Source organism: Molothrus aeneus, chromosome 4, assembly GCF_037042795.1.
Source record: "Molothrus aeneus isolate 106 chromosome 4, BPBGC_Maene_1.0, whole genome shotgun sequence".
Taxonomy (NCBI): Eukaryota; Metazoa; Chordata; class Aves; order Passeriformes; family Icteridae; genus Molothrus; species Molothrus aeneus.
The window spans coordinates 23,755,898-23,895,910 of NC_089649.1; the positions used below are offsets into that span (position 1 = coordinate 23,755,898).

At 46.3% G+C, this 140,013-nt stretch overlaps 8 protein-coding genes and 1 long non-coding RNA gene across 13 annotated transcripts in view; 4 read left to right on the forward strand and 5 right to left on the reverse strand.

Moving 5' to 3' along the window:
* Positions 1-2,898: 2,898 nt before the first annotated feature.
* Positions 2,899-13,992, reverse strand: LOC136555941 (uncharacterized). Its single transcript, XR_010783562.1, has 3 exons — positions 13,872-13,992; positions 3,782-3,929; positions 2,899-3,284 (listed from the first exon to the last, which is right to left on the reverse strand). It is a non-coding gene; the product is annotated as an uncharacterized lncRNA (long non-coding RNA).
* A 33,015-nt stretch (positions 13,993-47,007) lies between these two features.
* Positions 47,008-52,315, forward strand: SPINK2 (serine peptidase inhibitor Kazal type 2). The gene is made up of 4 exons (XM_066548983.1): positions 47,008-47,114; positions 47,552-47,589; positions 48,142-48,251; positions 52,153-52,315. The coding sequence occupies exons 1-4, from the start codon at positions 47,066-47,068 to the stop codon at positions 52,196-52,198; spliced, it is 243 nt and encodes an 80-aa protein (XP_066405080.1). The 5' UTR covers positions 47,008-47,065; the 3' UTR covers positions 52,199-52,315.
* A 10,294-nt stretch (positions 52,316-62,609) lies between these two features.
* On the forward strand, positions 62,610-70,159 carry HOPX (HOP homeobox). Of its 3 annotated transcripts, none has more exons than XM_066548084.1 (3): positions 62,610-62,836; positions 67,274-67,449; positions 69,708-70,159. In XM_066548084.1, the coding sequence occupies exons 2-3, from the start codon at positions 67,306-67,308 to the stop codon at positions 69,783-69,785; spliced, it is 222 nt and encodes a 73-aa protein (XP_066404181.1). In that variant the 5' UTR covers positions 62,610-62,836; positions 67,274-67,305; the 3' UTR covers positions 69,786-70,159. The 3 variants fall into 3 exon arrangements, with proteins under 3 accessions (XP_066404181.1, XP_066404180.1, XP_066404179.1); XM_066548083.1 differs by lacking the exon at positions 62,610-62,836 and adding an exon at positions 66,913-67,011; XM_066548082.1 differs by lacking the exon at positions 62,610-62,836 and adding an exon at positions 67,018-67,178.
* On the reverse strand, positions 69,489-79,624 carry SPMAP2L (sperm microtubule associated protein 2 like). Of its 2 annotated transcripts, XM_066548081.1 has the most exons (7): positions 79,283-79,624; positions 77,172-77,225; positions 76,054-76,176; positions 74,976-75,089; positions 74,562-74,682; positions 72,726-72,901; positions 69,489-72,138 (listed from the first exon to the last, which is right to left on the reverse strand). In XM_066548081.1, the coding sequence occupies exons 1-7, from the start codon at positions 79,303-79,305 to the stop codon at positions 72,024-72,026; spliced, it is 726 nt and encodes a 241-aa protein (XP_066404178.1). In that variant the 5' UTR covers positions 79,306-79,624; the 3' UTR covers positions 69,489-72,023. The 2 variants fall into 2 exon arrangements, with proteins under 2 accessions (XP_066404178.1, XP_066404177.1); XM_066548080.1 differs by having other exon boundaries at positions 77,172-79,624.
* Positions 79,625-80,254: 630 nt separating this feature from the next.
* Positions 80,255-86,126, reverse strand: ARL9 (ADP ribosylation factor like GTPase 9). 2 transcript variants are annotated; one of them, XM_066548984.1, is made up of 4 exons: positions 85,977-86,126; positions 85,395-85,563; positions 82,506-82,681; positions 80,255-81,435 (listed from the first exon to the last, which is right to left on the reverse strand). In XM_066548984.1, the coding sequence occupies exons 1-4, from the start codon at positions 86,124-86,126 to the stop codon at positions 81,256-81,258; spliced, it is 675 nt and encodes a 224-aa protein (XP_066405081.1). In that variant the 3' UTR covers positions 80,255-81,255. The 2 variants fall into 2 exon arrangements, with proteins under 2 accessions (XP_066405081.1, XP_066405082.1); XM_066548985.1 differs by lacking the exons at positions 85,395-85,563; positions 85,977-86,126 and adding an exon at positions 84,228-84,302.
* A 2,036-nt stretch (positions 86,127-88,162) lies between these two features.
* SRP72 (signal recognition particle 72) lies at positions 88,163-102,135 on the reverse strand. Its single transcript, XM_066548085.1, has 19 exons — positions 101,996-102,135; positions 100,800-100,920; positions 98,953-99,076; positions 98,006-98,149; positions 97,121-97,232; positions 96,013-96,044; positions 95,315-95,439; positions 95,145-95,202; positions 94,834-94,965; positions 94,307-94,435; positions 93,738-93,810; positions 93,113-93,177; positions 92,022-92,117; positions 91,474-91,577; positions 90,783-90,860; positions 90,030-90,167; positions 89,712-89,749; positions 89,236-89,392; positions 88,163-88,419 (listed from the first exon to the last, which is right to left on the reverse strand). Exons 1-19 carry the CDS (start codon positions 102,099-102,101, stop codon positions 88,245-88,247), a joined length of 2,007 nt encoding a protein of 668 aa, XP_066404182.1. The 5' UTR covers positions 102,102-102,135; the 3' UTR covers positions 88,163-88,244.
* A 1,427-nt stretch (positions 102,136-103,562) lies between these two features.
* On the reverse strand, positions 103,563-108,844 carry LEPROTL1 (leptin receptor overlapping transcript like 1). Its single transcript, XM_066548086.1, has 4 exons — positions 108,757-108,844; positions 108,433-108,508; positions 107,050-107,236; positions 103,563-106,042 (listed from the first exon to the last, which is right to left on the reverse strand). Exons 1-4 carry the CDS (start codon positions 108,770-108,772, stop codon positions 105,926-105,928), a joined length of 396 nt encoding a protein of 131 aa, XP_066404183.1. The 5' UTR covers positions 108,773-108,844; the 3' UTR covers positions 103,563-105,925.
* A 146-nt stretch (positions 108,845-108,990) lies between these two features.
* On the forward strand, positions 108,991-119,254 carry SARAF (store-operated calcium entry associated regulatory factor). The gene is made up of 6 exons (XM_066548087.1): positions 108,991-109,138; positions 109,745-109,920; positions 111,150-111,540; positions 114,601-114,709; positions 116,222-116,340; positions 116,869-119,254. The coding sequence occupies exons 1-6, from the start codon at positions 109,063-109,065 to the stop codon at positions 116,892-116,894; spliced, it is 897 nt and encodes a 298-aa protein (XP_066404184.1). The 5' UTR covers positions 108,991-109,062; the 3' UTR covers positions 116,895-119,254.
* Positions 119,255-129,892: 10,638 nt separating this feature from the next.
* Positions 129,893-140,013, forward strand: part of REST (RE1 silencing transcription factor) — a 13,013-nt gene continuing 2,892 nt past the window's right edge. Inside the window, exons 1-3 of the mRNA XM_066548986.1 lie at positions 129,893-129,923; positions 130,982-131,892; positions 138,015-138,098. Coding sequence (XP_066405083.1) covers positions 130,992-131,892; positions 138,015-138,098 — 985 coding nt within the window. The 5' untranslated portion in view covers positions 129,893-129,923; positions 130,982-130,991. The remainder of the gene's footprint in view (positions 129,924-130,981; positions 131,893-138,014; positions 138,099-140,013) is intronic.

A 140,013-nucleotide genomic window follows, 5' to 3' on the forward strand; every position in this document is an offset into this window, starting at 1 on the left:
TGCTGTATGCTCAATGCTACTGTTCACAGCACAGAAGAAAATATTAGTTCATCATAAATAGAAGCAAATGGACCCACATTAAGCAGAAAGCAGCTTACTCTTGTATTGCTGAATCGAAGTGAATAGTATCCTTTGACTCATCTAATGGAGGCCATCACAGAGAAGAGCCTGCTAGGCAGAAAAGAGGAAGTCCAGATCTGGATGAGAAAGCATCTAGTGACACCAGGAGACATCCCTAAAGCTGTGCAAGTGTCAACTACAGCATGTTTCTTTCTTCCAATCCCCTTGCATGTAGTCATATAGCTATCTGGAGTAGAGCTCCCCCTGATCCATCCAAACCACAGAAAAAGCAAATGGGCCCACAGCAAGAGGCATCTTAGCCTTCCCCCTCTCCATAACCACCTCCACTTGTACTCTGAAAACTAAAACTGAGGAAAGCAGAAAATCCAGCTGAGAAAGAACATGGACTAATGTGTGAGTCATGCAGCCGGATACCCTATCTGACTTCTTTGGGATTCTGTTTTTGTCTGGGTACTTTCTAACCACCCAGGATCTACTAGTTGAAAGAATCTACTCTCCATTCATGGAAAGGACTCACCCTAGTTCTAAAGATAAATGAGTACTATTTGCCAGCAGGGAAATGAAGTCTGTCAATGTGTTCAACTGACTGCTACACACTCACAGCCAGAACATCTGCACAGAGATCATTGCACCAGTCAGTTCCTTTTCCACCTGTCTTTCCATCATACTGTAGAGGACACAAGGATGCTCTTCTTTAGGAGCAGACATACATTGATGAAACAATTGTTCCACATCCAAAATGTTGCTCCCGCCTTTCCTCCTTTCCCTAATTGCTTTCCCCAGAATTATCATCCCAACAGAAGCGCATTTCAGCCCACAGAGAGAAGCTCCAGACATGATGGATTTTCCTCCTTCTTCATTCAAGGTCAGCTTCAATCCTAAGGCACTGGCTTATTTTTTTCAACAAAGCATTACAAAACCATGGTAATGGGATCGACCTCTGCCTGCAAGCTGCCAATGACTTCCTGGGTGAGCACCCAGGGAATGGATCCACTCTGGTCCGTGCGCCGCTGGGAGAATTAATTCACTGGAAGAGCATTGCTTAGCTGACTTTCAGCACTTCCATGGGAAAAAAAAAGGGCTTGGCAATGGCTGGCTGAAAACTACAGCTTGCCAGGGGGGCTGGCTGTTGTCAGATGTTGTTAAATCTCACAGTGCTGCAGAGCCACAGCATGTCCCCAGCAGACAGGGTGTTTTTGTTCAACAGTTATGTGGGAGCAAAGTGCACCAAGTACCTTAGGCAAGCATTATTATTAACTCTGATTATTCATCACTGGTTTTGCTATTACTCTACACCTAAGAGAGGGCACAATGACTCAGATCCCAGAAGGCCAGTGAAGGAATGCACAGACCACAGAGCAGGCATGAGCTCATGTCCCAGGCAGGCCCAGCAAGGCAGGTATGGTCCAAAGACCTTGCATGCTGCCTGTAGTCCAGTGCTGACTGCAGAACCCTTCTAGGGCATGAGGCAGGCATGTGAGAGGAGCCTGCATCCCTCCTTTCATGTGATGCAAATCACTGAAAGAAGAGAAAGGGAAAAGGGTTTTCCTGACAACAACACACCACAAATAAGAGTGAGCCAGACTTGTGTGTTAAGCTGCATTTTGAATAAAGTTCAGCACTAATTGTTTCCTCAGAAAAATAAACAAATGAAATGCATGCTGAAACCAGGCCTGTTCCCATTGGCATTTTGGACCCAACTCCTTTCTGAGCTCTAACTTGCAGACACATTCTGTAAGTCCGGAGGATGGAGGAGATGTTTTAATTGCTCTGAACAACATGATGTAGCAGTTAGGGTGGGCCTGCTTGATGCAGATTTTGAAGGCAAATCTCCAGAAGTTCTGTTCCACCTAAATTGCTTTATGATGCTATGATCTTTCCTGCTGGAAACCACACGAAGGGAAAAGCACAATTCCTCCAAATCTGCATATATCTTTTTTTAGCACAGGTCTCTTTAGCCACTAACAGCCAGCACAGGGCTCTCAGGAAGCATACTCTCCTCTCCAAAGAAAGATGCATATGCACCAAGCCTTCCATCAGTGCTCATTAGCACCTTTTGAATGCTCTGTACTTTCCACAATTACTGGATAAGAAAAAAATCAATAACAGTTTCTCTTGTCCTTCAGCTAAACTTATAGAAGGATCACTTTTACACTGGAATGACTCACCTGGCTTTGCAGCCATCCAGCTGCACAGGGATTCCCAGATTCTTCTCTACCGAGAAGATCCAACTTGAATATTTCAAGTCAATAAATACAGAAATTCAGTGCACTTGATTTCAAGTTCCTGGTTTATTAACTCAACAGTATGGTCCAGTTGCCCACGAAGAGGGCTGTGAGCCAAGTTTCCTGACTTGTCAAGGCCCTGGCTGCATATAAACATAGTCACACCCAACGCTTCCATTTCAGCACAGCCCTGGATTTTCCTTTCCTGTTTAAGCTGTGCTATGCTTTTGCTCAGCCACAGATAGGCCCATTCCCGGCCACAGACCTGTGAGTCTGGGCTCTCATCTGCAGGCTGGCCTCTTGAATTGACCTTGGCCAGTTCCTTGACCAGGAACTTGACTGATGATCTTTGCTCCTGGCTGAACTTAGCCCTCATCGAGGCCCACCTTGCCCAGGTGCTGCGAGTACAGAACCGGGGTTTAGTTTTGGGAATGTATGCCAAATCTTTGGCTTTGTCATAAGAAAAAGGATCAACTTTAAAAAAGCCTCAAGATCACAAACCTGGTTCTAACACTGTTTCAGCTTTCAGTTCACCAGGTGGTACCTTTCCTCCATGAAGAGGTGATGGGTTTTTTTGGGCATTGAGGTAAAGTTTCCCAAGGCTGGCAGATTTCTCCCAGGGCTGAAAGCCTTGTTTATCTTTTCCCCCATCAGTGGAGTCAACATTTACAGCTGATGGATTTTTCAAAAAGAGAAAGAAAACAGAAAAGCCAAAACCTAGATTGCTATGCCAGTGTGACAGGTCTAAGTCTTTAGCATTAGATTTGCTTATGAACCTTTTCCCTTGTGTCTGATGGATCATCTGACATGCATGCATCCAAACTCAGGGAGCTGATGTAGCTATTTCCAGATGGGCTTCATCTCATCCCAGGATGGATGTATAAGCTGCGTGGATGATTCATTCTCTTCAGGTCTTTACAGTCTCTACAGTCCCATCATAACCTTCAGAAATGGTGCTTTGTCCTGTTCCAGCACCTGCTGAAAAGAAGCAAGCACGAAAACAGTAATGCCTCATTGCAACAAATCTCATCAAATTTGGATTTGAGATCTTACAGCACGGAGATGTATGTGTGCTACCCTGCCTTCCTTCTGCCACTCAAAAAGTTGAACAAATCAGATTTTAAAGCTAACATAAAATCTTCACTGGAAGGAAAGAGTTAAATTCCAGAGGATTAATCCAAAAAGAAGGACCAGGGTAATCTTTTAAACCTTTTTTTTTTTAATCTTCTTTCCCCAAACCTTTCCCTGAGTCTCTCTTTCTTCATTCTCTTGGAGAACAAAAATCTTTTTCTTGATCAAGGAAATAATAGCAAAAGTGAAGAACTGTCTTAAATTGCTTGGGCAGCAGGAGTGGTTGGTTGAATTAATTGCCTTAACTTTGCCGAAACACCTGGCATGCTGTTTACACCCTGTGAGAAGCACACTTCCATTAGGAACAGAGTAAAGAAGATGAATGAAAATCAGCAAAGACTCACCTGCAGACTTTGGCAAGCAGAAGATCTTTAGCCTAGTCCTGCTGAAACCACCCTGCAAATGCATCTGCCCACACAGGCAGGAGAAACTGCATAAGCAGCCAGAGAAGACAGTGAAGAACCAGAGCCATTGCTATATACCACTTGAACCCTGAAAAGGAGAAATTACTTTCTTGGTTGCAGTACTGACAAAAAAAAAAGGTTTCAGCTGTTTCCTGACTTCTCTTCCATGAGACAGGATGCTCTGTCCACCTCAGAACAACACTGCTCATCATCAAATGGAAGGGATTATTTCTAAAACACAGTGGTGCTTCAAAATTCAGGCCAGGTTTTCTGGCCTTCCCTGTGAGTTGGTATGTGCTTGGTACTCTAAAAGGTAAGGTAACAGGCAGGTGAAGACCTTGGCCTCTCTGACAGATAGGAAGCTCCAGGGAAGGTAACTGGCTGGCTCAGGGACCCCTTATAGACCCACAGCACATCAGCTGTCTCTCCATTTTTGGAACCATTTGTGGAACACACATTCTCCTACAGGCTGTGGATGATACAGCTGTGCAGATGCTGTAGGAGTCATTCTCAAACCTCCTAACTGAAATTCCTCATGCTCAATATTTCCAAGAGGGCAGGGAGGGAGCAGATCTAAAAAAAAAATATTGTAAATAATTTGTTTACCAGTGGAGGGATTTTCTCCCTGCATCTGGCTTTGCCATTATCCTGAGCAGCCCACCAGCACAGAGCAAGCAGAGATGTGTAGCGTGGGTGGGTAGGAAAGGCTTAGCTCATACATCATCCTCAGCTCACTGCTGGGACTGAATGGGGCTTGCTGGCTGCAGGAGATTTAATTAAGAGGAGATGTATGTTGCACTGGGGACAGGGCTCCTGCCTTGGCATGCTGTGTTGCTATTGCACACTTTTGACACGGAACATAAATGTTTTTCCTTCTTCCTAACATCAATTCTTATTCCAATAAAACCAATGCCTGACTGGTCCTGTGAGAGCACAAGTCCCAGTGTATTCCCTTACTGTGATGGGGAATCCATCTTGAGATGCACAGACCCCCTTGTCCCTTTGTTTCTTGACAGGAAGGCTCATGCTGTTCCCCAGAGCCAGCTCCAGGACAGAGCAGCAGGGGCACAGTGAAGCCTGCTGAGGTGTGGAGCCCTGATGGGAAGCCCAGGAACACTGCTTGCTGGGTCACAGCCACTGCCTGAAAGCCACCCCTCCAGCAAGCATTTGCTTCCCCATGTTCCAGTGCACTCCCACACAGGAACACTCATCACGTGCAGGCAGCAAAGCTGAGCTAAAATTAGAAAGAATAATTTCTGCTAGATTAATAAATTAGGGGTGTCTTTTGCAGGACCTTACCCTGTGCATGTTAGGGGGTGTTTTGGCTTCCATTTAGCCATGACGTATCAGTCATTTCACCTTGTGCCTTACCTGATATTTTTCAGCTCTGCCTTTTGTGTCTTTCAGATCGTTCAGCCACCTTCCTTCATTACTGTTATAGCCTAATTAACAATTTCAGTCCCCTTTCTTGAGGGGGCAGCTCATGTGCACAGTTTCTTCATCTGGCTTGTGTAAAGGAATATTCAGAGATAAAATGGTTGTTCTGGAGTGAACACAGGGTAGTGACACCCTGAGAGGACCCTGCTGACACCAAACATCAAGGCCATGGCATACACAGCTGGAGAGCATTAGCAGAGCCCATTCAGAGGTTCGCCTCTCTCAGGGCTGGTTTCTGTTCTTTTTATTGGTGGTAAATTACTTTCCAAGCTCCCCTGTGAACTGAGGAGACACCACTTAATTTTAAAATGATAGATTGTTTGATGACTCTCACTTCCTCTCCGCTCCCTCCCACAGGAGCAGAGTGGAAGCCCCAGTGACCACCACTTTGAAGGCTGTGTTGGCCCCCACATTAAGGTCTATCTTTATCAGAAGCAATCTCTCATTCTCTAAGTGGACAAAGATCTTCCTCTGCCTGGAGATTATTCTCAATGCCATTTTTAATGCAGTCTGTGCTCAGCCAGGGTACGGCAGCTATCAGCTCAAGTTCAAACACCATCAGTTACACTTCTTTTATAGAGAGTCTGTAGCATGCTCCCCAAAAGGCTGGATCCCAGAACCTCCTCTTTTCCAAAACCTTCAGTACAAATGGACTGCCACTTAATTCACCAGGGTGATGGGGAGTCTTCCCACCTGCTTTCAGCCATCTCCTTCAAGCTCAGTATTGTGAAATCCATGGACAGAGTCAGGTCCTTCCAGATGGGGAATCTTTCTCCCTACCTGATATCCAGGAGGGAAGAATTGAACCCCTTCAGGAGATGAGGTACTTGGATTAAAACCTGTGCCTGTGCTGTTCTAAGATATAGATGCCATTTCCTCCAGGAGTGACCTAACAGTAGAGTCCCCTCTTTCCAGAGTCATCTTCTGGCCAGAGAGCAAAGGATGAACTTTTCTTGGGTTCCCTCAGGTCTTCTCCAAGCAAAGGCTAAGCTCTGGGACTATTTCAGAGACATGCATTTCACAGGCAGGGCACCAGGGCACCTGAAAAATCTCCACTACTGGAGGCAATCTCTACCCCATCCCAATCCTTTGGGCTCAGTGAACCCAAGCAGTGCTGGACTCCTGCCTCAGTCTACTTCCCAGAACTATATACAGCAGAGTCAATGCACAGCCCAACGGGACTCATCCAGCAATGGCAGGCATTTTGGTATGCACCCCTTGGTACCAGCTTTGACCTCTTTATCTCATTCTCATCAACCCACTCTTCCTAAAGCACAAGCCAAAAATAGACAGTGGCGGTGACTCAGAAAGGGAAAGAAGAGTCATTCTGACTCAAATACCAAGGTGGGCCTCCAGAGGATGGCACATGGGACCCTGCACCAGCACTTGCAGCTCCCCATGTCTCAGCTGCCAAAGTTCCCTCCCTAGGGACTGCAGCATGCTGGAAATGCTGCTGCTCATCTCTCCAGCAGCGGAGGTGATGCTCTGCTGACTCTGTAGTGTGCCTCAAAGGCATCACTGCCTCAATAGGTCTTGACCACGGCCTGAAATCTGAGTAGCTTTATCTGGGCTGGGAAATAATGTGGGCCAAGGTTCCCTCTCTGGCCTGGAGCAGCACAGCAGAATTTACATCCATACAACTAAACTCTCTTGTCTGTCTATCCATCCAGGGAGTATTCCCTGACTGCTCTTTCACCTGAACCAGAGCCAGGCAGTGCTGCAAGCTGGGACAGCCAGAGCCAAGACAGAGATGTGGATGGATTCACAACTAAGCTCACAATCCAGTTCTAATTAGGAAAGCCAAGCTTATAGAGCACTTGTATTTAACTTTCCTAAGCTGGTCTGACTCTTGTTAGCACCAGTGGCCCTGCAAACAAGCATCTTGTCTTCAGACATCATTCCACTGCTCTTCTTTCTGAAGGCACAGCTGAATGGGAGGCTTTTCCTTGGGAAAGAGAAGATAATTTGTAAAAAGGATAAGAAACATTCTCCTAGAAGGAGAGAGCAGACCTCCATTCAGTTCAGACCTCAGTTCTCCCATCAGGGAGGCAGGCTCACCTGCAGCAAGGAAAGCAGGTCCCCAGAGGATGCAACTACATCCTCACCTCTTGCAGGAATACAGTTGGTTTCCCTTGTTTTCCTCACCATCTGAAACACAGCCCACAGCAGTGCTAGCTCCTCTGACTACTTGTAAAAGGTCAGCAGAGGTCAGTCCATGGGTGAAGGAGTTGAGGACTCCTCTGGCTCCATTGATACTCATCTCATCTATTTAAATGCCCTTTTTTGCAAACTGGAGACCACAACTGAGGAAGTATCTGCCCCAGCCATCACCTCCCTTCAGCAGAAGCCAACAGAAAATTTCTCCTTTGAATTAGTTACAGCAGCACTGAGACCGATTTTGTGTCCATGATCACCCATAGTTCCTTCAGCCCCTTCCACTCTGGAATTGCTCTGCCCAAAACATTCAGAATCAAGATGCTCTTTGCATCCTCCAAAACACTAAAACATCTGTGGTCTGAGCTGAGCAGACTTACCCACTCAGACTCTCTGCTTGATGCTTTACAGCAGGAGGTTTTGACTCAAAAAAAAAAAAAAAAAAAAAAAAAGATAGCTTTGATCAATGCAACCCCTAGTTAGACCTAGGAAAGCATGACCCTGAGCTGACTTTCTTCTACCAAATAGCAAATACTGCTTCAAAGCAGAAAGAGTCCTGAAGATGTCAGAATTTTTTTAATCCATCATTTTGCCTCACCTTGTTCTGGGAAAGAAGCAACTCATCTGAGCTGCAATTTTGCAAGTACATCAAGCCAGGGCCAGGCAGGCACCAAGGACATAGCTGCTTGAGTGAATAATGTATTCCTAAGGATCAACCCCATCTTTTAAATGGAAATATCAAGGAAGTACCTGTGCTCCTTTCTGCAATCAGACCAGTGTATCTCTTTCAGGTAAAGAAACCAAACTGCTGCCCAGTTCATTACTCTGTGCAGAACCACAGCCAAAGGCTTTCCCACCAGCTGGCAGTCCACACCCATGCAGGCAATGTGCAGGCACTGTAATGGCTCTCTCATGGTTGTTTTTCCTGACTTTTCAGAAGTCAGCAGCATCTAACATATCTCAAAGACCAGGTCCTCTGATTTATAAAGAGCACCTGTCCAGGGCCACTGTTCTTTAATTTAAAAAGCCATTTAGTGTCTGATGACAACAAATGGATCAATATTTTTAAGGTGCTGCTGAGTAACAACAACAAAAAAAACCCAAAACAACTTGAAATACACACAGATCACTTCTCTCAGGAAATCAGAGAGTTTCCAGAAGTTTACTTAATTCAGCAATTTTGGAGCAGTATTCCTGGTCATACCAGTGGTGGATACATGTGCACACAAGTGCATTCCTCTGATTTGTCTCTGACCTTGGTTATGCCAGAGTTAATCCAAGTTTGTCCACTGCTGGCCTGGAGGGGCTTTACACTGATGCTGTGATTACAAGAGTTTCCTCTGAGAACCTTATCATCCACAAAAGCAGCACACAGCAAAGCAAAGCACATCAACTTTCTGCAGTGCATTTGTCACCCCTTCTTGTGACACCCTGGTTTTGAGCATGAGCCAAGCCCTCACCACGGGTGTAATTGACTCTGCAGTCTATTCAGATGGACATATACTTGCTTTTGTCTTGTTATCTGCAGGTTAACCACAGCTGACCCTTAGCATTCTCCCCTGTGCACAAAGGACTTTCAGCTTCTGTGGTCTGGAAATGTGACACAAAGATTTGCTGCTAAAGGGAATCTAAGCCTCTCACAAGGCTCTCAGTGCCCAGGAGAGCACATCACTCCTTCTCCTTACTCTCCCACTGCACTGGCTTATAATTAGCACAGTCCAGCTAATAAAGTGGTGTCTGATTGCAGTCAGGCTTCTGGAGACTATTTATGGGTGAGACCACACACCTAACTGCTCTTCCTTCACTCAGTCTGATGTTCAATGCACTTACCCCATGCCATTTCTCATTTCAGCAGACCAATACAAAAGTCATGCATTTTGCATCTCAACAGCATGTTAGAAAGTGAGAGAGGTGGAAAGAAATCAAAATCTTTTTACTGTGCACCTAGGAGTTACAACAACAAGGGTCATCACCTGAGACATCGTCTCGGGTGGAGGGAGGGCTGACGATCCCTGTAGGTGCCTCTCACAGTCTGGTGTAAGACTTCCTTCAGGATTGTCATTTTACTCACTGAATGTCTTCCCCAGTCATCCTAGGAAATGGCCATCACTCAATCCTGACCCACAGATAAGGGAACAGACTCGAGGGCAACACACTGGCTAGGGGAAGAAGCAACCCCTTGCCCAGTTTATATCTTTCCCAAGGTTTACACAGCAGCCGAGCAGGATGGTTGAAGATCTGCCTGATGGCATTTTTTGGGTTTCTGATCTTCTCACTTCCCTCTTTACTTGCTTGCCAGGTGGAAGACATTATCAGGGGAGGCAAGGGAAGGCAACTGAAGTGCTGAGCTCCCACAGTAAAAGAGGCCATAACTCAGGCAAGCAACCTCCCAACATCTCACATCTAAGGAACACCCCTGAGCCTATCTATTTGCTCCTCACACCATCCCTTTCCAACTGAAAGCTTGAGTTGCCACCTGGAAAAGAATTCCTGAGAACAGGCCTTCTGGGCCACTGGGAAGTACCTGGGGAGAGCGAGGCTGCCATTGCTCATGAAAATTGTCCTGGCTGAGGCCCTGACATTTTGTTCCTCTTCCTGACACAGACTTGACATACATGCAGCGTTGAACCATCATGGACCACCAGCCTGACCTGGCACATGCAGAGAGATGCATGCCCCTGCTCATCCCTGAAACTGAAAACGGAAAACTGCACCTGGAAGAACTCAGGGTTTCCCTTGCTTTGGAAAAGCTGCTTAATCCTGTTTGTTTTGTGTGAAACTTCTTACCAAAGAAAAGGTCTAAAATTAATTAACTTAAAGAAATCAAAGGCTGAAATGTCTTATATCTCAGGTACCCATAATGCAAGCTGGCATGTGTACTTAATGGTTTTTGAATGTATCAGAAAAGGAAAAGCCACAGGCCTGATATCATTAAAGACAATAAATCCATCCTAGGAAAGACAACAAATTTAATCTGGTTCTAACATTTCTGATTAGCTTTTTTCCTTAGGAACACTTTGATTATTGGAATCTTGCCCTTTTACTCACTGATTATTTAATGCAATTAATACTCATTTCAACTTTGCCATTGAGAGCATATTTTCATTTGCTTTTACAAGCAGAAAGCTGATGTCTGCTCTAATCAAAAGATGCACTCCAGGCATGTGAAATACAGTACTACAATGTGCATTACAAGGATCAATGATAAATTACATGAACTCCTTATCTCCAGGAGGGATTTATTACTGAGTTAAAAGGAACAAATGGTTATAGCAAGAGATGGTTTGTTTTCTCTTGCTGATTTATGCAAAAGGTCTGTGCTGGCACTCACTTAAATGAAAGTGTTAAGGAAAGAATACAGTGTCACATTAATTCATATAGAGAAAAGCTGTGCTGCATATAGAAGGGATGCTAACAATCCTGTTTTCATCATTTGGTTCAGTTAGTTGCTTCTACCAGAAAGATAAAAAAAAGGTAGGATTGTTAAATGTGGAGGGAAATTGAAAGAACAATATAAAAAATGCCACGGAGAAAAAAAAATGTAGAAAATATGTTTTAAAAGCAAAGAAAAAAAGCATGGATTCAAAGTTACTCTGAAAAAATTTCTATCTCATCATGACATTTTTCACTTCCTTGTCTCATCCTTAAGACCTTTTCATTATCATTCCAGCCAAGCTGGAAGAGAAGAGCAAAGATTCACCATAACCTGGAGAATAATTGCCTGATTTCCTCCCCTCATCATTGCTGCTCTCAGCAGGGCTTGAACAAGACCTGATACCTTTGGCTAAGACCTCTACAGCCTTTATTCCCACCATGGACACCCAGAAGAAATCCAAGCTCTCCCTCAGTTGCCTTGCACACATAGGCAATGCTTCAGGGCAGTCCTGGTTGTTGGATGCATGTGCTGCAGTCTGGCATTTGGACTGCAGCAAACACTCAGGTCAGCTAACACACCATGACCACAAACGCTGCAGGATATTAACATCTTGAAAAGATCACACCTACTTGTAACTTTGACTGGGGAACATCAAAAATCCAATTTTTCTTAGGTTCAACAGAACTGTCACGTGGTAGGGAAAATCAGTATATGATTTCTGTTCCACCTCTCTGTGAGTCTTCACGTGCCTTTCTGAGCCAACCTGTATTTCTGCAGTGTACCTCATCGTTTTCTAACCACTGGACTGGACATTCACCTAGGAAGCCATTCCTGGCTCCCTGCCATCATTTTGCAGTAATGAACTCTTGCATAGGAAGTTGCTTCAGCCCCAGGCTGAGGTCTCTCCTGGAGTAAATTCTGCCTTGTCTCTTAGATGGCATCAATCATTCATAGCCTTGTCCTGCTCTGAGCATCTGCTTCCCATTCTCTTCCTTAGTTTCCTCTTGATTAATTGATGAAATTGTTAAGTGTGGTTGCCTCAGAAACTGCCATTTCCTTAAGCACTTTTGGCCCCCTTTATGGCAGAAAGCAGGAAATCTTCACAGGAACCCTGAAGGGACAGAAAGGTTGAATAGGAGTCACCCTTCACCAGGACAACACAGGCTAAGACACCAGAATAAATCCTGGCTGTTCCCAGGCTGCCATGGTGTCTAAGGGCAGAGGGCACAAGGAAGGGAAGAACCATGTCCTTTTCCTGTCATAGCCCACATCCAAGTGACAAATACGCCATTCTCCAGGCAGTTTTCCCTCAAACAATGTCTACAGCAGCTCTCAAACTCCTACCCATGGCATCATATGGGCAGCATGAAGGCTGGTGCAGGTGCAAGTGGGCAACATGGCACAACCACTGCCTGCCCTCTTCCACTCATGCTGGTCAGCACCTGAAGTCCCTGGCTGCAAGAGCTCAGTGCTCCAGGGGTGCTTGCGTGTGATCAGCCCCTGAAACAGGGAAACTCACCCCCAGGAGAGATGCAGCTGATGTGAGCACAACAGCATGGCAACTTCTCCGGGAGCCCATGGCAATTCTCCTCTTCCAAACATCTCCAGCACCAGCACAGTGATGGTTTGCAAAGAGGAGCTGGGGGCAGAAACTAGGGTGATATTAAAGCCTATCTTCACCTGAGAAGCTGGGAAAGAGGCCCTGGAGAGCCTGAGCCTCAGGTCTGTGGTGTTTTCTCCCTCTCCAACACACCACGTCATGCTTACTGCAAGGCCCAGGCTGCACCAAGAGAACTCTGCAGCATGATCCCAATTCTGCCTCCCAGGGTTGCCAGGGAATCTGTTCCATCCAACCTTTGCAAAGGCACCAGGCATGCCTACCCTGTGCTGAAGAATGAGCATGGAGTTTAAGGACATGGTGAGATAACAGACAACATGGGGACTCTATCATAAAACTTGGTTTCTGGGCAAGGTTCATTACAAGAGAGCAATTGAGACAAACACAATGAAAACAACAGTCTCATGGCAGAACTTCATCACTCCTGAGAGCCTTCTCTGGATGCATTCTGGCTTCACTCCTGCTGGGGACAGGAACCAGTGTCAGGAAGACCCCAGAGCAGATGCACGCTGGGGATCCTCTCTCCTTTAGCACAAAAAGGAGGAGCTTTCACTCTTCATCTCACTGCTATGATTCAAAGCTATTAGTGCCAGTGCCTTTCTGCCATCCTTCCTTTTCAGAATTGTTTGCTGATCACTGTCAAGGTCTTATGATATGCTGTTTTATTAGGCTGTCTCTGATTTTATTTGACTGAAAGAAAGAGAAAACAACATTCTGGCAGCCCAGAGATGCTTATGGTCCCACTAGCTTTCACTCACAGAAGCAGAATAATCACTGAAAATGGGGCTCACTTTCTACTTGACATTAAAAAGTAAGTGCTACAACCACTAGAAGCTGATGAGAGATGATACAAGATAGCAAAATCATTGAATTTTGGTATTAGTCAGCAGAGATGTTGCAAGTCACAGAATGGGTCAGGTTAGAAGGGATCACAGTGGGTCATGTGGTCCAACCTCCCTGCTCAAGCAGGGTCATCCCAGAGCACATGGCACAGGATTGTGTCCAGAGGGTTCTCCAGTGACAGAGACTCCACAACATCTCTTGGGCCATGTTTCACCTACACATTAAAGAAGTTATTCCTCATATTTCAGTGGAAATTCCTGTGCATCACTTTCTGCCTGTTGCCTCTTGTCAAATGGCTCAGCACTACTGAGAAGGGCCTGGCTCCGTCCTTTTGGATGACCCTCATCAACTTTTCTTTCTGGAGCAGGCACTCCTTCAACCATGGGAGACCTCTGGATGAGTCTCAGAAGGCACAAACACTGGTAAGTCACCTGCCCTGGCTGTGTATGGGAGGTGGTTTGTACCAGGGGCAAAATCAACTATTTAGCTCTCAGGAGCAGCTGAAATCAGTGGAGAGGGAAGTGAAATTAAGCAGCCTGGTGTATGCATAGGGAGTGCTGGCTTGAGAACCAGGAGTTCAAATTTCTAGGTTTGCCACTCACCTTGGTAGTCTTGGTCTCTTCTTGCAGTCTCTCCTCTGGCTGCACAATCTTTGGGCCAGGACTGCTTCCCACTCAGCATATTCACTCCCCACAGCACTCTGAACAGCAAGACACCAAACCTACTGTAAACTGAAAACAAATAGGAAAATATGTGCCAGAGCTCCCCTAATGCCCAGCAGCAGTAAGTGCTCAGCCTAGGGAACACAGGCTTGCTGAAGGAAAGAAGAACCTGCCTAGTTTAGAGGAAGAAATCCATGACAATTCTTTAATGAGGATTTCAGGGGATACAAATTGTTTCCTGGGCAATGGCTAATGACTAATAGAGACCCCAGAAACAACTCACAGCACCTTCTTATTTCCTGTGGCCTGTAATCACAGTTGTTATTTTCATCCTTCTAAGTAGTATAATGGACAATTGCATTCACATTTTCACTTTTTTCTTTTTTTTTTTTTTTTGCCAGAGATGTCACCACTCCTGGTTTTTTTTCTATTAACATAGAAAAGCAAGATTTCTTCCCCTCTGATTGCTTCAGTTCCCAACTAATGTAAAGAGGCAGAATCCAGTGAAAAGTTTATTAGCTAACCTCTCTGGAGAATCAATTTAGCATAGTTCTGCATGATAAAGCTTTACTTCTTTTATTTTTCCTTAAATAAAAAAAAAAGCTAGGAAAGAGAGTTGTTTTAAATTTATGAGCTGATGCGACAGTGAGTAATGGTGAATCACTGTTTAATATTTTAGTCAACAATCTGCAAGGTGAGCTGTACTCCCATTTCATATTTCTAGAGCTAAGAAGTCACCTCAAATATCATGAATAAAATCAGTCTTGCATCAACCCAAAAAGCTGTATTCAGCACCCAATCGTTGTCCACCCAGAGATCTCAAACACACAGGAGAAAACAAGCACAACTATAAGCCGAAGTAGGAGGGTGAATAACACACTGAATAAAAGAAGCTGCAAAGATGAAGCTGGCTTTTTTGTGAGCTCTCAGTGATTCTGCAGGCAGAGTTGGAGGGAAAAGCACTTTCCTGGCTGTGCATGGAGGACAGTGGTTATCACTGTCTTTGTGCTGGCTTGCAATTGTCTTGTCTTGTACTTCCAACAGCATTCCCAGCGCTACAGAGGCACTAAACCTCAGGCCAGCTTGGGATTTTCCAGCCAGTTTCCCAGGGAAATGGGGACAACACAAGCTTTTCTCTCCAGATACTTCTTCCCCCAGCCCAGTGACATAAGCAGAATGTCTCTGTGTCTTGGTGTCACATGCACCCAGGAGAAAGCAGTGCTTGCAGGGGGGAGGACACAGCGTTGTCCCGTGCAGAGCAGGCTTGTCAGCACTGGGACACCTGCAGATCCACACAACCAGGGAACACACACCTTGTGCAGGTCCATCACCTGCAGATCCACACAACCAGGGAACACACACCTTGTGCAGGTCCATCACCTGCAGATCCACACAACCAGGGAACACACACCTTGTGCAGGTCCATCACCTGCAGATCCACACAACCAGGGACAGCACTGGAGCAGAGAGTCTGCAGAGCCAGATGAATTCCTTCTATGGGAGGTCTCCCACTGGGAACAACCCAAAGATACCAGCATCCCAGGTAGCTCAGGAAAGCTTTCCTTGGACCTGCTGTTTCCAAATTTCCCCTTCTTCCTGCTCCCAGTGCTGAACTCCTCCTCAGCCTCTGGGTCTTAGCTGTTTCTATGATAGCATGGTCTCTCCAGACTGGCTACTGAACTCTCTCTCACCCACTGCTCATACCTAGCCATCTGCTGCCATTGATCAGAGCTGTCTCCCTATCATGTACCACCAGCAAAAACAGGCTCTAGGCCCTGTGTCTCAGTCTGTCTTTCTCCAAGGGCATCTTCAAGCTCCTTCCCTTGATTAATGCATGTTAAGACTGACTAATTTCATACCTTCCCTTGCTGTAGCTGCTTTACAGTAGGGAAAAATGCAATTTCCTCTCACTTGTCAAGTACCATGAGTTTGTGAACCATGACAATGTACATTGCTACTGCTGCACACAGCCTTCCCCTCCCCCAGTCTAATGGAATGTGAATAGTGGTTTTGCAATAAATGTGAAGTTATTGAATGACTACAGAGAAGGGTACCAAGAGCCTCTGTGACCCTGCAGAAACAGAGCTCTCTGTATAGCCTGGGCAGAGCACAACTGCTCCAAAGGAAACTGTGTCAGTTGCCTTGGGGCTGATTTCTATGGAGAGGGGAAAACCCTCATGCTTTTCATTCCTTTTTTATATCTGGAGGAAGATCTCTTATGTCCCTTATCTTTACATTATTGCAAATGACAGAGCAACTGACACATCCAGCTCCTTCACACTGCTCCATACACATGAACAAGTAATTTAGCCTCAATATTGGTTTGCAGACCTTTCTACCACAGCACCTGCTTCAACCACAATGCAGCAAAATGAGACCTCAGCATGAAGTCAATGGTCCTTCTTTCTCTCCTTAAAAATAGCCAGGTTCATACTGTGTTATGGATTTTGGAAAGCTTAGGTGAGCTGACTTTGATCAGAAGGATGTCTCCCTCACTTTTCATGCCAATGGTTCACCCACCCACCTGTTAAATAGCACACAAGCTTTATTTGCCATAGCTATGTCTCATTTTTTATTGGACCTGACCCTACAAGCTGAAGGAGCCTTCTGGCATGTAATGTCTCATCTCTTACAACACATGGAGACACCATGTTCAGGTCACCGTCTGGACTTCTCACCCAGCTGGTGAGATTTGGCACTGGTCTAGTGCTAAAGAAGTTCCTGATATTATGGCAGGATACATGCCTCAGAGATATCATCTGGCACTTAGAAAAGTGTAGATTTATTTTCTGAATCCTCTGGTTCCTCCATAAAAATTCAAAAAGCTTGTTCATAAGCTTGAAGGACACATCTTGAAGGACAGAAACAGAACCAAACCAAATATTCAAATAAGTACTTTCTTTTGTGTTTTCCAGGTCCTCCAAGTGAAGCAAAATAAAGAACAAGAGAGCTTTCCACCCTCTCAGTTTTTCAGACATAAAAGATCTTGAAGCAAGCACATTTTCCTGGTTTTTGAGTTGAGAGCAGCAAAGGAAAGAGTTGGTAGAGAAAAAGAGAGTATGTTCTCTATCTCTTTAACATGTAGGGGAAAGAACTTTATGGATTTTTAAAAATGAACATGAAGCTCTGTTACTTTGGTCCATTCCCCAGGTTGTATGTGCTTTGGAGCTTCTTCTCAAAGCCCTCTATTGATGCCACTCTCCAGGCATTCACACACTCTGTGCTGCATGGTGTGGGTGACAGTGACCACACAGTGAGAGAAGGGTCCCCATCTTCATGCTACAGCAACCCCCTTTTCTCACTGAATCCACTGCAAGGCAGGAGTGAAAAAAAAAAAAAAAAAAAAAAAAGAAAAAAAAGAAAAAAGGGGTGAAAGCACTACCATAAAGCTCCAGTTCTGCCAGGAGAGTCCAGCATGTGAGTGGGAAAGACACCCTCCTACCAGGATGTTTGGCCATTTTGCTTCCCTGCATTTGTCTGAATCTCTTACTGCTCCCCTTTCTGCACTCATCCGCTGTAACACACAGAGCTGCGATCTGAGCGTCTCGTGTGTATTCATCAGCGCTTCTGAGCAGATGATTCACCTACCCCTCTTTATAATTTTATCTCCCATCAGCTGCAAAGTCAAAGTCTGAATAATGCACCATTGTTGTTTTCAGGAGCAGGCTTGTCACTGTGATAGGAATGACACCAGGAGAAAGATATGACTTGAATCAAAACAGAGGGTCGGCAGGTAGCATCCTAAAGCTCCAGAACCGGCAGGTTAAAAATAACAACAATGGAATCGTGTCTCCTAACAATGGGGAGGAAAATAATAATAATAATAAAGAACACAATAGCCTTGGCTGTGGCACTGCGTGGGAAGATGAAGGTGTATTGTCTGTTCTGGGCAGAAAGTAAACTGTGCTGCTGGTTTTACATCCTTTACAACCAATTCTATCTACACCCAAGCTGTGCCTCCTCCCTGGCTCCCTGCTGCTGCATCTGGAAGAGCTATCCTGTCTCCAAAAGAGGAGCTTCAAGAGGGACAGCTGCCCTGAGGGCCAGCAGCTGCCCAGCTGCAGGAGTCAGGGACAGGGACAGAGAGCCCATCTGTGACAGATCCAGCTCAGGCTCTACCATGGGTTGTTAATCCATGAAGGTGTGCAGAAGAATGGATTAACTCCTGTGGCAGGGAAATCTGACATAGTTCTGAGTGATGCACCAGAGACTGAGGTTTTCTGTATGTTTAGCAAACACCAGTGGGGTTTGCTCTACATCAAAGTGCACTTCCGTCACAGATGGGCAAGGAGCAGCTCAGGTATCAACAGTCAGGTATCAACACTGCCTTGCAGCTCGCTGGAGCTAAGCTGTGCTCCCCCAAGCATCATTGTGCTTTTTGTTTGCCTCAGAGCATCTCCCCAAGTTCATAGTAATATCATCTTCTGCCGGTTCCAGCAAGGTCTAGGCTGGTCCTTGGAGGTCAGAACCCTCAAAGATGGGCCTAAAGATTTAAGGCCTGGCCCAGTTCATGGCTTCTTTTGACAATGGTGGCCACTGCCCTGAGATGTCTAATCCTGCCCACCATTTCCATTGCATTAATCCTGAAGTTTGTGGGATGCAGGGAGCAGAATCAGTGAAATAATATTGCTCAGTGTGTAGATATATATGTGTGTGTGTGTAATCAGCTCTCCAAACTGTGCTTTGGTAAAGGGAGATGAAGGGAAGCAGGAGGATATACTCAGGGGAAAAGGAAATCTATGCTACTTCAGGCAGCAAGACTTGTCAAACTATTTCCTAAGTTAGAAAGTGGCCCCTCAGCTCCACCTGTAGTTAGAGGAGGAGAAAAGGATGTAGAACAGCTCCCGGGCTGGGCTCTGGCTCACAACCATCCTCCCTGGAGGCAACATATGATAAACATCTTAAAAGAAGGAGGTGGTGTGAACATCCTCCCACAGTGGCGAGAAATCACTCCCTGCTCTGAGCTGTGGTTCTGCATGGGCTGGATTGATCCATCAGTCCCATTACCATCAGCACACCCATAATCCCCTCCAGTATGCGCCAGCCTTGGTGATTACGAATCCTCAGCACTTCCTGTAGGCAGCTGCATCATGCACCCCTTGCTACTCTGTGGCATGAAAGAGAGAGTAACCTGAGAAACAATGGCTTGCTTAATTTAACCACCTGGTGTTCTTGGAAAATGCAAGCTTTGAAACACAAATTGGCTGCGAAACAAACATCCCACAAGGACGTCCAAGAATTGGCATGCTCCTACATGAGGTGCTCAGGAAAATATAACAGTGTGTTATCCTGCTCCACACAGCCCAAAATTCATCCCTAAAACCAAAACAAATACTACTCTAATAAAACAAGCTCTGAAAGCAGTTTTTCTGGTATAGCCTACAAAACAGTCACCTTTTAACCTCCTGTGTCCATCAGGATCACTTACTACCTTCCTAATGATCAACAGAGCAAAGCTGTCAGGTGTGTATCATGTAGACCAGGCCAAGAGAAATCTGAAACAGGCCAGGTGAAGCTCCATCCACTGATGTGACTGTTGCCTGTTCACCACAAATGTGGCACATCCAAGAAATCACATCTGCACTTATTTCCTAATGAGAGCCATCCTGCAAGGCAAACTAGAGCCACAGTATTTACTATATTCCTTTCTCCTTAAAATAATTTCTCCCTTTGCCTTAAAATTCCTAGCAGACTTCCTCTTATTCTTTGTTTGGTAAAGCCAGTATTGACTGCTCAGAACATGCTCTGGCTAAAAACCTCCCTAACCCCTAATCACCGGGCCAAATCATCTTGTAACACAACCATTCCAATGGAGAGCCCATCATTCACTAATTTCTGAGGTTCCTCTGCCTTCTGGGAGAAGTCTCTGTGGCATAGGAATCCTCTGTAAGGGAGGGATCTGTTTCTGTTCTTTTGGCTGATGGATGTGGTGCTGATCACCAGCTGCAGTTCCCCTGCAGCAACTGTCTCCAAAAATTACTGTTTTTGGAAACACAGTCTGCTGGCAGAAAGTAAATGGGTTACTTTTTCTTGAGAAGAGCCCACCAGCAGATAAGGATCTGCCTTAGTTTACTGTCTGCTAATTCACCTCAAATCCATAGGAAGCTCAGCTAACAGCCAACAAAGACCAGCACGAGCAGTGAGTACGTGCAGGGTTTCCAAGCCATGCCACAGAGATAAATAGAGATGCCCAGAGATAAATACTGAAAAGACAAGGATTTTGCAGCTACTGAGAGAGCAGGTCAAAGCACACCCCATCTGTGCTCCATTTTCTGCAGAGAATCTCCAAAACAGTGCTACAAGGTCTTCAACCTCCTCCATCTGCTGCCCGCGCTGGCTGCCTGGACTGCAACAAATGTGTTGCCACTTCCAGCACCCAGCAGTGATTGATGCTGTGTTAAGAGGACACCAGTGGTTCCGGTCTATTTACATTTCCAAGGAGCTTGGCTGGGTTTTGTGCTGGCGTTTTCTTTTGGTATACCAGCTGTGGGAGAGCAAAGGGGACAGAAATTACTGTGATGCTCAAGCGAGGAAATGCTACTGTTGAGAAAACATCCTATTTATGCCACATTTTAAAAGGAGCCCATCTTTAAGAGTTTTAAAGAGCTGCCACCGGCAACAAATGAGGCTGCTAATTTGGCCTGGCAAGCAGCGTTTGCTAAACACCATTTCAGGTTTTAATTCATCACATGTAGATTTGGAATTGGAATTCTCCTAGCAAAACCATCATCAGTGTGTTTTTGCAATTCCAGCTCCCTTTCTTTTCACATCAAGTCTCCCTCTCTCCCTCTGTCTTCCACAGCTGTCAGCTGTCACCAGCCAGGAAGGCAGATGAGCCAGTCACAGCCCTCAGATCTGATCCAATCTCCTGTAAAACAGATGCCCAGGCCCCAGGTCCTCTTTGCTCACCAGCCCTTTGTTTGTCTACAGAAACTGCATGTGCTGCCTGCCCCCTGCAAAGTGGGGAGGAATAATTGACTTCCTGGGAAGCAGGCTAGGGATAAAATGCTTCACACATCCGCTCACAAGAGCCTGCTTGTGCCACTCAGATGAGGCAACTGCTGTGTATCCTCCCTTTCACCCAAGCTGCCACCAAGCAGCTCCCACAGGAAGCTCTCCTATTTCCTCAGTTTCACCGCTGTGAGGTTGCTCTGAGAATGGTGCTACTGATGCTAGCTTGATTCCAGCTGAGTCAAAGTCATGGCAATTTCTGGGGAAAACCTTGAGGAGTTCAGTCCTTTCTCCAGCATAGATCTCTTCTTCACAACTGAGTGAGCCCTGCCAAGAGCTATGTGGATAAAATTCTGCTTTTTCCCCACACAGCCACCACAACCACAGTTTGGGGGAAGGCTGCAATGGTGCCAGCACTAAAAGTTCCCTGTGGAAAGAGTTCTGGTACTAAAGAGAGATCGCTGAGGAAATGTGGTCGTGTTTGGGCTGTCCTCCTACGCAGCCATCTTGATACTCTGATTGACCCAGTAGCTTTCCCTGATCTGCCCACAAGCAAAAAAAAACTCCTTAGCACCTACAAAATAGACATAGTGTTGTCCTCTGGCTGGGAACTAGATAAAGGATTCCTGATTTGTTCACACAAAAAGGGCCATCCAACATGCCATGCTGTCAGCACCCTGCCTCCCACAGCAGCACAATGCATCTGTGTACACAGAGCCTGCAGTGGGACCAGCACAGACCCACCTCCTGGGACAGAAATTATATGTTTGAAGCAGGCAGTTAGATCTACCTTGCACCAGGCTCCTGTTTTCATATAGAAGAAACCAATGGTTTAACAGGAAAAAAAGGGAACCAGCAATCTCTTTTGTTTAATGTTCCTTATATTTTTAATAGCTATTTATTTACTAGTTTTTATGGCTTGCTACCCTAGAGCACAGGAGACAAACATCACATTGGAGCAACTTCCAAACGTCAGACCCCAGGTTTTTATGCAACTGGGCTTTTGAGAATTAAGTGCAGACCAAGGAGTGGAGGGTGCCTGTGCCAAGGAACCTGAGCCAGAGGCCAGTCAAGAGCAGGAAGAGGGCAGGTTTCCCAGCCTGCCTTTGCTGACTGGGGCAGGTGGGCTGCTGTTCCCAGGGAAAAGAGCTGTCTAGATACAAGAGAAGGAGTCGTGTTTTGAAAACTGCTTTCTGAATGAGTCAGCAGAGCCATTTCCCAAGGCACTGGAGCCTGCCAGAGGGAAGAACAGATAGTTTTGTTGTTTTTTTCCCTTCTGCTGTTGAGGTCGATCACTCACTATCTTGAAGTACGTCACCAGCCTTGGGAAGCCTTTTTCTGAGTAGAATACTTCTTGACTTTTCTATTTCTGAGGAAGTTTTCCAGCCTGCCTTGCTTCTGTTTTGTCAAAGCCTGTATGTGACAGCAAGGTCTGGAGGAGAAAACAGAGCAGGCTAACATGTTATCCCTGCAGGTCTGGCCTGAAGGTGCTTTTTGCTTCCAGGCAGGGAAAGCTGCAGCCATTAAAACCCTCTTCATCAGGACACACTGATCTCTCTCCCTTTAGACACATCCCCTTCCACTTCTCTCCTCCCTCCTCTGCCACAGGTATCAAACACCTTTTCTTGCAGAGGTGACCTCACTAGTACACACCTAATGCAGTACTGAGTAGCTTGGGTGTAGCCTTCAAGTTCAGCTGCTTCTATTTCAGACCTGAGGAAGGATAAAAAGAAGTATGTCCTTTATTGAGTGATACCTATTGCTTTAAGAAGGGTGTGCTCTTCCTTTGCTTGTGTTTTTCCAGTCAAGGTAACTGATGTAGATAAAATGACTTTCAAGGGACACAGCAAATGCTTCAGCTCTTAAATCAAGAACACTTTTGGAAGAGATGCTTGAGCCCAAACAGACTCTCCTCTGTGCTATTCCTTCATCCTGGCTATGCAGATTTATGCCCCTCAAAAGGTTGGCATTTCTCATCTGTGCCATGGCACAGGACTACAAGGGCAAACTTCTCAGTCTTGGTCACATTTTGGCCTGTCATTCTCCTGATGATTTTGAAACTTTGGCTGTGCCAGGCACAAATCCACAGGTGAAAGTCAGTTTGTGAGTAGCTGGTGCAGAAGATAATGTGATTGCTCAGGTCAGGGATATGCATGACAGTTTGGCCATGAGATGATCCAAACGTGATCCAACCCTCTGGCTGTCATGATGATAAATGTGAAATGGTCCCAGGGATGAGCTGGAGCTTTCTCAGTCAGTGTGGGGAGAGGGCAGGGATCTCCTGTAGCACAAATAAACAAGTACACTGATACTCCATGCATCTGCCAGCACCAGCTCAAAGCAGGCAGCAGCCAGAAGAAACTGCATCTCCATCAGTGTACCTGTTCTGCCACATGGCAAAGTGTGGGCTCTGGATAAGCCTAAAATCTTAAAACCATAACCTCCACAACATCTAAAGCCACAGACACAATCAGAGATTTTTATATCCATCTTCCCCACCACCTCTACTCCCAGCCCAAACTCAGCTGATAGCTAGCCCAAAAAGGCTGACTACTTCTTTGTCCACACAAGCCAGCATCCTTATCCCTCTAATTGCTTGATTGATTAGCACAATTAAGTTGAGCTCACAGTAGTTGCTCCTGACCTACCTCTACTTGGAAGAAGCATCTTCATGCCTGACTTGGGAATGGACTTGTGTGCTGGCAAGCCTGTCTGGCCCCTCCCTGGTGTATCTGTCAGCCTGGTAAAGGATGGGAGCTCTTCCTGCAGACCACACTCTGGTGGCTTCCTAAAGCAGGATGCTGGGCTGCTTTTTGTAGGTCCTGTGCCATAAATAAATGTGCGTCACTAAGGAACAGCTTGATAGTAAAATGGTCAGAAGGACAATGTATGATAATTGGTGTCTGGCTGCACTTGGCTAGGATTAGCCCCATCAGATGAAGCACAATTAATGCTAATTAGTTGCTGCTGCAGCCAGCTTACTCTGAGGGAGCAGGGATTACCACTGAGCTAACAGGACCATCTAAAACCAGTTGTGCCTTGCTCCTGGAAACAAATTTTACACCCAGTTCTTTATAGTCCAGTGCCTCTTTCTGTGATCTTTTTAAAATTAAGCAGACATATTGTGATTCCTTATTCTGATCTGCATAGCACAAGGCCAGATAATTTTGGCCATCAGTTTCTGCACCAACTTTATTAATTTATGATTGCTTTGGAAAGCCAGCCAGTACCACATTATTTCCTGTAAATGACTATTTTTTCATACAGATCAGTTACTGAGGTGTCAGATACTCTGCACTATCACTCTCTGATATCTCTAATCTGTACTCAGACCACCTTGCTTTGGTGTGGAAAAACAGCTGAAGGTGTACTTTTTCCACAATTCCCACTTCCCTGGGTTCAATGCACCTGCAGCAATCAGAAGCCACAGAAACAATAGATATAATACTAATATCCAAATTCCATTATAACAGAAGGCTCCTCTCAGCTTTTCCCAAGTTAGCATTCAATGGAAGTTGAGAAACAATGTCGTTAAAACCCACAGCTAATTCATCCTGTGGGCCACAGAGGAAGGTTCTGGGTACACTGGTATATCTCTGAGGGTTTTTTGTGGTTTTTGTTTTTTTCTAGTTTCTCCTTCCTGGGATAACCTTTCACCCCAGGCTTTGTGCTCTTTGTGTGTTTATCAGCAAAGCACATCCAGATGCCCTTCAAGGGAGAAATGACTCATACCTGACTCACAATCGCTCAAGCAAAGCTGCAACCTTTAGTTCATTTCCTGGGAGAAGCATCTCTTAGATTCATCTTGGAAGATTAAGCATTTCTCACTGTCATTTTACAGATGGAGGCATTTGTGACTGGCTGGGGAAGGGTCAACTGATTCTCTGCCATGGATGGAAAACAAACTTCTTTGGGCAGTGGCAGCGATGCCCCAAGGACTGTGAAGATGCTCTTTAGCGAGTGCTGTCAGTCTCCTCCCGGTACCTCTCTCCTTGCAGAAGGACCTCCAGTTTCAATGCACACCTTCAAAAGGGATCACCCTTCCCACAACAAGTGTGTAGCTGTGCAGAGCTGGCAGCTGTCACGCTCCCTGCCCACACTGTCCCCTGCTGTCACTGTCTCTGTCACTGGCTGATTCACTGGCACTCAGGAAATGCAAACTGCCCCCTGCCCGCATCCCGGAGTGCAGCCCCAGCTCCGAAGCTGCCCACCGGGCAATAAATAACAAACACACTGGGACACCACTGCAAAAGCCACCTCGTTTCACAAAGTCAGCAAGCCCTCACTCCAAAAGGTTTCCCAGCTGTTTCTGCACAGCCAAGGCCCCTTAATATGACCTTTCATTCCCAGAGGACAGAAAGAAGCAGATCCAATAGATACATCAAACAAGGGCTGTGCTGGAAATCTATTTTTTTCCGTCCCCCTTTGAAGAAATCTTAGTTCCCCATTAGGCTAAGTCGTCATATACAAGATTTGCTTCACATAAATTTAGAATTCTAAAAGATATATATGTATCTTCCCCTACCCCATTTTTTTCTTTTTAGAAACAGAGAAAGACCTAACAATGTCACTTGTGTGTTGTCCTTTGGATGCACAAGTCTTAGGATCAGAAGAAAATCACCTGTTCCTCCCCGTGAGGACTTGATCACATGGATGTTTACATACAGACATCCCAATAAGCCCTGCCATAGTATATGGCACTGCTTTCCTCCTTTTGCTTCCTAATAGTATGGAAATGCTAATAATAATGTGTAGCCCTTGGTGTGCACATTCCTCTGCTTACCACTGGCTCCCTTCTTGGCTGAATAATCACATATAATTCACTTGTCTGGATATGACTCACAGCTACTTTATTTCACACAAAGCAATTTCTAATTGCATGTTGTATGTCTGTGTTATGAAATCCAGCGCTAACTGTTATTAGAAAATTAGTGCAGAAAACTGAAGAGGAAGGAAAACCACAGTGAGAAACCAAGTAACAACCCACAAAGGGGCAAACCAGAACCATGTCAGTTTTCCCCTCTCTAGTACAGGACATTTTCTCGGACAGAGCCAAGAATTTCCTAGTCATTCATACAGTAACTTACAGGCAGCGAGACAACTGGGGTCCTTCTTTTACCCTCAGATGGGCTGAAAGCACTTTGGCAGCCAAATACAATAGAGATATGGTCTGGCTCTGCTTGTCCTCATATCTGTGCTCAACAAGCCGTACATCAAAACCAACACAGCCATGTGTGACAGCTGTGAGCTACCAGACAGGCAGGTCCTGTCCTTTGCCTGGTGTCCCAGCTCTTATGGCACTTTCAGGAAAGTTTTGTGCATCTCTGAAAGGACACGCAATCAGAGAGAACACATTTTGGCTGGAAAAAACACAGTTGATGCACAGCCCTGGCAATTTTTCACATTTCTGGGTAGGGCCAAGTCAAAAACATATGGATTTTCAATTTTGCTCAGCCCCTAGCTCCATCTGCTTGAGAGACCTCCTTCAGAGCACTGCCACGGCGAAGCACTTCAGACAAAGTTGGGTGAAGCCTGGTGGTAAAGAGACAAGGGATAATCCATCCCACGGGCTAAATTTTACCCCCACTTCTAATGCCATGTCTAGACTTTTCTATAAAACAGAGTCAGGGAGAAAGATAAACTCCAGAGTCCCCATCATGCAAACAGCCTAACATTCTTACACTACAGGTGTGATTCTGGCCCGTACCAACTGTGGTGCTCCCAACGACGCGGCTCAAAGGACAGCACCCACCAGTGACCACTCCCAACACCCATATGGGCAAGGTCACTTCAGGCTCTGGCACCTGTGTGCTCCTCTGACACCGTCCCAACAGGCTGTACTTCCTCACAGTTCTACAAACCACATGCTCTCAATTTTGTGCTATGAAAACATTTATTTTGAACCTTGAAACATCCATATTATTACTTTGAATACTTTGAACTAGAAAAACATTCTTATGAAATGAATACAGACATGTCTTGCTACCCACTGAGGATTACTTTCTTTTCTAAATATCTACAGTGAGATGTGGGCAGACTGGTGAGCTCAGGGCAAATCACCAACCAACCATCTGCATCCATGGGGACTAGGAAGGATCCAAACTCTGTGAAGAAGAGAGCTGCTAGGTGTGATAACAAAGTGCCCACAGGCAATCAAAGACCACGAAAGAGAAGCAATGCCAAACAAGACTCACCAAGCATGCTGGGGAAGCAGATTCTTAACAGTAAGGGGTGCTTAAACACCTGGAAAGACTACCACAGCACAAGTGTTTGCCATCACAAGTAACATCTCTACAAAGATGAGACATCTTCTGACAAGGAAATGACAGCTCCACCAGAAGCTTTCAGGCACAAAGCAGAAGCCATTGGAAGGGAGTCCCTGATCTGGACTATGCAGGTGGCCAGTCTTGAAGAGCTAATGGTGCTTTCTGGCTTCAGAGCCAGAGGAAATATTGTGATTTAATCAAGCACAGAAAACCCACATGGGCAAAATCTCAGCTCTGGAAGACTGCCAAGGCTCTGCAGTTGGACTGCAAATGAAGTGCCCACTCCTTCCCTTGCAGCAGTGAAAATGAGAGGAGCTGGTCCTAGGACCCCAGAATAGCACAGGTGCTCAGGATAATCAGGATTTGACCTAAAAGCAATGAATGAAAAAACCAGGATGGCTGTGAGGCAGATTTTATGTACACAAGAAAAGCAAAACATGGGCACAGGGCTGAGTGCTCGTTCATGCCCACAAGGTGACAGGCGTGGTGGAAAACAGGCATTATCCTTCCTCAAGTACCTCTCTGCCTAGCCCCGTGATTCCCTCTGGTTTCATTCATGTAAAACACAAGGCTATGAATGAGAAACCCTGTGAAGCGGAGAGGAGGAGGGGGGAAGGAGGAGAAAGGATTTCATGCTACCAAGGCAACCGTCACCATGGCAACCATTTAATTAATGAGCTGGTGATGAACCCCAGCAATATGGCTCTAGTGAAGTCATGCTGTAGTAATTACCAGAGTTTCATTCATGCTGTCCTGGCAGGGGCTGCCCAGAGAAGCCCAGGAGCTCTGACAGACAGACGGGAGCAGGCAGCCTGCCGGATCCATGGAAGGCGAGCGCGTGCCTGGGAGCGTGCCCCAGCGCTGCTCTGAGCCAGCTCCCCGGGCCTGGAGCACGGAGAGCACATGGCATCCAATCCATCCTACAGCCCCAGTGCCAAAGGGCAGCCCGGCTGGCCCCGTGCCACTGACACGGGCAGCATCACAAGCAGTCTGCAGAGTAAGCAGCCGGCGCGGCTGCTCCCCCTGCTATGCCTTCAGCCTCCAGAAGATGATACTGGAAATAAACATGTAAGCTGGTGATTTGCCTTCTCTGGCTGGAGGATTTATCTTTTCACCCAGCAGAGAGCAGCGTAACAGCTGCATGGGTATCCCAAGTGAAAAACAGCTCCTGATAAACATCATGGGGTTTTGACAGGCATATATGTATCAGAGATTCTGAGGAGACCAGGAATATTTCATACAGAGGGAGGATAAATAAAACCTACCTATCTGCCACAGGTCAGATATTTAAAGCAAAAGACGTTACTAAAGGTGAGCGTGAGGACAGTTAATTCACTTGTTCCCATGAGACAAGAAGATGCTCCATGTTGCTGCAAGTCCTGAAACATATCTCACCACTACCCTGTGGTGTTATCTGCTCCACTAAGATCCTCAAGCTTTGTGAGAAATGGATATGATTGACATGGATCATCAGGAGAGGACATCTTACAGTCATATTTGATTGAAAGATGAGGAAGTGTACAAACTCATGCTGCAGGGCATACCCTATTTTAGCACTTACTATCAACAAGCCCCCTTTGTCCACTCTAGAAAACACAAATTATTCTGTCAAATATTTTCATGGCAACTGAGAGAAATCACAAGGATATTCACCTCATTCACCGAAACCTCAGCCCTCAGGATTAACTTTGCACCCTGGAACTGTCAACACAATAAGAATACCTATACACAGTAAAGAAATACACAATTTATGAGTATACAGCAATTATCTGTTGGCTGAACCAGAATGGTTGGGACAGTGTGCTCTCTGTTGAAGGGGACCCAGAGCTGACTGCCTGGGCAGTCAACTCAGTCAGAAGAAAAAGTGTTAGTTTCTGCCACCCATTCGAGTGGGATCTGTATTCATCTTGTTAAGCTGCATCTTCCAACTCCCTCCTGCTTTTTCTCATGGTTTTCCCAACTTTTTCCACCAGTATTTGCCCACTTGAACCAGGAAAAGCCAACATAGCTTTCTGCCAAAAAGGCAAAACTCAGCTTTTCCCTGTTTGTTGTCAGCCATGAAAATCAGTACTAGTGAGTTCCCAGTTTGCATTATTATAGAGAATATGCATTTAAAAAGCCACCTGGAAACACCAGTGCTCACAAGGTAGTTCATGCTGTCTTTCCATCATAAGAACCTGAACTTCCATTGCTGTAACATCTGTAACTCATGTCTCCCCTCTGAGTTAGGGACTAGATATGAGAAGGGAGTTACCTCACCCGACTTTAGCAGCCCATGTCAGAACCAGACAAAGTGCTCACCCCCCCCAGTCTTTAGGAGGAATTCAGAGTAATCATAACAACAACAGAGGGTTACACTGAGCAATGGATGTAGGCAGGCACTGCAATGCTTAGGTGGAAATGAAGTGCTACATCCACACTCAGAACCCAAGATCTCTGGCCAGCATCCTTCTCAACCCACTGACATTTAGCTTACCTGTCAGCACTCCAGCCTCACTGGACCACTACTGCCAAATCTGAGCATGGTCTGTTCAAGACCAGATCTACATCTGAAAACAAGGTGTTCTTCTAGATGATGTCCTGAAAGGTGTGGGCAGAGAAGAGCATTAAAAGTATCTCTACCATGGTGCCTCTCTCCTTTTAATACTGCACACTGCTGGTGCTTATACAAGATTCTGGTTGCAACATTGCTCAAATCCCACAAAACGCAAATTCAGTTTCCTTTTATCTTCATTTTGGGGCTCTAAATAAAAAAAAATCTTTGTCCCTCTGATCCTAATCTGGAACTACTGCCTCAGTCTTTATTTCTCTGGTGAAAAAAATAAAATCAGAAGAAACCTTTCATCTAGCTTTGAGGATCATTCTTTACAACATTTGAAAATGAGGCAAGACAACAGCCTCAAAAATTTCTCTTGAAGAAAGTAATTCTTTTCTTTTTAAAGAAAACTCTCTCATCCATGCCAATACTAAAACATCCATGGTAAAACACTACCTTGAAGCAAAAGCCACCAAGACCCCTCAAAACCCAGCAATACAGGGTCTGCAGTGGAGGTCTGCCATTTCTTCCCTAAAAGCCTTTCTATTTATACTCATCTTGGCAGGCTTGAAAGTACCTGCCAGATGGACAGAGATAACTGACATCCAGAAAAGACACTCCACCAGCTGCTGTTAGCAGGGGTTGGGAAGTGTGGGGGCTGGTTAATAAGAAACCACTCACTTCCTCACGGCTGCTAGCTGCCCGCTGCCTTCCCGGGGCTTAATGGAATTTGGAGAGAGTATTTCAAGTCAGACCATCTGTCAGCACACACAGAGATCAGCTCAGGCCCAGCACCTTGCCTGCACGTCGCACACAAGCTTTGTTTCCTCGCAGGAATCTTTGTTGGTGCTCTCTCCCTCATCCCTCTGGCAGCAATTCCCACAGGGCAGGGCTTGACCATGGGTGGTTCTTGCTGCTGAGAGCTGCTGAGCTGAGACCGTGCCAGCTGGAAGAGGGCTCCTGGTGGGGCTGCAAGCAAGGGGCAGCTGTGCCCAGAGGAGAGGTAAGAGGAGGGAACCAGATTTCACACCATGCAGAAGCTGTGAGCCCTCAGAGCACAGGCAGTCCTGGGTGGAGACGCCTTGGGGATGATGGCTGGATACAAAGCTGAAGGAGCTGGCAGAGCACAAAACAGAGCAAACTCCGCCCTGGCCTATACTAGATGAGTGGCCAGCAGAGAAAGAGGAGTTGTTAAAAAATCATGTCAGTTCTTACCATTGCAAGAATCACAAAATTTAAAATGCACCTATATTTGGGAATTCTCTACAATGTTACCGATTTTATGATCTTTGACACTGAGTTTTGCTAAGCATTTCCCATCAGGCAACACAGTAAACAAGTGTTCATTAACATCCTGAAAAAAGATTTCTGTCCAGTTTTCCCTTTGCAATTTTAAAACCAAACTCACCTTTTTTCAACTAAGCAAGGAGCGAGCCTGACATAATCACAGGGATCCAGGAACTGAGGCTTCAAGACCAACTGAACCTTGTGGGAGCCTCCTGAAAAACTCACAGGCATTTCCTAACTAAGGTGAGTTTGACAGACAGACTGATTTGCAGCTATTTTTACTCTCTGTAACCCAGACATGGGAGCAAGTCTTCTCTTCTGACGCAGTAACATGGCACTTACCTGTAGTTCCGTCACTGCGCTCATTTCTGTCTTGGTAATACATTTGCCTCCAGAGGAAGAATAAATGGGAACAAACAATTGAGCATTTCTTCTTCTGGGCCTCGTTATTTCAGAGACCTGCCTCATATTAATAAAATACATAAGTGACAAACATTAAAGCTTTTCTGTATCTCTGATCTCATTTAAAACTAGAGCAATCTTCAGTAACTGTTGAAATCAAAGGAGCTGGTGTTGGGTCAGAATGCACCCAATGCAATACCAGTTACAGAGTTCACTGCTCCTTGACAGTTCCAATTTCACCCAGGAGTGTAATTTTTATTAAAGCATCAGATCACAGAGCTTTTATCTGCCTGCTTGTTTTCCTTTTTTTTCTTTTCACTTCAGTCCCATTCCGTTAGAAAGAAGTTTGAGACACTCCAAGGCTAAGAGACAATTAACAACAAATTATTTTAGATAATTTCACATTTTCCCAGATCATTCCACCTCTCTGAAGGTGTGTTTGAGTTAGGAATTTAGCCAGACTAAACCTCTCAGTTGCTGCAAGTCAATAAATCAGCACTGCTGACCTCTTGAGAGTAATATTGTTAAAGGCAGGGACATCAATATCAGATACCTTGGACAACCCTGCAATTTAACAAAGCTGATGATCACGTTTCAAAATTCTTTTTTTCAGTACACTGAGTCCAAAAAAACCCAAAGCCACTCATTGTCTCTCACCAAATCCTGCCTTGAAAATCAATTGATTTTCAATTCCTTTTATCTGAGAAAGATCAGGGTTCCATTAAAAATCCCACACTGGCACTAATTTGAAGCTTTAGTTTTGGTAACCTTACTATGCTGACAAAAGGGGACATGTGGGGTTAAAACTCATTATTTCCTTGTGGTTAGTGTCTTTCCTGCTGCAGCAGCATGACCTTCAAACGACCTTGCCGCACCCATGTGCTGTCAGAAACCCATTGCCCACATTTACCCCTTTCATGCCCAGGAAGACTCCCTGGAGGGTAAAAGTAAAGGGCTCCTCACCCACAAGATGGCAAGGGATGTCTGGGATGGCAAGAGCTGCCCTGGACCATATGTAGCTGCCTGTCTGTTAAGGGAATTGGAGTAATATGTGGGTGAGGACCACCAAGTGAATGATATTCTTAGGGTAGAAGCCAAAAGAATGAAATGTGAGAAAGCAAATCCAGCCTCCCAGTGAGGGGTCACATTTTTAGGTGGATCAGCTGCAAACAGGTCCTGCTGCTGAGCAGAGCTGGCTGAGAAAAAACCCTGGGTTTCCAGTTCCTTCTGACAACATTGGCTACTGTTCAAACTTGGTTTGTTTTTACGTCCTGCCTGTGCTTCTCAGCTGTCAGCACCACACGCACGCCTGTACTCTCAGTCCTATTGCCAACACACAGGTCAATGAGAATCTTCTGCTGCAGTGTCAGTCTGGGAAAGATGAAGCCAGAGCTGTGAGTAGTCACTAGGAGTAGTGTATAACTATTAAAAGTTGATGGTTCATATAATTTTCACTCATTTTTGTGTGAAATTTGCCATAAGGACATAATCTCAAGTGTTCTGGAAAAATAATCTACTACACTGCAATTCTTGAAGACCTCTTAATGAAGAGAAACACTTAAAATTAATACTTGGCTACTAGAGAAATTGGCCAGTTCATCACGGCTTTATTACTGTTAACATATTATCTTTCCCATATAATGTTTAATAATGCAATAAGAGAAGAAAGACTGGCACAAGCAGCAGCAAATCCTGAAATTTCAAAAGGGAAGTAAGCCCCACCAGTCATCCCAGACTTGTCCTGGACTGGGATGGCTGATAGAAGGTAATGCCATGAGACAGTCAAATACCTTAAGATAAATTTAACTTATTTTTACAACAGTTAAAATCTCACAAGCAATGTTCCTTTCTTTGAGAGTTGATGTTTCAAAACAATCCAGTAGAAACACAGTGAAGATACTGAGAGATTATATATCAGCCTGGGAAGATATTTTCATTTCACTTTAGGGTGTTTTCCACTCCTTCAAATTCTGGAATTCAAAGTAGAAAGATATTCAACACAGAAATGTTTGTTTGGGGTTTTTTTAGCAGTTGTTAATTTATTTAGGGTGGAATGGGTTGCATTAGTCTGCTTTTTTTTTTTGCTGTCAGTTTGGTGATTTTGGAACATGCTGTTGAATCTTTAAAGGAATATAAATCTATATGTTTTCAATACACTGAATTTCATCATAGAATACGCAAGAGTTTTTAAAATCTTGCTTCTAACTGTGAAGAAAGCAACATTTCCAAAATTTTCAGAATAAAATTTATGTTTCAAAATGATCTCTTGGTTTCTGTGACAACACTTGTAGCCATTAAGGAATCCCTCAATATACCTGCACCTCTCCTTTGCAAAAGAGGACTCTGGCAGGTCCAATTTCTTATTCTTGAGTGAGTGACTCTCCCACTTTGTCAGTATACATAAGTGATCAAAAAAGATCACTGCTTAAAACTGCTGCTCAAACTGATTTTGCCATTGCCTTTGTAGGAAGGTGTGAACAGGCCCTTTTGTATTTGCATGGACTCAGAAGAGGGATATAAGGACCAAAATAAAACCACATGAACACAGAGATATTCAAGGAGTATTGAATGGAACTGCCATGGATGGAACTGCTCGGAACAGTCATGTTGGTTCCTCCTTTTGGGAGGTTTTTGGGCAGAAACCAGTCTGCACTGAGCAACACCCCCAGGTGAGGGGCTAGGGGGCTAAGAGCAGATCTGGTGCCCAGATCCTACAGGCTTCTGCCCACAATGGATCAAGCTCTCAAGTTCTCACTGGCAAAGTCAATGCATTAATCCAGGAGAGCAAGCAAAATGTATGCTTTGATTCAAATAGAGATGAGTCTCCTTTACCTACCCCTGAACAGGATTTACTCAAAAAGTAATTCTTTCTTATGCCAAACTCATAATTCAGTTAAATTACTTGCTGTATTAAATTGCTGAATACAGTGATTTATAGATTCAGTCTTAATTGTGACCTTATTTTCATCCTTGTCTTGTTCTTCTTTAATTAGTTTCATGAAACTGCAGTAAATTAGCCTAATAATGTGCTTAATAAGCATATACTTGCTCACTTTTTTCCTTTTAGTAAAATCCATAAAGAGCACCTGGGGCAGGTCTACGTCTTCAAGTCATGTGAACATCCATTTCTGCCTAATCTCTAAAGCCCAAATTCACAAAGCAATTGTAGGACCCTAAACCCCATGTTAATAAAAGTCACACTCACTCATTTATTTCATTATTTATCTGAATGAATAGAAGTCTATTGCAGCCTTCCCCCACTGTAGGGCCAGTGAGCCCAGCATGAAAAAATTAGTGCTGCCTCATTCCACCCAGGACCCCTGCTTGTCTGCTAGTTGTGTTGGCATTGGCTGCTTCCCAGGCATCACACACAAAGTAATGCCAAGGGCTATTGCATGATCTCCACAGTCACACGCTGCTCTAGGAAAGGTATGAATTCTGTGGGGAAACAGTCCCAGCACTCATGCCAGAGCTAAATCTGAATTTTATAGATGGGCCCATTATCAGAACAAACCAAAATGCTCAGTCTGCAAGGTCTCTAATTCCCATTATATAAGAGCCACCCCTTTTTGTCTATGCTGGGCTTTCTGCACTAAATCAGAATGAATTCTGCTAAGCAGCATCCATGACCAGCTTGTCTTCTTTCCACTTCAACACTCATCACCCAAAGGTTCCAGTACCTCTTTCCAGACATCTGAAAAGAATTTCTTTGGTTTCAGTACCTCTTTCCAGATATCTTACTGCACTGCACAAGTACTACACACCATGCCCCTGAATTCCAAAGACTGGAGACCTTCAAAAGGAGCCTGGAACACCAAAACCCTGAAAACATCCTGTGCCCCCTTCCACTTCCACCTGAAAAACACACCTCCTATTCTGCAGGAAGGGGAGAGTGCAAACATGCCTGTGCAGACAGGCAACACAGCTCCAAGTGCATCAGAAAGGGATGTTCAGTGAAGAGTGGTGTTCATAACCATCCTTTATTCTTTGATCGTGTCAGCCTCTGAGATAGGTTATTTTCTCTGTCCAGACCAACCAACCTAAATACATTTACCAAAAAAATATGAGGGGAGAACAAGGTTCTTAAGGAGTTTCTTTAATGAAAGAGAAATCTAGCAAGCACTGTCAGAAGAGTTAAACCATGTAGTTTAAGTTGTATTTTAAGAAAGGAGGGTGTTTGTTAGCTTTTGTTCCAGATTTTTGTTGTTGTCTGGTGCCCAAAGGAACCTTATGCCAGAGATAAAAATAGAGATAAAAATAGAGGGCCAGAGATAAAAATAGAGGGCCAATATTCCCTGCTTTTGCTATTAGTTTAACTCCACTAGCATGTGCTCTCTAGGTAAATCCCTCTAAGATATATCTCTTCCCCCATCCAAAATGAGTCTTTAGCCTCACTCTGACAGCCAAACCCAAGAACAATTATTAGCAGAATGATCCCCAAATGAGCACTGAGCAGGAAACAGGGCTCATTAACTAAGCCAGAAAACTCTCCAAACCTCATCTAAAAGGGTTTTTGCTCACTTAGGGCTCTGCCTGGCACCACTGGGACCACCCCTAACACAGTCAGATCAGATCCTCCCTGGTGCAGGGAGGATCTCTTTAGCAGAAGGGAGTCAGACAAGAGGAAGCGGATCCCCAATATCGGTGCAAAATGAGAGACACATTTTTAATAGTCTGGAATTCCCAGGTGGATCTGAACATCCTGGGAACCATCACTTGGAGTTTTTTAATCCAGATTGAGCAGCACAGACCCTTAAGGAAATGCCACATAGGGAAGTCTCCTGATCCAGACCACCGCAGTCCTCTCACACCTTCCAATCTCTTTCTGTACAGCCCTCACAAAGCACTGTGACCAGTGCTTCTTCTTTCAAAAACTGTATTTCTCATCTACATCATATTACCTTGTGATGAGAGAACTCCTGAGGTCCCTGGGCAGTGACCACAACCAGCCCTGGGAACTGGACACAAAGGCTCAGCCAATCAGGAGTTTTGCCTTGCAGGCAAAATTATGCAATGACAATTTAGCCATTTATTGCCATAAGCAAATGGTCATCTCTAGCAACAGAATGATCATGCCAAATAGCATTTCCAATTTGTGAGCCTTCCCCACAAATGAATCAATTATCGCTTTTAGCTGGGATCATTACACAGCCTTGTTCCCTTCTGCATTGTTTGTTCAGTAATATTGCTGTGTCTTCATTAACTAGAAGTGATTAGAAAAGAAACAACCATAATTCATATTCCAAAAGTCATCCTCCCATGTACCCATTCACTCACCATTCCTAATTAAGTTCATGAAAGATTAATTCCTTAATGGTTATGATTTGTAATGTTAATTAATTAGCTGCTTTTCCATTAAACATCCAAAGGTTTCCAGCATTACATAGATTCCTTAATTAGCCCATGGCGAGTGTAAAAAGAAATAAATAATTCAGTAACTTCTCTTTGTCCCTTAGGCAATTTATCAGCTGCTTGGTCTTCCAGTCCATCTCCTTTCCCACTCCATGCAGAATCCCTTTCTTTCACTGCTGCAAATGCAAATGTACCTGCCTGGCTCATTCATCTTTCTCAGAGGATAGCACAACCAAGGAACAGGCACAGCTGACTGACCTCACTCTTACCATGGGGAGAAAGTACTTTGATATGAACTTTGCCTCTCTTCAAGTTCCCTAAGCTGTGCAGACCTGAAACTGAAAAGCTGCCTAGGATGTGGCTTGGGATGAGCATCCCAGGATTGCTGAGCTCTGCCTGATGCCAGAAGTGGGACGGGTATTTACGTTGCAATTCCAGTTAGCCTGGCAGGAGCTCCCTGCAAATTCAGCTTCGTCACAGTTTCCAAGGCAACTTCTTTGGCTCCTGGTTGTGACAGGTTTTGAGGGATGCCCACAGGGGGTTTGCAAGCTCAGCCTGTCCTCTCTGCCCTGATGGCAGTGACTGGAATCTCCCACAAAGATTAGTCTGAGAGGCCTTTCTTCCCCAGACTCTTCTGGAAGTATAGTGGAATGTAGGACTTCTCTCCAGCCCTTCTTACCTTGTTCCATGTGGCTTTGCAGCCTCTGGTCACCACCTGCTCTGACAGAACTGGGAGCAACCAAAAAAGTCAGAGTTGTGTTTTTAGGATATATCCATGGCTCCTTTCCAAAGCCACTTTTAAAGGTACCTGTAAACCATGCTCTGCTAACACCACCATTCCCAAAACTTCTCTAGCACAGGGCTCTGGGAGAATGTCCATAACCCTGATCACACCAATATGGGAAGCCTGACCCAAAGAAAAATGGCTCTTTAAGAGGTCAGAGTATTATAGCTGAGGAATGGTGTAAGCTAGCCTTGACTTCAGCTCTGCACTTCTCCATACACCTACCCACAGGAGGAAGGCTTCCCACATGCTGGATGCACCCAGGTAGGCTGCTCCACATGCCAGGTCACTTCCTGCCTCTCCTGCAGGTGCTGTAACCACAGTCCTCAGGGACAACCTCAGCATTAATCACCAGTTTGCTTCCAGAGTCTGGTAGATAAACCTGGTAATGTGCAAGGAATGAGTGGGAATCACAGTTAAAACAGGAAGCATCCCATCCTGGACCAACACCACAGGGTGAGGAGCTTGCACAGTTGCCACTCACCAGCAGGAAAAGCTCCTCCTAAAGTAATAGCAAATACATGAGTAGGAGGCCACAGCTTCTTTGTCCTTTGCAATTGAAAACTCTGCCATTAGCAATAGTAGTCCATTCCCAAGCTCCCCAGTGGTGTTATCCTGTCATTAGTTACTACACTACACTTGGTTCCTACAACAAACTCATCCCATAGCACCAAGTCCTCCACTTGAAGCCCAAAGCAAAATTAGATCTGCTGCAAAGGGTCCTCTCTGTGTGATAAACCAAAAAGGAAACTCACCAGTAGATTTTTCTACTATGGTCATTGTCATGGGGTCAGCACCTGCAAGCAAAAGGGTCTCTAAATGTAGGAAAATTGGGATTTTCAGGATTCCACAGTAATGGCAATGTTCCCAGAGAGTACCAGCCCTCAGTGTAGCACATACATCAGAATCACAGCAAAAGTGGAGGGAGCAGAGCTGCCTCATTCCATGACCTGACCAGCATATATTGCAGAGGGAAAACAGAGCAGTAGTCTTGTATTCCTCAGAATGCAGCCTAGGAAATTTTTTTTCCTAACTAATTACTATCCCATACATTCACCTCTGATCAGGAATGGCAGTGAAAGCCAAAAGTAACAGTAAAAACCAATGTTGCCAATCACACCCCTCCTTTCTGCTGGGGCTCAGTGAGGTGTAAACCATTTTTCAGCAAACTGCCATCTCCATGCAGGTGCTTTTATTACAGCAGTAGTGCTGTTTAAATATGAAGGGTTTGGATAATTTCCAGTACAGCCAGCTTACACTGAAGCAAATGTCCTTTAGGACTGCCACATCAGTCTGATGAGATTTGTGGTGGCTGGAGAAGCTCTGACAGGTAGGAAGTTCTCCTGAAACATTATATTCATCTGCCAGGAAGCCTCCACATCATCTGGTGACAGGCACACAAGAGGATTTGAGACAGAGACCACAGCTGAGCCATGTCCCCAGATTACCTCAGCTGACCTTTCAGTTTAGATGTTTCCTGCCACTCCAAGTAAACCTTGCCCCTGTGTTTGGCTCCCAGCAGGAAAAGCTGAACAACTCCTGAAGCATCTCTCTTCTCTGCTTCCTACTGTCATTATTACTTGGTGACTCACTCCTGAGTATGCCCACAACCTGCTCAGCCATTGCTGCTGGAAAGCCCTGCCAAACACAGCCCTGCAGCTCAATCAAGATAAATAACATCTGTCCCCTTCCTCCCCTCGAGAACCAGCAAAGGCACACTTGTGAGCAGAAGAGATCCCAGCCCTCCCAGATGGGACTCAGAGTGAGACACAGTACAGACAGAAAAATCCTATGTGAATTAGCAAGGGGAAGAGGGTCAGCTAGGAATGGCCCTTTCTACCTGCCACCATTCCTTGGTCACAGCTCCTGGAAACCTCTGGAACTGCCAGGCAAGGATCTGAATGGCTGTGTGAGATCTCACATGCCCCAGACATCCTCATGCCCTCATTCCTGCACAGCCCTGTCACTCCTGCAGCGCTGACAATGGATGTGGAAGCACCGAGCCCGATGGAACGGGCAGTTTCACACTGAGTTATAGATGTCTCCAGCCCAGCAAGGAACAGAAGCAGTTCTGCACTGCTGATGCTGTGACAATGAGACCACTACATTACAGTACCATATTATCCAGCTGACAGCCTAAATGGACCATTGAGCTCTTCACCCTAAAAAAATGCTGCAAACAAAACCAGTCATGCAAGCAGGCAAGACAGAGCACTTACTGTGTGCAAGGCTGCCACCACATGGCACAAGGACAAGCCTGTAGATTCCTTGAGCCCGGGCAGGAGAGGGGAAAACTATCCTCACACTTCAGCCAGCCCTTGCCTCCCTGACCAGCTACAGCCAAATCGTGAGGTCTCAGCTGGATCAATTACTTTGGTCGGGTTTCTCTCGCCCCCTTCCATCCACTCTAAGTCACTAAAATCTCTTGTGAAGAAACCACTTGAATCTTGTAAAATAGAGATTCCTAAGACACAGATGAGATCTGGCCATTCTCACTACAGAAAATTTGAATTGAGAAAAATCAGTTTAACAGTGCCCCACAGACCAGAAAAGTCTGGGCTCAGCAGAGCTTGAGAGCCCTGATAGACAAAAATCTACCAAGATTTTGCAGTTGCATTGCTTGTGGCATGGAACTACTGCAAAAGCATGACACTTCCAATAATGGCTGGGCAGCCTTGGCCTCTTGTGTTGAACTACAGAGCAGCTCAGGTAACTGTGGTTCTGCTCTGCAGTAACAGAGCCAAAACACAAATGTAGAAGCAAGAGGAGCAAGAGAAATCACAGCTTTGTGTTGGAGGAGTACAGGCCAAGTCAGGCCTAGAAGGATGACAGGGAAACAGAGCTGAGATTTACCTGCCTCCATCATCTGTCACTATAGGACATGAGATAACACGGACATGCTGCTCTTTTCAAGGTAAAAAGGGGCTTTTTAATTTCTGACTCCAACATTTACAGACTTCCAAAAGTGACAGTGGATTGGAGGGTGAAAGTGCCACCTCTCCAATGACACTGGACAAACCAACAGTCCATCAAATTTCTCCTTCTCCACAAAAGAATGCAAAACAATACGTTATTTACATGAAGTGTGTGAGAAAGTTCATTACAAGAATGTAAACATCAGAAGGCTTAGAAAATCTTAAAAAATCAGGGCAACAATCATTCTCAAGCCCAGGCAGTGTTTTGGGGATTCCTTACTTTTGAGGGTGTTCCATCCAGCAGAACCACACAGAAATGGTGCCTCCAAGTCCCAGGCTTTGTCACTCCCTCCTCCTTTTTGCTGTTCTCCTCTCTTGACTGATGGCAGGTTTCTGATGAAAATACAGAGCCCAAAGTGGTGGCTGGCAGTGTTTCAGACAGTGAGACACAAACAGACATGGCAAAGGGGTGCCTCTGTCACTGGGCTTCACAGAGAAGGGACAGCTTTCAGCTGCACTGAGCCTTCATGGCAGTGGTGCCTGCCATCTTTGCAGCAAACTCATCTCCATTTCCAAGCTGTCATCATCTTCCCTGGTGAATAAAGGTCTTTTTATCCTCCATTTTACCAGGCAATCCATCAGGTGGACAGGCATCAAAGCCTGACTGAGATAAACCAGCCAACTGTGAAATCCTTATCTGCAGTTCATCCTCACTCCTGGAGACCATAAAGCACATTGAGTGGGTTCTTCAAGATAAGAAAACCTTTCTTTATAGGGTCAGAGAGAGCACAGAGTGCCATGAAACATGCTCAGGTCACAGTGCTGCATAAACAAGGCACTGGGAAAATGGAGATGTTGAACATACTTCCCCTCCTCCCCTCCACCTGCTCTCCCTCTGCCCTGTTCATAGCTGCTGTCTATCCCTTTCCCCCAGCATGGATCAGGTAAAATCTTACAAGCCCAGCCCAAGGGTTTTCTGTTCAACTAGAAGTTGGACAGAAGCTCTGCTGGAATAGAGATGGGGACCACATTTCTTAAGTGATCACACCACTCACAGAGCTTTTTTCTGGTGGATGAAGAGGGTGTGAGGCAGTCTCTGAAAGCAGATCCGCATAGGAACTGCCCTGGTTGAAGCCATTCTATAATGGTTTCAAATAAGTGGGCATTAAAGGAGATGCCTCTGACTTTTCCAAGTGTCTTCTCATATGGAAGTAAGTCAAGTATTGCTGGATCAATTCACTTTCAAGCACTGTACTGATGCAGTTGCAGCTTTGCTCCCAGGGACAGCCTCTGTCATTTTTCACAGATGAAAAACGTTTCTGTTTACTCTCCAGCCGGGCTGTTCCTCTATAGCTGCAGGTCATCTATGGGGTTTGGGTTTAGCCTTAGCACCCAGAAAAAGCTGAGCAACCTTCTGGGTAGGTTCCCTTAACCTTGCCTCCTTTAACAGCTTAAGCAGTTAGAAGCAGCTTTTACAGCCTGTCTTGAAACTTTCTGCTCTTTGAGAAAACTTTTGACATAAGAAATGCCCCTGGGACCAACCACCTCCCTCCAAAGGGGTTATGATCCCGGGCAAATCAATAAACAAAGTGTGTTCCCTTCAGCGGGATGGTGGCCCAGCTCTGCCATGAGTCATCTGAACTAGCACACAGAGAGCAGAAGTCAAAGCCAGCACTTGGAAACATGTCCATGACAGATCAAGTAGACAGATGTGCTTAACTGAGCTGAAAACAACAGCAGGAAAGAACTTCTGGAGGAGAGAGAAAAAAGAAAACTATGTTTATTTCTGCCCATCAGGACAGCCTTCAGGAGCTTTCTGAAGGCTCCAGGGACTCCTAAAGCCCTTGTTCAAGCCTGAGCATGGCAGCAATACACACACATCTCTCTGGCAGGCACAAGGCTGCTGCTTTGTGCTGTGACAGTGACTGACAGCACGAGCGGATCCAGGAATGCCTGGGTACCTCCTGCAGCCCCTTCCCCACTGTCCCACAGCACATGCAGCAGTCCTGTCCCAAAGCACTGCCCACAGGTCTGCAATGCTCCTTAGGGCACAGAACACTGCAGCACCTGCAGCCACCCCCCTTCAGTGAGCACCCCCCATATTGCACATGGGTGGGAAGCAGCCACGGACACAGAGTGGGCAGCTGGCCAGCCAGTAAATTAATTTCAAAGACAGGCAGGTGATAGATGGGATTCATGTGGGAAACAGGAGAGGATAAATTGCCCATCTGTGACTGATACAGCGGAGAACAGCACATGATGGAGCAAAATGAATGGGCACAGAGGGATCAAGGATGGAAAGACTGAGTGGAGTGTAAATAATTGAATCCCTGAGGCCTGGATCCTGTCTTTGGGACTACGTGGGATTGCAGACGTAGGAGCACAACTGAAAGGAATGATTCATGGGCTGTGTGTGACAGATAGGACCCCCAGAGAAATCTCTTAGTGGTGTGGAGGTGGGAATGCCACTTGACAGGATGGTGAGGGAGTGTATGAGATGAGGAGCTTCCTCCACATCCTTCTGTGAACCTTTGAACCCAGCCTCTATGGAAACAACCTGGAAGGGTCTACCAAAATTAGAGGTGATGCCACAGCTCAGCACTCAGGGCCTAGTCAGGAAGACAGCTTGTCAATGGGAACCAATTCCCTACACACAACAAACCCAGACTTACACCAAAAGCCTATTGTAGCTTAGTGCTGCCAACTTCTTCCCTGCAGGAATCTTTGTCAGGGAGACTAAAACGTTAGAAAAATCAGCTCTTCCCTTTCTGTCCATCTCTGCCCTGCTGCTGTGTAGGTTCAAGTTGGCAGAATCAGCCAGTAAGCAAGTGCCAAACCATTTCTAGGGCATTCCAGTCTCACAGGAGGCAGGAGCCCCCCAGTGCCTTAGGAAAGAGGCTTTCAGCAGTGCCACCCCAGACCAGCATGCTGAAAAGCTGCTCAGAAGCGCTCTTGATTGTTGTGTTGCTTGGTTTTGTCCCTGCAATTACTCAGATGGAAAGACAAGCTCCTGTACTTATAGCAGGAGACTCACATGTACATGGCACAAGTGCAGCTGGGACATGTCCAAGCACTTGTGCCCTTCTAGACCGCCTGCAGCAGCACAGGCACATCAGCTGCACTGTCCTGCTGCTACCGTGGATTTAACACCCTGTCCCAAATGACTGGGGGCTGCCAGAGGACACTAACTGCAGGTTATGTGTGACCACAGCATCCCTCTCACCAGCCTCTGCTCTCCAAGAGGCCACCAAGAATGGCCAAGAGAAAACGGGAGCCGTGTGTCGCCCTCCTGCCTGCAGCAGCCCGCAGGGACCTGTTCAAGTGGGAATTTTCATGCTCTTAAGGCCACCTATGCTTTCTTACCTTGCAGTTCTATTTTTTTCTTCCAAGTCTAAACCTTTAGCATCCATCACAAACTGTGGCAAAGAGGATATTTCATGCCACACTGCTGAATCATAGAGGTAGCAGGCAATCCAGTTCCTTAGTCCCAGTCCTCCTGGTACCTGGACTTCTTCCTGTATCTGTTTTAAGCAAATGAAGTGATAGATAGCTTGCTGCTTTTTTTGGTTGATTTTTTTTGTTTGTTTTTTGGGGGTTTTTGAGATTGTGAACAAATTTTATGCTGAGATCTGTTGTCTCATAGTTCATTTCCAACCTGCCATGCCACCTAAGCCCTGGGAAGGGTGGCAGAAAGGGACCTTTGGGTCTCTACCCCCCTGACACTTGGAACAGGATTACTGGCAACAGTAGATCAACAAAATTATAATCTTGCCTAGCTGAGTCCTGAAAATCCCCAAAGATGGAGATGCCAAAGGTCACAAATATTCAGCACATCTTCTTTCCAAGAAACACCAAGAGTATGGGGAAAGTTCAGATTTTCTCAAACAGTTACTCAAAAATGAGCATCAGATAGGCTTGAATGGATGTAAAGTGCAGCTCTGTCGAGAAGGACTTGGGGTGCTGGTGGTTAAAAAGTTGGACATGTCTTGTCAGTGTGCACTTACAGCCCAGAAAGCCAAACGTGTCCTGGGCTGCATCAAAAGAGAAATGGCCAGCAGGTCAAGGGAGGTGATTTTCCTGCTCTACTCCACTCTCACAAGACCCTACCTGGAGGTGGTGATGATCAGTGCCAATCTTTGCAGTAGGTACATCTCAGAAAGACCTGGCTAGCACTCACTGGACAGCAGCAAGGCCATGGAGCACCAGAAGAGTTTGACTGAAGTCCAAATAAATTCTAGCTTCCAAGCACAGAGGATTATTCCACTGAGCATAAGGCAGAAACAGACCTTCTCTGTAGGGATGTAACTTCTAATTATGCATTGTTCCCTGCAGCCTATATTCTAGGTTCATTATTGTCTCTCATGTTTGTTAATCGGCTACCTGATTTTAACAAGAAGATAACTTCTAGGAGATATGCAAATAATTCTGCAATTTTCCTTTCCAAGGACTCAGCATTTGCATCAGAAATGTGTTAACAGAATACAAAAGCTATTAAGAAGCTCTCTGCATAATTATACTCTTCCTTGCCTCCAGTTCTTAATAATTTATGAAAGAAAACTAGTATCTTGTAATACTCAATCTTGCCAGAAGAAAAATTTTGTAAGTTATCTTTTCTTGTGTTTAAAATCTCATTTCTACAATTTTCCCTTCTCTAAAGACCTGTCTCTAAAATTTTCCTTAAATAAGGCAAAATTAAATACTCTCAGTAGAAAAATAGAAGTGAAACAAAATGCTTTCAGAATTGAGGAGACTGGCACCAGTTTCAAATACGATTGTCACACTGAGAGTCAATAGAGCACCTTTATTTTACTTTTCCCTATTTTGTCCAGGATAGAACACATGGCTGTGACTGAGTTCATTACTGCCACAGAAAGGCAAGTGAAGTCATGTTTACCCAAATGGTCCCATTCAAGCCATGTATTTGAGATCAAGTGCCACACATTGATGATCATGGAATTAACATTAAATATGTTGGAAAATACACCAGTGTAGAGGAGATTTTTTAGGGGGCAGCTATTCTCTTATGAGACACGTTGACAGTACACACCCACTTAGTCCTTGTTGTGCAGGAGTTGTTCAGGAGAAAGAAAGCTGGTCTGGGCTACCTACAGTGGAACACTGAGCTTTTACTTGGTTCATGTTGTTCAGGCTTTTTTTTCTGAGCAAGAGCTTGGAATTTAACTGTCTAGAGGAAGTTGCAAGATTCACAACCTAAGAGATAACTTCTACCCTTGGCTTTGCTTTCTTCATGTTCCCCATGGTTCTGCTTTCTTCACCTTCAGCTGGCCCCTCTCCCTTTGAAAAATCACGCCTTCAAGAAACAAGGAAACCCACCCCAGCACAACTCTCCAGTATTTAAGCCCTTACAATCCTTCCCTCCAGGATGGCAAATCTAGCAACCATCCCACCAATAACAAGGTAACAGAAAGACACCCTCATCTCAAATGGCTTAACAGGGAAAGCTAGGACAAAAAGCTGGGAAAGCTAGGGAAGGAGATCAGGCAGAGAGAAATAACCCTCGGCATGCTTCACCAGCCACAAAACATTCTGATTAGGCATCTTGCTTAAAACAGCCAAGACAGGGGTCTTTGCATGAAATATGCCTTGTGTTGGGCAGTAATCACAAAGGTGTGCACGGAATGAAAATCTGAAACTGCAATCAGATTGCAGAGGTTACCTGGAGGAATAAGAACATATTAAGCAGATAATAAAATAACCTCCCTATGATACCAGGTAGGCAGGGCACACTGTTAGAAAGAAAAAAAGCCATACTTGAAAGGACTCAGAGGTTGACACACAGACAGGAAAGGTGTATGTGATATCTGTGTATGTACCTGTGTGGGACATGTGAAAACACTTGACAGGTCGAATCCCAGTTCACACATAGAAAGCACAGGCCATTTTACAAGAAGTTCATACCCTAGATTTTGGGAAACTGCATAAGAACATTTGCAGAGCCAGACCCTGTGCAAAGCCAACCTCTGGGCTCTGCAAAACTAACCACTCTTATCAGTGACCGCCAGATGAGATACTCTTTGGAAAGCAGTGCTGCCGAGACACCAGCCATGCTGGAAGGACAGCGTGCCAAGGCTTTCCAGCCGCCCGTATTCTCACGCCTTTGGAGGCAGGCAGGCTGCTTTATTGCCGGGACAGTTTTTCTGTTCCTTCTGTGAGAGGCGCACTCACAGCTCAGCAGAGGCCATTTCATGTCACTTTATTGTCACTTTATGACGAGACGGGGGCCCTGACCTTAAGAGCCGCACGGCACTGCGTGCGTATTTCCAACCTCCCTGCACTGCCCAAGACACTGCGATCAAAGCACAACCCCGAGGAGCTGAGGCCGAGGAGGGAAGCCTGGGGTACGCTGGAATCCCAGCCGGCGCCCCCCATTAACTGTGCCGCAGAGCTCTGACGGGAAAGTTTTCCATCCCCGTGAGCCGGTTCCTGGGGAGGCTCCTGCAGTACTCAACCCCGTGTCCCTACCCTGGCATCCCAGCCGTGAGCGTCCCCGCTGCCGCCCCGTGCCCCGCCCGGTACCGGTCCCGCCCCGCGCCCCCCGTTGGCTCCCGCGCTGCCGCGGCCGTTGCGCCCCGAGCCGCCCCCGCTGCCGTCCCCGCTGCTGTCCCCGCTCAGGTGGCGACATGGCGCGGCCGCTGGCGCTCCTGCTGCTGCTGCCCGTCCTCCTCGCCGGTACCGCGCACCGCGCCGGGGCGCTGGCGCTCGGGGAGGGGAGCCGGGGAAGTGGGAGACGGGCTGCTACCGTGTCCCGGCCGGTCCCGTCCCAGGGAAGGGCGAGCCTGAAGCGGTGCCGTGCCCCGGCCGGCTCAGCGGAGCGGCGGCGGGATCTAAGCCGGGGGTGGGCACCGGAGCCAGCCGGAGGCTCTGCGGGGAACCGGCACGGGATGGTGACGGACGGAGCTGGCCCGGGCCGGGACCGGGACAGCGGCTACACCGGGGGATGCTGAGGTCGGACCGCGGCTGGTCGGGGTGTCCCCGGAGCGGACAGAGAGTGGTCAGGGGTGCCGGGAGGGGGCAGCGTGCGCTCGGTAACAGCCGGGGCCGGTCCCGCGGGACTCGGGGGGATCCGTGCCGGACCCGGCGCCGTTAACGCTGCTCGCTCTCCGCAGGTCTCCTGTCGTGTCCCGGAGCCATGGCCAGCTACCCGGTGAGTGCCGCCGGCCCCGCTGCCCTCCTGCCTCCAGCCAGGCCTCCCGCTGCCCCCGGCCCCTTCCCCAGAGCCGCGGGCCCCACGCTGGGGTGTGAGCCTGGCCTGGCTGCGGAGCCCGGCCCTGAGCAGGGGTCTCTCCCCGCAGCTGAGGCGCCCGGGACGCTGCTGGCTCCGCAGCACACTCGCCCTGGCGATGCCCAGCTCTCACCATCTCGCTCTGCCCTTCATGCCCATCTCTCTCTCACCATCTCGGTCTGCCTTGCCCTTCATGGGGACTCGCTGTACGTGTGTCCTGCTGATGCTCAGCGGTAGGAGGGGCTGCGCTGTGGGACGCACATACAGCACAGCTAAGCCGTGCCAGGCAGTAGGAGCCAAGCCTCAAGTGATAAATTCCCCTAAGAGCATGAAAGATAATCTGGCACTTTAAAATGCTGTGCCAGCTCCCCACGGACACCTTTTTTTCTGTGCATGCCAGGATTCTTCAGAAGCTGGGCAGAAACCTGTTTCAAATTGTGCAACTTTGGCTTCTTTTCTACCTGTCTTCCCTAGCCCAACTGTGCCCAGTATGGGAACTACATGTGTCCAAGGGACTACCATCCAGTCTGTGGCACTGATGGAGAGACCTACGGAAATGAGTGTGTGCTCTGCCTTGCTAACAGGTAGTCAGTTCTGTCCTTCCCTTCCCTACATGCAAGCAGAACATTCACCCTGACATTCCAGATAACTGATAGATAATTTACTGGCTTTGGATCATTTGCACTGTTGCACTGCAGTTTCAGCAGTGTCCTCTCAGCTGTGGATCCTCTGCAACAGATTTTATCATGGTACCTGTAAACGGGTTTGATTGAATTTGGTCAAGCTGGATTTACTGAATATTTGTATTAGTATTTCCTGAGAAGGAGCATCTCAGAGGAGCTTGCTTGTCATGTTCATACAATGCCATACAACCAATAAATATAATGCCAGACCCACACTTTCAATCAGAAAACATGAAAGATCCCACCCAAAATGCAGCTTTACATATAAAATATTTATGTTCAAGATCCAATCTCCTGTACTTCTTTTCACAAAGAAGAGTAAGAATGCCAAATGTTAGGAGAAAACACTATTTTGCCTTCAGGTTGTCTAAAAATCAAGAAAAAGACTGACTGATATTTGAGAGAGGGTATTTTATTCCTTAATAATTTAATTTTTTAAAAAACAAATTGAAAACACAGAGAATTGGTATCTAATGAGCATTATTACTCTCCATTACAATTGATTGTAAACCTTTATGGAGCAGTCTCTCAGTACAAACTGAGAGGAGCTGCAGTTAATAGAAATTTTGATGATAAAAGGCAATTTATATTAATGAAATAAAAGATCTTCTGTTTCCAGCAGAAGGTATAAGTGAGAGAAGCAGAATAACAGAAACAAAACTGTGAACAGATAGATCTCAAGAAAGGGAAGGCTGAAATGAGTTTCTGACTTTGGGGCTGAGGAAAGATTAATTCTGACCAGACAATCTACAAAATTCAAATTACCAAGATAAAAGAAACGTAGGCCAAAATAAAGAAAGTGACAAAGGTATCAAAGGACACTTAAGGTAATGGTATAAAGAAAGTGCTGAAATGAATATCTGCAGAATTTGGTAACACTTTCACCAGAGCACAGCACAAACAACCCAAGCAAGTGACAAATTGCAAAGAGAATTGGTAAACCCACAGTTTAGGCAAAAAAAAAGAAGATTAATCAAAATTCACACACAGTAGAATCTATTAAAAGGGGAAGAAAAGAGGTTCTGGCATGTTACATATTAGGAGCCTACCCATCTTTCCTGCCTTGAGTGATGTTGGAGTAAGTTATTAAGTGATTGGCTTTGTACATAGCCAGAGGTAAAGAGGAATGTAAGCAAAGAAGATACAGATTTGTCAGAAATAATCCTATCAAATCCATGAGATTTAGTTTTTTGGCACGATATCTGGCCAAACAGAGTAGGAGGATATAGAAGTATTGGTGCATGACATTAATAAGGCAGTTTACATTATCTCCACTTGACATTCACATAAGCAGACAAATAGTTATTCAGCTGAAATTGTTAAAGGATGAAGTCACAGAGGTTTGAAATGCTGTGGTTCAAAAGCAGTGATCAGCATTTTACACTTGAAAGAGCTATCATATTTTATATAATGAAAATTGCAAAATGGCACAGGTATGGGGATCTGTGCAGGATATTATAAAATATATCTGGAGATCTGGAGAAATTGAGTGAAATCAGTACAGTAAAAGACAAAAAGAAGTGCTGAGTATTGCCCACAGAGAGTGCAAATCCATATTGTGGAGATACAGACAGGAGAGCATCTCACAACCTAAAGAGTATATTTAATCCTTTCAGAACAGAAGGATGGGCTTTGAGATCCAGCCTTTCTAGGATTTCTAGGATTCTTCATTTTTTTAGGCATGATCCCTCAGTTCCAGATGAATGCATGGCAGATTCCTGAATACAGCATTGCACACAGAACAAAGGGTTCTCCAGTCAAATCTGCTGCTTATTTCAACTCCTTAAGTAATTCCTTAAGAAATTAGTGATAAGGCTTATGTCTTTTTTGTATAAGATGTAAAGTACATGTTTTGTGTGATACATGGGATTAAACCCAATTATAAACACAAGGCAGAATTAGGCAGAATTTTGTCTTAACCATCTTCTTTTGCTGTCTTCTTACATGCTCAGAAACATGTATTTGGGTCTGAAGGTAACAGGGTGGTCAGGTACTCTCCTGATCATTTTTCTTTTATAGTTCAGTAGTTGGCATATTTGGGGGCCTTCTAGTTTAGCCTGGAGTTGTTGTTCTAAAGTGTTTGACTTGGCATGAACACAACACGGATAAAACATTTTGCTTTATTGGAGGAATTTCAGCTTTGAAAAACAGTCCATAGTCATAAGCAATGATCATTCCACTCCAAGTAATCTAAGGTACAGTCTGTCACACTTAGGAAGACAGAACAAAGAGATTTTTCTGCCCTATTTAGCAGGCTGCATGACTAGTTGCTGAAATAGTGTAATGTGGTGATATAGAAACAGATACAGGGACACATCCAGTACTAAATTACAAAACAGTCACTTCTCAATTAACTTGGAGTGATTTTCAATGGCCATCTTGCAGGTTTGTTCTAGCCCATAGTTTAACCCCATGAAGGGACTTCTTGGAGAGAGTTGTACTTCCTGATGGCCAAGACAGTACTGTCCATGAGCTCTTTTAGCCATGAAGGAATGTGTGGGCACCTGGAGAGCCCCATGTGAATCTATAGAGTGAAGGAATGTGTGGGCACCTGAAGAGCCCTGTGTGAATCTATAGAGTGCTGCAGAAGAGGTTGCTGCAGTTGATCCATGATAACATGAGACACCTGGAGCAAAGGTGCAGCACAAACCCTCCCCATCCTGGCTCTGCAGTGAAGCCCCTTAATTGTAAGACCAAAGTTAGTTTTCCTCCTTACTTTATTTTTTTCTTTTAAAGCTTAGTTTTAATCTATTCTTAAGTGGGTGCTCACATGCAAATCCCAGGTCTCTTCCATACTCAGTGTCCAGTAGCAATGACAACATCTGATCTTAGTTTGAACCTAGTCTGACAGCAACACATGCTCAACATCTCAAGATGCAGCAGCTTGAGGTGTCTCTGCAGGGTTTAGTGTGAGCGTGTCCTTCAGCCAGAACCACTCCTTACATCCATACCAGTGTTTTACATCCCCTGGCCTTGATTTTGCCTTTCATATTCCTGATCTGCCTTCTGGCACTACCTTGTGGTTAAAAGATCCCTGATAAAACTAATACTATTACTAACCAGTACAGATTAACCCTGATTTTGGGTAAACAAGCCTCTTGAATTTCATAAGGAGTAAACCAGCTTGATTCTATTAAGATAAGGAAACAAACTGATAATCTGGGACAATTTGCATTCTATTAGTTTCTTTTTCTGTCTGCATTTGCCTGGTAAATTGAGATTTGTAAATGGAGCACCCCAAAATACTATGTATAGGACTTGCAAGAAAAACAAACCAGTGTTTCCAAACTAAGGGGTACTTGGCTAAAATTTCCTTAAAGAAGATTCCAGCATTCAGAGAACCACACATTCAAAATTTAGCAAAGCCTCAGGTGCCCAGGTGCATCAGGATGCACATCCTTCCCACTGAATTTCCATGTGAAAGGGGGAAATACTGTAAGCATTAGAACTGGTTTGCATCTCAGAGACTTCGAAGTTTAACTTGTATTAGTGCTTTGTAATGGACACGTTAGTCCTCATGGTGTGATTTGTCATGTGCTGTGACAGGTATCAGATTTGCAGATGGTTTTATCAGGTTTTATAGGTAACAAAGCCTGTGGTAAGTTACTCTCTCTGTGTATGTGATTTCATAGATTTTTGCATCCTGGTTACTTTGTGGTGATGTTTTCAGTAAGTGATGCAATTAATGCAGCACTGCATTTAATTGAACACATAGAAAGAAACGAGAGAGTCCACCTTATAAAATGTGTCTGTAAGATTCAAGTAGTGTTCCTCTTCTAATATATTTTTCTTCTGTTTGCAGGGAAGATCATACGCAAATAGAAATTGTCCGAAAGGGACATTGCTGATATGACAGATGGCTGCTTTTCAAGAAAATTAGAGGGTCACAGACAATCCAAATGGAAGTATGCCTTAAGTATACCTTCTGTGTAGCCTGTCTTAATAAACAAACTTGCATATTTAAAGTTTGTTTACTGTATTAAAACCAGTGGTTGTAAACATACCCATAGTACAGTTATAACCTGAACTCTGATGTATTTTCTTGCTAAAGATGGATCATAAGAAGGGGATGTCCTCACTCTATACCAGAAGATCAGTTGTCCAGAGAAGGGATTGAGTGCACCAAGGAAGGAAGTGAGTGGGTACCAAGCGCCATTCCCACAGTCCCTCCTGGGATCAGGGAGACCCCAGCATCTCTGTCAGAGGCAGTGCTCTTTGGTTCTGGGATATTCTGAGCCCTCAGGTGCCAGCAACCCCTGGAGAGCCACTGGAGGGGTTTCTTGTGGTGGCTACCAAACTGGTGGTGGCAACGTGACACGTGCCAAGCCTCTGCCCCTGGCTCCCTACCTGCAGGTCCTGCTGGTGAGGGCAGTGACCTGGGCACCCTCTGCTCTTGCTGCAAGTGAGGGCTGTTTTGGAATGCTGGAGGCAGGGGCAGGGGGCATGCACTGCCCTCCAGGTCCCCATCCCTCTGGGCGCTGCTCCCTGGGACCGTGAGGTCACCGGCCTGGCTGGCACCCAAGAGCCACTTCCTGTGGCAAACATCAAAGCAAAATTGGAAAGCTCAAGACTCCTGTGAAAGGGTGCACTCCAGAGTGGCTCTGGTGGGCCTTCCCACAAGGGAGGGTGTGCAAGAACTGGGGTTTGGTCCTTTCCTTGTACCTGTCATGGATATGGGCACATATCTTAGATTTGTTCTTTCTGTTCCACCCAACAACAGTTTTTTGCATGCTGATTGAAATTAACTGTGTTGGGGTTGTCCTACAGTGCTTGGTAATACACAGGTGGCTTTTACCTTTGATCTCAGCCAAGCAGCACCTGCTCTCCCCCTGGCCCCAGACCATGGCTTTGTCAGGCTTTGCTGGGGAGCAGCAGTGCAGGCAGAGATGTACAGCACATTTCATGCCTGAGGAACATTCTCAGGTCAGTGACTTCGGGTTTGAAAAACAATAATGTTTTTGCCTTACAGTTCCTTTAAAGGGTCAAAACTATCCTTACCTTCCAGCACACGCCTGCTTTCATTTTCTTTGAGCAAAGATTGATCATTGGAGGGCTGGAAGCAAAAAAAAAACAAACAAAGCCAACCAATAACAGTAGTGTATCCCAGTTGGGTGTTTATGAAGGTTTATAGCTCAAAAAGATGGTGAATTTCAGTATGATGGGTGTAATTTTTTTAAGTTAAAACTGTACATTACATTTAGGACCATGTTGAGAGCATCATCCAAACACTTCTTGAACTCAGACAGTCTTGGTGCTTCCCAGGGAACCTGTTTCAGTGCCTAACTCCCCTTTTCCTAACATCCACCCCAAACCTCTCCTGGCACAGCTTCACAGCATAACTTAGAATAATATTAACATAATAGTGACAGATTCATGGCATAATTCATTATACAGTGTTATAGAATGATGTTACTGTAATCTTTAGACATCAACAACCTTATGGCAAGCATTCCTGTTGGCTTATGACACATGTGTGAGGCTAACAAGGACTTATGCCAGCTGAATGGCATGGTCATGAATTGCGAATCAAGAAAGGATCTCTTTTCTGTCTGAGCTCAGGTGGTTGAACAGTCTTTTGATTGATTAGGATTTTATTATATTTTCTAGCTTCACAGGAGCAGCACAGCCCTGATCTCACTGGGAGGAGAGTGTGCAGCCATCCATATAGATGAAAGGAAGGTCAGAAGATGGCTTACTGCCTTTTGCTAATGAAACGTGCAGATGAATGGCTTTTTTTCCCTGGCTGAGCTGCAAGAACAGCATTTTTTTTTAACTGATTAAATTCTCAACTCTCCCTCCTGTGGAATTTTAATTGTTTTTAAATTTGCCCAGGAAAAATGTTTTTAAAAGTTCCCTGAACTCCACATGCTGTCACTCAGCAGGCACAGTGTGTGTGTTTTCTGGGACAGCTGGGCTCCAGCTCCCAGCTTAACTGGGGGTAGTTGGAAGTACTCAGGCACCCTTTGAAGGGAATGCAGGCTTTCTCCTCCAGAGGTGTACTGCTCAGTAACACTGGTATCTAGAGGAAAAGAGAAGTCTCTCCTGGGTGACACAGGACCACGAGCAAGAGCAGAAGGGAAAGCCATGACTAAATCCTGTGGGAGACAGTCCGTACGAAGAGCTTGGATCTGTGGATTTCCAGCTCGCTCCCTAGGCGGCAGCATTTGTTTTCTTTTAAAGCTCCTTTTGTGTTGTCAGTAGGGGGTGTAGGAAAGGCTTTTTATTCATCATTATTGTTTGAATGCATAAACGTTCTGTTAGGAGCTGTTTGTTTTCAACTGTATTGTTATTAGTGTCAGTGATACTCGGTCAGTCTCATTTACTTGGCAAAGCTAACTTGCTTTTTCCTGATCATTGAATCCAAGTGGTTTTTTGGAGGAGACTCCATGGCATACAATTTGGTAGAAACGTTATTCCGTGGGCAGATGACTCACAGATGAAGCTGTGGCATTCATTGCCATGTGTAGGACTGCACTGGCTTCTATCTTAGCTTTGTGATTTTTGAGCTGGTCACGTAGCAACTGCTTCATTTTCTAAATGAAAGACATCTAAACATCTATAGAAGCAACATAGGTTTCTGGGGAATTCTTAGCTAGATAACTTCAGAGAAAACCCCCAACTTTTCTCTGTAAAAGTGCCGCATCTTTACATTGAGGAAAAATTAACCTCTTTTAAGTGCTTCTTCAGTCAACTGGTGAGAAATTATGCAAGAATCTGGTACATGTGTTAAATAATTTTACCTTTTAAGCAGTTCTGAATATTTCTTCCTGACATTAGGAGCTGACCTAAAACTGTTCTTACATAAGATAGTCTATTCCAGCTTCCCCAGTGAAAAATCCTATTGTGAAGCACTCTGGAGCAGAGAATATGGCTGGGACTGAGATCTTTAGCTTGTCAAGTAATATCGGGTGTCACTACAGATTTTGTGGGATATTGTAGTAAGCCTCAAACTGCTGCACTGGAAGGGCCTGGGTTTTCTGGAAGTCCATTCTTATCTGCCAGTCCCCTTCAAATATTTTGAGTATCCAGAAATGTGCAGATGTCTGTAAATGGAGACTTGAAATGAACCCTCTCTCTTCATTTGAAGGTGTCAAAGAGGAGTGGCTTCTGTAGGAGGCTTTGGGGCTGTTGTATCCGTGTTTCTGCCTTCACTAGGCCTCTGGTAGGGAGCATAAATACAGCTGGGTGCACAGAGCTGATGTGAAATGTGAGGTTGTGAATGGGGGTCACAGCAATGATTAAGTTTATCTGCTAAGAATCATAGAATCATGTAGGTTGGAAAAGTCCTTTAAGATCATCAACTGTATACCTAACATGCTAAGTCCCACTAAGTTGTGTTACCAAATGTAAATCCTGACAATCAACCAAATGCAAATTGTGTCCCTGGTGCTTTCTCTGACTATCAGCTTGCCCTTTGCCCAGAGGGTGCACTCAATCCCCTTGGCCAGATCATTAATAAAGACATTAAACAGGACTGGCCCCAACACCAATCCCTGAGGAACCCCACAAGTGGCCATCCAGCAGCTGGATGTAACTCCATTCACCAGCACTTGCTGGGTTGTGCCACACAGTTTTTTACATGGCAAACAGTGCATCCATCCATGCCATGATCAGCCAGTTTCTCCAGGAGAATTTAGGGATCTGCAACCATAACCAAAGTTTAAAATTGGACTGTCTATTGAGAACTAGATAATATTCATGTCAGAATCAAATAGGACAAGGCAATAAGCAAATTATCTCCATGGATCAGCTAAAGTAAAGACTTCCTAAACTCTGGGCATAAGGGTCTGTAAACTCCTAGCACCACCTGTTGCTATGTGACTGAGTCCAAAAAGAGGAAAAACCTGCATATTTTGGGGACTTCTTCCACTCCTACACAGAGAAAGAAGGGTATCCTTTTAAAAAGTCATCAGAAAAGGAAAAGAAGGTTTTAAACTCTGAAAACTGTTTGGGCTCATGAGGAGGGAAAAAAACATTGGTTGTTTTCTGACAAACCATTGCCTTTAGACTCTTCCATGCACCAGTAAAGCAAATACCCCACATAAAAGTAATAATGGGCTAGAATAGGGATCTTGTATGCATACAAGAATTTTGTTAAATACCAGCAAAAGTTTCTTTCCCATGAGGAACTCCAGAACAGGAACATGAAGAGGTTTTAGGAACAACATTCTTCAAGATGTCCACAATTCTGCTGCTCACAATCCTAAGCTACCTGATCTAGAGGGCCCTGCTTGGTGCTGGAGGTTGGATTAGAGACTGGAGAGGTCGTTTCCACCTCACTTATTCTGCAGTTTGCAATAGCAACAGGCAATTTGCAACCAGCACCTGCGCTGCTCAAAGTCGGGTGTTATCAGAACCACCAGAGCCACCCTGACAGGTCTGACTTCTTATGAGAAAGCACCTCAGTTATCTGGAGTGCTGTCTGTAGGTGCACAGCAGAAAAATGCTCTGACCCTTCTGCCTAATTTCCCATCTGTTGCATTCAATTTCCTTGGGTGAAAACATCATGAAATGTTTAGGGTCAACAGTCTGCCATTGGGGAGTGATAAGAGTACTTTATTCAGAACAGATAAAACACTTTCAGAGCCTCAAGAAAGCCTCCAGGTCTTCAGAAATGACAGGACTGAAAAACATCTGGCAGAGACCAGCAGGCTGTGAGCAGTTACACACCAGCTGTCTCCTGTGTGTCCCTATCCCAGGTCACCAACATTTCCAGTGCAACAGCAGGCTGGGCACAGAGAGCAGAGCTGGCCCCTTGTGTATTTTATTTTCCCCATGGCTCATATTTGCCATGGTCGGGCACACAAGTCAGCAAACCCATTTCTATGCAAAGAACAGGTGAATGGGGAGCAGAGGTTAGAATTAGTATCTTGCTGAAATAATAGCTGCTAAGTGAAGTGTATTTAATGGGAAGCAAGCTCTGGAAACCCCTGACAGTCTGTTCCAGTGTTCCCTTACCATGCAGACAGGCCTGTGCTGGACAGCAGGAGTAGCTCAGGGGACACAGCTCTCCAGTGTGCTCCCTGAGCTCAGCCCTGCAGCGCCCACCCCACTGAGCAGGGCTTTCTGCAGGAAACATGGCCCTACATAAAGCCCTCCCTGGAGAAGATCTTACTAGCCAGGGCTAGTTCTAGGATGAGAAACAGCCTTTGAAGAAGGGAGAAAAGCCCACCCAGAGAAGGCAGACAGACTGGCTGTATGTAGCACCAGCCAGCCCAGAGACGGGCACAGAGACACTTGGAGCAACATGAGAGCAATCCCACGCCGGTGCCAGAAGCCTTCCTTCTGCTTCAAACAGCCTCAGATTGGCAGTGAGCCTCCAGAACCTGCCCTCACCACTGATGGGAACTGGCCCCCAGCCTTGGGTGTCCCCCAAACCACTTCCCTCCAGCAGGACAAGGTGCTAAAAGACGTGCTGTGACAAGAGTGTGACTTCCCTAAGCAGTGGTGCAGGTAGGGCTTAGCTCAGGTTTCTGAGGCTGTTTGTGCTTGTTTGAGCCTGCTGGGCTCTCCCATGGGTTGAGCACTCTCCAGCTGCTTGCCTGTGCAGCACTGCACCCTGCTCCCATATTCCTTCCCTGGAAAGCACCCCCACCCACCAGCCCAGGCACCATACCCTGAGAGACAGGGCAAGGGCATCCTCCTACACCCTGAGCCTCTCTGCCAGGCACACCAGACACAAACAACCCTCTGACAGAGCAGTGCCTGAGCCCCCAGAGCAGGAGCAAGGGGAGATCACAGGAGCAGGGGATGTCCCACTGAGGGTGACCCCTCCCTGGGGTGGTAATAAGGCTGCCAGAGCAATGAGGAAGGCATCTGTGAGTGCTTCTATTGCATTCACTCAGCTGTCTCCAGCTGTGGCCAGCTGTGTAGACAAGACTATGGACAACTAGCATCTTTTGTCAGTGCCAGCTTCCCAGGAGCTCTCTCTAGCAACCAGCTTGCTAAAGGGAACAAAAAATTTTAATTTAATTGCTTAGGGCACTTCAAGCCACACCCTGACACCCAGCAGGTGGAGCAGAGTCTCCATTATGTTCCTTCCTGGTTCATTGTCACTCTGAGTCATCCTAGTTGTCTGCCAGTGTCACAGGGCACTACAGGTGCCACAGGGGCTGTGGTGAGTTTCAGAGAGATGACCCATCCTGCTCATTGGCTGTGACAATGCCCAGCAGCTGGTGGCACCAGAGCCACCCCTCCACAGGCGCCTGCCCAAACTGGTCCAACAGAAACCACGGGCTGCCAGCTGCATGGCACTGCTGCCATGAGGTGGGCACAAGGACCAGGAACCTGTGGGCTCCCTGGCGTGGGACAGCACAGGGGAAATCTTGGTCCTTGTCCCTCATGGTGAAGGCTGAGCAAAGTCATGGGATGTTCAGCACCCATGCTCAGCCTTGAAGTTGGTCTTCAGGGTAGCATTCCTGCTACAATTGAGAGCCGTGGTGGCAGGCACGTGTTTGGACAGAGCTCATCCCTGCTCTGGAAGGGATAAAGTCCCTTCATTGGCCTTGAAGTATTTGATCACTGAAGTATTTGAGTCAGAACCTCCAAAAGCTCTCTAGGCAGCTTCAGCCTAGAGATTCAGAACAGAACAGATTTCAGCAGACATGTTCCAGCCCCCATCTCCCTGACTTGCTCCCTAGAAAAAGCACAGCTGTCCGAGCCTGTGGAAGGGCACTCGCTCCCCTGCACATTCCCCTGGCACTGCCAGGGTAGAGAGTGGATCTGCAGGTCTACTCTGTCCTCCCTCCCTGCCTCTCACCGCTGCGGGGCCGTGTTTTCCTGGGCTGGGCATGGCAGAAGCTCCCACATGCGCTGATGCCCTGCTGGCTGTCTCTGCGTGCTGCAGCACGCTCTGCCTACAAGCTATGGCAGCGCTGCTGAAAATCCTCCCGGCAAGGAACTGCACGTATCAACTCCCGGTTTAGTCACTTCAAAACAATCTGGTTAGTAAGAGTGAGAGCAGGGAGGAAGACTGTACCCCAGGCAGAGATTGCACATGGAAATACCAATGAGATGACACTGTTCTCTGAGAAGTGCTGGAACAACGGGAGGAATAATAAAACACTGCAGTTTCCATCCACACAACTGTATCCCACGGACAAAGTAAAGGCAGGAATCTTATTGGAAGGCACATCTGATTAGTATCTGTCTGGCCTGGATCCCTTCTACTGCTGAGGAGAGACAGGTTGAACCCTGTCCACAAAAACCAAAGGAAAAGGCATGAAGGAGAGAGCAGAAGAGGCAGCAGCTGATCCCAGACCAGCAGTCCTGCTCCAGCAGCAGGAGCCACCTGTGCCCACCTCCTCTTGCCCCTAGCCAGGGCATGGTCTGGGTAAACACTGTGCTGCTGGCTCTTGGGGTACAACCAGTGTTGCTGCCCTTCTAGGGAAAAAAAATGGATCAAAAGAACAATGACTCAGTCAAGTTCTTGTGTATTGGGATGTCCAACAAAGGCTGCACCCTGAAGAACAACCAATCTCTTATGCTGTTATGGGGCAAGTGGGGTATGGAGGTAGAAATCTCATCTGGTTAGCTGCAAGAGTTGTCCTGTGAGTCAGTACTGACTAGTTAGAAAACTCTTCTCTAACTGAATGGAAGCCAAAATATTCTGTAAAGCCTTGTTTCCAGCCACATTTTTTTTTGGATTAGCGGCCAGAAAACCCCAGCACATCAGGAAAAAAAAACCCACTGGTAAACAAAACAGAAGATGGCTTTTGAGGTTTTCCTTTGCATTGGGGTGTTCAGAGGGAGAAAGAAAGCTTTTGCACTCTCTCTGCCACTTGGGTTGGGGTAGAGTCTGGAAAGCATGTATTTTTTAATTCACATACTCAGAAAAAGGAAGAAAATCTCTGCTTAATCCCCAGACAAGTGGTGCTGGTGCTAAGCCTCATTTTCAGGAAAGAAAACATGGCAAAATTCAAGATAGACACATGCATGAAAAGGAGGAAACATGAACAAGACAGAAAAGCTGTGTTAGAGCCCATTCTATCCTGATGGCTTGACAAGTTGCTTCCCCCTTCTCCTTTCCATGTTTTTTTCCATTCTGTCTCCATGCAGTGTTAAAGGGACATCAACTGGGCCAGGGTGGGCATGATCTGTGTGTTCAATGCCCACCCCACCTCCCCCCCAAAAGTGACCTCAGCCAATATCTTGCCATGGAGCAGCATGGATGATATTCAAGCCCTCTTCAGGAGGGGTCCAGAGCAGTGGGGTGCTGAATGCAGGCTGCAGCTGCCAACCCCTTCCTGTAATGCCACAGTATTATGCAAAATTATCACATGTACATCACAACAGCTGTACTTCTTCTCAACAGGAAGAAAGTCTCTGTGATGGGCCTGGATGCACCCTTCATTTTGTTTCTGTTTAATCTAATTCTGCTGACAAAGGACATCCTCTGGGACAGGATCTCTTCATATCAGGTGAGGCATAAATTCCAGCAGTACTTCGACCCTCTCCCAGGAGGAGAAATGGGGTGTGAAAGATTTCAGAAAAGGTCAGAGAAGCATTAACATGTGCCAGCCAGATGTGCACAGATTTGTGACATGACTTTCACACTGTCACTGCAGGACTCCCAGTACCTCTGGAACCATTTCAATGGGGCATCTCAGCCTGAAACACGTCACTGCCAGTGCTCCCAGTGCAAGCCTGGGCTGGGTTCACAGGCTAAGAGAAAAGGGTTTTTCCACATTAAAGACTTTCTCTCCATTGACAGTAATAAACAAGGGAAGAGAGGAGCCTATCCTGTTCCTGCAGGCCATGTTACTCACATTTTGCAACTCTTGGGGCATATGCATGGAAGGAATAAAGAAAAGACAGCATACAAACATAGGAAAATCTTTCTGGATCAGAATATTTTCCCATCTGTCCTGTCACCGAGGCTGGCCAAGAGCAGATGCCAGAGCAGAGCACAGACATGGGGCAGATAAGTAGCAATACCCCTGAGAGCTCCCCCAAGGACGTGTCAGCATGCAGTTTGGGACCTCTGCCTGGACCTTCCCACAATGGGGTTGAAATCCCAGGCTGAGTCCTGCTGCAGGGGTCTGCTCCAGCCTCCTTGAATGTCCCCTGATGCCCCCAAGCACAGCTCCTGGAGCCATCCTCTGGTCACATTGTCCAATCCGCTTGTGTGCACCCATTGTAGCTATGCTCCTGTTGCTTAGCACCAGTGATAAACAGGACATATTCCTTTGGCCAGGTGCCTGCCCAAGGCATGCAGGATCAAGTCTTCTCCCAAAAACCTCTCTGGCAGCCACTGAACAGCACCATTTGGTTTATCAGGCATTGAAGCTATCCCCTGATCTTGCTTGATCAATGTCATCCTGCGCTAGGAAAACTGGCACAGGTCTGCCTGTCCTTTGGCACAGATCTCTGCAATCTCCTTGCCCTGGCCCATGTTTCCCCCAAAATTACAAAACCTCTAAAGGATGGTCTTGGCTCACTGCTAAACATATGGCAGGTTTCTTGCCTGGGTTTGTCCATCCACTTCTCCCCAGGGTCAGGGCTCCCTCCCTCTTGTTCCAGACAGCTCCACAGCTTTTGCATTCTGTGCCAGTTTGAGTTTTGCTCTGGCAGATAATCTCAGCCACTGCAAGCCATACTCAATTTTTCATGAGCCCTTTCTTCAGCTTCTCTCATTTTCCAGCATCCCTTCCAGCTGTCTATAAACTGAGAGAAAAATCAGCCCCTCCCCACTGCACTCCACCCCACAAGATGCCTCTTTTTAAGCTGCTGTCTAATGCTCCCAGACCACCACACTGAGAACGGCAGGCTCCTGGGCACTTTAATCGAGGAGACAGCTTTGGCAGAGGATGCCCTGCTCTCCTCCCCATCCCCAGGCAGGCTGTGCCTCTGAGGGCCGCAGCAGCAGCAGGACAGATCCAGGACCCAGTCCTGCCCTTACACCCAGCCTGGCGCGATCACAGGGCTGACTAAAATGACAGCAGGCTCAGGAATGTTAAAGCTGGACACATCATTTGCAAGACACTCAAGCGAGATGAGAATCCAGCTCCGCAGAGCAGCGAGCGCTGCGGGCTCCATCAGGCCGGGCTCCATCAGGCCGGGCTCCTTGCAGCGGCGCAGCGGGAGGCAGCGCGGCCGGGCGGGACGGGCTCGGCTGCCGCTCCGCTGCACGACGCGCAGTTTCCGCCGCACCCCGCCTGCACCTTTCCTGTACCCCCGCAGGAAGCGGCCCCGGCCGGGACCGCGTCCTGCGGCCCCGAGCGCGGCGGGACGCGCCCCGACGGCCGCCGGGCACCGAGAGCCCGCGGAGCGCACGGCCACGGAGCGCGGGGGAGCCCTGCCAAAGGGAGCGGGTGCCAAACCTGAATTACCAGCCCAGAGAGTGGCTGTGGATCCCGGCAGCTCCTGTGATTTGCGGCAGGTTTTTCAGGTCCCCGCCTGTCAAACACACACGCAGATACTTAAGCAGTCACCCGAGGACCTGCGGGGTTCTTGTTTTACACACTTCTGGTCCCTGCCAGCTCCAGGTAAGCACAGGCTTTGAGCAGGGGGTGCTGGGGTGGGTTTGCAGTTGGGGATGATGGGATGGAGGGAAGAGCTCCCCTGTGAGTACTGATGCTGAGGAGGTCGGACCTGCACCCAGCAGGGCAGGAAGGCTCATGCCTGAGGCAGGCACAAGAGAGACCCCCAGGCAGAGGCCACCACGGCATCCTGCCTCTGCTGCAGCAGCTGCTGTGCTCCTGTTTGCTTTGTTCCTACCCGATATTATCTTCTAAAAGACTGGACGGGTAGTTTACAGGATGCATGACAGGTGTTTTTTCCTTATTTATGACAGGGCCCGGTTTATTTTTAAAGCCTCTGTCCCACCTTATCCTGTGCGCCATGCTGGCTGATGTTATCCACAGCCACCCCGCAGCAGGAGGATGAGCAAAGCTCAGGACAGGACATGGCTCTGCAGCAGAGCAAGGGAGGGTAAAAGAGCTCGATTGCATTGAGAACTGCTATTTTGATCCCTGCAGTGGCAGGAAATAGCTGCAAGCTAAAACCAGATGCAGATGCCTCCAGTCACATCCCAGCCCTGACAGTGGGAACACTGGGAAAGGGGTCAAGAAGCCCAGCAGAGGCTATGGAGCCCCATCAGCTCGGCAGGAGCTACAGCTCAGAGAGATTTCCAGGAGCTTTGGGTGCAGTAAATCATTAGAAAGCTGCACAGCCAGCCAGCTATTGTGACTACTGTTCAAAAAAGCAAAGCTGAGCAAACAGAGATCACGTCTTTTCTGGAAAAGTGGCAGATTTCTGCCAGGGTTGTAAATGCTGACCGCACTAGCAGTGCTGGACAAGCATGCTGGGACACAGAAAGATGTCCTTGCCCATTTCAGGCCAGAGCTAGGAGTCCTGCTAGTAACCCCAGGGTGTTTCTGGGGAGCTGGGTGCAACCACAGGACATGGGCAGAGTATTACATATTTATAATAAGACTTTCTCTCGCTGCACCTTGTGTCCATCAGCCATTACCTTTTGTCTGCTCACTCCAAAATGGCCCTGAAGGTGCATTTTAATGCCCTATCAGCCACACTAAGAGCACCAGGTGCTGTCATGTACATAGCAATGCTGGCTGGAGCTGCCCACAGCCCAGGCAGCTGCTGATCCACTAGCAATCTTCTGCTATCACATTGCTCTACCTAAAACCACGACAGTCAGAGCCAAGTGTGAATTCCCCAGGGGTCCTTAGCCTGACACTTAGGACAGAGCAGGTGTGGTGGTTTCCCTGTGACAGTGCATCTGGAATTGTCATTTCTGCCTGGGTGAGTAAACCCCAGCTGAATGACAACTGCAGCCCCACAGCCCTGCTGAATTCTGGCTAACATTCTTTGCACTGAAAAAGCATTTTTTTCAATGTTGTCAAAAATTTAAGAGGAAAAAAGCAGTAAGAAGTGGTGCTTTTCAGCAGCTAAGCCAAACAGCTGTGAGTCTCCATATTTCTGACAGGCTTAAAGAAATGTGAGACAACCACCTTTCCTGTACAGGGAGAGATGTTGGACAGCCTGAAGCCCAGCTGCATGCCTGGGCTTAAACAAGGCTCCATTTAAGTAGTGGGCAGATGATTAGTGGTCTCAATAGGGCCAGTCTGGCCATTTAGGTGCTCCTGGTGCCCTCAAGTCGTGTCATATACCTCCAAATTTAGCATCCAGGAGGTGCCAAGTGCTAGAGGCCATATGCTGCACAGGGGTCACATGGCTCCTGAAAGCCTCCAGGACATACTGGAGCGATGTGGGGAGACCTGCAAAGCCCTCCAGGAGCCCCAGGGTTTCTGCCTTTTCCTGAAACCCATCTCACAACCTTGAGAGGTAAAAACTGTACTCCTTCCAGAGCAGGGGTAGGGGGGACACAAAGAAAAGCTATCAGGCATCACATCCCACCTGCTGGGGCACCCTGAGCTGCCAGCAGGTAGAAGATACTGTGTCCTGTGGGGAAATGCCTCAGGAAGCTGGAGATCATCAGAAGCAGAAATAGCTGTGCAGGTGAAACATGAAAGGTGAAGCACGAGCTCCCTATGCAAATCCATGCACTCACATAAATGCACATTAATGCAGCAGGCTGCAAACAGTGATTTATGAGCTGCCAAGGCATGTTGCTGCTGGTGGCCCGGGCTAGATGCATAATCTGGATGTAATGAGGATCCCTTTGTGGCTGGGCTTTCTATGGGAAGGGCAGGTGGCTCAGTTGTGTGCTGAAAAAAGAAGAGGCAGGACTTGTGGCCTGAGCTTGGCCTCATCTGCATTTTGGCCTCATGGAGAGCTTGGCAGCCACAGTGCTGGAGAGCAGCACCTCAAGTCCAGGGGACCTCCTTCTACCCCTGCATCTTTTCCAGAGGTCTACAAACATCTAAGGTAGCTGAGCAGCATTCAGCAGACTCCTACTACCTCACATGAATGAGGAACTGAATTATGATGCCCCCTCTCTATATGGATGCTTCTGAACTGAGCTGACTTCAGCAAGCCCAGGCAGCTGCAACGCACTGCAGACAAGGCCAGCTTGGCTTGCAGTACCTGGGGTTAGAGATGGTCTTTCCTCAGTCCACCCAGGGCTGGTGGGTCATACTGTCTGTACTGTCTACCAGCACTCTATGGCACTCAGAGGTGCTCCGATGTTACACAACTTCTGTGTTACAATCCGTATTTACCAAGTGACTCAAGCAGAGTGGGCTGTTTCACAACCAGCCCTAGTCTATTTATAAGCCCCTACTCAAATACCAAAGGATTCTTTTATTAGTCAAAGCACTTTCTGCAGAGGAGGCTCAGGGGGATCTTTGTTTTATGAGGTAAAGTTCAAAGAAGAGGATCTCTCCAGCCTCTCACTGTGCCTGGCTCTTCACAAGCTGCAAGACAGTTTTGAAGCTGAGCTCCATCCTAGCAGTTCTGTCAGCAAGAGAAAGCCCTGGGGCATTCAGTACCCCAGGGTACCTAAAGGTGAGTTACCAGCCAACCAAGAAAGCAGTTGGGTTTAAACCTGCGCAGTAGGAGTGCAGCATGATGGATGTTCCAGGATCACACTCCAGAGCCAAAGGGAAAGAAAAGCTGGACTGCAGTGTGGAAGCAGGGCAGGTCTGCAGCAGATGGCCCACAGGAATCCCAAGAAGGGCCAAGGGCTCCTGGCAGCACTGGAGAACCAGCAACACCAACCAGCCAACCTGACAGAGATGGGCCAGGCAACTGGGACAGCAGGAGAGCAGATCAAGAAAGGCCACATTTTTGCAACCAGCTCCTCCCCTGCCAATACCCCACAGCCTGGTTTCAAAAACACCACAGTGATTCAGCATCAAGGGACTTGTGCATGCTGTGTGGGGGCAGTGCCTTGTTTTAGTTGACTGAATTAGCAAGCTCGACCCTCTGCCATGTGAAAGCAAACCTGAAGCCCAGCAGAAAAGAGGTGTGGGACTTAGCCAAGATGCATTTGCTTTGCGTGTTCTTTTGGGCCAAATCTTCCAGAGATTATGCAAAGCACAAGTGGGACAAGGGTAACTCTGGAGGAAAACATGGGCTTCTTGGTGCTGCCTCTGCTGGGAGCACCTAGGACTGACCCCAGTCAGAGGCAGCAAGTGCTTGAACAACAGACATACACTGGGTCCAGTCCTTGAGGATTTGAACACTTATACACCAAAACCCAATCAATCAACTAACCAGTTCAGTGATGCTCAGGAACAATAGGACAAACTGTTAATGCCCATGTGTGGTAACATTAAATATTACTTAAAACAGTGCAGCTCACCTTCTCATGGCCAGCATTATGTGATGTCCAGCCACACTGCTAAGAGAAGGACCTGGACACTGATCCTGAGGAGGGGAAACAGGGTGGTTTCTGGATCAAAGACCATGCTCCCAGAAGATCACGTATGCTCTGTTTTATCATTCCTTTGCACAAACTTGCCTGATCACTGGGAAGCAGGGGAAAAAAAAATAAGCAACCACCTACTAGGTCAGATGTCAGATATTGTCCCTTCTCCTAGAGGATAAATAATATTTTTTAACTAATGTCTTTAAATTAACCCCCTGAACATGCCCATTGCTGTGACATCACTCCTAAGTGACGCCCAGGCCTAAATAGGGCTGTAAACAGGAATCGTTCCCATGGGAGTGACACTGGCTATAAATACAGCACCAGGGGAGTGCTGAGCAGCCTGCAGCTTCCTGCCAGCTGAGGATGGTGAGACAGCTCAGCGCTGGGCATTGCTGCCGTGTGCTCGCTGCAGTGAGGAAATGAGACAGGAGTTGCTGGGGGGCTGGTGCTCCCAGCTGAGCTCCCTGGCATGCCTTTGGGAAGGGAGTTGAGTCCTGCTGCAGCCAGAGGCCACAGCTGGGGTCGGGGGGAAGGTTGGTGGGATATGGATGGCAAATCTGGGGCTCAGCAAGTGTGGCCCCCACTGGCCACTCCCAGCTTGAGCAATGACACCAGGCCCTCTCTGCAGTGCCTGGCCCCATAGCCCTGCCCCAGGAGGAGATGGCCATGGAAAAGCCAGTGATTCCCACTGAGGAGCAGCTGGAGATCCTGGAATACCACTTCTGCAAGGTGAATAAGCATCCTGACCCCACCACACTGTGCCTCATCGCTGCTGAGACTGGGCTCTCCGAGGAGCAGACTCTGGTGAGTGCATGCCCCTCATCCTGCCCCTGGCACCAGCCCTGCTCCCCCTGCATGCCTCTGTGCTCCACATCTCCTGCCTGCCCTGGTCTATCATACACCTGTCTGTCCCCCCACAGGCTTCCTACAGCACCCCTGCCCTTCTCATGCTCCCCCCACACGCCTGCACTCCTCTGTGCCCCATGTGCTCCCTGAGTGTGCTCCCTGCACCACTGTGCACCCTGCACTCTCCTCACTGCGTCCACAAGTCTCCTCTGCACCTCTGCAACCCCCAGCACACTCCTAACTGCACCCAGAGAGCTCCAATGCCACACAGCACCTCCCTGTACCCCACATCCTTCCTGCACTCCACGTGTTCTGCTCCTGAATTTACAACCTGTGCATGCTGTTCTTCCAAACTATTTCTGATAGTCTTGGATGCACAAACTACTGCTGGTTTTAATGTCTGAAGAAACTACTGTCATTTTAAAACAGATAGAGGGTAGATGCAATTCCTGCAGGATATGCTGTGGGACATTCTCAGGCTGTGCACCTTCCCCCCGTCAGCGTCCCAAAGCCCCGATGTCAGGCAAGTCTGTCAGCCTCTCCAGGAGACATAGAGGCCTCCAAATATCCCTCCACAGGGACAGGCTGCCACTGTCTGGGAATGCCACCAAGCCCTGTGATCCAGCTGGCTACCTGCAGGCTACCGTGGGCTTCAGAAGAAAACGGCTTCTTCCCAGTTCCTTCAGGTGGCAGTGCAGCTCATTGGGATGTAGGTGTTTACTGGACCCACGGAAGCATTTATGGGTATAGAAAAGAAATCCATCCCATTGGAAAGTTAGCAGCAGTTTGCAGAGAGCTGCCAAGCCTGGCTCTCGCTCAGCAAAGCCAAATTGGCAATGTCAGCATTTAGCCTGTCCCAGGGAAAGATGCTGGAACAGCATCCATTGCACAGATAGTCCTCAGCTGGAGTGGACTGTGCTTTGGTGACAGGCAGGTATCAATCACTGCTTGTTTGAGGCAGCAAGGAGGCAGTACCCCTAAAATACCTTTTTCTCCATAGAAATGGCACGAATCCTTTTTATTTCCCCTACAGCAACTTGTAAACACGGGCCATATATGCCCAGGGCACCTCTGTAGATGTCTTAAAATCCTCCCTGATAGCTATCTTTTACCACTAATCCAGTGTGCTCCTAGAGATCTGGAGATGGAGGTCATGTCAGGGACAGGATCAAGACTGGGGTGGTGAGCTGCAAAGTGCCTGCATTGCGTAGAACACAGGGAATCATTGCCCCTGTCATCTGGAGTGTTTTATCATCTAGAAATAGCAGCCATTTTAATAAAAAATTCAGTAACGATGAGATGCAAAGAGGAGATTATGATTTAGGACAGAAAGTGAAACTTTTGAGAGAAGGCTAGGCTGTCAATCGTATGACTGGATGTGGTCAAAGGCAGTGTGAGTGTGAGAGGCACTTATAGAGAGCACTGTGGTTGTATCATTATGGAGCATAATAGTTTCAAAAATAACCATGAACAAATATAGCAACAAAATGAACTGCAACAAAAGGAATCACAGGCACATGGCCAAAGAAAAGGCTGAGCTGTGCTTCCGGCACATGAGTAGTATTTCTTTTCTTTCTTTTCTTCTTAGGTAGTGTTGCTTTAACCAAATACATTTTATCTAATATTTTAAATTGTGGCTGTCTTGAAGTGGCATCAGCAGCTCTTGGAATAGATTTCCAGATGCTAAGTTACAGCAGACATAGTGTTAAGTGCTGCTAACATAGATGTGCGTATTGCCTTAAAACTAAGATGATTTTTAAACAATTTTAAAAATAGATTTGTTCTTAATTTTTTTGGAGAGCCAATGTGCTGTACCTCTCATGCCTTCTGAAACAGGTGAGCTTTCAATTCCTGTCAGTTTGGAACTTGCAAAGGATTTTTTCACTTCTCCAGTCATTTAAACAGACACCATCCAGCTCCTCAGCCAATCTCTTACTCTGCAAGAAAAACCTGGGCTCACAGCAATAAAAAAAAGACTCACCCATGCTGTCAAGGTCTGAAGTGAGCTAGAGAAATGAGTTTGAAGGAGGCGCACATGTAGGTTACAAGACTGTTCAGTCAGGAGCAACCATCCTGGCTGCCTGCACTGCCTGGGAACAGCACCATGAGTTCCCCTTGCCTCGTCCCACGTGCTGATATCTGCACCTTTAGAAGAGTGATTCGGAGGCTTTGCTCAGCCCAGTGCACTCAGTCTCTGCTTTGTTCTTTCTCTCCAGAAATGGTTCAAGCAGCGCCTGGCGGAGTGGAGGAAGTCTGAAGGGCTGCCCTCAGAAAGCGGGTCTGTCAGGGACTAGAGGATGCTGCTCCAATCCCCTTGCCTCTTATAAAGGATGGTGAAGCTCTTCAGTGGGTTTCCTTGGAGTTCTTCTGTTGCAATAGGTTTTGCGATACAAAGTAATACTCTGCTATTTAACATAAATCTTATTTAACATGTACATAACCAGAAAAAAACCCACTATATAGAAATATATATATATATATACACATATACACACATGTGTGTGTATACAACTTTTGATGGCTGATAACCTATCTTGTGATTCCCACCCATTAACAGCAGCTGCACAAGAAAGCGCAATTTCATGCCCTCGTTCCAGGCTTGCAAAAATTTTGCCATGATATCTGTTCAAATATAGAAGGAAGAAATAAAGATTCCTTTTCCTTACAATCCCCAGAGGCAAAGTGTGTGTGTGAGCTTTAAGGTGCAGATCATCCAGAGAGTGGGGCATCTGGAAAACCAAGTGTGTTGTTCAAGTGACCTGATTTGGCTCAATGTGCCTAAATCAGCTCTGGATACTGCAAACCAAGTGCCTACACCATAATCAGACCAAGCCAAGCACCCCTTGAATGCCTTTTTTACCTTTCTGTTAAAGGTCACCAAAGAGAAAGAACTCATGGGTTGTTTTGAGTTTTACCCAGTGCAATTACAAAAACCCAACATTTTTTAATGAGAGGAGCTGTGCTCTGTCCTGTTTGTGCTCCCTGCCCCCATGACAGGAGGCAGACTCCTTCCTCTGGAAGGGCAACATTTCTCCCAGGCAGCCTCAGTGGGCACAGTGGGTTTTCCCTTTGCCATGGGAGAGCCATGGGCAGCCTCATCTCCTAGGGCACCTGTGGGTCCATGCAGGGCAGCCCACACAGCCCCACACACCTCCTAATCCCTGGGGTGGCAGAGGATGGTGGTGCTGGGGTTCCCCCACAGCATGGGGGTTTTAGGGGGAGACCCCAGTCTCCCCCAGCCATTCTCAAGCCTGAGGAATGCAGTTGCACTGGGGCTCTTGCACGAAGTCCAGACTCTCATCCTTCCTGGCACAGGACAATGCCTGGTCTAAAAATAACCAGGACAATTTCCCAGTGACCTTACCTTGTTCAAAAGGCTTCAAAAGTCCTCTGCTTAGTGGATTACTGAATCAATTAATGGATCCTGTGATTAATCCCCTTCTGGTTTGTGGTCACCTGCCTCTACTCCTTTGGAAGGAGAATCAGCTTAACAAAGGGAAGATTAAAATACATTGGCTCTGAAACTGCCATATGCTCTCATTTGTGGCTTTTGTCCCTGACTGGTGAGCATCTCTCTTGCCTCAGTATCTCCAGCCTGTCACCAGTGGTTGGGCAGCCAGCGCAAAACACACTGACCCTGCAGGTAGCAGATAAAAGCATTCTCCCTTTATGTCATGCCCTGCACAGGCTGTGTTGTTCCCCTGCAATTCAGCTGCCAAACTGACTCACCCACAGACCTGAATGGAGCTCAGCATTTGGTCTGCAGACACTGGCATCAATACTTGTTTTCTGCTTAGCCTTTGCAACTTGCCTTCTCTTTTACACTGAGGGGAACTCTGATTTTTTGAGTTAGGCTCCAAAAATCCCAATGCAGAACTCTCTTATTTTGCCCAGGGTCACACAACTGAGTATCTGAACCACATAGCTTTAACCCACCTATGTAACTGGATCTGCCTGTTCTCCAGGCATTTGAGAAAATAGGTCCCAAATCCAAGCCAACTCAACATACATTGTAGCCTTTTGCATTTCTACTTCTGTCACAAGCATAAAATTTTTGAGTGTCAGTAAGAAGATCTTCTTACTGACACTCAAAAGTTTTGCTAAACTAAAGTTTTGCTAAAACTTTAGCAAAAAGTTTTAAACCTAAATTCAGGAGTTGTGTTGCATCAACTTAGTGCATGCTTTTGAGTTTAGTTTGCCACACTTCCCTTCATGAAAGGACAGTTCCTGTGCTGCCTTCCCCCAGCAGTTGTTTCATTACTTCTTAAACTATTACAGCAAAACAATCAAGAGAGAAACTCCAGACATAACCCATCCTAGGGAGAGAGTCTTCCCACATTAAGTTGAATTCTGTTATTTTCCCTGATGACTATTCTTAAGGAATGATGATTTTATTTTAACTCCCAGAAAGCGTTCTGCTGAGTGCTGCCTCTGCGCTGTGTTCAAAGAGATTTTCCAGCCACAGCACAGCCAGAGAGAGTGATGTTCCAAGGGGTGATGTGGGAAGATGGCAGGAGCATTTCTGAAGGAGCTTAGCGCTTAATTGGTTGAGCTAGTTCTGCGAGCCGTGGAGTACAAACCGCCTTCAGAGCCCTCTCTTTCACTTTGAACGCATCTGGGTCGAGTGCAGTCAAGCCCATACGAGGTCTGGAGGAGAGAGGGTAGCAATAGTCAATCCTGACTGCAGCAAGGCCAGCTGTCAGCTGCCTGCAAGCTCCCACACATCCGCCTAAGCCTGCCCTTCCCTGTCAAGGGAGGACAAAAGGCATCACACCTCCAATGCTGTCGTCAGGAGAGGAGTATCTCTCACAGCCACTACAGCCAGGCATTCCCCCACTCTCTGTGAAACATCCTCCCAGCACTTCCTGCAGACTGGGCTGAGGTCAGCTGCAACATGCTGGGCAACAGGAGTGTATTACACTCTGCCCTTGCCAGATGGTTGCTTTTTATAGTTGGAATTAATAACAAGTCCCAACCAGTAATTCTGCTGGAATTAAAGAGTTCCTGTTTCTTCTCTTTTGACTCTCCTTCTACCTCAAAAGGGCTTTTTAAACCACAATCCAGGTAGCATTAACTCACCCAAATATATAAAACCCAGGCATTTTGGAAGTGGAAGAGCACTTCCCAATCTTGGCCTAATCTCTCTGGCCAAACACAAATGAACAAGGTGCCATGAGCCACACTAAATGGGCTGGCAGCTGATCGTTTTCCCGGGACAGGGAAGCAGTACCTACCTTGAGGAAGGCTGGGCCAGCCCCACAATTCTTTTTGTAGCCACTGCACGCTTGGCAGCCTCTGTCACAGGCCACTCGGGATCCCGCGCAGGCATGAACTTAGGGTGGAGTTGTTTGGGCTTTGACAGCTCAATGGTCCGAGGGCTTGCAATTACCTTCCGAGATGACGTGGAAACCTGTGGCAGAATGGGGAGGAAGGCCTTTAGAGATGCTCCTGGCATTCGAGGGTGCTCAGCCTGCAACCAACTCAGAGTTACCAGGTTCACAGGCACTGACCGCACACAGATGGGACACAATCATATCCTCAGCTGTGTTTGGCACCAGGCAAACTGTAGAAGAAGAAACCACTGCCTCGTCAGTCCCACAACCTGCCCTCCAGCCTCCTGTTACTCACAGCCCTTCGTCCAACCCACCCCCAGCACTGGAGATCCCAGTTAGGCACTTGTCCACCTATCCCCATCCCTACAAGTGCAGGTTAGGCACAGCTCTGCCATTCTCTGGGGATATGTGCTGGGAGTCAGTTCATGCTCTGAATGGAGGACAAGTCCTGCTTTCCAGCTCAGGAAGCAGCTATGCCAGCCTCACGGAGAGCAGCACATCCAGGGCTGACATGAAGAGAGCCACAAGCGACTGAGCACCTGTGCCCACTTCTCTGCCAGAAGTCCCATCCATGTCGGGTGATGCTGCCTTACCGGAGACATGACAACACCAGGTTTGGTGTGTGTAGTGCAGCAGGTCATCTCCCTGATCAAGGGCTCTGCCAGCTTCTGCACCCGCGCCGATGCACTGGCCGAGACTGCTAAGCTGGAAACCTGGGTTGGCACCTGCACGGACCCAGAATGGGGGAGGGACGTGCAGACACAGAGCTTGTACAGCAGCCCACAGGGACATGCTCCCTCTCCACAGGGATGAACATCCCAGCACCCTCCCTGGGGTGACCATGACCCATACATGGTCACTCTTAATTTTCCAGAATCCATTATTTTTTTCCACCTGAACTATCAAGTCATTTTGGTGCTATACGGATTCCCCAGCTGTTGCCCACTCAGAGCCAGGAGGGAAGTGCCTGTAATGAGAGCCTATGTAGTCAGGTAAAAGTACAGAGAAATTCCTTCCATGTTTTTTATATTCATCTTCTTGCCCAAATCAAATAACTTCCCTGCTAAGGAGAGACATTCAGATTTCAGAGTAAATTTGCTGCTATGGTTAACTGCATTCCTACAGAAAATGTGATTACTTCTCCAGCAGGGGACTTCCAAAATTTTTCACAGGGTTACTGTTGCCCAGTCCTGCTCCAGCCCAGACTCCCATTTCCCAGCCCCAGAGGCTGCATCCAGAAAACCTAGTCTTTGCCATGGAAATTAGTGTAATCTGAGATTGCTCCAAGCCCTTTCACCCCTGCCAAAGCAATGACCCACCTAAAAGGAACAAGCTCAGAAATATAAATTAGGCTTCTGGCAAAATGTAGTTAAAATACACACAGTAGTTGCAATCTCATGCCCCCTGTGTACTCAGATAGGAGCACAGTTGCCCAGCTACAAACATGACTACTCCCTAAGAGCTAAACATGCCATTTCCATCAGGTTTCTCCACTTTCCCAGAGGATGTAGCCCAGATGCTTCCCTTGGCTCTCCTGCTATACTAGGCTGCTCCAACCTGGCTGGTTTTTGTCTCCCAGCAGGAGATTTGCAAAGACAACATTCTTCTCTGAAAAGGCAGCTTCTTCCAGTGCCATAAACTGCAGCAGAACCAGGCAGCTTCTCCCCTCCACACACTGGGCACATCCAGGGGTGGGACACAGGACAGTTTGCTGCATCCCTGTACCCTCCTCCTCACCTCTCTGGGCGGCATGAAGTCTGGATGCAACCCCTTTGGCTGGGCAAGCTGCAGTATCCGCTTGGAGGCATTGTAGTTCTGTGCAGCCAGGGACACAGGCCACTCCGGGGTCTCACGGGATCTGGAAGCACAGAGTCATGGCACTGGCACTCACAGATGCTCTCCAATCCGGCAGCAGCTGGGTTGTCTAAGACTCACATTTGCTGCAGTAGAAGGCAGCTTTGTCTTGTGGCCATTTCCAGTGTAGAACTCATCCCATGAGAGAATCCAGAAGTTCTAATCCCAGCAGAGACCCTGCTCTGCATTTTTGCCCTCTGTTTACCCATGCTCTGTTCCTGCACTTGTTAGACACCACTGATGCTACAGGACCCGAGGCTCTACCTATAGCACCCTATAGGCTTTCTAGCCTCTCACCTTTGTTCCAGGTAAGCAGGGAGGTATTTTTTAGGTTCAGACAACCTCAGCAGCCGTTCAGAAGGGTAGCCATACTTCGGTAGCAGGGGATTCCCACCAATTACTGGTCTGCAACTGTACAGAAAGAAAGATTTTTGAGAAGCAGCACAGAAGAGCTAGCAAAAGGCAACTGACAGAGAACATGATCCTTGCAGATGGTAACCTAAATCTGGTTAAACATCCATGCCCGCTGCATGAACAAAATTTGGCACTGGAGCACATGGAAAAGCCATGAACAAACAGGCATTTACACCTGAGATTTCCTCACTTTAAATCATGTTGGCATGTGAAGAGTCCTCTTTCAAGCACTCTTGGTGCACTGCTTTCAAAGTCTAGGCTTTTCCTGAAGCTCTTCCACAACATCTAGCAGCATTTATGTTGGTAAGCTCTGCCAATTTGGAAACCTCTTTGTTACAATGGCTTGATAGCACCTTGTGCCCTTTTAGCTCCTTTCATCTTGGTGTCTCCCCTAGTGCCTTGTTCATCCAGCTTTCAAACAAGCATAACTGTTGGAATATGCCTGTCATCACCAGGGAAGAAGGAAGAAGAGGTAAGAAGAAAGGCAGTAAGTGCTGTTGTATGGACACCTTTAGCAAGAGACAGTAGCTCTCAGGAGGATGAGAGACCATAACTGGTGATAGTGGCAGAAGGGAGAAAACTACAGACATGCATATCTTGACATTCCTTCAGATTCCTTCAGGTAGAGGAAAGCCAGGAGTGCAACGTAGTTTCATCTCCATTCTCATTGCTAGGACTTCTCACAGACTAGCAACCACCACTTTGACTCCAAAAGAGCTTCATCTTCTCCAACAGAGCTACAAATTACTTGCTTCAAGTAATGCAGCACCACAGTAATTTATACTTTTTACATCAATTTTCATTTCAATTCCAAAACATTATCTACTTTTTACACCATGCAGTGACAGCAGAGGTTTAAGTGGAAGATGGCATCTCCCCTTTCCCTGGGAGCCAGTATACCCCCCTAGAGAATATGCTCTGAGCTGCCTCCTTCTCCAAGATCTGCTACCACATCACTGACCTGCGCCCATACTTGGTAAAATCTTTCTTGGGCTTGCACAGATACAAGGTTCTTGCAGATGGTCGAGCTGTCATAGCACCAGGTGTGAGACTCCATATCGTCTCTTGGTTTCCCCATACAAGCCTAGCAGGAACAGCAAGGTTGTTGAATTTTAGTAGCAGGCACATGTGTGAAATGTGTTTGCTAGGGCTATCCTTCCCTGCCTAGGCTAGGGTGGAACACACACACACACCCCCACCCTATAGCTCCCCACACCTGCAAAGTGCCACTAGCACCCCCTGAGCATTCTCCTTCTGTGGCTCTGAATTTCCCAACACTCTCCTGCTGGTTGTTGTCAACTAAAAGGAAAAGATTCTTAAAGTGATAGGTTTTAGTTACCAGTGGATGTGCAGAAAGGGTCCTTTCATTACATCTCTGAAACCCCTGGAGGAGTTTCATCACTGCATTTCTTTTGCCTCACCATTACCACCCAACTATACCGCAGGTATGACAGTGAAAATAGTAACAACTTTACAGTCAGGGTGTGCCATGGAAAGTGGGTGAGGTTTTACAGCAGGTTAGTGGTTACTCTCCTGTGCCCAGGGCAAATTTGGAGTTGCTCATCCCTCACTGAGAGGCCATGATGGGAGAGGGTACTGGGGTAGTTGGGACAGGGAACAGCAGGGCAATGGGTTTGTGGAGCCTTTATTCAAGACCCATACAGATAACGGAGAAGAGATGTTATCACGAGACTGTTGCCCTGGCTTGTCAAGCTGTAGTTTGATCACATCACACAGACAGCAGCTCTGTTCCTAAAGCTGGGCTGTATCCTCCAGGACAGAGCAGCCTGGCTCCCATGGCCCAGTCACCCTGCACCACACACCATCCTACCCCACAACATCTCAGCTGGGCAGCTCAGATCAGATGGGGCAACAAAGGCAAGGCTCCGGTCAAGCCCAGGGTTTTGATTGAGCACTTGAAAGAGCAAACTGAAGGCAGCCCTTCAAGTATGGAACATCTCAGTCTGCTTTTCTAGGGGCAGAGGGGAAAGGAGTAGCAAGACAATAGCCAAGGGTCTGCTCTGGCTGAGTCCCATCAGTCCCCAGCCCTTGAGCAAGTCTGTTTGAACACCTACTTACGTGGGACTGCTGACTTGGCTAAATAGTGGCTTGGGGTCTGCAAGTACCTCTATCCTGCCAAAATTGTAGAAAAGGACAAACATGCCATTAACCATACAGTTAAACCAACAAAGCATAAAGAAGCTACTGCTGTACTCAAAGCCATACAAACACTCTCAAAGCCCTGTGCTTTTGCCTCCTTTCCCTTGAGAGAGTGTGTTTAAGGACCTCTCTCTTCAAGTACTTTCCACCCATTTAATCTGGCAAACTCACCAGCCCATGAATTTTTGTGTTTTCTCTTAGACTGAAGAGACACAAATTTGCAATTCTGCCTCCACTGATGGCTGGAGAGTGGGAAGGAACTTTTCTGGTCAATAACATACCATAAAACAGGTACAAGAAGGATGGTCTCCCAGCCTATGGGAGCCCAGATGAACAAACACCTGTTATCACCACGTCATGGTTTACTAAAAGGCACCATGGGGACAGCACTGTGTTTCCACATGGCTTTAGGAGCACATTTTATTTCAGTCCATTTAGCACAGAGGTCCTAGATGCTGTATAGACACAGGAACATACATAGTCTCTGCCCTAGGAACAGCTCTGGAAATGTTTTTACTGAATATACAACAGACCAAAACCTTTCATGAAGATCAGGTATCACTTCTGAGGCCCGAAGTCCCAGTGACTGGGAAGTGCCTGAACTTTATGAGCCTTGGTACTGAGAGGAGAACAAGATAATCCAGTGCCACAAGTGTGTTACACAACTTCTTGATGTCACAGACCAAGCCCATACCCACCCACTGGGGCCACAGGTGCCTACCCACAGCCAGCTGGTGAACAACCACACTGTGCAGGCAGCTGTGGAAGTGCTCCACCATGGAAAAAACACAGAAGGTGGAAGCCTGAGGCATTGCTTCCCTGCCCCATACCACCTGACAATGCAGCAGCATGGCCCTAGAGAAGAGCAAGGACACCAGCAGAGAGAGATACTTGCCAACAGAAAACAATCTGTGCTGTGGGGACACACCTGTGGTTTCTCTGATGGGGCTAATACTGCTAGTAAAATGCCAAGCCCTGGCAAATTCTTGTCAGAGAGCTCAGCACCACAGAGATCCCTGAAATGGCAGGCTGCTGTTACAGCATCGTCACTGCATGAGATGCCTGTCACGCCTAACTTGGGCCACAGAGCTGCAAACGCAGCTCCTGCTGAGATCCTACAGAGGCAGCTGCCTGTAGGACTTTGGCTCCCTGCCACCAGTTCAAGACAGGACACGGTCAGGAAGGCAGACGTCATTTCAGGAGCCAAAACCCAGTTTAAGCTCTTTAGTCCCAAGCGGGTCCCTAGAGGGTTTTCCTTGCAAGGGGGCGAAGGATTAGCACACAGAGGTTCCCCCCAGCCTAGCTGTGTTGCAGAGCTGGCCCTATCTCTGCAAGCAGGCTCATTGCTGTTCCTCAGCTGCTGGCACAGATCCAGCACACAGCCACAGCCAAATCTAGCACAACATAGTGCACATGGCCCTAGTGCCCCACAATGCTGTGCAAAGCTTGCATCATGATCCAGCCAAAGAATGAGGCACGCATACATTCAGATCAGGTCTCTCAACTCACTTGGCACCGTTTTTGTTCTTTTTCCAATTACAAAAAGAAAGATTACATTTATCGTGGCAAAAGCTCTAGACAGACAGGCGTCCTCACTCAGGATGTACCTTCAGCAGCTCTGCAACTTGAAGGGGTTAAACCACCTCACTGACAAGACAGCCCTGGTGGAGCCTTTGTTGTTTGGGCCTGTTCATGCTTCCCAGCAAGGCCTTGCTTCAGCCAGACACAGAAACACCTCCCCTGCATTGTCTGAGCATTCACACACTCATTGCTTAAGGGAGATCAACTCCTTTTGAGATCAATTCCTTGTAAAGCAAAGAGTCACAGCTTCCATTTTAAAGGGGCAGGAGGGTTGGATGTTTTTCAGAAGCTGAGGTAAGGGCAAAACCGGACATAATTTCCCCTCAAGCATTTATCACAGTGTCATCCGCTACACTGACTCACTGCTTGGTGTAAATCCCCAACTGAGCCCTCTCAAGAGACATGGGGCACTGGCCTGAACACCCAGCCAGGAGGGGACGGCTTCTTACCTGCTTCGTGGGTACACCCACATGCAAGGTGTGTAATCTGACACTGCAAAGACAAGAACAGGTGAATTTAAAAGCTTGATAACACCTAGAGCCTGGGCTGCCTGCCCTTAAGTGTGCAATAATCACATGGCAGATGAAGTTTGTGCATCTCCTCAGGACAGTTGCTCAGCAGATGTTCGTACTGCTTTTCCCTGGTACCTTCCTCTCCAGTGGTTGCTCCTCACGGGGGGATGCTGGCAGCCCCCAAAGCTGCAGGACAGAGCACCGCAAGCACCAGTGGTCACCAGCCCGGAGGCTCCCACCTGACTCTACAGCCACCCCTTATGACTGCCTTCAGCAGCTTCCAGGGCAGGTTTCCAGAGCCTCGGGGAAATAGCAGCTGTATTAAACTGGCACCAGGCGCCAGTATAAAACAACCAGGGGGTGTGGGATACGGGATGACAGGAAAACCAGCCACCAGCCACGGCAGCGATGGCCATGAACTGGGGCCGGCACCCCGCAGTCCCGCCGCTGTGGCCGAGGCCTGCCGGCGCCAGCCAGCCCACCGTGCCCGGGAGCCCTCCCTGCCCGAGCCCACCGGGGCCGGGCGGAGGGGCCGCCCCCGCCCGGGGGTCCCGGCGCCGCTGGGGTCCCACGCACCGTGCACGCCGCACGGACCGTCCAGGCACCCGGTCGCCCCCATGGCTGGCTCCGGGCCGCTGGGGCCCCACGGACCGTGCAGGCACCCGGCCGCCTCCATGGCCAGCCCCGGGCCGCCCCGGCCCCAAGCACCGTGCAGGCCGCACGGACCGTGCAGGCACCCGGCCGCCTCCATGGCCGCCCCGCCCCGCCCAACGGCTCCGCCCGGCCCGGCCCGGGCCTGTGCCCGCAAGGGGTGACAAGGGCCCTGTCATGCTGGCCGGGCCAGGGTGCCTCCCGCACCCCAACATCTTGTTCCCCAGCTGGAAAAGAAGAGAGCAGCCCGGACCCGTGTTTAGGGTGGAATTTTCTGCTTTATGCATCTGTTACAAAGGACAAAACCGTAAAAGCCTCGTACAATAGATGCGGGTGCAAAACAGGTCCTTTACAGGACTGCTCCTAGGTCATGTCCTTGGAGTATAATTAGGAGGACACTGGGAAAGTGACACTCTTCAGCAGCTTGTCACCTCCCTCACCTGCTGTGCTAACAGAAACCACCGTCAAGAAACAACAGGGTTTTCACAAATAAGACTACTTGCTCGAGGACATCTTGGACTAAGCTTAAATAAGCTGCTCAACCTGATGGACAAGTCTTCCACCTTTGCTGCCAATTTAACTTAAAAGCAACCAGTCACTACCTCAAATTACACAATTTTGGGTTTTTGCTTGTAGGCAAATAAACAATATATTACTGCTTTCATTTTCTTGTTCTTACCCACTAAAGAAGCAGTAACCAACCCAATTTCCAGATTACCAATTTGCCACTCCCATAACAACTGGGTCCAACACAACAAGAACTGTCACTGTCAAAAATACTAGTTGCAGCATTTTAAATTTCTGACACTGTCAAGAAGTGAGGTCTCATTTTTAACAGAACACCACTGTTAAAAAGGTTCTGTAAAATCTGTGAAGTAAACATATTTCACTTTAACCTGAGACATCAAGCCATGTTAAATTCACTGGATGCAACTTTCTTCCATGGAAATCAGTGCTTGATTCCCACCTGACGTGAAGTTATCTAGCCCATCTAAGCTATATTTTCCCTTAAATCTGCTGCCTAAGAGACAGACTATTTTTCTCCTACAAATATGCTAAAAATAGACTACTTCTCAAACGTATTTTCAAACCACTATAAATTAAGATTTTCTTACCAACTAGATACCACTTTCAGAGGAATTCCACACCCAACAGGAAAGCATATCTGCTAATTTCAGCTGCCACACTGCAAACTGCCCACATACTAACATGTGCTCTCCCTCAGCTGCAAACACCTGTTTATTTTAAGAAAAGAGCAGTCACTGTGTTTCCAAAACCAGCTGCCCTATCAGCTCCTTGGCATCCTGCATGCTGGAGGAGATCTCAGAACCATCTTCTGCCACATGGGTACCAATCAAGAACATCTTCCTCTCGTCCCCAATATCAGACAGAGCCAGAGCATCGTGAATATCAGTGATGCAATATGCACCTTCGAGGTCCTGTTACACAAAAATAAAACAACCCTGTTAGTTGCAAGAAGTAGTGGCACCATTCCTACTTTGAGCCACTGCTTTTGTCCAGGAGGGAGTCTCAAAGGCTCTGGGGCACCATTCTTTTGTACCTTTTATGAGGTCACTTCCCATGTCCTAAAATGCCTTGGGGAAAAGAGTTAATTTCTAACCTAACTTCTTCCTGAATACGGGTACAGTTGTTTCTATTTCTACACCAATTCCGCTGTTTCTGATATCTATGTAAGACCACCTGCACAAGGCAGACAAAAGCACTGGTGGCCCAAGACCCAGGTGCCCAGCAAAGAGTTACAAGAAAAGGGCAAATATACAACAGTCATGCCCTGCCTGCCTTCTCAGCCACCGGTGTTCCTGATGCATTTGAGTCTGATGAAGCCCAAGCCTGCACTTGTGTTCAAGAGTAACAGAAATGACTACTAGTAATGGGCCTCAGTTACAAGAAATTTAGGAGATAACAACGTAGAGCAAACTGAGCACGCAACCTTGGTAAAAGAGAATCTGTGATTAAAACCCTTGGGCTCTTCTGTCATTTGACTGTTGCAGAGGTCCAATTCTTTTCCAGGTACACCACCACTCATTGAGACTTCCACAAAGATCTTAGGAGGAAGCACTGCCTTGTGAGGAAAGCTGCTCTTTCTCTCAGATTTCAGAAGCAGCCTTAGGAGCAACCAACCAGTCTGAAGGCAAACAACAGTGCTTCACTCTTTAGCTGCTCCTAGGTGAAGTGGTACTTCTAGGCAGATACTCAGAACAGAAACCTAACTTCAGATCTAACTGCGGTCTTCTCTGAAGCTCCCAAATCCTGCAACTGTACAGCAGTTTCTACCCACAGCTCTGATTGCATCTTCACCAAGCACAGGACCTGCATCTCGTAGATCCAAAACAACCTCAGATTATTTTGTTTTGTGGTCAACAGGTGTGCCAGAAAGACTCCCAGCTGTGTGCTCTCCTTAAAGGCATGAAGCCTCTTTTGAAAGGCTTTGTTGCTGTTTCCAAAGTTGCTGCCAGCCCAAGCTGCGGCAGCAGCAGGGAACTCTTACCTGCTTGTTGGCCAGAACTACCACAGGCAGGGTGGAGTTGTTCTGGATTAGCTGATGAAGCAGCTGTTTCGCCACAGGCAGTCGGGCATGATCGGCCGAGTCCACGACATAGACCAGCAACAGCACTTTGGGCAAGTACATGTTCCAGTATGAGCGCAGAGATTCACTGCCCCCGACTGGAAGAGAAGACAGCAGCACAGGACTCAGCAAGTAATTCAACAGCACTGCTCTCAGAGGTGCAGACAGCAGGCCCTGTGCCAAAAACCCAAGATATTTGGATTACCAAAACCTCAAAGTATTTGAGCTACTGTACATGAGACTGAAAACAGCTTTATTTTCCCCAGTCAGGTCCCATGAAGGCATATGTGTATGCTCTGGGGGAAAAAAAATTCTTTCCATTTTATTCTTATTTTGAGAGGATTCTGTGTTCAGTTTCTTTACAGTTGCTTTCTGCCTTGTTGATTCTTGATCTCAAGCAAGTAAGAGAGTAGAAAATGGTTCAGTGTCCAAAAACACCAAATGTCCCCATATAGGCTATCTCCAAATGCCCATCTCATTTTAGGACAAAGCAGGTGTACAATTTCCAAAGGAGAAATTTAGCTCTGAGGTGTGGAGGGCTCTCATTGTATTTGTATGACACTAAGAACTAGCTCAAAACTCCCACAGTTTTGTCAATAACCAAAGGTGCTTAAGGAAGAGACAAAAATCTAGTCCCAGCAGACTCTTCAGGCAACCCTTTGAAGTAATCTTCACATAGCATCCATTTCTCCATGAGCTCTTCTCTGCTGGATACAGAGGAAAGCAGTTCACCTTCAAAACTAGGTCTTAAAATAATTCTCTGGTGAAACTGTAAGCAGCAAGGTGTTTGAGATTGTTGCTCCCATCTGGGGACAAAGAATTCAGCAGTTTGCTGAGTTTAATAGAAGGAATAACTATCAGTATATTAAGTATTTCAGATTTGTTTTCAGGTCTCTAGGTGGTCTTCAGGCACATTGCAGAACCACTCACTCAAAGAGTACTGAGGTGCTCAAAAGGCATGTGTGAGTCTCTCAAAAGCAGCAAGTTTACAAAGCAATAATATCTGGGGTTCTCTGTCACAGGAGCTCTTTTCAAAATTGTCTGACTATACAGCCATCTTTTATTGCCCTCTTTGACTGTTCTGTGTCAAAACAATTTTGCTTTCACTTAAGTCAAAAGGGTTCAGTAGTTTCAAGAATATGGAAAGGGAAGTAACATTTCTCACTAGAGCATGCCTGCCTCTTCAAGTGGCCCAACGTACCTGGAAGCAGAAGTGCAAGTCTGCCACTGTGGAAAGGAGGCAAAGGGCTGTGACTGACATGTAATGTTTGGGACAGAAGCCCGATTCTGTACTGTGATACTGCAGGGGCTCAGCACTGCTCCCTTTTTTAAGTGTATTCATGCACAGCATAACCCAGGGGTCAGCAACCTCACAGAGAACATTTTTTTCCCCCAAACTTGTAGGAACTCAGCAGAAGGCAGGAGCTCCTACCACCTCCAGTGGACAAGATACCATCCAGTTATCTGTATGCTGGTACAAAGAAAAAGAACAGTTTTCCACCTCTCTAAGCCAACAAAATAAAACCCCTGCTGTTTGCTGATCACCTCGTGCTGTGTGATCACAGCACAGGCTGCTAACCCCTGGACTAGGCAATGGTACAGACTGGATAAGTAACCAGATTAGAGAGCCATGCATGGATTTACCTGGCTGAAACTGGCCTGAGACATTGCATTTCCCATGGGTCAGATCGCAGCCATCACATCTCAGGCACTACCAACCTGGACCAGAGAGGGAAGGACGACTCAGAAACAACAGGTTCTGCTGTGGTGTGTGCAGTGCTGGCCCCAGACCATCCCCAGGCAGGAGAAGAGACACTGTGGGTTTCTCTGGGCTCAGACAGGCAAAGCACATCCCAGTAGGAGACACCCTCTTACATATCAGGCGAGGGGCACAGATGACAAGCATCCTTCTAAAGACAATTTCCCCAAACCACTGCAGAGACTCCTATGGTAGTAAGATTGGGAATGAACCTTTGTCTAAGCAGCTCATCCCTACACCCCAAAAACTTACCTGGGAAGAGTACAACTCCTTCAGACCTGCTAAAAGTACAGAGGCATCTATGGGCTAGCTGCCAACTGAGTCAGTTGAACACTGGTACAGCACAGAGCAGAAACACCAAGAACCAATGAGCAGCTCCTGCCTCCAGAGAAGGCAGGCACTGATGAGGCTGGATGTCAGCCTTTCTGTACCAGGGAGTGACCTGACCCCAGGACCTCCACCTTTCCCATCAGCTAGCTGCACCTCAAACAGCTGTGATGCACCAAAGGCATCACAGCAGATGCCCTCTGCAGGCACAGACAATAACCAAAAATCAGAGCTAACAACAGTACAGAAATTTTAACAAAATGCTACAGACATTCCAAAGACTGTTTAAAGACTAGAAAATACCACTTCTGAAGCTTTTGAACAGAAAGGGTACAAAGTTTTTCTCTTCCCCCTCTCTTCATTCACTTATTATTTATTCCTCTGTAACTCTTGCCCTTTGCCAGGCATGAGCACCAAGGAGAAGCAGTACAAGAGCTATGGACCACAACACAGGACTTACTGGGGAAACCTCTTCTGGTTTCACCCCATCAGGCTATTATCCATCTCTCTCTGGGAGTAGAATTCCCAGCATGTCAGGGTTGAATGAAAACTGATCTCTAACACCATTGTGTCTTCTCCTTCAAAAAGGCTGAGTAGGAAAGCAGAATCTCCAAGGAGAAAATAATCACAGCTTCACATTATCGAAGCAGTCATCTGGGGACGTTGAGCTATTAAAATATGTGCCTGATCCCTATGGCACACGATACTAAAACAGGTTCACTCACTCTCCAGAAACTCCATCTGGGACTCTTCAGTGTTGATGCAGATGGCATTGAAGCCCTCGGTGGGAGCCATGCTGCGCTTGACGTGGTTAGTTGCCAGGGAGTGAAGAATGCTGGTCTTCCCAGCCCCATCCAGGCCCAGCACCAGGATCTGCTTACCGTGTCCTTTACCCTGCAAAGCGAGGGCAGCAGACTTACCCGGGCAGCCGGGGCAAGAGCAAAGCTTAGCAGGGCTGGGGGAAAGAAGGGGACTGAACAAAGGACCTGGAGGGCAGGGCATAAGCCCCATCGCGGTGAAGAAGCTGAAGATGCCCGCGGGCCCCGGCGGCACAAGCGCACGGCCGCAGCGATGGGGGATCCCTGGGACACCAGCCGGCCTCGGGGGCAGGAAAGCGGGGCAGGAAAGCGGGGAGAGCGGCCCCAGCCCGGCCACCGCCCCGCCTCGGCTCCGGGTGCCGCCGGGGCCGAGGTCGCGGTGGCCCGAGACGGGCGTGGCGGCGCAGCCACGCCGGGAGGCCCCGGGCGGCCCAGCGGGCGTTCCCCGAGCCCGCGGCCGAGCCCGCCGCCCCGACGCGGCCCCGGTACCTGATCGACGGCGGCAGCGGCGGCTGCAGAGCGTGCAGGCAGCGAGACCGCGCTCCGCCGGCGGGCCCAGGCCCGGAGGACCGCGACCGTGCCGCCCGCCACGGCCAGCGCCGTCCCGCAGAGCGCAGCGGCCCGCAGGCGGGAGTCCATCGCCGCTCCGGCCGCGGGCACCGGACACCGCGCACCCGCACCGCGCACGGAGAGCGCCCCCCGCAGCCCCCCCGCCGCCAGCCGGGCTCCCAGTGCCAGCCTGGGAACACGCGAGTGGCGGTGAAAGAGAGAACGAGCTCTGCCGCGGGCGGTTCTCGCTGGTACGGGAAGACCACGGGGTTCCGCACACCTGCTGCTGCACCCTCCGCTCCCACCATCGCGGGATTTGCTCCCAGCTTGTTCTACCCAGAACTCCAGCGCAGCAGTGAGGACACTGTCCAGGTAACAGGGACAGGGCTCCAGCAGTGTCACGAGTCAGCCTTTCCATCAGGCCAGAGCTTGTGCTAGGTCTCACCAGAGAAGACGCCTGAAGAACAGAACTGCGTTCTCTTCCGTATCTCCCCTCCAAACACGGGATTGCTGCAGGACAGTGGTCTCTCTCTGTAGTCATCAGCTGCTGTCTAAGTGGGGGCACATCACCCAGGGAAGTAATTTAAAACAACATTCGTTGTTCAGCACTCGGTTGGCAGCAAGTGCCTGCCAGCCATTCATACAACTGGTTTCTTTCAGACAACACACTTTCAGCCCCCTTCTCAGATACTCTCAACTGTACAGGCAAGGTAAAAAAAGTGGATTCTGCATAGTAGATTTTTACTGCCAGGAGACTCAGGAGTTGTTTTTTTCTTAAGCCACAGTAACATGTCCCTTAGTCCCTACCTTTTAAGGCCTTTAAATTCTTTCAGACAGAAGCTTTTGCCTTTTGGGCTGACATCTGACAACTCTCTCCAAGGCACATTTCTACCCACTGACAGTCCGTGTCTGGAAAAATGTTTTGGCTACATTCAGATCAAACCAGAATTTCCAATACCTGTGTTGAGAGATAGTAGTTTAGCACGAATAAGTTTTCAGCAGCATGAGATACATAGTTATAATTCTGTATGATTTAGTATGCTGTTTGCTTAGCTTTACTTGCTCAGGATGAGTAGCTGGATTTGCTGAAGCCTCAGGCTGCAAACCGTGAACTTACACCTCCATAGCTGAAATTAGTTTTCCTAGTAGCTGACATAGTGCTGTGTTTTGTCTTTAGTACAGGAAAAATATCGATAGTACACTGTTGTTTTCGTTGTTGATAAATGTGTTTATCCTAACTCCTGGGCTTTTTTTGGTTCCCCTGCTCTGCCAGCAAGAGGATAAGGAGACAACTGTCAGCAAAGCTGCAACTTCACAAGAACCATCAACAGCCTTCCTGCACGAACACGGAGAAACATCTCAGTAAGGTGTTAAAGATCCCTATCAAAAATAACCATTGGGCCAAGAGGCATGCAAGGTGCATGCAGGATGGGCACTTAGTCTCAAAGGTATTTCTTGAGGAGTTCCTTTGTTCTGGGTCCCTCTCTGGAGTCACTGAGCTTAAGCTGACATGCTGCTATACCACTCCTATTTTCATAAACCCAGCACCTAAGACTTGTAGGAATGTAGGGTCAAGGCCAAAGGAGGAGGAAGCGCACCTCAGACAACCACACACATTCTGCTCACCTTTGTTTTGCCACGCCCTTTAGAATAAGGCAGCTGGCTTGCAGAAAGTGGGACACTGAATCTGCTGCCATACACTTCACCATGCTTTCTCCTAACAGTCTTGTTATCCCCCTTCAGCCTATCTTATCCTGTATTATAAAGCCCAGATGTCTTCTAAGATGCTTTGTGCCTTTGCTCTTTGGTGGTCAATGACTGACTGACATAAAAGACAGTGCTTGCATCATGCATAGATAAATCTGCTAAAGGCCTAAACTGACATATGCAAGAGGAGCATGAAACTACATTTTAAGAAATTCTTGATTATCTCATATCTCTTAAATGCCTGGCAACACAGAAACATTTATTCTTAGGGGCTTTGTTTGACTTTGATGACAACAACCTAAGTCACAGTGAGGGCAAATGTGAGGAAAAGAACTTGGTGAGCAGACAGATCATGGCATCTATACCAGCCCATCTCCCCCCAGACCACTGACAGGCAGGACAGAATCCAGATTCCAAGAGTCTTTCGCCAGCACTTGCTTTTGACCTTTATTCTGCAACCAGCATCACATATTGAAGGAGGGACGTTACACATCCTGCTTTTTACCACCCTCCTTTAGCCCCTTTCTTCTTTTTCTGCTGCTGTTTCTTCTTGGTGGCTGGAGCACCCGCGGGTTTTTGGTGCCTGGGAGGGATGACGTTACTTGCAGCCGACACAGCTGCCCCGCTGCCGGGCCGAGGGGAGGTAGGTGGGCTGCTGGCAGTTCTACTGGCGTCCCTGCAGGAAGGCAAGAGAAAAAGACACCGTGTGGGTTCACAACCACCTGCAAGACACGGTACTAGTGCAGTGAGCTGACAGTGAAAAGCAGCAGCTGCCCCATTAGGTAACAAGCATTATGTATGAGAGGGCACTCATGCAAGGAGAGGCTTCAACATACAGAAGGAGCTGGTGGAGGATGGGAACAAGTCTCAAAGGGCAGCAATCACCTTCTAACTGATGTTCGCTACATGGTGTAAGTCACTGACAATGAAAACAAGGCTAACTTTTGAATAGACATGTGACAGCTCATGCAACACACAAGAAGCCTTTCAGGTCCCATTCCTAGGCAGTGCAAACCCAGCATCCTTCCTCTCAGATGCTATTAAGACACCATCTTGCTGTCAGGCTTCATGCATAATGGTAATTCTTGATTCCAGCTCAAATAATCAGTGTCAGCTTAGAAGGAAGTACAGTGTTTTCTCAAATCATGGCTAATGGTTCTGCAGCTGCCAAAAGACTTGAAAGCAAATTGCTCAAGAGAAAGCATGCAAAATTAATCTCACTGCCAAAGGAGAAGCGCATTAAAAGACTATGAGAATTTTATTTGCACCTTGGCTCCTTCAAGCACGCCTATCCTATCACAGTGGTTTTCAGGAACCTGTAGGGATCTCCAGGGAGAGCAGCTGGTAGCAGGTTCAAGCAGCACAGTACGATGTCAGTTGTGCTACCCGCAGTTGGTGTAGTGACAGAGTTGCAGCAGAGCAGCACAAACACAGCCCTCCCAGTTCCCCAGGAGTAAATCCCCCCATCAATCCTTGCAAAATGGGTACTTACAATTCAGAGCCAGTTGTGGTTGAACCCTGAGTCCCCTTGCCAACCTGATCCTTCTTCTTGCCCTTCTTCCGTCCACGGTAGTAGGACCGCTCTCGCATTGGAAGCCACCGCTCAGGGTCGGGAGTCACCTTGGGGTCGTAGTTCTTGGGCAGCTTTCCTGCATAACATCCAGTGCCAGGAATTGAGATTGGGGTCAACACACAGAGGCATCACCAAGGGACACACTTGGGATGTCAGTAGCAATGGCATGGCAACGCAAAGAGACCAGCAACTACATCACCCTAACAGGGTGTTGCTCTCACTCCTGAGGAAAAATGCCCCAATCAAACAAGCTATCATAAAGATCCAGGTTTCCAGAGACACAGTCCTAGCAAAGGGTTCTAGCTCCTAGGGACCTAGAGGCCAGCTATTTGGAGAAAGAATCTGGAGAACTCTCTGGAGCTGTGCTGCTTCAACACCTAGGAAATACGACTTACCCTTCTTTTTTTTCTTCTTTTTCTTCACTTCCCCTTGTCTGAAAGGAAAACGAGACATTGTGACATAGCAGAGACAGAGCAGACAAATCAACTAAAAACTAGCTCTGGAAGAAGCTAAACTATTCCCATCTCTTTAATAACTTGGGTCTGCTGCTACATAAATCTCCTTGCAGTCAAACAACAGGCTCCCTTTCCACCAGCTTGCCTTCTACAGCAATGCCTTCACCACACCAGGTGTGGTTCTTGAACCACTCCAAAGAAGGATGCACCAGAGCTATAGCAATACAATTAAATAAAAAATATAGCAGCCTGCCTTACCCTTGCTCCTTCTGCTGGTTGTCTCCAGTGAGCTTTGCAGCTTTCTTCCGAACATAGGTTGCTCCATGGGAGTTCTCCAGCGCATCAACATCTACTTTCAGTGACATGGTGTCTGAAGAAGGCAAGTGTTTGCTAAGACTGCAAGGGAAGAGTTCAGGGATGCAAACCAGCAAGCATAAACACCCATGTTCTTCCAGACAGCAAGAGGCAACCTCAGCTTAAATAAATTCTCTCTGTTAACAATGCAGACACCAGACAGGCCTATGGGGCTATTTCCATCTCTCTCACTAGCTTCTTACACAAGTTGGGATGAGCTGCTTAATCGCCATCTGCCTCATTTTTCCCTCTATAATACAGGGAACAGCTTCCTGTGAAAGCAGCTCAGGTGACAAAAGCAGTATGTGAATGAGATTTTGGGTAAGCAAGAGCTTAGCCATATTGTATCAGTCCTGCATTACTACCACAGGTTAAAGATTCTGACAGAAAAGATGCAGGTGCTCTTGGTTTTGGTTCCACCTTGTCTTATTAATTCTGAAAGCGGAGGAGGCCAAAGATTAAAGGGTCCTGAGATATCAGGGTAATGAAGCCAATTAGAGAAATAATGTAGCTCCAGACAACTTGACCTGGATATGTAGCTGTTCCAGAGAGGTTTCTTGCCTTTCTTTGGGTAAGAGTGGGTCTGAAGTCCCCACACAGCTGGAAATCCAAGGAAGGAATACCCAAACACCTCTTTCACCACCATTAAAAGGATACACTTTAGCTTTTTCAGGGTCAACCAGGGAATAGGCAGAGATGAGCTGTGCCAGAGTATGCACATCTTTTGGGTTTTGCCTTTTTAGAGGAATAAAAGAAAACAAAACAAAACAGAAAAGGACCAAGTTACCAATGTTACTCATCTCAAAGACTGGTAACACCACACAGTGCTTGCTGCTGCAGCACAGTTACTATCTGTGGGGACAGGCATGTTAGTATGTGGTCTCCTCCAGAGCACACCACCAAACATGACTGGTGTGGATTAAGGGAGGTACAGACAATTTCACAGTATCATGAAGCAGGCAATAGAAGAGGAAAAACCCAGTAGCAAAGGCAAGTTAACACTCCCCCCAATAAAAGATCCCATTAAGTGCACAACAGAAACTAAAATCTAGACATCCACATTTATTTGGCACTAGAAAAAACTGCATTCCTGTCCCCAAAAGAAATGTTCACTGCACACAAGAGGCTTCTGGGGTAAGTCTACCAGGTTTTCAAGTGAACATCAACTATAGATCAAATAAATTATCTCCCCTTCTTCCAAAATACAGCCTTGCACTGAAGCCCCCATGCAAAGGCAACTCTAAAGGACAGCTACTGGTCAGTCAAAATTGTCAGACACTGCCTGCCACCAGACAGCTTGCAGAGGACTCTGGGCAGAGACCTGCTGCTCAGCAACCACCCAACTCACTTCCAGAGCTCCTCCAAGTCGCTGATTGCTTCCTTCTTCCTGCCATGCTTTAGTTTGAAGTTGGCAGCTTCCCTTATCAGTGACAAATGGACAGGAGACTTTGGCTGAAAGACACAGCAGCCATGATTAGTTCCTTACTATCACAGCGCGGAGCCCAGCTCTAGCTGGCTTTAATGCCCCTGAGGCTTGGCCCTGACTTAGCATCCTGTCATGCAGAAAGCAGACCACCTTTGCATTCTGGGAAGTGAGGCAGAACTGCAACGCCGCTTGCTGCTCCACCATATTTTCCTACCAGGGAGAAGTCCTGATTGCTACATTTAGGCATCCATTGATGCCACCCTCCTAATCTGACAGGAGCTGCTGCTCCCTATTCATAACACATATAAAATAATGTATTATTGATAAATGCTCACAAAACAGGAGCTCACATGTCTCCAAATCCCCAAGTGGATAACTGCTGGGGCTATGCATCAAAAGGAAAAGCTGAATTGGACTGTCTAGAAAATCCAGGACAGATTCTTGCACATAACTCCTCTGGTCTGACTTGCCTGGTGTTGCTGATACCACTGGATAGCCTGTGTGAAGACTTCAATTGCACTGTCGATATCCTCTTCGTGACTGTACATTGTCACCAACGCAGACACCTGCAAACATTCAAGAGCAGTAAATAGCACATCTTCATGCAAATTGTCTACAGCCAGAGTCTCAGCAGTTAAACAATGGGGTTTCCCAAAAGCAGAGTCAATGTGAGCTTTCTGCTCTGTCCCTAAAAAACGGCTGTGGTAACAGGCAGGATACCCAGGCCACATCTTCCTACCCAAGTCACTCCCAAAGGAACATCCCCAACATCTTTTTCCTATAGTACAAGCCTAAGATTGCATTCATAGAAGGAACCTTCCAGTCTTGGCACTTTATTTGCTTATCACAGAACTCAGTTTCATTACAAAGCCTTTTTCATTCCCCATTCTCTACCTCAAGAGCTATGAAAAAAGAAATCAGCAGTGAAGAGATTAAAAGGATATCATCCATTTGCTGACATCTCAGTCACAAGTAGAGGTGACCCAGGGCTGTTATTGTTATTGTTAACTGCCCCTATAAATTATTTTGATCATTCACACTTACAATTGGAACAGATCCAACTCTCAACTCCTGTTCCAGATGCTTATGCTGAACATGTGAGCACTTACAAGGCCATCAAGCATTTCTGAATAGCAGGTGTGGATAAGCATGCAGATCAGGGTGATGCTGCAGGGCGGGAACACAGCACTTTCCCCCTAAGGCCTGCTGTCCTAAAGCTCCTTCTAAAATGTCCCAACAGCACCTACCAGCAACCAGCAGTTGCTCCAGTCATGTTATTGCAAGTAAATCCAGGCAACATGCAGGACTGAGAGATTACCAGGGAGTGGGAACATAGGCAGAGAGCATCCCTCTGACAGGCAGAGTACTTCTGTGACTATGTTCAGGCTACCCGAAGCAAGTAATAATACAACCTTTGTCCAAGACAAGGAAGATGGGCTCAGAATCCCTGCAGACACTCAAGTCAAGTGGCAGCCATGGGGAAGAGGCAAAAAGGAGCAAGAAGTGCAAAGCTCTCCTGCAAGGGAAAAACCTTACATAGTTCAGACGGAGTTTTGCTTACCATACCAGGCTTGTGCTGCAGTTCTTCTATGCTCCTCAGGATCATGCAGGCTTTGGTGACACTGCCTAGAAGAGAGACAAGGAAGAACACACTCTGAATGGCATCACAACACCTGATCCCACCAGTGAACTTCAAGCCAAAGGTAAACAATGGGGACAGCACAATTCCCCTTCTCACATCTCCCCCATTGCAGGAGTTAAGGACAGGCCTCCACACAATGGACCCTTCTGCTCTTGTCACATCCTGCAAGGGTTCAGGAGCAAGCTTTGGCTACCAGGGAGTTCTCTTCAGGTTCAAGTCTGTGCTGCCTGACTGCATACAGGAATGGTACCATTATGGAGCCTCATACTGCTCCCAAAATTATCCTGCCCCAGAAGAGATTCAGCATTTCACAGAGACTGTGGGCATTTCTGCCAGCAATCTGTGGAGCCTGTGTATCCAGACATTAGCTATCAGCATTATCCTGCCATAGCTAAATATATGTATTACCTCACTGAAAGTATCTCTACTCTGCACCCCTGTCATAACAGTGACTGCAGCAAAGCTTGCCCTGAAGTCTGGTTTTCTTACCCCTTGTACCCTTGTCATGTGCAGACACTTCCCAACAAAGGAGGACACTAGATACCTTGAGCAATTTTTAGCTGGGCCATCGTCAGCTTGATCTCAGCTGCATTGGCAGGGTGCTGGTCTGCAAAGTCCTGAGAGTCAGAAGAAACGACAATTCAACTTGTGTGGGCACCAGGCTGCTGCTTTGGTGAATCATATGTCATGCTCAGTCACAGCAAGCTGGCAAGAGCCAAAGAAAGCTTTCCAGCACAGGCAGGTTTCAGCATACAGCAGAGAAGGACCCCCAAGTGTGCCCTTTCAGATTTCTGTCCCAGGCCACTCAGTCATTCCAAAGAAGGGCGTTGCAAACTGCTTGTAAGCAGAGCAGCAAAGCCTACTACAGCTTACCCCAGAAGTCTACTACAGTTTCATAAGCATAAAAATCAGAAGTGTAAGGGAAATATTTCCCTTTAAAAGCAGAATTTTCAATTGGGTGTGAAGGCTTTCCAGCAGTATTAAACCAAACCAAAATAAGGAGTCAGATACCCCTGGAAATTTAAACCAAACAAAACAAACTAAGGGAAGACAGCACAGGAAAACACAAAGCACAAGTTTAAATGGTGTTTGGCCAACTTTCTCTTAACCTACCTGCAGAAGCCCTACAGCCTTTGCATGCTGCTTCTCACGACACAGCTGGGCTGCCTGGATAAGCACAGGGAGCAGGTGCTCGGGGCTCTGGGACTGCAGGCTTGCTGACAGCTTGTGGCACTGATCTGCCTGCAGTGGAAAGAGAGAACACACTTTTCTCAGCCTCTGCAAGCACCTTACACAGGGCTAAGAAACCAACAGGATCTAAGAAGAGATACTAGTGGTGACTCCCCTGAAATGAGTACACAGAACCAAGTCCTCTTAGTGGCCCTTCAGATACATCTAAGAACCCCCACATCCCTTTTGTCTTCTAGGTATCTCCACACCATCCTCCCTACAGCAATGCCCAAATAACTAAACAGCCAGTTGTGCTTTTAGGGATGGTTTTATTTTTCTGCTCACTTACGTGCCTAAACCAAGTGGTCCTGTCTTCTGAAATAGAACAGCTGCATCTCTATTTTTGTCCAGTCAAACTCCAGTGGATTTAATCCATCTGCAGCTACTTACTGCAGATCAGTTTCCCCTACCTGGTTTGTGTACATTGCAAGTAAAGCTTTGTTGAATTCAATCGCCTGGAGCTGCTTCTTGGAGAGTTTATGCTCAACTCCTTCTGCATTGGTCAGCTTCACCTTTTTCTTTGAATCAAAGACATTTTGGTCCTGTGGAAATCACACATCATGAGAAGATTTCACTACATTCCTTGAAGAAGAAAAGGTCCCTGGGTCTGCAATTTAACTACTGTTTAAGAAAACATCTTTACTGATTATCTTCCTTCTCTCCACAGAAGCAGAGAAGCAAGCAGCCTAACCACAATGAAAGTGGCAAGGTAAATCTATACCTTGTTAATTGTGATGATATTATTTGCAATGACAGCAAGGAGTCCTACATCTGTTGGCCTGCAGATAAGAAAAGTAGAAAGCATACTGTTACTGAACAGCAGTCTCTCACAGATGGAAGGCTGAGCATTTGATTTAAAAAAAAAAAAACCAAAAAAAAAAAAACCCTTACTTCAACTTGATTATTTGATTGTAGAGCTGTAGAGCATCCTCTGTACGCCCCTGCAGTTGCATGATATAAGCCATCTGACCGTGAATAATAGCCAGTTCAGCCTCAATGTCTTCTTCTGTCACATCCTGAAGGAAAATCAAAGCAAAAAGTTAAAAGCTGCTATCTCACCTCTCTTCCAGCTTCAGCATTCTGCTGGCAAACATCTGTGAGCATTCCAGGGCAGTATTAGCAGCAAAGTATCTCAGCAACTACAGGTGAAGGTTGTACCCACAGCACTAACAGCAGCATATCTGAGTTAAACTAGGAGAAAAGAAAGCTTTACCTACTCCAGCTAGAACCTGAAGATTACTTTAACCTGTACATTCAGTCTGCCATTCTGCAACAATTGGTTACAAATTCCCTGTTTGTCACCACCCACTCAGTATGTTCATCCCTAGCAGGGGTAGGTCACAGGGAGGTTTCGGACAACCTGCACCCTTCTACTTGCACCAGAACAGGCAACTATGCAAGGAGCAGAGCAGCAAACAGCCTGTGGTGTCAGCTGCCCTCCTGCAACAGCCATGATGGCTGCCCCAGCCTCACAAGCTGGTACCAGCAGAGCAGCCCTGGCTCTGCTCTGGCTCTCTGCACTTTGGGATTGCACCCTCGCTTCCCCTGCTGCAAAGCAAACACTCTCCAGAACAACATCAGGAACTTACAGAGTCTTCTGACAGTGACTGGCGGCACAGTTCTACAAGGAAAAACATTGAAAAACACCATTTAGAAGGCTTTAGGGTGAAAAAACCAGGCAAGAAGCATGAGGGAACATTTCCATGTATCCCTGAACCTTTCCATGTATCCCTGAAACTCCTGCAGCACTACAAGGGCACAGCAGATTACCAGGCTGATGATGGATGGGACTAAGCGTAAGAGAGCAGACTATGTGAAGCAGAAGAACAATCAAAGGCACAGAAGATACTGTCCCTCCCAGACACTAATTTTCTCTCCTGACCAAAATTCCTTAGACCTAGCTCCTGATTTTTCCATAGGGATCAGCTGCAACTGCTCACCGGTTAAGCGCTGCAAGCCTGCAATATTCAGCTTACAACACCCTTTATGGGGCAGCAATTCTCTAAGTATTCAGTACCCATACTAGTCACTTCTTCACTTTCTCATACTTCACCAGAGAAAGTGGTGACTTTTTGGGATGGGACTTGTTTGCCCTCCAAAGGACTACTATCAAAGGACATAGGCTCAAATTACACATGCTTATCAGTTGTATGGGACACTTGTTATTCTTCATCAAAACTGGGACAGAACTGACCTATTTATCTGTAAGAGCAATTAGATCAGACAGAACTAGTCCTTCCTAGTTCTCTCCCCAGACTTTTTTTAAACATGCAAAATCCCCCTTTAACTCCATTGAAAAAAAAAATCCTCTTTGCTAAAAAGCTCATTTACTGGCTTATACTAATTCATACCATGAAGTACCTTGAACTTTTATAGCATGTACTTAAATACATACTCATACTAACAAAATCTCATCTCATGTTTATGAGATTACATTCACATCTACTTCCTGCTTCAAAAAAATGCACAAACTTATTGAATACAAATCAGGGGGCTGTAGGAGAGCCAGAACATGCTGCATGGATCTGGAAAAGTGTCCCAGAGGAACACTTGTCCAAAAACACCAGCTTCACAACAAATCCTGCTGCTGATCAGTTTTTAAATTCTCAAAACCTCTTTTCCTCTGATTTGTGCATCAAAGTGCAAATAACTGCTTCTACTACACAAAGCTTCCCTCTCACCTCACCAGCCTTTTACCTTCTGCTTTTTGTAGTTTTTTCATTGCTTCATTCAGCTTTCCTTGCCCAATCAATGCACATGCACTGTTATAACACAGCTCGTAGGTAGCTTCTCGAAGGCCTAAATCCTCCTAGCATGAAAACCAAATATAACATTGCATAAACACCAACAGATTTAACAGGCAACACACACAAACCAGAGTTTTCCTGTACATTCAAACTAATCCTTGAAAAATAAATTTAAGAAGCAAATTTAACAGGGCACACTCCTGACAAGTAAGTTGCAGCACAAAGGATCTTTCCTCACACTGCACAAAGTCAGAGGCAACTAACAAGGCAGCAGGGAAACTCCAGCCTGAACCTGGGGACTACTTAGGCTTGTGCAAAAGGGCAGCTAAGAACTGCTGCTCTAGAGAATTAGTAAGTGAATCCACAGCACTGAACAGAAAGCTGAGCATGCTGTGTGCACCTCCAAGGACAAGGATTTCTAAACAAATGTGAACATTACAATCTTCACTGTTCATTAATAAAAATATTCCCAAGCATGGCTGGGTGATCAGAACAACTAGTTTTAACCCTGGGCAAGAGGGTAATGAGAGGGAAAAGTGCTAGTTGCACCAGGTGTTCTGCTAATACAGGTTCAGAAAGATCTTCTTCCTGTTCTGCTGTGACATCTAAAGTACAAGGTCTCTTAGAGATCAAAGGTGAAGTGTAATTCATAAATAATAACAGCATTTATTCCTCCATACAGGGAAAACCACTATGTGATCTTCAACATACTCAGAAATCTTTACGAGACAGGAACACCTTTCCGTCCTGTTCAGTATCCACAATTCCAATACAATTTGTATCCTCTATTCCTTGGCTCTCATTCTTACACCCAAAGACATACATACTCACTTACTGGCACCACCTTCTCCCACGTGCTTTGTGCTGCCACAACAGCAGAGAGGTTGGTTTTTCTCTCCTCCTCATACTCATCCTGGGAGTTGCGGATGAGATCCCTGTATGCAGCCAGACAATCGTCGTAACGCTCCAGCCTGTACAACTGAGAAAGGAAAGGGATTAGCCATCAGAACAGTATTTTCCTGTGCATGCTGGTAACTACAGCCTCCTTCCTCCCTCCCCATGGACTGGGGGCAGTACAGCATCATATGTATTAAGCTGAACATTACTAACATTTGCATCTACCTTCAAGGGCAAGCTATATAGACTACACTTGCAAGGACTCAAGCAATGACACCAGATACCTGCACAAAAATGACACAGCTCCTACTCCTAAAACAGCTTCTTTAAAAGCAGCAGTTTACTCAGTTTTGTCCTCAAACAGCCTTCTTCCAAATTAGATCGCCTCTCTAAGAAAGAAATTAAATGAATGGTCTTTCATGCAGCTGAGAGAAGACAGCCAATTCTTCACAAAACTGTTCTGATCAACCGGGAAAAAAAGAAGAGGAAAAAGCATAACTTCTTTTCCGCATCACTTTTAATGCCTGAGACATCAGGTCCCACAAACTATTCCTGAACAGGTATCTAATGCAAACAGATGGCTGAACCACAAACAAATCCCATCAGATCTCCTCCTTTCTCAACCAGGTGGCTAATATCAGGCCAGACCCAGGAAAGGAGCAGAAGTCACAAATGTATTGTTTTGGTTCTGTGGGAATAAGATGACAACACTGCCTCCAGAAAGAGGCAACTGAAGCTTCACAGAAGTCTGAGCAGTTGGAACCATACCTGTCCTTACCTTCAAGCTAGAGAAGGAAATTCTGTCCCCATACCTGTCCCCCATTAGAGCAGGGACAAGGCATCCAGCATTTGAAACTCCCACCAGGAAGAAAAGCTTGTAATTACCACTTGTCCATAAAGCTCCTTCAGTTTGTCTGTCTGCTGACTGGCACTCTGAATAGTCTTGAGAGCACTTTCAATACGGTTCAACCTGTATTCACAGTAGGCCTTCTCAAAGGCAATAACATCACTGCAAGGACAAGACAAAGGCTGACAGCCAGCACTAGGGTTTCCATTCAACAGCATTCATTCACATATAACCAGCCCTAATTAGTCACAGATTGCTACATAACCAAAAATCCAAACACACAATCCCAGATTACAGGATTATGTATCTGTTCAGCACTGAAAGTATCTCCTGTGTACTTGGTGTTTAACAGAGAAAGCATATCAAAACTTCATCCAAAAACAAAAGGTTCCTTTTTAATGGCATTTCCACACACATGGTATTCCAAATCCTCTCTGCTCCAGGCCGCCTACTAATTATGCTAATCAAATTCTTAAAAGGTAAAACAATAGCAAACTTCATTCTGTGATTACATTGCAATGAAACATTGTTACTGCAAACTTCTGAAGACAACTGACTCACAGAGAGAGAGGAAAAGGTATAAAAGGTATAAAACACAGCCCACTTACAGGCTGATACCAAGACAAAGGTAACATTAACATATTTTGAAATATGATTGCAGCAAACTGCAGCAAAAGGGTTTGCTTTTACAAACATAAATTGGCTTCAAAGCAAGCTCACACCAGGAGAGAAGCATTCTCAAAGAATCTGAGCCTTGAAAGCTATGTTCCACCTAAGCCCTGAGTTACCACTTAAGCCAAATGAAAATAATCAGCAATTCCTTTAGCTCACGCCTGGGGCCACTTATTATTAGCTTTACTTTGACTATTTAAAATTATCTCGATTCAACTGAGTATTAAGGAAGTTTGAAAATCAATGGCATTTAGAATTATATCAAAGCAGCCTCAATGCAGGATAGGAAAACTTCAAGACAGACCAAGAACCACCATTCTCCTTGCTCTGCAGGACACAGACACACAGTAGAATGAGCTGAAAGAAGTTATAGGAAGAACTCTGAAACCAGTTGAATATTAAAAAAAAATGCTTCTCCCTACCATATAATAAAATAATAAGTTAAAAAACTTGAATTAAACCCCTTTTGTCCCAGGAAAGAAGGAAGTGGTGAACAGGGTTATTACATGTTATTCAGATGCAAACAAAAACAAAGGTATGTTTCATCACACTGATAACTTCAACACACCTTTCTGGGAACTTCTTTAATAAGAACAGCATCTGAAACAAAAAAGTTTTGCTGCCAGCCAGTTCTTGTGTAGCACTTTTCATCCTTGTCACTGCACAAAGTGCATCCTTATGAGGAACAAAATTAGAATCTTAAGGACACAAAGGAGAAGCTTGACTTGTTCTCAAACACAATTTGTCTCCAGGGTCCTGCTTTTGAGAGGATGCACAAAGGGCTTGCACCACCCCAAAAGCTGAGGCAGCTCCTTCAGGCTGGCAAAGCAAAGCTGTATGATGAGACAGCCAAGCAAAGCGAACAAAGGCTTCTCCCTTCTCACTTCCCTCCCAGAGAGATCTGTCCCCTTCCCTTGTACCAGCCACGCTACCCAGCCACATCTACAAGCAGAATCAGCATGTGAAGGTGGCTGAAAACTCAGGGACAATCCCTTCAACGGTAATAGCACACTGTTAGACTGCCTCAAACTCAACCAGACCCTGTCTCACCCCCTCCTATAAATAAGCTTGTCACTGAGAAGACCAGCCCAAATGTCCCTGAGCATATCCTGCTCTTTATTTTGCTGCCTCATTAGTCCCCTCCATTGAAGCTGCAGCTTCTCAAGGACTCAGGAGTTTCATATTTCGTAGAGCACAGCAAGGCACAACTCACCTGGTTAACACTTTAGTGTGGGTATTGATTATACCAAGGGCTTCCTTGAAGTTCCCATTCTGGATAAGACACACTACTTTACACTGAAGTGCTGTCACGTCATCTTTGTTGATCTGCAGTACTGGAGAAGAAACCAGTTTCAACACAGTGATCCAACTCAAACACAGCCAGGCTTTGTAAGAGACTCACATTATTAGAGCTGCAAAAACCCATCCTAGAGAGTGGCCACATCAACTTACAGCATCCTGGCATGGCTTGCTTTTCCTCGGATCATGAAACAAACCCCAGCAGGATAAAAGAATCCAGTAGAGATCCTGAACTTACCAGAAGCAGGCACTGTGCTAACATGTCTGGAAGAGAGCTGCACATGTCTGAAAGAGGCTACACAGGCCTGGGCAAACCTTTCCTTGGCATTTCACTTCAGGCAAAGAACACAGTGCCAAGGCCCCAGGGCCACGTAAAGCACACTCAGGAAGGAAAACAGCTGGTATAGAAGAACAGTGTGGCTCTTGTCAGGGAGTCACTTTACATGCTAAAACTTTCTGTCAGTGGATGACAGGGAATGAGAACTAGAAGAGAGGCATGGGTTTTGCTATTTGATTTTTTTCAGGGATGCCAGCTTTTCCAGGACAGGAGATGAATCCCTACTGCCTACCAGCAGCAAAGACAGAACGTATAATCACAACGTGCCTTATACTGCAATCCCGTTTTGGATGCCTAGCCACCAAAACAACACATCTCAACGTGAACTCTCCGTTTCGAGCAAGTTGTTGCTCCCAAGTCAGTTAGTCCATATGCACACCACCCCTCCTCCAGTTCCCGGGGGAAAAGCCCTCCCTCCTCCCATGATCAAAACGGAAGGAAAACCCAGGAGTAACTCCGAGGGTTTAACCCACAGCAAGAGGTGCGTGATGCAACACAAGGACCCGACGGTCACGGTACAGCAGCGGAGCCTGGGCCCCGGCCGCCCCTCTTCCCTCTAGCCCAACACAGTAAGATCCTCGCAGCCTTTCCCCGCGGCCCCGCTCCCGGCACGAACCCTACGGACGGACATCACCGCTCCCCTCCGCACCGCACCGCGCCGCACCGCACCGCGCCGCACCGCACCGCGCCGCACCGACCCTCCGCAAGGCCAACGCGCCCGAGCAGAGACCCCAGACCCGCGGCGCGGGGCCCGGCACTGCCGCCGCACTCACTCTTATTGACGGACTTGAGTGCGCGGGCAAAGTCGCCGTTCTGGCCGCAGCGGTTCACCTCGCTCCACAGCCCCGCCGCCGCCGCCGCCCCCGCGGCCGCCGCCATCTTGGCACCGGGAGCAGACACACGTCGCGGGGGCGGCGCCGCGCCGGAAGCGGAAGGGCCGAGCGGGGCCCCGCCCCCGACAGGCCCTCGTGCCTTTCCGGTGGCCCCGCCCTGCCCGGTACCGCGCTGGGCCGGTGCGCTGTGAGCGCCTCAGGGCCCGCAGCTTCCCGCTGCTGCCGGCAGAGGGGTAACCGGGCCAGCCCGGGCTCCGCAGCCGGGCAGCCCTAGCGGTGTGCACAGACCGGGGAACGAGAGGCTGGAGCAGCGCTGCAGAAAGGGAGCTGAGGGTCCTGGGCCATGGCATTGAATGGGAGTCACTGAGCCCTGGCAGCCAGGAGGGCCAGCCCTGTCCTGGGGGGCAGCAGGCACAGCCAGGCAAGGGAGGGGATTGTCCCGCTCTGCTCTGAGCTGGGGCAGCCTCACCTCCAGTGCTGGGGGCAGCTCTGGGTGCCACAAGATCAGAAAGACACTGAGCTGTTGGAGAGTGTCCAGAGAACAGTGACGGGCCTTGAGAGGAAGCCGTATGAAGAGCTGTGAAGGCCACTTGGTTTGTTCAGCCTGGAGGAGAGAGGGAGACCTCACTGTGGTCTTGAACATCCTCAAGAGAGGAAGAGGAGGGGCAAGTACCGACCTCTTCACTCTGGTGACAAGTGACAGGACTCAAGGAAACGGAATGGAGCTCAGCCAGGGAAGGTCCAGGCTAAATTTCAGGAACAGGTTCTTCATCCAGAGGGTTGTCAGGCACTGGAACAGCTCCCCAGGGAAGGGGTCACGGCACCAAGCCTGACAGAGCTCAAGAAGCCTTTGGACAATGCACGCGGGCACAGGGTGTGACTTTGGGGATTGTCTTGCACAGGGACTGGAGCTGGACTCAGTCATCCTGACAGGTCTCTTCCAGCCCAGCACTTTCAGTGATTCTACTGATTTAATTTGCTTTCATGAAAAAGCTCTGTAGATGTAGCACCTTAGTTATTGCCAAATAACTCCACTCCCCTTTCCATGTTTTGACCAAAGTGAGTATGTGTGCAGAGAGGGAAAGGGTGATTGATCATCCTAAAAGGATTTTCCACCAACTCCTGTTACTTTCTTCTGCCAGAAGACTGGCATCAGTCATCAGCTTTCAAATTTCAGAAACGTCATGATTACAAATATCACAAAGGCTGTGTAGTTTTTAAAATAAAAATTGCAGAGTTATAAATACATCAGAGGGTTAAGGTGGCCATCACTTTGTATAACACCACCCACATTTCAGGATTTGGCTTTCAAACAGAAACTGAAGGAGACACTGCAATGTGACACAACAAAGTCAACTCAGTGCAACTTGGACACTGGAGCCTCTCTTTATAAATCAGTCCCAGGTAAAAACCACAAATACTCGCTCTGAAGGACTAGTGAGCAGTCTGGTGTCATCTCTTCCACAGGAGTAACAACCACATTAAATAAAGGAAAAAGGACAATTAATACTTTAAACAAAATACTCTTTTTATTAGAGTATTTTTGATTAAACATACAGAACTCAAGATTGCTATTTAAAATTTGTATCGCTCAAAGTTTTTCCCTCTAGAAGGATGGTAACACAATCTCAGTGCATATTATATGGAAGGATCATACCTCTCAAGTGTCCTGCTCATGAATCAGAGCAATACTGCATGTACTTGGTGTACAAGCAAGGAGGGAGTGCTGTAATGCAATTAACAGACAAAAAATGCACCACCAATACACAGAGTCAGCTCCATGACCAGTGATCCAGAGAGTAGCATCACGTGGCTTCAGGAATGAAGGAGAAAACAGTTCCTGACCATGAAAAAGGAATAGGTAACAGATCGTATGTGTACAAGTCCTAGGCATTCCTCCTCCATAAGGACTGCAGGGGACTGCAACTTTAGCCACTGGTTTGGAAGATTTTTTGAAGCATCCATTGTACTGGGGGTGTGGGTGCAGAAATCTTGCTGAAAAAGGGAAAGAAACATGATCCTACAGCCCTTGTGCAGCTCCAAACGCCACCATCACAGGCAGCCTGGCGAAGCACTTGGTTACACTTGAAATACATCTGCTCTGGAGCCTTGGCACCTGCTTGTTCCTCTGCTCCACACACAGGACATTAACAAAGCAGCATGTGGAGGGAGCTACAGCCCAGCTGCCCCCACCTGCCAGTATCAGTTCCTGGAGCACCATGGACCCCATGACTATCAGACTTTGTATACTCATATACATTTATGAACATATATATATATATATATATATATATATATATATGTACGTATGTATGCAGACTTTCTACTTGGTTTGCATCTGTGCACAAATATTACAGCCAAGACCTGCTGTTCTCTGCCTTTTCATACTGTTGAACAAAACCTAAGCTTTCAATTACACATAGTTAAGTTTCATAGACTTATTTTTAAAGAATTGAAAAATACAGTTTAGAAGTAAGTTTGGTCAAGGTCATCACTGCACATGTACAAGCAAACCTGCTTAAGTGGTACTCATCAACTGTGCTGTGATGGAATGTCCAATGGCAGATTTCCTCAAATGAAAAATCCGGACAATTGAGAGGTATGCAGAAAACTTGTCTTAAATACTTGAAGCTACATGTGAAATCTTACAGAACACAAGCTACAGTTACAGACATAACAATAAATCTTATTAACCAACAGTGCATAAGAACTTAAAAACAGTCAGTGAAATCAGTTCAGCCAGTGACTTCCAAAAAAGTCGTGCCTCAGCTGCATTGAGGGGGAAAAAAAACAAGAAAACCGGGGGGGGCAGGAAAACTCAGGCAAGTTTAAGACAGTTTTAATCTACATTTTAAAAGCTGGTTTATTATATATTTATATATATATATATATGCTATGTATAAAATAAATTAAAAAGGGAGAGGAGCAAATAGCTTTGTATATGCTTCAAATTAACACAGACCAGTAGTTCCATAAATGAACATTTTACCATTTTTGTGGTAAAAAGTTGACATAAAAGTTCAAAACCATACAATGCTTATAAATAGAAAGAGTTCAAAAGATACTTATTTTTTAAAAAATGTAATTTAAACATCATTTTCTCTTCCCCTACAATACACTTCAGTTTTGTATGTCAGCATCAATACATTTACAGAGTATTTGAATGTCACCTCCACAGAATTGATAACAAAGCAGGTAAAAGAGCTAGTGGTGTAAAATTTAGGACTTCTCTCCCAGATAACTCTACCTGCTCCTCAGCCTTCTCCTGAAATGAAGGCTATCAACATTCATCACCCAGTCTGAGGTATGGGCAGAAGAAAATCTGCAACCGGTACTCTCCAACCCACCTTGCCTCTGCTAAAATACAGCAACAATCTATTGATCTGGCAATTGGCAATGGTGGTGGACAATCTCTTACTTCCATTCAGCTTGTATATAATTTAATCCTGGCATTTTAAAAAGAAATGAAACATAGTATTAATTCATAACTTAAAAAAACAAATAAAAACCCCACCAACAAAGAAAAACCCCACAAAAACCCCTCAACTTTAAATCTCTGAAACTATGTTTAAATGTTGTTCCTGGTTTAAAGCTTCACATAAAACAATGGACAGAAGGATGACAATTTTAAACCAAGAGAGCACCTAAAAACATACCATAGGTAAAAATGAAATCAATCATCTCTCCACTTCATAAAAACGTAGAAACCCTGTCAGCAACAGTAGGACACTCAGAACGAACAACGTCAAAAGGAGCATCTAGAATACTCAAGAGGCTTGCTATGCTACTTCTCTTTATTGCCCATTCTCTCATTTGTATGGATGGCCACTGCATGACAAGATGCCTGTGGATAGTTCTCTGATCTTCCTTTCACCACTGCTGCCAGCTGAAGTCGTCATTGCTGCCAAAGACCAAGAAAAATCCTAGGATGGTGGCAAAGATGACTGTATTCCCAGTGAGAACGAGTGCACACGCGCCCCAGTAAATCTGTGAACAGCGGGAATTCAGTTAGACATGTTTGGAGCTGAACAGTAACAAGACAAAAGGTAACATCTTTACTATCCCATTCTCAACAAAGTTCAGTAACACATCCATGATGCAAGACGCAATACCTCATTATTTGTGGTTACACCAAGCAGGTTTACCCAAAATTACTTGACAAATTCACAGCCAGCCAAGCAGCACTGCAAGTTTCTTCTAGCTGTACTCAAAGCATTGGCTAGCTACAGGCACAACTGGTTTGCTATGCAAAGTAAGGTTAGACAACAGCATCAAACACATCTGCAGCCCAGCTATGCTGTAAGACTTTTTAAAACAGGTATTTAAGGTCTTCAAAATGCCAGCAGATATCCCATTAACAAAAAAGGAGGTGAATGTTTTCACAGGAGAGTAAGGGGATTACTCAAAGGATGTGAGGCATTCCAACTGTCCATCTGAGCTGTTCTTGCCTGAAGACATTTATGAAAGTGCACTCCATGTTCTTTGACTTGGTAGTGCTTTCTGACATTCACACAAACAAAGTGAACTTGTAAAGTATTTTAGTGAAAAGTTCTATACTGGAAAATATGTAATGAGAACTTGGAAGTTTAAGAAAAATTATACCAATATCGCTTACAATATCATTTACAGTGAGTATAAAAATACTTTTTTTTTGTTTATTCATGCTGCTTTAGCTCAACTACTCCACAAATTGTCTTCAAAGGATTCTTTACACTTCTATATTTGATTACTTCCCTGTTAAGTTTTCAGTGTTTCTCTGCATTGCATTGTTAGGCTTTATTCCATGACCATGTGAAACAACTGGCAATCACAAATGTTCTGCCATGCTCCCACTTCAGTACTGATTTTTTTGCAAAAAAAAAATCTTACTCTGGTTCCAAAAGTACATAATTGTAAGAGTTATTTAGTGCATGAAAGGTTTACCTTCAATAAACAACCAAACACAAAGTTTTCTAGGAAAAAAAAAGGCAATCACAGGCTGAAATACTACTAACCAGTTCTGCTCTTGCAAACACTATGGGCAGCCCAAATGCTGAGACCACAATGCCTGTTGTAAGGAATATGGCCAGCTCCTTGCAGGCATTACTTGTAGCATCTGTGTCATCTACCAATCTTCTTGCTATGCAGTACGGGATAGGAGAAAGGATGTAAAAAAACAGAACAAACAGTGGCCAGTACTGGCTGAAAAAGAAAGGAGAAAAAAAGTTTTACTTAACTGGATTTACTCCTGCTCCTCCTAAAATCCATGCAAAGCATTTTTCCCATCCAGCACCCCCATTTAGGACAGACAGACAAGCCCAGAGAAGGCAAATCTTTTGACATTAATCCTACAGACCGTGTGCCTGAGTGGCTTCGGCTGACCTCAAGGGCAGCAGAGTTCACTAACAGGATATTCACAAACCAAGGCTGCACTAAGCAAGCCTAAATCTAATGCCACCTTACAAGGTGAGCTTAACTCCAAGTTTATCCTATCAGTTGTACTTAGGGGATACCCTTGCAGCACCCCAGAACAGACTTCTCAGGCACACAAAGGCAGGTGAACATTGTTTCAATAAAACTTTACTGCATTGTTTGAAGGGCAACTGTATAAGGGTCTCCTTCCCAAGGGTTTGTGTCACTAGCACTGGCTTCATAACAAAAGAAAACTGGCCTAGGAATTCTAGTCATATATGTAGAAAGTGCAATTCACAACCCATAACAGGTCTATCAATAGGATATTTAATATTTATTCAACAGTGAATAAGTCAATTTAAAATCTTTTCTGTAAAGTCAGCATTCACTTGCAAAGAGTCAAAGCCATAGGCCTTACTATCTGAGTACTTGGTCTGCTACTTTGTATCTCCTGTAGGAATCGATGTCAGGAAAGTACGGACAGCAGCTGCAATTACTCCAGATGCTATATCACAAGTGTGGGACACAGCCAAGGATCCACCTGATAATCACTGACAGCCCAGCTACCCCTAGGCAGCCACAGAAAATGCAAATCTTTCCCTGGATGACCGACCCACACTTGCTGCCCACCTCGAGAATGCTGCTGTCTGAGGGTCACCCACAGCGGGACACAAGTCCAGACAGTCAGGGCAACGCATCCTTTCACGGTTTGCAGCCAGGCCTGGTACTTTAACTTTTGCTGCCATTACTTTTTAGGATTAATTAAATCCTGGATGGTCTTTCTTTTTGTTCCCACCCCAACCTTTTGAAACAAAGGACAAAAAAACCCAAAAACAAACAAAAAAACCCCACCAAAAAAGCCCCAAAAACCTAAGGCCCCTCCTACACAGAGAGAACTTATCAATCCACCATTATGGAAGCAGGACTCCTGTGAAGTTACAGCCACGCAAACAGAAGTAGAAGCACAGAAAGAGAGAGCACGGTACTTGTATTGGGGCAGGGCGCATCCGAGCATCAAGAACATCAGTCCGACCGCTCCCCCAAAGGACAGGCTGATCAGCGCTACAACGAGAACAAACCCAGTCAACGTGAAGGGAGCACCGCACCGCGCACGGCACCCACCACCGCCCGCAGACCAACGCGGGGCTCAGCGCAGCCTCGGACGCCCGGCGCAGCGGGGGCACTCGGGGTGCCGCGGGGGCTCCCAGCCCCTCCCGCCCGGGGGCCCGTCCGGCCCGGCCCGGCCCGGCCCCTCCCCGCGCGGGCCGCGCGTGCCCGCCATTACCGGCCTCGCCCCGCCTCGCGCGCACCTTTGATTCCCGCCATGGCGCTGTCCGTCCCGCCAGCCGCGCGGCACCGGAGAGGGGCGCGCCGGGAACCGGAAATGCCGCGCGGAAGAGGAAGCCGTAGGGGCAAGGGGCGGGCACGGCCCCGTGACGCTCATACGTGGAGCGCGCGCAGGCCCCGCGGCGGCAGCCCCGCCCCCTCACGCAGCGCCACACCCTCGCCGCCCATTGGCCCCACGGCTCGGTGGGGGCGGGGCTTCTCCCCGAGTCCCGCGCGTTCCGGCGGGGGCGCCGCTCCCTTGGGTGACGGTGACAGCGCCCGGTACTGCCATGGTGGGGCTCGCTGTGCGCCTGCTCTTCCTGCTCTGCGCCGCCGCGGGACCCGCGCTGGGCTGGGACCGAGCGGGTGAGACCCGCGGGGATCGGGGGGCTCAGCGCGGCCTCGGCCCCCCCTGCCGCCTCTGCCGGCGCCTCGGCGGCTCCTCGCGGCCCGGCACTGCGCGGTGCTACCGGTTTAGCGGCGGCCGGCACGGGGGAGGAAGGGCTTGTGGGGTTTGGGCTCCCTCCATACCGGCTTGTGTGGGAGCAGTGATCCCGCGCCGCGGTCAGTGGCCGCAGCCCAGAGCCGCCTCGGGAGGAAATGGGGAACTCTGCCGTGTTTCCGTCTGGTGCGAGCTTCGTCCCGTAAAGATGCGGGCGTACTGCTCCCTTCGGCCTCCATCGGCAGCCTTCTCCTGAGAGCAGGCCCTCGTAGCCAAGGGGAGTGCACCTGCACAAGCGCTGACAAGCAGCAGGAAGAAGTTTTTCACAGGAAGGGTGATCAAATATTGGAATGGGCTGCCCAGGATGGTGGTGGAGTCACCGTCCCTGGAGGTGTTTGGGGAAAAACTGGACGTGGCGCTCTGTGCCGTGGTCTGGCTGATTGAGTTCTTTTATCGAGGTTGGACTCGGTGATCACTGTGGTCTTTCCCAGCCTAATGGATTCTGTAATTCCTTGTGCTGCCTGTTTCAGGGAAGGTTCTGCTGCGGGATGTTGAGGCGCTCACTCTGCACAGAGGGCGGTACACAACATCCAGGCGGACAGCCTCGGTCCCTCAGCTGCAGTGCACGGGAGGCTCTGCGGGGTGTTCCCGTGTCCCTGAGGTTGTGCAGTGCTACAACAAAGGATGGGATGGCTACGATGTACAGGTAACTGTTTAAAACTTGTTAAATTCTCTATGAAATCGCTTTCCCCCAAGCTGGGAAGTTCTGAAGGAGCGAAGAGTAGTGAGCTAGGGTGTCAGTTCAGGTTAGTTCTTTTTGCTAGATGAACTCTTGCACTAAAAACTTGACCTAAATACTTTTAGGATTGGATTTTTCAGAACTACTGTAGTTATATGTTTCATATAGCTTTGAAGGAGCTAATGTAAAAGCACGGCATAGCAAACCTTTGTTGGTTTTAAATAAAATAGTGCTCGAGTTTATAAAATTAAACTCTTGCGAACCCTGGAGGATGCTTTTGAATTATTGCTTGTGAATTTCCATTTTTTATTAGCATGGAAAGGTCTTCTTAATATGTGCTTCACTTCAGCTCTACCTTTTAGAAACTAAATTTCAGACTTGCCTGACTTTTGCTTTCACCTTAGGGTGTGAGTGCTAGTCAGTAAATAGTCTTGACTTTCAGCTGTTAAAAAGGCTGCTGTCAATAGATAACCAGGAATCAAGGCTGAAAGTATTTGCTAAAACTGATACAGTATTGTGAAAGAACAATCAAAATTGGCAGTTGGTACTGCTGTACTGAATTACTAATTTAGAGACAACGACTTTCTTATTTCCTCTCCAAAATACATGTCACGTGCCATTAGAGATCCCTTTGTTTGAGTACCTCAAGGGAACGTGAGCCTGAGGATCCACCTGTGTTCAACCAGACAATCCCCAACATAATTGTTAAGTGTTGCATATGGATGCCTAATGATGTTTGTCCCAGTTTCTTTTGATTTCTGCACAGACACAAATGGACACAATAAGTGCCCTGGATCTCAGGCTCACGTGGTATGTTTTCATGAGTTTGCACAGGACAGGCATTTATTACGTAGCTGTTGCACAGGGTACAGCACATTTTTTAGAAGTATTGCTGTATCTCAGGAAGGGATATTTGAAAAATGTATTCAGTGAAGAAAAGACTAAATCTTCCAGAGCTGCAGTTCTTCAGTGTTCTGAAAGATAATATCTGTTTTAAGTTTTAGGATTTAAAATTCATTTAAACATAAAACTCCTACTCCTTTTCAAAATAGGAGCACACAGAGATTTCTTACATATGGCCCATAGATGATTTGTTAGCAGTTACAGCTTTATTTCAGGGTGTATGTGGGGAAGCAGGTGGGTGTTTTCATCTTTGGGGCAGTATGTTTTACTTTGTGTTGTGTTTATTTTTTCAGTGGCAGTGCAAAGCAGACCTGGAAAATGCCTACCGTTTTGGAGAAATGGAAGTGAGCTGCGAGGGCTACGATTACCCGGATGATCCTTACATACTAAGAGGCTCCTGTAGTTTGCTGTTCAAGCTAGAGCTGACTGCAGAAGGTGCAAGGAAAGTGAAGAACTCTGGAAGCTTTGGCTCTAGCTATTACCAGTCAAGCAAAGATTATTCTGATTCTGGTTCTGGAGCAATTGTTGTAATTGTTCTTCTCCTTCTTGCTTTTGGAGTTTACAAGTTCTTCCTCAGCAACCAGCAGTCTCAGCAGAGTTCTGGGGGCAGTGATGGCTTCTCTCAGCCCTTCTGGCAGAATCAGCAGGCACCTCCTCCTCCTGGTTTTAAGTCCACCTTCACAGGTAGGGCTCTGAGCCATTTACAGTATTCAAAAGAGCAAGCAGGATTGTCCTGTTTTATCTGTGGTAAGGGAAAGTGGGATAGAGTTAAAACCACAGCATTTGCAGGCAGCTGCCGAATTGGCTGCAGAGCCTACAGCCACCTTTTGTTCTGCTCTTTGTTCAAAAGACGAAATAAGGGCTTGGCTTTCCACAGGCTTTCAGGGCATGCTGCCCTCTGAACCTTTGCAAAGCTACCTCCCCGTGCTCTGCAAGCATTCTTTTCATCACCTGTGAAATAGCAGGATTGTGATGGGGAGAATAATTGTCCTAGGTAATCTGGAAAAGAGAATGTTCTTACACAGCCAGAAACAAAGCCATGCCAAAGGAGCACTCTGAAACTTTACAGAACAGCCTTTCAGCCCTGATTTCATTAACCAAGCAGTTGTTGGGGTTGAGTATCATGTACCAGCCCTCTGTTTAACAGGGCTGAAAGATTTGGTTCCCAAAGCAGAGGACAGTGTCTGTGAACTGTCATTAGAGGGTACAGCATCTGAGTCTCATGTGTGGCCTTTCATCTGAAGTTGAAAATTACAAAAGCAGTGACAAGGCTGCTGCTGGGAAAAGAGGCAATTTTTCTTTTCCCAGAAAACTGGTGTCTTCTGTCACAGAGTAAGTTGTCTTCCTTAGGCCATCATAGTGTCTCAGGGAAATAAACATTACTCATCTGGTGTCTGACTAACTCAGTTAACCCTGTAAACATGCAAGCTGCTCACAGCACTGGAACTAAATTACATTCTCACATTCTCACAAGTTACATAATTTCTTTCTTTGTTTTTTTGTTTGGTTTTTTTTGTTTGTTGGTTTGGTTTTTTTGTTGTTGTTTTTGGTTTTTTGGTTTTTGTTAATAGAGAAGGGGTTTTGGCAAGGAAATATGTAGCAAGGATTAGGTTTATTTGTCAAAATTTTATATTTTAATAATGCATATTAATGCTTTCTCCGAGTTTTGTTCAAACAGCTTGGCCAACAGAGGGTGCAGTGTAATTCTTTTGGATACCCTTGTGCAGGGCGTGCACAGCAGAAACTTTCAGCTGTACCTGCACCAGAAAATTACAGGGAATCTGCTTCTGTTGGCTTTGCAAATTGGTTTGCATGTGGTTACATCAGACTGTCTGTCTGTGCTGCGTGGGCATCAGTGGCCATATGTGGGCATGGCACTGGCTGCACTGTGGTGGTCAGCAGGAGCCCTGGCCATGACACACAGCTCTGTCACACTGGGCACAGGAGAAACAATGAAGGGTTATTTTCATTTTTTTCTCTTCGGTTCCCTGTCAGTTAATTGCCCCAATGCATTTTTCTTTGCAGGAGTCACAAATCTAGCAAAGGCAGGGCCTTGAGAATGTTTTCTTGAGGATTGCTGAAAACTTAGACACTTAAGATACACATTGGGAACCATATAATGCTTAGCTTGTGATGTTTTTAATAAGTCATGTCAATGATTTGTCTTTGCATTTCAGGCAAAGTAAGGAGGAAAACTGAAATGTGGAGCCAGATTAAAAATACGAAGTGTTAGGCTACATCATGCATTCAGTGTCTGCCTTACACTGTGGGAGCAGAGCAAAAGCACATCTCTGAATGTGTATGTCCATGTGTTCCAGGAATGTATTAGTCTTTGGAAACCTGGACAGTAACAAAGAGCAATGTTGTTCACATATTGCAGTTAATATTTAATTTGCCTCATTTTAAATCCCCTTAACATGCAGAATGTGTCCTGTGGAACTTGTTTAGCTAGACTATCTTAATTAAATTCTGCTTTCTCTCAGTTAGTTGTTTGACATGATTCTTAATGTTTACTCTTGCTATTTCAAAAAAAATTACTTAGTTTTCTGAGTCAGTGTTCAGTCATGGTGCTTTTGAACAAATGAGTTGGTTCATCTCTAATTAACATTGTTTTTGCAGCAAATTAAGTAATTTTTTGTTGTTGTTGTTCCAAATCAGCATAATTTAGTAGTATATCATCCCAATGAGAGGTTATATTTCTCCCCACACATTCTAAATGAAATTCAATATCAAATCCAGTCTAGACTGAAACTGATTATTTCAATATTGTTTTATCTTCTATGACTTCAAACAACCCATATCAGTTTGAAGACAAACCAGGCCCTCTGATTTTTACCTACGTCATCTCTGGCCCAATTGTTCAGGTGGGCATGTTTTAGGGAGTCCCTAATGCTATCTTCAGTTTTTTTTATACTTCCTTTTGTGTTAAACCCATAGTTGAGCTTATTCTTGCATCCATGATTTTTGCTAGACCAGAAAAATTATTCTACTTTGAGTTTGTATTTTCTCTTTTTCTTTCTAAATGGAAAACATTCATTCTGGCTCAGAACCTCATGTTATGTGCAGGTCACAAGTCAGAAAATTTGTGACTCTCCTTCCCCCACAACCTACTTGAAATGCTTGCACTTTCATCAAGGTGTTTGTCAAGCTTGGCGACTCATGCATAATGAAAACTTTGCAATGTGGTTGCAGTTAGCTTGGCTTTTGATAACAAGTGCCAGACTAGGATTACCAGGAACAATACCAGTAATGTCAGCGTTACACTGAGCCACTGTGACTCAAACTGTGCAGCTGTGCTCAGTGAGATTAGGAGCTCTGTGTCTTTGTGGTTTGCTCACTCTGCACTGTTACCTACTTGATTTGTGTTCCTGCATCTGCTTCTGGCCTGCTCGGTGACCTTCAGCAGATTGTTCTTTCTTAGTTTCTTTTTCTATTTTTACTCTAACTTGGCTGTTTAGGGACAAGGCAGGGACTCTTTCCATGTTTTGCAAACATCAGGGTTGTGAGATGAAGTGGAAGCAGATTTTTAACATAAAACTCCTTATAGTAGTGTTAGTTTATATGGGGTGTCCTGCTTTCTGAAATATGAGGCCTTTCAAGTTAAGCTTGATCGAAAATCTGCTGAAATCAGGACCAGTTTGTTTAATTTTCCATTATCTTTAACAGGAGAGAATTTTGTTGCATCAGCTGGCCTGAGGATTAGTCTGTTACTAACTTATGCTTCCTATTTTCATTTTGTTTAAGATGACAACAGCTTTGGAACTCATTCCCATCATGGAACCAGTTCAGGACCAGGATTTTGGACTGGATTAGGAGCAGGAGGCTTGCTAGGCTACTTAGCAGGCAGTCACAGGTAAAATATGCATACTATCAGATTTTAAGCATTTAAGCTTTCAGGGGGTATGCCATGTACTTTTTGACATTGTTTTTAAGATTTCAGACCTGTGTCATTCAAGTTATAAAATCCTATCACTAGAAGAATTTTGGGCAGCTGTTTGCAGCTCCAGGACCAGAGACATTTCAAACACGTTTCTGAGGCAGAATTTGAAAGACTGAGGTACTTCATTCTGCTTCCTCTGACCTGGCATGATGGCCTACAAAATTAAATTGAGCATTTAAACAATTTATCTGCAGAATGCCTTAAAACGCACATAGTCATATTAAGCATATAATACTCTGTATATGGATCTCTTGTATCAGTGTCATCTTTCCTAAAATAAGTCTGGATGACCATATTTGGTATAGGCTTTTAGACATTCAGAATGCATCATTTTTAGATTAACAGTTTAAAGAGAGCAATTGCTGCCATTTTAGGCTTCACTGGAGAAAATATGAGATTCCTGCAGGGAATGTTCAGATCATAAGCAGTTTTCTCTATTTATCAAATGACTTGCCTATGTATCAAGTCTATTCCTGTAGAAATGTAACAGATTAGAGAGTAAGATATATGGACAGGAGTGCTAAGCACCTATGTGGTAAAGTTGTGGGCTATTTTTAATAACAGAAGCCTTATATTAATTCAGCTAAGAATTTTTCTAAGGTATAATGTGTTAAAGTTTCTATTGGCCTGGTATTTCTTAAGGCTTAAATACACGACTCTTGTGTTGAGGCATTCTATTTATGTAGTATCTACATACAGGTTAGTTCCCTGATTTCTGTACACACCCCCATTTCAGTAGGCACAAATTATTGCTCAAGATTAGAGATCTAACTAAGTCCAAATACACAAACAAACCTCCTAACTTGAGCTTCTTTTTGTTTAAAACAGTCTTTGGTCCACTATTGTTTAATTTGGTTTTTTAGGCTTTTGAAATTATGTGCTGCAAAATGCTGGTGCCAGGAAGTGTGAGAGAGCTGTTTGTAAATTTCAACAGCAGGAAATTCCATATCCATGGAAGCAAGTAATTTTAAGTGAGTGAGTCAAGGACCATGATATGTTAGTGTTACTGATATGACCTTTTCAAAAGAATTAACAAAAGGATGTTTTCTCTTGCCAAACATGGCTGGGATGTAGGTGATGCCAAAATGCATTTAAACTTCAGATTTCAAACTTCTTTCTTGTCTGATGGAATTTGAGGTCAAAATTTCAGAAAGAAAATTTTCCTCATTTGCAGTTGTTAGAATTCCTTAGTCTGAAGAATAAAGCTTAATTTCCTTTTGAAAGTCTACAGATTATGAAATCACAGCAGTGGATGTCCTTGCTCTCAATGTGTTAAATACATACATTAAATAGGAATATTTATAGCTTTGAAATAATTGCTTACAGTTTTCCCTTGGAGATGCAGTTCTTTTGTTTGGAATGGTGTCTTCTTAATTTTTCCGAAGGGGACTAATGAAGCCTTCCTTCTATTCTGTTTCATGGCAGAGCGCAGCCGCGTTCCCCATATCACAGTATGTGGACAGATCCCACAGCTGTACCACCTATGTATGGGCACTCAAGGAATTCCACAGAAGGCAGCAGCTCAGGAACAAGAACTGCTTCTGGTAAGGCAAAGCACCTTTTAATTCCCTGAAGCTCAAGGGACTTTGACCTATGAAAAACATGCAGATGTTAGCTGCGGTTCAACAGGCATCCTTGTTTTATTTTACCAGTTGGTGTAGATGGCATGTAACAATGTCCCTTCCTTCCATTCCCTATGGAACCTATGGAAGTAGGGCAGCTTTGTGGGGCATGAAATTCCCCACAGACCTGTGGTGGGCATGGCAGCATCAGCATCGGGCTTGTCTTCACTGGCAAGGTGCATTAGTTTAAGGCTTTCCCTTTTGATGAGCACTTCGTGTACTCTTCTCTAGCAAACATGCACAGACATGTTCTCTGTAGAATGCAGGTTGTCTAATCTGCAAGAGCAGAATAGTTTCCAGGCCAGTCAGCCCACAGTTGCTTGCTGTTCTCCTTCATGTGGATATGTTTACCTCATCTCCCTTGCCACCTTTAGCATTTTTAGAACTAGAGAGTTCAATGGAAAGGCCATGGTGGAGCTGACTCTTTTTTTTTTTTTTTTTTTTTTGCAGGCTTTGGGGGCACGAAGCGAAGATGAAATCCTTAACATTATTACATCAGAGCGATTGAACTAAATCTTGTTGTGTACTTGTGCTTCTTTTAATAGTAGTATACTTCAAAAATGCATATGAGCTATGAAGGATTAGGCAAAGAATTCCTCACTTTCTCTGTGGACTCTCACTGCTATTTAGGGTATGACAGGTGCTGGAACATCCACTATTTCAGATCAGCATCCCCTACAGAAAAAGCTCATCCAGGTTAAGAAGAATGATGTTACAGTGACCGTGTATCTGTCTGTACTTGAGGCCCCAGTGATAGCCTTACCAGATTTTCAAAGCTTGTATCTTACTACTCATGTTCTGGGCTTCATTTCATTTGGTCCAGAATTTCTGATAATATTTTTCCTCCTTTCTGGTAGTCCAGCGTCTACCTGATATGTAAGGAGTGCTGTTCTTGGAAGCTATTTTTGTTTGCCTTTGCAGAATTAATGTGAACTTTACTGTAAGTGCAGTCAGCTACTCAGGTAAGTGTAGGAGTTCTTCCTCAGTGGACAAGAGCAAAACTATGTATAAAGAAATTAACATTAGTATGTTTGTATCTGTGCTATGTGACTGTTGGAGCAAAAATGTGCAGATGCATGGATTCTCCATGTTATAGAGTTTATCCAAGGTGACTCTGCACACCTGGGGAACTTTGTCTATAAGTTAATGTGGGTAAATAAATAAGTAACCTGGAAATCTTGACCTTCTTCTGGAAGACTGAGGTAATTTAAATTCAAGTGATTACAGATGTTTTGCCTGCATTGAGGCCACAGATTTTCCTTTTAATGGTGGCTTGGCAATGAAATGAAAACTTATAATGTGAATGGTCTGTCCTGCTAGATCACCTGTCCAGGGCACAGTAAAAAAGGTGCTCATTGCAAAAGGGAAGGGAATGTTCTTACTGCAGAGATGATAGAATCCCTGGGACACAGCAGGCCTTGATGCCAAGCTAAGAAAGAAGTTGGACGTCTAACAGCATGTAAACTTTCCCAAATGTGCTTTTTAAAAACAAAGTGCTGTTGAAGAGTGGGAAGCAGAGAGGCCTTGCTTTGTTCTGTGATGATCTTTTGGTGCCTCTATGAAGTGTCATACAGTTCTTGGGTGACTTATTCTCTCCTGGAAGAGGCATTGCTGGATAACAAGCAGAGAAATTTCTCAGGATTGTGGGAGAGGGGAAGAGTGAAGAGTGGGGTGCTTGATCACCAGCTCCTGTGCAGAGCCCATCCTAGCAGAGTGTAGAAGTGTTTTTGGCTGCAGCTCATGTATGCTGGCAGCAGCCAGAGAAGCGCTGTCTTTCAGCCTTGGGAAAATACTGTGTTGGGAATTGATAGCAGCTGTTACAGCAAAAGCAAGACACTGTTCAGCTGATACAGGTTGCATCTCCAGAAGGAGATTAAATAGGTCTGGTTAGTCCAAGAAAGTGACTTCAGCAGAACTCAGGGAAAAGCAGCCATGTCCATTCATGAGTATAGAACATTAGTTCGTATGTTAACACCCAAGTTCAGTGTATGATTTAAGCAACCAAAAGAGAGAAATTCAAAAAAGAAAAGAAAAAAATATACAAGCAAACCAAACCAGCAAATCCCAGAAATCTTTATGAAGTCAACAGCCAGAAAAAGTGCTTCATGAAAAAGTTCTTGTACTAAAAGTGTTATCAATTTCATTTGATACATTCAGAATAACTTGAGGGTGAAATAGTGGTTTGCTTCTCAGAGCTACCTGAGGGTTGGGGAAAAATAACTGTGAACCTAAAAAGGGAAATGACAAAGACCTTACTCATGGCCTCCTAGAAAGCTCTGCCTTTTATGAGAAGTCCATGGTAAATCTCTTTTCTTTATAACAAAGTGTAGCAGAAGAATATATTTTAAATATGGAGTTCTTACTTATTTCTAAGTGAATGCAGGTTAAGCTTGTCACAGTCAATATTTGCTTTGCCAACTAATTGCATAACAGTGAAACTGGATTTTTTCTAACTGAGTAGTTGGAAGCTAAAGTTTGCTCTTAAATTACAGTGTGGTATGAAATGTTTTAGACAATGTTTTCATTTGTATTTATGTATTTATAGTTTCTGCATGAAATGTGCAAAATAAATCTGATACATAAATCTACTATAGCTTCTGAATCTGTTTGGATATGTTTGCCCTTCCCTCTGATAAAGGAATGAAATAGGTGAATAAGGAGTATTTTTGTCTTTAAATCACTGTCTTGAGGCCTGCAGGGATGGCATTGTTTGTTTTCTCAGAGTTCTCTGTCTCATCATCCACTTCCTGGGTAAATAATATCATCCTTTACCCCCAGATGCAAAGTGGGTAAGCTGTATGTTGTTTCAATAAAATAAACCAATACTGGGAATAGAGTTATTGTATTGATTATGTTTTCAGTAACAAAATACTGAATCCTATAAGGGATTGAAGGCTTTCTTGTACATCAGGGCTTGGGATCTCAGTCTGCAGAAAAGCTCTGTTATGTCAGCATGTTCCTGGTTTTACAAGGTGGTGAGCTGAACCCTTCAAAAGAATTTATGATCACTGCTGCTGTTCTGGTTGTAGGCAGAGCAGAACTCAACACAGGGATAGCCTAAGCTGATGTATTGGCTTCTTACACAGAGGATGTGTCACTGCTGAACAGAGACATGGTCTACACAGAGAGTTCAATGTCTTGGCAGTTGTAAACTGGGGTTAAATGAGGGCCTGCAAATTCTGCTGTCAGTGTTTCCTTCATCAAATGCTGCTGATGCTTCTGAGTGAAAAGAACTCGTGGAAGGCAGCTTAGAGCTCATACTTCTGAGACCTTGAGCTTCCTTCCTGAGCATCAGATCTGGAAGGTCCAAGTCTCCCTTCTGCTCCTGGGCAGGGCTCTGGCAGCATCTTCACAGGAGCTTCATAGTTGCAAGGCATGTGTAAATGCTCAAACTGTTAAATGCTGTTGTAGATAGTTGCAATTCTGTTTGGGACCTGGGACCAGAACTGCTTGTACTCTGACAATGCTTCCATCCTCACACAAAGCTAAAACTCATTACAGAAACAAAACTCCTGGTTTTACAGCTGACTTTCCATGAAGCATGTGATGAAAAAAAAAAAAAAAATAGATGGACAGAGATAAGCTTTCTCTGTGCTGCTCTGTCTTGTGACTCAGCTGCCAGGTCAGATCTTGGCTAGTTCTGCTGAGTCTCATACTGTGCACCTTGCTCTTTTCCCTGGGCGCCATGTGTGTGTTTGACTTAGCACCAAGGCAAGATGGTAGGTGGTTTGTTTGAAAAATAAAATTCTTCCATGGTCATCACTTTACATCACTGACTTCCAAAAAAGGAATTAAGCCAGATGGTATGATTTCCAGGACTAGGAGTTGTTGCACAGAGAATTGCTGAAGTAAAGTAGCAAGCAATACCTACCTGCCTGCACAGCTGTCTAAAAGCTGAAAATGCAGCCCTTGCACATAGACTGCTGTCCACTTAGCACTGATTAAAAGCGATGTATTTTTTCTTCCTTACTAGAGCAGATTTGTATTCTTAATATTGTCAGAATCCCTATCAACCTGTGATTGTGGTACAGAAATAGCCCAGCTGCCTTTGAACTAAGGCATATGAGCAAATCCACAAAAACATTAAAATCTCACAGCAATGCAATCTGTACCAGCAGACAATGCTGTTGTGTCCTGTTGTGTCTATTGAAACATAATGTCAGGTCCCTCCTTCTCCTTCTGTACCTACTGGGGTTGAGTACTGTGTGGGAGCGGCTCCTTATCACTCAGCATATTTTGCTAGAGCCTTCCTCTTCAGCCAGGTCTTTTGCTTTCCTAATATTGTGTGTAGCTGCAGTAGTCTTCACTTTCTTACGCCTCTTTTTCTGTTGCAGGTGTGATTTGCCAATGCTAATGAAAATAAGCAGCAGACTCCCTTTATGTGGCCTATGGATATTATCTCCTGCTCTCTTCCATTTTGTGGTTCCCTCTGTTCTGGCTGGGGGTCATTGTTTCTTTAGCAAGGAAAGGCTGAGCAGTTGTAAAAAGTGCATTGAGCTGGGAATGGATGGAGTAGATAGTGATGAAGTCAAGGGAGCCAACTGTCAGGCTGTGAATTGACCTGTGTGGGCAGTATGTCTGGAAAGACATTATTTTAGCTTTCTGTCAGAGAAGCATTTTTGTCAAAGGTACAGAATGGCAGCTGGGGATTGGAGCAGATCAGAGCTGGTGAACTGGCAGCAAGGAGAAGACCTGAAAACATTCTCTCCATTCTAACTTAGAAATGATGTAGCACCAGGAAGCTGGCCTAGGATGTGCTAGCTCAGCCACTCCACAGTCATGCCATTGCAGATCCTGTGGGTAGATGTATGTTTAAAGATACCAGGTGCTTCTGAAAATGCCAAGCAGAAGAAAGGTGACTTGGCCCTGCATCCATGTTTCTTTCCTTCTGCAGCGTGGCTTAGAATGAACAGAGAAGGCCAAACATGGAAAGAGCAGCAAGCAACTATGACAAAGGGTAACAAGTAGGCCAAAGCAAAGCTTGCAGGTGAAACCTGTGTCCTAGTGTGTCCTGCCTGCTCACTTCTCACACAGCAGGAAGTATTAGGCAGTTCTAACAGCTGTTGTATCAGGATTATTTTACTGAGTTTTCCTGCATCCCTAAAGTTAAGTCCTATATGCAATTACCAGTAGTATGGATTGACACCTTTTGCTCTGAGGGCCATCTGAGCCATTCCATAATTCAGACTTCAAACTACCCACTGTGAAATTTGGAGAAGACAAATCACTGCCTGCTTAAAGACCAGAGTCTCTGAAGTACTGCATAGGGAACTTTTCCTCATTTCCTGCATTTGCCCTAACTTCCCTGGCATCAAGACTTACACAGTCTTTGCTGTGCAACTTTATTTAGATGCCATTGTGTGGGATCCTCTGAGACTTGGCCTTGAGATCACAGCCCTGACATCATTGTTTCTGTAAGCCTTCTTCTCTGTGCCTCCTGTGTCCTTGTAATCAGTATGTGGGGATGTCTTTATTGAGGCAGCACTGGAATTACCAGCAATCCAGAATACCTTCTGCTGCTGCTGCATAATGGGAGTTATTCATCTCCCAGTCAGCTCCTGTGGTCATTTTCATGTCATTTGGCAGCTGTAAACATATCACATCTGCTTTAATAGACAGACAACAAATACAGTTGGGGGAAGAAAAGGGAAAAAATGTGCAATGAATGTAGAAAAAATGTTGAGTTGGAACAATTTTGCAGAGCTAACCTTCATCATGGGATTACTTTCTGAACATCCTTCTCCAGGAGTTGGATGAGCACTTTATTGATGTGGATTTAAATAATGCCAGCAGTGTCTTCTGCACTGCAGAAGTAGGAGACTTAGAATTGTAACAGGTTTGGTGTTCAACAAAGTCAGACTGTTCAGAGCTTTTTGTAGTTTGATGCACAGCTTGCAAAGAATTGGTAGCAGTAAATATGAGGTTAGGTCAGCATAGAAATTCATGTGGCTTTAGCATAGGCAGAAACAAACTGATCTGTGCTATTTCTGAAACTGAGGTAAAAACAAGCTCCAGTCAGTCTGAAACAGCTTAGAAGGTTGTTCCTGTCTTTGCTTTGAGCTGAGATCCTGTTCGGCACAAATTGTCATCTGCTGCTGACAACAACTGTCAGCACTGAAGTCCTCCTTCCCTTAGGCAGGCAAACCCTCCATCCTCATTCTGACTATTAGAAAATCAGCCAGCCACCCTGGGTCACAGTGCAGTGTGATTCTGAATTGGCAGGCTTGGGTGGTTAATTCTACATTAACGGGTGGAAGGATTTATTCCCTTTTTAACAAGGAGCTGGAGATCAGGCTGTAACTAAGTGAATGTGTATAGAGCTGAAAGAGAGTAAGCATAAGTGATGAGAGGAAGACCACACTTGACTTGGGTAATCCAGTTTCACCTAAGATACTAATACATTCCCTTTAGCCCAGCTGATGCAGCTGCTAAAGAGGAGTTAGTGTTTGGGCAGATACTGACTTTTAAATTGCAGAGCTGCTTTGGGCAAAACTGAGAAACAGAACTCTCTGCAGCAGCTGAGAGAGAGAATCACAGTGTGAACCATCCTCCAAGGGCATTCAGCCTGGGAAGAGGAGGGGGGAGCAGGAAGTCCTACACACAAACCAGTGAGTGTTTCTAGCCTGAACCTGCTACTGAGGCATCTGTGCCTCTCCAGTCTTTGTTTGCTTAAGCACCTGAGAGGCCTCATGAAGCCATGAGTGCTACCACTTAGCCTCAGCTTGGCATACTTCCAAGCAAAGAGGCTGTGGGTGAGGGAAGATTGTTTGCTGACCTTTGGACAGCATGTCAGGGGAGGCCCAGGAAGACAGCTGAGCTACAGGAATTTGTCATGCCCTGGAATGCCAAATAAATTAAGGGTATGGAACAATCAGCAGCAGAGACCTTTAGAAGGAGATGTAGAATGCCCTGGTGGAGCCGGTTGGCACACTGGAGGCTGTTCTTGTACACAGTGGCTGCAGCAGGCTGGGGCAGCTGCATCCCATGGTCTGCATGTGGCTTATGAAGGCTGTGTTGGTTCAGCTGCTGGAGCAGTGCTGGCCAGTCTCTTGCTCTCCCTCCAAATGCACAGCCTAACCATGCATTTTCACAATCTTGCCAGCTCAGAGATCACGTGCACTTTTATACGCAGGCAATCTGGTTTATGAAACTTTGTACCACAGCACATTCTAAAGGCCAAAACTAAAGATGAAAAGGAAAGGACTGGGTTATTTTACATAAAAACAATACATCAGCTACTGAGCCATTGCATGACTTCTTGCTGAAAAATCCCTAGAACTTGAATTCCAGAAGCAGAAGGTATTAATGTTAATGGCCTCCATCAGAGTCAGGGTACTGGGGTAGGCAGAGCTTTCCTCCAAGGCAGTATGGCAGCTCTTACATCATTATCTATGAGGATAAGGATCTACTTATCCTAGGCACAGCCTCCTAGCACAGAAAGGTAATGCCAACTGAAAAACACTATGCCCAGACTGGAAGAAGAAAAGGATGGATCATACTGGGCAGCATTTCACCTCCAATAAGACATAAGGGGATTCCCTTCCTGCAGGTCCCCCTGACAAAAGACTGTGGGCAAGGATCAGTCTGCAAGGATGGACGGGAGGTGGGTTTTCTGGTTCCTTTCTTACCTTGAGGGAAGAGGTTTATTAGCTTAAGATGAGCTGCAGATACTTGAAGGAAAAGAGTGAAAAGGGAGACATTAATAATGGGGGTCAAAGGTGAAGGGCAGCTGTCAATGACAGCTTTTGTTTTGTTTGTTTTCTGGGTTTTTTTCTGGCTTCCCGTTAAGAAAAAAATAGGGACAATAGGAAAGTCATTTTCTCTGAGTAGAGCAGTACATTTTCCATATTTAAAGGAAATGTTAGGCTTTGCTTAAACCTGAGCTTTAGCTAGTGTTGTACTGCACCAGTGAAGCCTCTCTTGAAACTGAACTGCAACCCCATAACTTACTCTGAGAGCAGAAGGGCAAGAAACACCCTTGGGTGGTTTTTTGAGACAATAAATGGGTGTCCTACATGGTGCAGCTTTCCTAGCATGGAAAGCCACGGCATGGACAAGTGTTGAACATTTGAAAAATCACATACAACTGCAGGGGAGTGCACAGAGAGTGTGCTTGGGAAAATGCTCATACACTTCACTGATTCTTAGGGATTATTTCAGGCTAGTGAAATGATGTTTCTGTTGACTGAACAATTACTGGAGGCAAAGTGGAAAGGTTTATATGTTTATTTAGGCAATGTTTTCAACTTTTCCCCTCAGAACCGTTGCACTGGTACAAACAGCAAAGGGTGGAGAGCTGGGCTGGAGAGAATGCTGGAGGTTTTTAAAGTATTTTTTTAGACTTATTGCATGATTTAAAGTACCCTCCCCTTGCAACTGTACAGTCCTGAACCCCTTTTCCAGTCCTGGTACTGGAGGGGTACAGCTCTTCCAGAGAGTCAAACTCGGTAAAATATTGCCTGCTTGTCAGAGGGTGAGCTGGCACTCACAGCAGGTCGAATGGGCAGTGGCTGCTGCTCCAGGAAAGATGGGCAAAGACTCAATGAAGGAGGAAACAGAGGAATAAAGGTCTCAATTAAGAAAGGGGTTAACATCCCACATGGGTTTGGCTGAGTGACATTTACAAGCCAGTGGTCATAGGAAGCCTGGAGAGAAGCAGGAGCAAGGGGACTGTGGCTTAAATGTAGAAGTGTTTAAGAAAGTTAGGTGGGATTTCTGAAGCTGAGGTGAATAAGACAGACTCTTCCCAGTGGGATTTATTGAGAGCTGACATGCAACACAGAGTTTGAGTCGCTGGGAACTCAGGGGAAACCAAGGGTCAGGACTGTGGTCAGCTGACCTCCATCACACAACCGCATGTTTCTTCTAAATGGGGCCTTCCTCCTCCCTTGCTCTTCCTCTCACCCAGAAATTGTACATTACATCTTCTCTCCTTCCCACATAATCCCTGTTGTTGTCAATTAGCCAGTGGCAAAGCGCAGAGGGCTGTTGCTTAAGAAACAGTTGCTCATCCAGGGAACTGTTGTAAAACATCAGGCACACCATTCCCTATCCTGTCATCACCCAAGACAAAAAATGTGCATGTCCAAATCCAGTTACACCAGTGCTCCCATATGAGAAAGGTTTTTAAAAACAGTTTTATGAGTTGTTGCAGCTGGATGTCTGTTTAGGCTGTGGCACTGTAATTCCAGGTACAACATTACCCTCCCCTTCCAAACAGTTACTTGGGCAACTTTAGTTTTAGAAGCCAGGAATTGCTGCAGAGGATGAGGTGCTGTGTGCCTAGCCCTGACACCCAGCTGCACAGCTTTCAGCTGCAAACTTGAGATCACGTGTTCCACAGCACTTGGTACCTACTGCCTCTCCCTTCCATGGACTGAAATCATGTGGTACCAACCACATAAATGGGAACTGTGTAAAGTCTGATGGCACAAAATTAACTGTTCAGAGCATCTTGAAACAAACAGGACCTGACAGGATGTTTTTTGTGCCAGGTTCGTGATTTGAGTCAGATGGCTTTGGTGGATTAGGTCTGGCAGTGGCAGCCTGAACACTGGGTTTACTGCTTGGTAAAATCCCAGCCACAGCAGTTGGAAACAGTCTTACGTTAGAACCTAAAGATGTTTTGAAAAGGCTGTGTTAAAATAGGTACAAATATTAAGGCTGATTGCTTGTAGAGAAATACCCTGTGAGTAAAAAAGGTAACTTTCAGTAAATATCTTTTTGAAGAGTCTTAGCCTTCTTTGCATATGATATTTTGTACTGTATGAAATGGTGGCTTTGCCAAAGTTTGCCCCTTCAGAGTATCAACTGCTGCCCAAGAAGGCAGCAAAGCCATAACAAATGCAATCTATCCTGTAAGCTTTTCTGAAAGAGCAAAGTGAAGTAGCTAAGTGTGGATAACCTTCTGGAAACTAAAACTGACCCCTATTACACCCACTTCTAGGCAGGAGTGAGAACATGGCATTTGCACTGACCTTGTAAGGTAAGACAAACCAGGGCTGATCACTGATGAGGAGCTTTTTGGAGAAGTAGTTTTAATATGTGCTGTTCTAGTGATCCTGTTCACCACACAGATGTGGAAACCTTCATGCTGGAAGGAGGGAGGAGGTGCCACACTAGCTGTGAGTCAGAGAATTTTACTGACTCTTTAAAAAAAAAAGATAATTATTAGATTCCTCCCATCATGAGACCTGTGTCTCTGTACAATGAGCTTGTTCAAAAGGATTAAGGCAAGAACTTCTGAGTTGTAAGTGATGCTGCATAGAGCTTGAAATTTTGGCCCATTCTGACCTTCAAACATGACATGTCTCATAAGTAGCAAACAAGGCAAAACAAACCAAATGGAGACCTTTTTTGATCCAGACAGCAAAGCTTTTTCTCCATTAGTACCAAAAGAGATTTCTCTCAGAGCACAATAGTGCAAAGTGTATATATGGTGTGAGGCTCTGAATAGTGTTTGTATTGTTAAAGCAGTGCTTGTGGGATCTATTCCTGGCAGTGAAGCATTTAATATTTAATTTTTTTAGAACACTGGAACCATAAACACATTTTACAGTATTAACATAGACAGTTACGGCACATTGGCATACTTGCAGAGTACAAAAGTTGAGAAATCTGGTCAGACTGGTTTTTGAAAGGTGAAAGAGATCTCTGGTGAAATGATAAACATTAAAATACTATTAAGATAACATTAAAAGTGGTGCTTTCAGCAAGCAATCTGGTCACCAGGAAAAAAAAAAAAAAAGAGAAAAATCAGACAGTGCAAAAAACCTGCTTCCAGGCAATGAACCAAAAGGGTGCTTATGTCAAATCCAGTTGTGAAATTATACACAAAGGAAAGAACCAAGTTCCCATAGGAACCCCAAGTCATCTGAAAAGTTTTAACAATTCTAAATGCAGTGCCTTTATTTTTATAACAGATGGATGTTAATATTGAAGTATGCTTTCTATTAGAAACACAGTTTCAGCTCCCTGCTCTCCAGCTGATGCAGGATGGAAACAATCCATATGATTGTTAATGTCAACTTTCTTGTTTTGGCAGAAGTTTTTATTTATGATTGCATTTTTTGCAGACATTACAGGCTTTGATGTGGAACATTTCTTTCATGATACATATTCACTGCAGGACTATCTACATTCAAGCTGCTCAAAAGCATCCTGACCATGAAATAATTGATGTAGCCACTTCCGTGTGCTGCTAAGATTTCTTGGGGTGCACATGTGGGATTTTTTTGGAAAGCACTGGAGAATTAACTGCACTTGACTGCTGGCATAGCTTAGGAGTGGTGTAACTTGGGTTTTAACCTATAAATCTGATGGGGCAGCCCTAGAATTAAGGGGGTTTGGGAATGGCTCAGACTTGACTCAAAGGAGCTTTTCACTTGGGAATGCATCTTTTGTGTTTGCCTAGCATAAGGAGAGTGTTGAGCAAAAAAAGAGCTGTCTGCAAATAAGCAAAGTTCTGCAGGAAGAGGTGTAGGCAATGGCAGTGTCAAAACTACTTACAGAAATTGGAACCCAACTGAAGTTGGGTTAGATTTTTTGGAGCCAGGAGTTCTGAGCCAGTAGCATCCATGTATTTCATAAAGGCAAAGCTTTGATGTGAGTCTGTCCCCCTGTGTGCTCAAGCTCCTCTCCCAGGGTAGCTGCTCAGAGCTGTACCCTGCATTAATACCAGAGCATACAAACTACATGTGTCCTGAGAGCAGTGAAGAGGGAGGAAAGATACACAGAGTTTGCAAGGACATGGTGCCTGGGCAAGGGACCTTGGGTTAAGGTTTTAGGGCAACCTCTCGCAAATAAATCTGTAACATAATATATAAAAATATATATAAATTCATAGTACATCATAGGTGTATTACAGAGTTTCTCTTCTGGATGATGAAAATGACAGTCAGGCAGATATGGAGGCTGGAGAAAGGAGCTTGCCCTTGGGAAACAGAAATAGCTAGGGTAGGGCCAGGTGGCAAGATTGGCCAGCACACACACCACATCTCTGCTGTCCAGGCCAGGAAGGCTGTTCTCACAGGAACAGATCAGGGATACTTTTTAGATTCTCAGTTTCAATATCTAACAAAGTATCTTTATGCTCCTTCAACATTTCCTGATGTAAATTTACATTCTCCAGTTGTTTTTGTTCCTAGGAAAAATCCCATTTGCTTTCCCCAGTTTCAGAGACGTTTCTGCTTTGCCAGCTGGGGTGGCTGGCCCTGCCTCTGCACCCACTGCCAGGCAGGGCAGCACAGCTTGCTTTGAGGCTGGCCAGTGACACAGAGAGAAGGGGTTTTGCAGCCTCCCAGTGATATCAGCCCAACAGGTGCCCACTCCTGCTGAAAATGTTGAGATTTAGAAATCAGCTCCGCCTGAGGAATTTCAGGGCCAAGGAAAATTTTCCAATAGTTACGGTGAAGAGCTACATGAGTGCCCAAGAGAATAAAGAACCACTGAGAAATTTGGGTTCCTCATTTAGGATTGGTATTGTCACCTAGGCAGGACTGGATGCTGCTATTGAGCTCTCCGTTGCAGCCAGTGAGTGCATGGCTGGGCTCAGCAAAAGCAACTTTTGGGGGTTTCCCCTGGTTTTGGAACAATGAGGACAATCTATGGAGGTTTTGAGTCCTATGGTTGCATACAGCATTTATGTTTTGAGAGCAATTTGGGTAGTTTCATGGCCTAGACCATGGTGGAGCAGGGTGAATCACAGAATCAGTTAGGTTAGAAAAGACCTCTGGGGCCATTGAATCCACCTTTTGACTGAACTCCACCATGTCAGCTAGACCATGGCAAGAAAGGCTACCACATCCAGTCTTTCCTTAAACACTTCCAGAGATGATGACCACCTCCTGGGGCAGCCCATTCCGATGTCTAACCACGTTTTCCATGACTAATATCTAACCTAAACTTCCCCTGGTGCAGCTTAAAGCTCTCCTCTCCTCACTAGTTGCCTGGGGGAAGAGATTGACCCCCATCTGGCACAACCTCCTTTCAGTCGATTGTAGAGTGATAAGGTCACCCAGAGCCTTCTTTTGACCAGGTTAAACACCCAGTGCTCTCAGCTGCTCCTCTTTAGACCAGTGCTCCAAACCCTCCACCAGCTTCGCTGCCCTTCTCTGGACTCGCCTCGTGAAGGCGATGCCGTGGGCACCGCCTCGCAGCTGGTCAGATAAGCGTTATCATCCCTGAACGGGACAAAGGAACTCACGGCAGCGGGGCCGGGCACGGACAAACCCTGCGGCCGCCAGCTCTGCCCCTGCCTGGGCATGACCCCTTTCCTCGGCCGGGTGCCCCTTCCGCCGCGCCCGCCCGGTGCCCCCGCCGCTGCCGGGTGACCCCGCTGGGCCCGGCCCCTCCTGCCGGGGGCGGGCGGGGCGGCGCCGCCGCTGCGCGCTGTGTGCTGGAATGCGGGGGCGCCTCCGCCCGCCGCCGCCGCCAGCAGCGCCTCCCGCCCGCCCCGCCCCGCCCCGCAGCAGCCGCGCGGCCGGGCGGCCCCGCGCCGCCGGTGGGTGAGTGAGTGCGGCGGGGCCCGGCGGGGCCGGGCAGGGGGGGCCGGGAGCCGGGCGAGAGGCGCTGTCCAGGGCTGATCTGCGGCCGGCGGGCGGGCGGGGGCGGCCAGGCGGGCCGGCCGCGGGGCGATCAGCACCACGGCTAAGGAGCCGCGCCGGCCGCGGGGGCGCTCGCCGGGCCGCGCCGCCGCCGGAAGGCGAAGCCGTCGCCGGCCGGGCCGGGCCGGGCGCAGCCGCAGGCCCGGGGCCCAGGAGCAGGCCCGGGGCGCCGCTCGCTCCCCCTCCCGCGGACGGGCACCGGGTGGGCGCGGCCGCTGTGACCTTGCCGGTACCGAGGCGCTTCCTCCGCCCCGCGCCCCCGCACCGGCGCCGCTGCCCTGCCCTGCCCGCCGCGGGGGGAGCAGGAAGCCGGGCGTCCCCACCGGCCGGCGGCAGCGGGCGGGCCGGGGGCGGCGCGGGGAGGGCGCTTTGTGTGGGCAGGCAGAAAATGGCCGCATGCCTGTCAGGCAGGGAGGGAGGGAAGGAGGGAGGGTGGCGGGGGCACGGCCCGGCCCGGCTCCCCCGGCGGATGTGCGCCGGGCCGCGGGGAGGTCGCCGCAGGGCCGGGCCGCCCCCTTTTGTTGGCGGCCTTGGGCCCGGCGGGGCCCTTGGGGCGGGCGGCGGCCGGACAGGGGCACTCGGCGGAGCGCGGCCACAGCGCTCACCGGCTGGCCCTGCACCCCCCATCCCCCGGTGTCTGGCGTGGCGGCAGCCGCGGGGCCCGGCCCGGGGTCACTCACCTGTGCCGAGCCCCGCCTGGGCCCTGGGACCCCGCTGTCAGCGCCTCCCACCCGTCCTCCACACGGTGGGATCCTGCACCACACGTAGGGAAGAGCCCAACCACTCCTTAAGGCAAAGAACGAGACCCCCAGCTCCGGGTTCTGCTTCCCGCTGCCCCAGCACCTCAGCAGAGAGCTTTAGTTTTTTGATGTTCCCTGGAGGGCTACTTCGACAGTGCACAGCAGAGGAGACTTTTTCACACTCCGGTGCTTACAGGTGTTCCTTTTCTCTTCCGACAGAATTACTGCCATGGCAACTCAAGTGCTGGGACAGTCTGGTGGGAACAGCCTCTTTCCCGGCAGTTCTAATATTGGCATGGCATTGTCCAATGACATGTATGACTTACAGGACCTTTCTAAAGCTGAGCTGGCAGCTCCTCAGCTTATTATGTTGGCAAATGTGGCCTTGACGGGAGAAGTTAGTGGCAATTGCTGTGATTACCTGGTTGGAGAAGAGAGACAAATGGCAGAACTGACAACGGTGGGGGACAGCAACTTCTCAGATAGTGATGGAGAGGGTATGGAAGATACCCAGACTGCAGAGAGTGACCGTGAGGCACCTGAAAATGTGGAATTAAGCTCCCTTGAGGTTCCTAGTGTGGAAACTCAAGGTCCAGCTGCTTGTTCCCCTCCTAAGACTCCCAGTGTGGACAAAGATGCCTCATTGGAAGCACCGGGTACTCCAGAAAGCACAGAGGACAAGTGTAAGAGCTTGAAGAGCAAACCATTTCGTTGTAAGCCTTGCCAGTATGAGGCAGAGTCTGAAGAGGAGTTTGTGCATCATATCAGGGTTCACAGTGCTAAGAAGTTCTTCGTGGAAGAAAATGCAGAAAAGCAAGCACAGGTGAAGGAGTCTGATTCCTGCACTGCAGAAGAGGTGGATTTCTCTAAGGGCCCAATCCGTTGTGATCGCTGTGGCTATAACACTAACAGATATGATCACTATCTGGCTCACTTGAAGCACCACAACAAAGCAGGGGAAAATGAGAGAGTCTACAAGTGTACCATATGCACATACACTACTGTCAGTGAATATCACTGGAAAAAACACCTAAGAAATCATTTTCCCAGGAAAGTGTATACCTGCTCAGAGTGCTCTTATTTTTCAGACAGGAAGAACAATTATATTCAACATATTCGAACTCACACAGGTAAGTTTTTAATCTTTTTTTGACTGAAATGCTGTAAGACTACTGAGAATATGTGATAAATGAAGGAAGCAGAGTCTTTTTGCAAAGTTTGTTCTATCTGATAAAGCTTTGTGCTCTCTTCTCTGGTGCTACCAAGTTATAGCCTAGTGGAATTTGCTTTGAGCTCCAGACTGTAGTCCTAGAGGACTGAGGAAATGTCAGGTGCCCAAGAGGAGATGAAGGGCATTCTGTTTAGTAATTTTAAGCCAATTTTTTGAAGAAGACATGACGAAGTGTACCTGTGATAATTGTCAGAGTCCACAACACCAAAACCTGATGTAGTCTAAAACCAAAGCAAGCAGATTGACAAAAGGTGCCTGAATCCCATAGGTCGTTTTGAAAATGGTACCTTTAGACTGAGCTGAAACTTGACTACAGTGTAATTACAGAGAAGAGCGAGCCGATATATGCATGCAGAGGAGTTCTCCAGCATCCACGAAGTCAGAATAAGAGTTGAACAGTGAATTAATTCCTTTTCATGCTCAGAGGCTTCATTTTTTCTAGGCCCTGCATCACTGCAGCAGCCAGAAGTAGACACACACTTCTGTTGCCCTATAGGAACCCTTCTGGGGAGTCTGGCCTGATTTCCTGACTTCTTCTAACCTTGGTTTGTAATTGGAAGAGACAGTGTGAGGCCCCTTTTTTCCCTGGTGTATGGCAAGTGGAAGCAGAGGACTGCAGTGTTGCTGCCGTCCTGTGAGCTGGGACCACAGGTGCCTTAGGAAATACCTTGCTTTTCATCAGGGAGCCTCACCACCCTCGCACATGGGGAGTTCTGACCAACCAAAACTCCTTTTGAGGGGGGGTTATCGCAGCCATCTCACCTGTCTGGGCCATGGGGTACAGTTACTTGGCCTCCTGATCCCTTTTGTGGCAGTGAGAGGGCAATTCAGAGCTTCCTTGCTGCTTCTTAGAAGCTTTTATTTCCACTGTGTCAGGGCTTTTCTGTGGAGAGGGCTCACTTGCTAACCATCTTCTAGCGTGCTCACCTGACTTGGTTCCCCTTTACTGTAGACTGTGCTGGCTGAGCAAAGCACTGGGGAATTTCTCCTTTCAAGTCATGTTTTGTCACAGCAGTGGCATGAATGGTTTGGAGGTTTCAGTTCAGTTGTCTGCAGCTGTCTGGAAAGGGTGGGCACTCCGGAGGCCTCGGGGCTGGGCTTGAGCTTAAGTGTGCAGGAGTTTGTGTTTGTCAGCTCGCTTTAGTGTCTGCTTTGTTGGGGCTGGTAGGGTCTGCTGGGAATTTTAGTACTTTATTCTTTCCTAAAAATAGCTGCGTGCTGTTGTTCAGTGGATGCCATCAATTTCAAACTCAGTCCTGTCTAAATATTTTTTTCCTAAACAAGTAAACCAAGTTTATTGTGAGAGTTATTAGGAAAATGGTGTTGTTTATCCTTCAGTTAATTTTCTTTGTGTGTTTTGTAGGAGTTAACAGGAAAGAGACCAGGTAAAAATGGCAAAATAGTAGGAGAAAACCTAAATGAATCTTGTGGGGAAGTCATGGCCACATGTGAGCCAGTGCTTTGATTCTTGTCTAGTTTACATTTGCCTCAACTTTAAATTAATCTCTACTTATGTTTGTAGATGACATTGGGTCCCCCTTTCCCATTTCTGAAAGTGCTTGTTGACTTTTACAGGAACTAACCATGGAAGCATGTTTGCTGAGGAAGTGCTCTGTTATGACTGCATTTGACCAATTTACCGATGAACTGTATTAAACTTTTTAAAAAATCAAGCGTATCCAGATCCTATTTTTCTCCTTTGAAGACAGTTGTGCAGTCAGGGTTTCTGGTTCTTTTAGTTACTGTAATTAAGCTGGAATGAGTGATTATGATTTCAGCATGTTTTAGTGGACCCTTGTAGGTGTTTCTTTGCTACTTCATAACTACATAGTTAAGTTCTTTCAGGCAATTCTTGCTTGATTAAAAACTTCCAAATATGTAGTAGAATGATTTAGGAATGTGCCTTGCTTCCAGTAACATTGGTTTTGTGGAGGAGAGTGTTAAAGCTAGAGTACTAGAAGAATTAATAAGCTCCTGGCAGGTATATTTTATACACCAAGCTAAAAGTCTCTGCCAATACTAATGTCTATTCCCTTAAAGAACACAAAACCAGAAGGCACAAAAAATCCCCCCATACAACCCTCACCCAAAGAAACCCTGAAAAAACACCCACAGCTATTTTATAGTCAAAAGTATTTGCAGACTGTTTACATAACAGTATTGAATTTAGTAAAAACTGGCTGAATGATACTAAAATAGCTTTGGATTGTAGTTTTCATTAAAAACTAAAAAAAATATTTGTTGGGAAAAATAAATGGGTTACATCCATCCATCATTTTCTTCCTATTTTATGGATTCAGAATATTAAACAAGAAAGTTGGAATCATTTGTTTCTTTGGTTTTCTGATGGCTAATAGAAAAGCATGTATCCAAAATTATTTAGCCTTTCTTTCCTGTTTTTTTGTTCCTCATCAGACTTTTTTTGTGGGGGAAATGCCTCTTTGCAGTTAATTTGATTCTGTTGTGTTGGAGCCATACAATTTTCTGAAACACTGACTGTACAGAGTGGAGTTTCACAGGATAAATGTGCTGCTGCTGGAGAAGGGCAGTCTCAGTTTTCTACCTATATCCTGGGACTAGTTGATTCAGCTCACTAAAATGGAGTAAAGGAGTAAAAATACTCCTTTCCTCTTCCCCAGGTTGGTTTTCTGCTGGCTACTGAACTTAGTTGCCTTACTAATGACACATGCAAATACCAGAGCACATGGCCAGGAGCAGGGAAGGGGGCTGCATGCTAGCACCTTGCATGATTGGGAAAAATACCAATCCTTGGCATGTTTGGGGACCACAGGAAGACGGGCAGAGCTTATCTGCCTGCCTGTTGTTGCTTTCATTCATGTTGAAAAGCAGGTGTCCCAGAACCTGCCCCGTGCTGAAGATGCCTTGCAGCTTGTGACAGTGCTTGTGGGACAGGCTGCTGACGAATGTTGGGGACCTTGGGCAGAGGGGTGTTTGAAGAACCACCCTACAGGTGGTCATAGGGTTATCACCTGGGAAAGCTACATCTGGAGGGGCCTGTCTGCTGCCCAGGAGTGGCTGGCTGGAGGTGTTCAGGACTATCTGTTCCTCTGCTGCTTGGGCAGAAAGGACTCTTTGTGTCAGGGACAGATCTACCTGGACTCGTTTGTGCTCGTTAGATCTTTTATACCAAGTTTTGACTTGATTTACCTGCTGATTCTGGAGCTGTACTACGGGCAAGACAGTGCAGCATTGTTCTCTTTCTTTTTTCTTTATTTTGCTTGTTAGAAGAGATTTCTAGAAAACTTCATTGAAAATAATCTGAAGGGCTATATAAGTGACATCTGCTTCAGTCAGTCACAATGTTCTGTGTTTTGGACTGGTTTTTTTTTGTTTTTTTTTTGGTTTTTTTGGTGTTTTTTTTGTTGTTTGTTTGTTTGTTTTGTTTTTTAATTTAAATTTTGGTTGTGAGAGGGGATCTTTCTTGCTTGCCACTCTGTTTGAAGTTTGATGTAAGCAGATTTGTTTCCAGCAGATGGGATTTCTAATGGCATTATAAAAAAAAGGCTTTATCAAGAGGTTTCTGAGGAATACCTTTGGTGCAGGTAGCTCAGTGTGCAAGCTGCAGTTCGAGATCAGGTTTTGCTCAGGGTGAGGGCACAGAGAGGCCATGGGTTGACAACCCTGTGCCGGTGGTGCCAGCCAGGTGGATGGACACTGAGAGACACAGCAGGAGCCATGAACTGCCAACCTTTTGGATAACAAAGCAGATGAAGACTGGGGAGGCCAGCAAGATGGACATGGAGAAGCTCAGCAGCAAGACCAGAAGACTGGGGAGGAAGAGTGAGATTTGTGTGCAGGTAGATTGTGAGGGTATAAAAGTGCAGGGGTTCCACTCTTGGGTCCTTTTTGGAGGCAACAATTCCAGGTGTTTCTGTGTTACTGTGCCATGAGTAAGTGGCTTTATGGAATGGGACATCTGAGACTGCTGTGGAAAACCTGGGGTCAAGCTGGTAAGGAAACCTGGTCTGACCCTGTGTGAGTGGGGCATGCAGAGAATCACGGGGGCACTTGTTGGGTCACTGGAGCCACCCACCATGAAAGGGCTTCAGTCCCAGCAGTCTGGCCTCGGGAGTGTGACTCTTGAGAGTCTCCTGCATGGTCAGACTGGGAACTTTCCTTAACAAGATAGTCTTAAACTTGTATGCCGATGTCAGTGTGCCTGTTCATTTGCATAAAGTGCCTGCTTGAGCTTTGGCTAGATTGGGACTTATTCTGTAAGTGTCTTTTGGAGAGGTTTTTTTAATGGCTTGTTTGCATATAATGAAACAGCTTGTAAAATTACAATACAAATCCTTTGGGGAATAGTATTTGACAGAACAGCCTGTACAATGCATTTAATTCTCAAGTGGCAATAACACATTTTAAATTAGTTGTGGTCATTATACTTGAATCTAGTATATTTTGTGGCTGTGCCCTATGTAAAAAAGGCCACGAAAGAAAGCCTGTTTCACATTCCTAATGTTGTAGGTAACTTTACAGATATGAAATTTCAGGTAAATGGGAAGAGATATGACTGAATATTCCAGGACCTTTGGCCACATATTTTTTAATTGTAAGGAGTAATTTAAAATCAAAACCATTTCTTTGTACCAAAAGGACTACCCCTCCCTTGAACATGACTTAATCTTATTGTGTGTATTGCGCCAATCTCCTACCTTGTTTTAATTGGAAAGGGAGAGGAGTTGTGGTTGTTAGGGTGAATTTACCTTTAAACTGCTGATCTAATCAAGAACGATAGTCTAAATGTTTGATGGAAGGAAGAAATGTGGAATTAAGCTGCATTACAAAGGCCGCTTCTACTGCTCTTTTGGCACAGGCCAGCAGTGGAGCCTCACATCGCATACTGGCAGATGCAGATCTTTGCTGCTGCAGATAGAGCTGTGCCTCTGAAAGTGTACACATACCCTGTGTGCAGGGCTTTTGTGGATGTCCAGGTCTCTGTGATTTAGAGAGCACCTTGGTTGTATACCTCATATGTAGCAAATTTATCAAAATGCTGTAGTGTAATTCTGGCTATGATTTGAATAAATACTAGGACTGAGAAACTGTCTTTTTCCCTTTTCAGCTTCACTCCTCTCTTCTCTTGTGGATGTCCACCCAAGACTAAAAAGTGTTTGTACGGAATTCAGTGTGCTAGCAGTTTGGGGCAGACACCCTGGTGCTTATCCAGACCTGCCTAACATGTTAATTATAAAACTGTTTGCCTTTGTTTGGAGCTTGTCTTCACTTGAAAAAGATTTTCAAGTATCATTGTACTGATACAATTTTTAGCTACAATTGCAAGCTGACTGTCCTCGGTGGAGATATAATTTATGGCCATTTAGTTTCCATTAGTTCTCCAGAACCAATAACTCTTCAGGCAGGGGGGTTTGAGTCTTTTGAAATAAGTGTTTATGCTACACTTAAGCTTTTGCTAGCAGCATAATTGCACTGATCAGGGCATCATGCTTTTCCATGCTGCAAACTATTTTCACTCTGCCAGTAAAACTTTGGAAGCAAAGACCTGCTCTATCTGCACTTGTGTTCTGGTAAATGCAAGTCCAGGTTGAATGGATGGTTGTATTCCATCTTAATCCAAATTAAATATGGAGGTGTCAGGTAAGGTGTGCTTAAGCAAAGCAAGAACATACCTTGTTTCTTACAGGATTTTTCATGCATCTTCTGAATGTTGGGAGAAGATGCTGTAGGGAAGTCAGGTCTGGTGGCTTAAGGCTTCCTGGAGTTGTCTGTCCTGATAATCTTTTGGTTGAGGTTACAGTTGGCCCGAGGTGGACATTAGGATGTGCCTCTGTCATATCCTGCCCTTTTACTACCCTCATTCATAAGGCATGACACGTTGCAGTGGTCTGGCTCGGGCATTTGCTTCTCACTGTCCCTTTGTTGAGAGATAACATGCTCTCAAGTACTGTGTGAGGATCTGTGCCAGCCTCCCCTGTGTGGCTTGGTAACCAGGTTTGGGAATCTGCTGTTTCAGTAACTCCTTTGCTGTTTGTTTTGCAGGGGAGCGACCCTATCAGTGTGCGATGTGTCCCTACTCCAGCTCTCAGAAGACCCATTTAACCAGGCACATGCGCACCCACTCAGGTTGGTATGGAGTGGCAGCAGCGTGGCTGAGGAAAGGGGGTGCCTCACAGTATCACAGCATCCTGCAGTCAGAGGGGACTTCTGGAGCTCATCTGGCCACACCCTGCCTCCAGAAGGGCCACCTAAAGCAGTCTGCCCAGTTCTGTGTGAGATGCCATCTTAGCCAGTAAGGCCTGGGCTTTAGCTCGTTTTTAAATGGAGAAGGTTGTCTTGCTAAAGAATGCTAAGTGTCATGAATAAAACTGATAATGGAAATATATCTTCTTTCTTTTACTTTTCAAGATCTATTCTGATATTCATAGGGCTGCTCTAGTAGTCCTAGTAATCTAGTAATAAATCCAACATCGTGATGATATAGGAACAAATTCTTGTATACTGTCTGCTGTCATAGCTGAGTTCAAATCAGTGAAACTGGGAACATTTTGAGTAGCTGAGAATTTCCTCTGTGATGCCTAGGATTGCATCTCATCCAGGGGTTCTGAGGGAACCCTTAGCTTTTTTTCAGTATGACACAGTGATGTAAATTAGTGTCTGCTTATGGAAAGGAGACACAGGAGGAAAAAGCAAACTCAGAGGATGTTCACAAGTGACTCAGTCTTGTGGCACTAAAAGCCAAAGTAGCAACTTTCACTAGCCTTTATTTCCCATTACTGGTTGTGAGCTGTGGTGTTGCAAACATTTGCTCTCATGCTCTTGCAAATCTCTTTTTGAATGAATTAACAGCATTTTTGGGAGTTGTAACACCATAGACACAAGCATAGTTGTCCTTTATGACTCCCATAAGGGAGCCTGTGCTTTTGATTTGTTTTTGTAAAATTGAATTGACCAGCCCTAGGTGAATTCATAATGCTGAGAAACAAGAGTTGAAGTCTCCTGAGCAAAAATTGTCTCAATTTCAATTGATGAGGCTTTTAATTGAAACTAGGAGACAGGCAATTTTAACTGTAGTAGAGAGGGGCTTGGGCCCATTAAAAATAGCCAGCTTTAAAATGACATGTCAATATTTTGGTGTGAGAATTTTGTGAATGTAGTATTCTGCTTTCAGAAACAAAAAATATTTGGTTGAGCCTCTGGTTTGCAAATGAACCACCAAATTTGCAAATGGTTTGGTCAATACCAAACCTGGAAACCATTTCAAGAACATGTTGCTCTGCCCTTGTTCTGTGCAAGGATGTCTCAACTCCCCAGGAGGTAAGGAATGGGATCTGCCTGTGGCCCCTGCCTCAGAAGTCTCTGAGGGAAGGCATGACTTTTGCTATCAGGGGTCTTGTCTTAATAGCTCTCCTAAATCCTATTGTATGTTTTGTTGCATTGCCCAGGCAGCTGCACCTTTTCTATAGCAATTTCTGGACTCCTGCAGTTGACAGGCTGGTTGTTTAAGGCCCATGGGTGCTGTAGCTTTCTTTCCATGTTAGACAGCAAATGGCAGTGGTTTAGAGCCTAATTCAGAGCTGGTTTTAGCCATCTTGGTACATATCCTTTTCACTCGCACAGTAAAGCCCCAGAATTTAGTAGAGGCCATGGACACAAGCTCTTCACGTGCTGTCTTTGAGTTACCCAGTTGCAGTTGCCTCTGAGCACTCTGTGCACTTAGAACAGCTTGTTCATGTGTATGTGAGAGAGGCTGTACTTGTCCTCCCAAAGGCAGCACAGAACTGTTCTTTGAAGTGTAGGTGATAAAGGCTCTGTACTTGGAGGAAGGATGAGCAATAAACACATCAAGCTTAAACTTGTAGAAAATGTCACCAGGAAGTGGGAGGAAAAAAGAAGGAAGTAAAGTGGAGAGGGAGGGAATCAAAGTAGCTCTTCTTTAAATAATAAATAGATGCTGCAGACAGACATGAGACAATCTGGACTCTTAAACAATTGTCCCCCTGCTTCTTGCCAGAGAGGCAGCACAGCCTTTTCTAGAGTT

Coding starts and splice junctions, on each gene's coding strand:
- SPINK2 (XM_066548983.1), top strand. CDS start 47,066: ATGGCGCGGCCGCTGGCGCTCCTGCTGCTGCTGCCCGTCCTCCTCGCC. Junction 47,590..48,141: donor GAGCCATGGCCAGCTACCCG/GTGAGTGCCGCC, acceptor TGTCTTCCCTAG/CCCAACTGTGCCCAGTATGG. Junction 48,252..52,152: donor GTGCTCTGCCTTGCTAACAG/GTAGTCAGTTCT, acceptor TTCTGTTTGCAG/GGAAGATCATACGCAAATAG.
- HOPX (XM_066548082.1), top strand. CDS start 67,115: ATGCCTTTGGGAAGGGAGTTGAGTCCTGCTGCAGCCAGAGGCCACAGC. Junction 67,179..67,273: donor CAGCTGGGGTCGGGGGGAAG/GTTGGTGGGATA, acceptor CCCTCTCTGCAG/TGCCTGGCCCCATAGCCCTG. Junction 67,450..69,707: donor TCTCCGAGGAGCAGACTCTG/GTGAGTGCATGC, acceptor CTTTCTCTCCAG/AAATGGTTCAAGCAGCGCCT.
- SPMAP2L (XM_066548080.1), bottom strand. CDS start 77,287: ATGCTTTGTTGGTTTAACTGTATGGTTAATGGCATGTTTGTCCTTTTC. Junction 76,177..77,171: donor AGCCAAGTCAGCAGTCCCAC/GTAAGTAGGTGT, acceptor TGTTCCTGCTAG/GCTTGTATGGGGAAACCAAG. Junction 72,902..74,561: donor ACTTCATGCCGCCCAGAGAG/GTGAGGAGGAGG, acceptor ATTCTGCCACAG/GTTTCCACGTCATCTCGGAA.
- ARL9 (XM_066548984.1), bottom strand. CDS start 86,126: ATGGACTCCCGCCTGCGGGCCGCTGCGCTCTGCGGGACGGCGCTGGCC. Junction 85,564..85,976: donor CCGCTGCCGCCGTCGATCAG/GTACCGGGGCCG, acceptor CTCGCTTTGCAG/GGTAAAGGACACGGTAAGCA. Junction 81,436..82,505: donor TAGTTCTGGCCAACAAGCAG/GTAAGAGTTCCC, acceptor TTTGTGTAACAG/GACCTCGAAGGTGCATATTG.
- SRP72 (XM_066548085.1), bottom strand. CDS start 102,101: ATGGCGGCGGCCGCGGGGGCGGCGGCGGCGGCGGGGCTGTGGAGCGAG. Junction 93,178..93,737: donor CCAGCTAAAAATTGCTCAAG/GTATCTAGTGTC, acceptor TCTCTCTTCTAG/GCAGTGTCACCAAAGCCTGC. Junction 88,420..89,235: donor ACCACAACTGGCTCTGAATT/GTAAGTACCCAT, acceptor GCCTTCCTGCAG/GGACGCCAGTAGAACTGCCA.
- LEPROTL1 (XM_066548086.1), bottom strand. Junction 107,237..108,432: donor TGCGCCCTGCCCCAATACAA/GTACCGTGCTCT, acceptor TTTCTTTTTCAG/CCAGTACTGGCCACTGTTTG. Junction 106,043..107,049: donor TGTTTGCAAGAGCAGAACTG/GTTAGTAGTATT, acceptor CGCTGTTCACAG/ATTTACTGGGGCGCGTGTGC.
- SARAF (XM_066548087.1), top strand. CDS start 109,063: ATGGTGGGGCTCGCTGTGCGCCTGCTCTTCCTGCTCTGCGCCGCCGCG. Junction 111,541..114,600: donor TTTTAAGTCCACCTTCACAG/GTAGGGCTCTGA, acceptor ATTTTGTTTAAG/ATGACAACAGCTTTGGAACT. Junction 116,341..116,868: donor AGGAACAAGAACTGCTTCTG/GTAAGGCAAAGC, acceptor TTTTTTTTGCAG/GCTTTGGGGGCACGAAGCGA.